Source organism: Abramis brama (assembly GCF_963993115.1).
Source record: "Abramis brama genome assembly, chromosome: 1".
NCBI lineage: Eukaryota > Metazoa > Chordata > Actinopteri > Cypriniformes > Leuciscidae > Abramis > Abramis brama.
Window position 1 is genome coordinate 57,005,962 of NC_139963.1, and position 122,300 is coordinate 57,128,261.

The 122,300-nt window shown below is 38.0% G+C and overlaps 3 protein-coding genes across 5 annotated transcripts; 1 reads left to right on the top strand and 2 right to left on the bottom strand.

Moving 5' to 3' along the window:
* Positions 1-46,409: 46,409 nt before the first annotated feature.
* Positions 46,410-51,066, top strand: LOC311075945 (uncharacterized protein). Its single transcript, XM_084103679.1, has 2 exons — positions 46,410-47,638; positions 50,794-51,066. The coding sequence occupies exon 1, from the start codon at positions 46,703-46,705 to the stop codon at positions 47,633-47,635; it is 933 nt and encodes a 310-aa protein (XP_083959805.1). The 5' UTR covers positions 46,410-46,702; the 3' UTR covers positions 47,636-47,638; positions 50,794-51,066.
* Positions 51,067-57,807: 6,741 nt separating this feature from the next.
* Positions 57,808-121,430, bottom strand: LOC311074856 (uncharacterized protein). Of its 3 annotated transcripts, none has more exons than XM_084101782.1 (4): positions 121,329-121,430; positions 66,958-67,212; positions 61,262-62,816; positions 57,808-59,162 (listed from the first exon to the last, which is right to left on the bottom strand). In XM_084101782.1, the coding sequence occupies exons 2-4, from the start codon at positions 67,013-67,015 to the stop codon at positions 59,096-59,098; spliced, it is 1,680 nt and encodes a 559-aa protein (XP_083957908.1). In that variant the 5' UTR covers positions 67,016-67,212; positions 121,329-121,430; the 3' UTR covers positions 57,808-59,095. The 3 variants fall into 3 exon arrangements, with proteins under 3 accessions (XP_083957908.1, XP_083957909.1, XP_083957907.1); XM_084101783.1 differs by lacking the exon at positions 121,329-121,430 and adding an exon at positions 71,957-72,245 and having other exon boundaries at positions 66,958-67,207; XM_084101781.1 differs by lacking the exon at positions 121,329-121,430 and adding an exon at positions 71,957-72,245.
* Positions 94,554-115,254, bottom strand: LOC311075604 (uncharacterized protein). The gene is made up of 4 exons (XM_084103131.1): positions 114,866-115,254; positions 103,911-104,193; positions 99,706-100,823; positions 94,554-96,542 (listed from the first exon to the last, which is right to left on the bottom strand). The coding sequence occupies exons 3-4, from the start codon at positions 100,734-100,736 to the stop codon at positions 96,476-96,478; spliced, it is 1,098 nt and encodes a 365-aa protein (XP_083959257.1). The 5' UTR covers positions 100,737-100,823; positions 103,911-104,193; positions 114,866-115,254; the 3' UTR covers positions 94,554-96,475.
* Positions 121,431-122,300: the final 870 nt, after the last annotated feature.

Sequence of the window (122,300 nt, forward strand, 5' to 3'; positions counted from 1 at the left end):
AAGAAAAAAATAGTTTTGTGACAAAGTGATGTGAGAGTTGGGCCGGGGCAGCAGGGGCCGGGGCAGCAGGGGGCCGGGGCAGCAGGGGGCCGGGGCAGCAGGGGGCAGCAGGGGGCGGGGCGCGTTCGGTTCAACATGAGAGTATCGCGGTTCGAACCGTGGCTGTTGTATCGCGGTTTTTCGGTTCGGTTCGAATATCGTTACACCCCTAGTGACTTTAAAATACAACTATTGATTTCATTAAAACGGAAATGAAATAAAGTCAGTCTGGTTAGTAATAAGTGAAGCTGGTAATGCTGTTTGTGGACTTGTTTAATCCTCCTCTGCTGAGATCTTCACAGATTTAATGTCTTCTTTTCTCTTCAGTTGATGTCAATCTAAGGCTGTGGCTGAAGTCAGTTGTAGTTCTTGTGTTTCTCTTTCCTTCAGTGATTCTGCTTGTTAACAGCAGGTGTTCATAATTAATGCTAAATCATCACTTAATTATCTCATTAACTTCAAGACCGCTTTACCTCTGTAGTGTGCACACATATGAACACTGAGCAGTGTTAATTTAACATGGGTGTTTTTCTGTGTACTGTTACATAAATCTTACCTGTTTCATTTACATACGACTGACAAATATAAATCACATTCAGTTTATTAATACAATTACATAAATCTTATCTGTTTCATTTATGTATGACTTAAACATATGAATCACATTCAGGAGTATTGATTGGTTTATGTTAAAACTATGTAAACCAAATGCATGGGAATTTGTTATGCAATTCAAATACATAAATCTTATGTTTAGACACAATTTTTTTTTTGAGTGTAGATATCAAAAATGAAAATTGTTACTAGTAGCAATTCAATTGTTGATATCAAGAATATACATTTCAACTAGTGACAATTTAATTATTGATATCAGTAATTGCCATTTTTACTAGTAACAATATTATATTATTTATTATAGTATTTCTATTATATTCATAAATTCATAAATTCACAAATTATATATCATTTTAAAGCTTAGGATCTCAGCTTTTTAATGCATCTAATTGCATGTATTAACTCCTAACGACTGCTGAGTAATCCCTCTAAAACCGAGTGTACCGCCAGCAGGCGCCAGCAGGCGCCACCTAGCTGCGAAAATATTCATTACCATATTTTTCAAAAATCTTGCCTTGATTAACACAAAGTTGATGTCATTTGAAAGCTTAGAGTCTGAACAGTGAATGTATCCACTTTGAAAAACTCTCCTTGCAACAGTTTTGGAGTTATGATTATATAGTTTTTATATAGTTTGGAGCATAATTTGTTGTGTGTTTGTGTGTAGTATCAAGTATCGAAAAATGACTTGTGTGTAGTATCAAGTATCGAAAAATGACTTGTTTTTCGGTACCAGATTTCGATACCTAAGGGGTTAACTCGTCAACGTCAGTGCTCAAACAAATACATATGAAATGCACAACGACACGCCTAAAGTCGCTCGCGCACATACACGTGAACTCTACACACGAGACGCGCGGAACTCTCCTCGCACATTCATATGAGACGCGCGCGCACAAACTGTCCATGCACATTCTCATATGAGACGCGAGCACACACACAAAAACTAGCGCACATACTCAATGAAACGCGAGCACACACACTCACAATACTCTAAAGATGTGGAAAAGTCGATCAAAAGTGTGGCTACATTTCTTCAGGCTCGATGCCAACAGCGCGCGATGCATTTGCGGTAAAATAATTGCTGCAAAGACGGTACCGCGACAGATATGATGAAGCCCTTGACAGTGCATGGAGTAAACATAAGAGCAGAAAGTTGCTCCGTCTTTGACTGGTAGGCCTAAATGAAGAGATACCTTGTTGATCACTCTGACAGTGTTTATATTGCAATAATGACCTACTGAATGTAGGCCTACACTGCCCTTCAAAAATGTGTTGGTTGGTCAGAATTTTTTTTTTCAGTAAGGATGCATTAAAGTGATCAAAAATGACCTTAAACATGTGTAATGTTACAAAAGATTTCTGTTTCAAATAAATGATGTTCTTTTGAAATTTCTATTCATCAAAGAATCATGAAAAAATGTATCATAGTTTCCAAAAACTGTTTTCATGTTTCTGAAGGATCCTGTGACACTGAAGTAATGATTTTGAAAATTCAGCTTTGACATCACAGGAATAAATTACTTTCTGAAATATATTCAAATAAGATTTTAAATTGTAATACTATTCCACAATATTACAAGTTTTACTGTATATTTGATCAAACAAATTCAGCTTTGGTGTGCATGAGCTCTTTATAAAAAAATATGTTGTTCCTTATGTATATGTATAAGGAATATTTTGTTCCTTTTGTGCACTGGCTAAGGAGCATGAGTCAAACTGAAAAAATAAAACCAAAGTTTTTCTGAGGTAATGTGTTATGTAATCTTGTTAAAATGGATTTCATAAAATTGGTATCGAAAAAAGTATCGTTCAGGAACCGGTATCGAAATCAAGGTATCGGTATCGGTATTGGTATCGAAATTTTTTGAACGATACCCAGCCCTATGTACCACCAAAAGTTTCTCTGAGTTTTCGTATTTTTTCGTATTTCCCATTCATTTCCTATGTCGGTCATTTTTGACCGGCAGGAAGCTAAGTGTGACTATTTTTTTTACGACCCTTTAACATATCCACATCATGTCCATGATTTTTGTGTGTGTTCACATAGCTAATACAACAAAAGTTACCAAGTGTCATCCCAGTCGCAAAAAAATTAAAAAATTCAAAATGTATACGTTTTCGTCCGTTTTTGACCGAAGAAGCACAGAGGGGTTATTAACTAGTGACAATGTAAATGCTGATATCAAGAATTAGCATTGTTACTAGTGGAAATGTAATTCCTGATATCAAAAATTGCCATTGTTACTAGTAGAAATCTAATTTCTGATATCAATAACTATCGTTTCAACTAGTGAAAATTGAATTGTTGATATCAAGAATTCATATCCTGGAAATGAATAAAAGTTAAAACGGCTTGCCATACTGAGAAGACATGGACCAATATTGAAAAGTCAGACAGTGACAGTGACAGTGAGAGTGATGAGGATAAATACTTGAGTGAAAATGACTGACTGTTTTGTTGAACTCTTCAATCATGAAACAAAATGCAGATTTTTGTTTTCTTCATTTTTTCATATTTTTTTTTTTTTTTCATTTTTTTTTTTTTTTTTTGCCCAATTTTTTGGCAAACAATCCAATAAATATTTTTAAAATTTTTAAAAGTCTGCCTTATTAGGAATACATTCATCAAAAAGTTTACCATTTTAAAGCCTTCATAGAAGTAAAAAGATTATATATTTTATTTTCTGTGATTTTTCTGCATATATTGTCTGCCATCTTGAATTTTGGCACTAAAAATGAAGAAAAAAAATTGGAAACAGGTTGTTTTGTATTCAGTGGGGTCCTAGCAAGTAAAAAAACACCAGTTGCAAAAATCTATATGAACCGTTCCTAAAATAACACAATTCCCCACACTAACAGTTATTTTTCCACAAATTGTACAAATTGTAAATTGGCCTATAATATCCAAGGAAAACATGTCTAGTAATTGTGCAGTTAATTCTCATACTGTATTTTCAGTTTTGGAATATTTATCCTCTCCCCAAATTTGTCACTAATAAAACACAATAAAAATTATTTAAAGAAAAGGCTTATATTTACCTTTTAATAGTTTGTTTACATCTACCTTGTAAATATATATATATATATTTTTTATTAAAAAGGTTACAATTACAACAACAATTCAAGTTTAATCTTTCTTTGTAAAAACTAAAGTATACATTTTATCATACATATTTCAAAGTTAAGGATTCATTACTTGAATATAGCCTAGACTACATTGGAATAAACACTATAACATATTATTTGATTATTTTTGACAAAACATACTATATTTAACATATGAGCAAAAATTGGCAAACAAAAGCTTATTTGAGGTGGCAGATATTTTACAGTAAAAATGTATAATCTATCCAAAACTAATCAACGAAATGTTGTCTTTCATATGTCTGTAACATAGGCCTTTCGTTTTTATTATAAGAAATATAAATGTTAATTTGCAGTTTAATACGTTGCTTATACAAATACATTTTATTTCAACATATTTCAGTCGATTTTTAATCAGTATAGCAATACAGTTTGCTAAAAGCGTATCATTCATTCACACACAGAAACGCAATTCAAATTTAAACCGTCTTTTGCAAGTTGTGGTAAACAGCGCATCTCTGCCGTTCATTCATTCACACACAGAAACGCCATTCACTTGAGAATGAAAAAAAAAAAACTTGCTACAGTATTCCATAGCTCCGTTGCTCCTCGAAATACCAGCACTTCTGAGGTACATTTTCCATTATAGTATTATACCTCACAGCGCTGCGAGACTGTGTAAACAAGTACAATGATCTGAATAAGCTTGATGTGTTTTCTCGAGCTGATATGGGGGCGTTCACAGTTTGCAGGATTGCCTCAGTCATTTGCGTTTGAATAGCGCGCGCTCTCCGTGGGCGGGGTCACATTAAAAATAATTAGCTGAGATGAGAACGACTGACATCTCGCTCTTTTCATACAGATTGCATAAACTGAGAATATTTGTTTTTTATAAAAAATACTTCATTTAAAAGAAGAGAATTCAAGCTTCATGCCTGTGTGTCTGTATGCCTGTTTGACTGAGTATTCACTGAGTTATGGTTCATTTTCGGACGCGTTTCAGAATGGACTTAACTGACAGAGAGAAGGCAGAACTCGCTTCGTGTTTATTTTTCTTTATTCGGCAAAAAGCACAACACTTTGTTTTTATTATGAGTATACACAAAAATAATACACACTTAACAGGATTGATTGATGTGTAACACAAGCATATAAGATAAAAATTAATATTAGTATTTTGATTATTTTTTGCACTGATAAGGAAAAAAACGAGCCTATCGCGCCGGCGCGATAGCCAACCTCAGGGGGTTAAACAATTATTTGAATATACTGTCTTTATGTTGTTTCTACATTAATTTGGAGATTAACTGTGAAATTACTACATAAAATATATTAAAAACAAGATATCTTGTGCAATTATAACAAAATTATCCCAATTTAAAAACACAAATACACTGAGTGAGCAAACATTTAGGTGAGATTTGCAATGGTAATTGAGCAATGTTTATATATTAATAAAAGCCTTAATTAAATATGTCATCTTGTAAAGTGATCTCTTCAGAAGAAATTAATGATTTCCTAGACTTTAAATGGATAAAAAAATAAATAAAAAAAAGATAATATTAAAAATATCTATATGACAGTAGGCCTATACGGCAGTTCTTGCCTGTATTGAAAATTGATACAAGGTATAGTATCAAAGTAGTATTGTGACAACACAGGGTGCCACACTTTTTTTTAATTTTCAAAGGGTGCCTTGGCTGAAAAAAGGTTGGGAAACACTGCTCTAGAAAGTAGTTTATATAGGGGTGCATGCGTTTCCTGAGTGTTTGTTTTTATGACCCCAATCTGTTGTGTGATAAGGAAAGAGAATGTTTTTTTTTTTTTTTTCAGGTTGTCTTTTTATTGTTGAGAAAAAAAGGTAACACTTTAGATTACAGCCCGGAAAGTACTGCATAATTAAAACGAAATTACAGTGTAACTTTCGGTAATTACAGTGTACCTATAAAGTACTTATGTGTAAGTATAGGGGAACAATATGTAAAGTCTTAGGAATAAAGGTGTAACAACCAGGAAAGTACTGCGTAATTAAAACAAAATTACAGTGTACCTATAAAGTGCGTACGTGTAAGTATAAGGGAATAATATGTAAAGTTTTGTGAATAAAGGGGTAACAACCAGGAAAATAACAAATTATTTAGGTAAATTATTTAGACTATGTATTTTAGAATCTTACTTTTGGGAGCAATTTAGCGAGTACATACACTACACCTTTCTGTAATAATAGTGTATAAAAATACATAAAGGCTTCTTTTAAATTACGGGGTACATATCAGTGCATTTATAAAGTAGGCTAATTTGTTATTATTGCAAAGGTGCACTGATTAAGTTTCAAGGCAAGTAAAACTATTGCAACTTTTTTTTTAAATGCTGGGAAAATATACTCTTGTTCCATGTAGTTACAGGGTAAGTATGACATTGCAGGCTGTAAATTAAAGTAGTGCTTCTTACCCTCTTGTTTCATGTAGTTACAGGGTAAGTTCAATAAAAACACATGTACACACACAATCTGATATCACTCGGAAAACTTTATGAAGTTCCTAAATGCAAGTTAGGGAGGAGTGAGCCCATCTAATCTTTCAATCAACAGCCTGAGTATATAAGCAGCCGCTTACCTCTCTCTAGCATCAGCTGTTCCAGTATCCCTCCACCTCCCCAAACTCCACCTTCATCTCAGGTACCTTGCCCTTCAATTATCATATCCTACTTTTAGCCACTGGGGGGGTATATCGGAGCTCGAGTTGGAGCTGCTTCATCGAGCCCCTCTTCAGTGGACAGCAAGCCAAATAAGTTTAACCTAATATCTTAAAGATTTTTTGGGCAAACAAACTCGTTAAATTTGAAAAATAATTTCTGATAATTTCTAATTAATGATTTACAGCACTTTGTTTCTCTTGCTTGGTTTCCTCCTCCTCTTGTTCCTCTTCTTTTTCTTTCTTTCCACTGATGAATCTTAAGAAGGAATCCCATGACATGGCTCTTGCTATTCTGTATTATGTGTTAAAAGAAAATACAGTACAGAAATGTCCTCACCATTTACTCATCTTTTACCCTCATGTCATCCAAGATGTATACGAATTTCCTTCTTCAGATTAACACAAACAAAAGTTTTTAGAAAAATAAATAATCTCCGTGAATGCATATAATGCAAGCTCATGTGTTCCTAAAAGTTGACAACAGCACATACAACAATGACTGCAGTAATCCATACGACACCAAGATGAATCAATGTCTTCTGAAGTGAAACGATAAGCGTTTGTAAGAAAAATAACAAATATTTAAAAATTTTAAACTGTAGACTATCGCTTCCGACCAACTGTCACCTGCGCGTTCATGAGAGGGTTGAGTAAGCGCACCGAAAAAACGAATGTCGAATTATTTTATTTTTTTAGTGTTTTTATTATTGCTCACAACAAAATACAAACAATAACAGATAATAATAATGAAAAACAAACCATGCAGAAGAACAGACACCAGTTCTCGCGCGAGTTTCACATCAAACTCCCGCGAGAATGCAATGAACGCTTAAAGCTTCACCAAACGCGAAGCCATTCAAGCCGACCCTATGACGCCGACTCTCATGCACTCGCTGGTGACAGTTGGTCGGTAGCGAAAAGATGAGTAAATTATGAGAACATTTCTGGGTGTACTGTATTTTCTTTTAATACATAATACAGAATAGAAAAAGACTCCTTCTTAAGATTAGGCTATTCAGTGGAACGATATAAAAAGAAGAGGAAGACCAAGAGGAGGAGGAAGCCATGCAAGAGAGACAAAAAAGGACAAAACATGCTACTTTCTGTGAGGACTTTAGTATTTGAAATGAAAAGTTGATTTTAAAAAAATAATAAAGAATAAGAAGTGTAATATGTTGTAAATCTGTTTTGAAATAAGTTGTTTTTCAAATAAAGGTTTTCCAAGTGATGTCAGATTGTGTGTGTACATGTGTTTTTATCATACTTACCCTGTAACTACATGGAACAAGAGGGTAAGAAGCACCACTTTAATTTACAGCCCGCAATGTCATACTTACCCTGTAACTACATGGAATACTTACAGTCTAAATAATTTGCCTAAATAATTTGTTATTTTCCTGGTTGTTACACCTTTTTTCCCAAAACTTTACATATTATTCCCCTATACTTACACGTAAGTACTTTATAGGTACACTGTAATTACCGAAAGTTACACTGTACTTTCATTTTAATTACGCAGTACTTTCCGGGCTGTAAGTCCAAGTCAAGTCACCTTATTATTGTGATTTTACCTGCAGAATCTGATCTTAAAGGGCATCTTGCAGGTTAGAGTACCCAGTAAGCCAATGTATAGAAAAATAACATAGGAACTAGATTTTAATATAAACATATATTTATAAAACGCTATTTAGGCTTCTGGAGTCGTTTTTGTGATAAAATTTTACTTCCGCATTTGAAAACCGCCGAACCGGAAGTGACGTAACACGAGGGAGAGCGGTCAAAGTAAACAATAGGAAAGCAAAGGATCGCAATGACAGCTCGGAAAGCTGGGGGAATTGTAGCCTAAATGTTTACTTGTATGATATATATAATTGATATATATATATTGATATCATATAATTATGAACCTGATATGAAGCCAAGTGAGCAGGACAGGCCAGGATTATAGACAGAACTGCGAGATGTGGTGTGAGGAGAACAGGGCGAGAGAACAGCGTTAGCTTATAGATGTATCCACGTTAGCCGGCGATATGTATAACACTATGCTCAGATCACAATACTGTACAGATTATTATCATCATGTATCAGGCAATAGCAAAGCTAGTATTTAGACCCTTACCTGCATGTGTTGTGTGTGTCAGCCATTAGGAGACAGTTTCCAGAGGAAGAGGGACTTTATAAAGGCTTTGAATTGACCCATTTGGTGACGATGAATAAAAAAAATGATCACAATCACAACTGTCTTACTGTATAAAAACTTTATATGTAGAAACAGCCAACACAAACATTAAAGTCGGTTTGTACAGATTAAAAATAAATTATAGAACATATTTATAATAATAATAAGTTTCGGCTGCAGACTAATAACAAACACATAAATGCATTACATTACAAGTTTATGTAGGATATGTTAATGAATTAAATTAAGACAAGGCACATTTTGTAAAACAGATGTACAGTGATCTCTGACGGATCCGTGAGCGTCATGTTTCCCGCCGGCGGCCGAACCACATGCTGACGGCGGACCGTCACCGGGCGACCCGATGAAGGAGCCGGGACACAGTGTGCACATATCGCCGGGATTATAATCATCCGGTCTAAAGTGAACGCTACACACTACCGCGTTTTTCAAAGCAGAAGCAGAAGTGAAGTCCCGTCTCTTACCCTGCACAAAACGCACACAGGCACGGAAGATCGCACCGTCCTTTTTCTTATTCGGAAACCTGTGGACTCGATGTCCTGACAGGCCATACTTCACATTCAATTACCACGACGATGATTAATTGAAATACAATAACCAGCGAAAACACACTGAATCATGACCGCTCCAACTGAATACCAACCTATCTCTGCATTGAGCGCGAACGCAGAGCCGGCAAACGACTCCCTCGTGTGACGTCATATGACGCGATAGTGAAAAAAAAGCGCTTCAAGGAAACTGTCACGTTTTCTACTAAATTTGTGCCCCTATGTCTTGCAAAACAATTTTTAATCCTGCATTTACTTTTCATATGGTATTTTCATACAAGGTTATATTCATTTTGAAAAAAGAAAAAAACCTGCAAGATGCCCTTTAATAAAATGAAAAGACAAGATATAAGTAACTGTCAGTAAATTACAATAATTTGGATTTGCATTTTAAATACTCATGTTCAGTAAAATACATCATGGAATCAAACAAAATTGTAACTTCATAAAAAAAAAAAAAAAAATTTCACTTCTGCCAACAGTGTTTGAAATGTTTTAAATGTTCAACATTGAGTCCATAAAACAAATAACAGCTTAACATCCAACAGACTCCTCTCTGAACACCTCCCTCTCTCTCTCTCTCAAACACAGTTTACATACAACATTAAACTTTGTTACATTTCTCCTCTCTCTCTCATACACTCTCTCTCTCTCTCTCTCTCTCTCACACACACACACTCTCTCTCTCTCTCTCTCTCTCTCTCTCTCTCTCTCTCACACACACACTCTTTCTCTCTCACACTCACTCTCTCTCACACACTCACTCACTCTCACACACACTCACTCACTCTCTCTCTCTCTCTCACACACAAACACACACAGACACAGTTTTTGTGTACAGATCTCGGAGCCCTGGCTGCCTACAGTGACGCGTTTTTTGACGACCTGCTTATGGGGCAGGCAGCTAACGGATCGAAAGATTAGATGAATGTGATCATTTATGTTTGGGCCTTTTTTGGGCCTGAAATCGCTGATACAACCTTTAATGGCTACTTTAGCTATTACAGTTTTTCTGAATTGCTAAAACACATTTCTTGAAACCATTACTCACTTTCTCAAAACCTTAAACACAAAACCAAATTTTCAAACCACATTCACAGAACCTCTGACTCTTCTGGCAAAATAAAACAATTGCCTCAAAACTATTTTATCTGTGCTCAAAATCAAACAATGCTCTCAGATCATACACACAACGGGTCAAAATTATAAACACTACAGATCATTCATTAGACACTACATCAGAAAATGGAGAACACAGAAACCAAAGCATGCCGTTACAGAAAAAAAGTATATTGTAACAAAGTAAACAAATTTTGCAATTACGTAAAAAAATATAGTAATGACAACTTACAGTAGTAAGGTGAATAAATTGTATACTGTATGCACTGCAAGTATAGTATTGTACTGAATATTGAATAGTAGGCCTTATCGCATGTTTGTATATTCACCACTTGCATACTGTGAAAATATAGTGACCCAGCTGCAAAAGCCAAAAAGGTTACAGTAAAAAACTCTAAATGAAAAGCATGTTACAGTAAAGTACACTCAGAAGAGTTGTGCAACTGCAAAATCAAGGTCAGTGAGAGAGATTTTATTCTGCTTCAGCATCATGTCTTCATGTTGGGTCCGGCCGGTGGAGTTTCTCCAAATCTCAGACAATGTCATCTCTGCAGGCAAAGGGAAAAACCCTAAAGCCAGATCCAGCCTTGACAACATTCTCCACACCTTGCTCTTCCTCATCCTCATCCTCTTCCTGCTTGTTCACCTCCTCTTACTCATCCTCTTCCTTCTCTCCCTCTTATATTGTTTCCATCCATTGTTGGTATCAACATTCAGTGCAACATTTTGAGTAAATGTTGGGACTCTGAACTGACTTGTATTATGCACAGTTGGTTTGGTCACATCATTAGAAATAAGTGTGAACAATTTTGAGTCGTTGTGTGTAAACGATGACCACCGTGTTGCAGTTGTGCTTAACTTTCGCCTACCTGTGTTTAGCATTTTGAAACATAAGTGCATCACAGTGCGAAATGTGTTTTAGTGAGTGAGAATGTGTTTAGAGTTTGGAAAAAAAAAGTGAATGAGATTTGCATACAGTGTTGTAACTACCTGAACTTGTTTAATGTTTTACAGAAAGAGTGATTTATTCGACAAATTGGTTTAGACTATTGAGAATTTGGTTCAGAGAATGGGGTTTAGTGTTTTAGCAATTCAGAAAAACTATTATATTAGCTAACTACCAACTAACCAGATAACATTAACAAATTGACAAGCACTTACTGGGCAGAATGGCTCTTCAAATGACGGACGAAATTGGAGGTTGTCGTCTGGCTGTCCGCGATGTTAATGTTGTCTATCTTGCAAAGCACTGTTAGTCTTTTGCCATCTTGTGAATAATTCTTGAAGCCGAAAGCGATGACCCTCGGTACCCCTCCGGCTGACATGTTGATGTGATATCTGATCTAAGTGGGCGTGGTGTGCGTAAGGTACAAGAGGGCATGACTGATGATAGTGTCGTGATCCAGTCATGACAACGCTATTCTCAGCCTGCGCTCCAGCTGGGTAATCAACTTTATTTTTTTAAATAATTTATATATGAAATATGCATGTTGTGACGAAGAAATAAAGGATAGTTTCATTTAGTGTTTGAGTCATACAATAGCAATATGTCAGACATTGCTCTGTTTAATGTTGATTTAGTGGGTATATTCTCACAGGATTTTCTTTGTAAAACAAGTAAATTAGTTAATATGCAGTTACAGTTTTTCTCATTTGCTAAGACACACTAAATAAAACTGGGATCTGCTTGATCTTCATCATCACATTAGCACAGCAGAAGTCTTCTTTTGCAAATGTTTTAACACTTTTTCATTTGTTTCACACTTTTTTCACACCCTTTGTCAAAACAGTTACCACAGATCTCATTGAAAGACCCCAAACTCTACTGGATTCACTGTGTTGAACAAAAGGAAAACATCTATTCACAGCTGATAGAAAGTACTTGCATAATTATAAAACTCTATCCACCTGTATGAAACTCATTTGCACAACTCTTCAATCAGCAATCAGTCCTCATCCATCTATAAAAGATGCCACCTCTGTGTTGCTATTTGCAAGCATGGATCAAAGAGGCCATAGGCATGAAAGGAGAGTAAGAGGCCATGGCAGAGGGGCCCGAGGAAGAGGAGTTTGTATGCGTGGTGGAGGACAAAATTGAGCTCAAGTTTCAAATGAAATTTGGGCAACAATTATTGACCATGTCATTAATCATGGCTTGTCCTTTAGAGAGGCTGGACAAAGGGTCCAGCCCATTCTGAGTTGGAGCACTGTGGCATCTATTGTCAGGCTTTTTCGGAATGAGAACAGGTAATTTACAGTGTTACTGTAATGTCTACCACTGTGTATTTCAGCTTTACTGTATTGCCCTGTTAGCAGAACAAACGGTGACTACAGTAATGCAGATGTTTTATCAATCCCATTTATGTGACTGCCATACAGTAATGTCAATTTTGACATGCTTTTTGCTTTTACTTTATAGAATCCACACATTACCACACACTGGTGGCAGAAGAAAGATAGATTTAGTATTGAACAGGAGTCTTTATTGTAGATATGGTAGTGGCAAACAATGTGATCAGACTGCATGAAATCCAGGCAGCAGTAATTGCAGATCAGGGAGCAGGGAGAAATATAAACAGTGTGAGTTTGGCAACTATAGATTGAGTCCTTTGAGGAGTTCTTCTCTGCTTGGAGGTGGAAGGTGTATGATCACCGGCCATATGAGCAGATGCCCCTCCTGGAGGCAATGAATGCTGGTTGCCTGGCAATAGGTGCAGAGGACTGCCAGGGATGGATGCGCCATGCAAGGAGGTATTTCCCTCGGTGCATTGCAAGGGAAAACATTCAATGCGATGTTGATGAGAACATGTGGCATCACCGTCAAGAACGAATGGACTAAATGTGAAAGATAAAAAAAAAAAATATATATATATATATATATATATATATGTATATATGTGTGTATATAAAAAATCTTTCCCATAAGTTTCCTTTGGTAGTGGTGTTTTTTTGTTTGTTTTTTTTTGTATCCATTTGAGTTTGTAAAGTATCATTTCATATTGATGGCTGTATTTTGTTGTCCATTGTGTAATGATTGATTGAAAGAATAAATTAATTTGACCACAAGTTGTGGTGTTTGATGGAAATATTTGCTTATGTTGCATGCTTTTAATGTTTTGTGTTAGAGCATTTTGCTAATAAAATTAAATTTGCAGAGGGCTGTGACGCTCACTTAATTCTTGCTGAGGTTTTTAAATAAACCATCTTAATCCTATATTTAAACCAATCAGAGTTGAATCCAATGTGATGTTAAAATCAACTGCGTCACATGCTAATTAATGTGCATTGGTTCGTGTATCCCAGGGTTCACCAATCTCGGTCCTGGAGAGCCGCTGTCCTGCACAGTTTAGCTCCAACCAGCTCCAACACACCTGTTTGAAAGTTTCTCGTACGCCTAATGAGACCTTGATTCGCTGGTTCAGGTGTGTTTAATTGGGGTTGGAGCTAAACTCTGCAGGACAGTGGCCCTCCAGGACCGAGATTGGTGAACCCTGGTGTAAACAGAGACATTTGATGACAGTTTGATATTTTTAATTAACTCTGGGGATATATTGTTGTATAAGAATCAGAGTATGTGATTTGATGAGTATGTATAACATTCAATAGTTTCATTTAGTGTTTGAGTCATACAATAACAATATGTCAGACATTGCTCTGTTTAATGTTGATTTAGTGGGTATATTCTCCCAGGATTTTCTTTGTAAAACAAGTAAATGAGTTAATATGCAGTTAAAGAAAGAAAAGTGAAAGATCTGAAATTTCATGTGATTTATATCTGTTGCCAATTCAGATGAAGTGAATGTGAATGAGTGACAAGTTTCTGCATTATGCAGTTTTTTTTCTTTTCTTCTTATTGTTTCCTGTTGATGTGTACTTCTTGAGTTGACCGTGGACGAGTGACCCGCGAGCTAACAGTGCCTAGTTGATGTCACAACGCGTCTTTCTCTGGAGCGAGCGAGTATCCTTAACCTTGAGTGAAACGTTATAGTATACCTTTTTAAAAAGGATACCTTTTTCTGTCACGTGACTACTTATGCTTCTGTTTTTTTCTACTTCAATACTTATTTCCTGAAAGGATAAGACTTTATGTAGAAACATCACAAGTGAAGCTAACACACTGGCAGAACGCGGTGTCCTGTTACAGGACACAATGAGACTGATAAGAGTTTTATGACCCCAAAAAGGAATTTGCAGAGGGCTGTGACGCTCACTTAATTCTTGCTGAGGATTTTAAATAAACCATGTTAATCCTATATATTCTATATAACCACTTGAGAAATATATATAAACATGTATCTAATTTTCTCATCTAATGATTTTCCTTTATATGTGGTTTGGCCTTTGTATTCTTGTAAACTTTTGGGATTAATGTTTCAGACTTTGTTGCATATACACTGAAAAAAAATTTTCATTGGATTTACTCAATTTAATTATGGACACTGGTTCCACATAATTTGTTTGGGTTCACAGTATCCTGCACATTCACATAGTTTCTGTACAATAGTTTTGTGTTAATCACATGTATTTTAATGAAGTAATGTGTACATGCTCCATTTAAGTTAACCTAACATAATTCAGTCATGTTAGCTGAATATTATTCTTTTATTTTTGATACATGCCTGGATCATGTTAATTCTACACATGTTAATTCTACACATTCTAATCAAGTTATCTTTACATATTTTTTTTGTTACATGTTTAATGGTTTATATTGTTACTTAAAAGTGTTTTTGTACTAAACCTTTGTACTGTCCCCTTTCAAATAAAGAAAAAATAAAATAAACAATAAAAAAGCATTCATTTAAACCATTTATTTCATTTATTGAACATTCATTCACTTAAAAATAATGCATGTAAAAATGCACAAAAAGTACTGAATCTGATGTATGCAGTCTCTATTTTCTAGGTAGACATATAATCTCATTTACGAAGACCATCAGATTCATATCATAGATAGATAAGATCATAAGCAATTAGGGATGGGCGATATATCGCACGATATTGTTATGCGCATCTCATCAGTAAAGCCGGTTCCTTGATTAGTAGTAAATCGCCTTCACCTGCTTTCAGATGGAGCGGCATTTACTACAAAGAGCCGTAGTTAACTGACAAGCTGAGCCAAATCACATCAATATCGCGGACGTATCGACAGCAATAATTAATGCAATATGGCTCAGCTTGTCAGTTAACTACGGCTCTTTGTACACAGCAAAAATTCCAGTGTTAAATTAACACTCCTGGGAGTGTATGAGTCCACACTCAAGAGTGTTTAAGTTAATGAGATAATTAAGTGATTAATTTAGTGATGATTGAACATTATTGAAGACACCTGATGTTAACAAGCAGAATCACTGAAGGAGAAAATCACAAATTGTAAGTTACCATTAAGGTGATGGGTGTTTGCTTTAGTTGGGCTCTTGACCATTATATGTTTACTTTAGATTTTGTTTGTCTGTTGTTTCTGAATTATAATCACCAGTTGAACAAAGAAAAAAGTGATCTGATGGTGTTGGTTATATTATAACATTCGTCATTTGAACTTGATCACTGAACTCATTAAGATCCTTCTTTCTGACTTCGATTTATGTTGTTGGTTACAGCATAACTGTGAATCTGCATAAATGCCCAGAATTTTTTATATAATATAAAGGATTTCTTAAAAGTTTTTTAAAAAAATCATTCTTTTAGGCACACACAGATGTCAAGATTCAGTCTATGCATCTCAACAATGGTGATGAGCAGAATATTCAATTAGGAAAAGTAAATTACATAGACAATTCAGATCATAATTTATTCATACCGCAATGCATGATGGGAGCCATTAATGAGCTGTGATTGGTGGCAGCCACTGCAACATGCTTTATTATTGTCACCATTGTTGAGATTCACAGGCTGATTATTGATGTCTGTGTTTTAAATGAAGCAATCTGAATCTATTGATCAGAACAATGTTTATTAAATATTTTGAATTATAAGTAAAGTACTGATAACCATAGAATCACAAAACTGCTGCTAACAAGTTAAACCAAACTATCTCAATAAGTTTCCTTTTTCAGATCACAGCATGATTATGTCAAAACATAACCAACACTATCAGATCACATTTTACTTTGTTCATTTAACTGTTAGAAATCAATAACAGCAGACAAACAACAGTAAAAATTAAAGTAAACATATAATGGTCAAGAGCCCAACTAAAGCAAACACACATCACCTTAATGGTAACTTACAATTTGTGATTTTCTCCTTCAGTGATTCTGCTTGTTAACATCAGGGGTCTTCAATAATGCTCAATAGTCACTTAATTAATCACTTAATTATCTCATTAACTTTAACACTCTTGAGTGTTAATTTAACACTCATATTTTAACACTTTACACTCTTGAGTGTGGACTCATATACACTCCCAGCCCCAGGAGTGTTAAATTGATGTAAAACAGGTTTTGCTTGGAAAGCCAATATGCGAGGGGGGCGTGAACGAGGAGTGGTTTACACCTGAATTACCACCCACTCTGCATAATGATGAGCCATTCACACAGGTGTGAAACTGGCTGAGCCTGCAAGGACAAAAGATATTTAGAAGATTTATATTGACCATTTAAGATTTTGCTTACATCTATCTTGTACATATGTTTTGCTATTTTATTAAAAAGGTTACAATTACAACAATAATTACAATTTCAACAATATTTCAAGTGTACTCTTTCTTTGTAAAAAAAAAAAAAAGATTATAGGCCTACATTTTATTTATGTATTCATTACTTTGAATATAGTCAACATTGGAACAGCTAACATCTTAGTTGATGACTTTTTTTTGACAAAAATAGTAGGCTATTTTATATATAGAAATTGCTAAACAAAAGCTTATTATTTATACTTATTATTACTTATTATTATAACTTATATACAAAAGCTTCATATTTGTTAATGAAAAAAATATTAAAATTAAGATACAATTGATACAAAACAAAATTCGTTTTAAAGAAAGGATTTGTACTTTTTTGTTTTGAGGTCTCTGTGAATGTTTGAAAGTCTTTTAGTGTTTTTTTTTTAGAGCGCTCGTGTCCATAATGGAGAACTGTCACGTAATATTGTTTTTTGCCAGCTGTGGTAAACAGCGTGCATCTATGCCTTTCATTTATTCATAAACAGAAACCCGAGAAGGAAAAACTTACTAGTATTCCTCAGCTCGTATTCCTCGTATTCCTCATTATTCCTCACAGCACTGCGAGACGCTGTTGTGATTGCTAGCCTATATTTACTTTAAATCCAGGAAATTTGTTAATGAAAAAATTATTAAAATTAAGATACAATTGATACAAAACGAAATTCGTTTTAAAGAAAGGATTTGTACTTTCTGTTTTGAGGTCTCTGTGAAAGTTTGAAAGTCTTTTAGTGGTTTTTTTTTTAGAGCGCTTGCATCCATAATGGAGAACTGTCACGTAATATTGTTTTTTGCCAGCTGTGGTAAACAGCGCGCATCTATGCCGTTCATTCATTTATAAACAGAAACCCGAGAAGGAAAAACTTACTAGTATTCCTCAGCTCGTATTCCTCATTATTCCTCACAGCGCTGCGAGACGGTGTAAGCAAGTAATGTTCTGAATAAACTTGTCTTTTGGTTTTCTCGATATGATATGAGGGCGTTCACAGGATTACCTCAGCCATTTGCGTTTGAATAGCATGCGCTCTCCGTGGGCGGAGTCACATTACATTTGAATTAGCTCTAATGAGGTTGACTGGAATCGCTCTCTTTTAATACAGATTTCACAAGATGAGAATATTTGTTTTTTATATAAATTACTTCATTAAAAAGAAGAGAATTCAATCATTCTTCATGCCTGTGTGTCTGAATGCCTGTTTGACTGAGTATTCGCTTTGTTATTGTTCATTTTCGGACGCGTTTCAGAATGGACTACATGGACAGAGAGAAGGCAGAACTCGCTTCGTGTTTATTTTTCTTTATTTGGCAAAAAGCACAACACTATGTTTTTATTGTGAGTATACACAAAAATAATACACATTTAACAGAATCGATTGATGTATGAAACTTGTTTTGTAAAACCAAAGTCAAAAGATTTAGGGTCTCAATTCAACTCATAAGGAAAAAAGCGACCAGATCACGCCGGCGTGATCTCCGACCTCTAACACCGCTCCATCTGAAAGCAGGTGATGGCGATTTACTACTAATCAAGGGAACCGGCTTTACTGACTAGATGCGCATAACAATATCGTGCGATATATCGCCCATCCCTATAAGCAATATAACATCTCATATTTCTGTGAAAACTGAATTTTGAATAATTCAAAGAGAACTTTGTTCTCTCCGACTCTCTTCAACACATTTAATGTGCAGACCTTGTGTAATATGTTCATTAAACGGTCAGTCCAGCACTGAACAACATTTTATGACATCTTGAAATGACTATGAAATTACATCTTTTTAGAATCTCTTTGGTGATTAAATATCAGCATTACTTAAACTAGTATGTAAAAAACCCGTACTGTTCTATGCAATATGCATACATGCCCATTTTAGATCGAAGACGTGAACTCTTCATAAGAAATGTTTTATCAAGATCATGAACATGAGTTATATCTCATACCTGCATTCATGATCTGAAAATATCTCCGTCTTGTTACGATCCCTGGTCTAGGTCAGGAATGCAACATAAACAACAAAACAATACTTTTTAGTTAGACTTGTTTATTGTCTTTTCTTGCTCTTTTGTTTGCCTTCAGAGCGGTGTACTTCAAATTTTTACAAAACAATCTCTTGAAAAGAGAGAATCAAACAAACCAAACAAACAAAGAAAAGATCAGAAGCAAAAATCTTCAGGGGTGAGCTAATGCCAAAACAATAAACAAACAGAAACTAACTCTCCCACAAAAAAAACTAACTTCCCTATGAATCATAAAATAAAAGAAACAAAGCATACAATAACATACCCTATCTCCTTAACCAACCAAAACAGGAGAAAAAGTAATGGCCTTTTGGCCTACGAAGAAAAACAAGGCACTCACCCCCTACTGCTTCTCACAACAAGTACACTTTTACAGGTGAAATCATTAAGGCCTTGATGTTTTTAGGAACAAATCACAAGTGGCTAACAGCACTCTGTTAACATACAAAGGAGCACAGCCAATGGCGCCACCTGGGGGTGGCCAGGGGTGGCCGTGGTCACCCTTGGCCGACTCCTGGCCACCCCACTGGGCTACTATAAATTTTAGTAGCATCAGTTATGCATTTCATCCCTAATGCATAGCCAGGCAGGCAGGCCGCTCTAGACCTTCGATCGCACACAGTAGCCAGTACTTCCCCGCCCATAGACTGTAAAAAAATAGCCTCTTCCGGCTGGATGCACGGTAAAACTCTCTCCAATATGATATATTCACATTATAATGCATTATCTGTAGATAAAAGGTTGTGGATTTGCATAAAATGACTTTATTTTGTTGGAGTTTGTTGCTGTTTTTAAACGACTCACTACCGTGTGCTTGTTAGATCACACACATCACAAGGACTATGAATCGGCATCAAACGCACAATAACTGGAATTTAAAACTGTGAAACAAATGATCAATAAACTGTTGGACAGATAGACACTAGGATTTGTGCGCTCGACATTTCTTTGCTTTGTGCCGTGAACTTTTAAATGCTCACTTGTTCAGCGCAGCGCTGCACACTGTGACTCCATGTTGCTTTGAGCACATCATTCTGCACCCGCGATGCGCATACGCGCTTTGTGCGCTCTGTTTTGAAGCATTTCATATTATCATGGTTTTGCGCACTGAAAGATTATTAAAAGCCTATGTTTTTTATACCTAGTCTGCTCAATACATTTAAAATAAGCATAATTTAATTGTATATTATTTCTTTGTAGTGTAGGCTATATAAATATACACTTCTGAATTCTTGACATTAATATATAAATATAATATATGTGTATCTGCCAGTATCTGCTTTTCCCCAGTAACTGTTTTGTTTGCAATAAATGTAGGCTACACCTTATGCCAATTATAATTGCAAAATAAAACAGAATTTTTGTGCAACTCAAAATGTTAACTGTACTGTTATTAGTCTATGCATATTATATCATTAGTAACATTAAATATAACACAATAAACCATCATATAGTATATCAGTAGGAGTTTCCTTAAGTCTTTCTGATAGTTTTCTACAGGCCGGTTTACTACAACAGTAGAAACAAATTCTGAAATTATGGTTTATAGTTTTGGTGTGCCACCCCAAGATTTTAAGTGGCCCCATCTGGCCACCCCCATGAAAAATTTCTGGAGGCGCCACTGAGCACAGCAATCACGATCTATTGTGCTACATGTTCAGCAGCTAACACACAGTACAACAACAAGTGTAGCCAAAGAGGCAGAGAGCTCCTTCCAGAGGAATTCCTGGGGATTTTATATTCCAAGACTCTTTCTCTGGTCCAACCACCAACGGCTTATCATTAAGTTAGGGCTGGGCGATTTAAATCGCGATATTCTTATGCGCATCTCATCAGTAAAGCCGGTTCCTTGATTAGTAGTAAATCACCATCACCTGCTTTCAGATGGAGCGGCATTTAGGGCTGATGACATGATTAAGTGATTAATTTAGTGATGATTGAGCATTATTGAAGACACCTGATGTTAACAAGCAGAATCACTGAAGGAGAAAATCACAAATTGTAAGTTACCATTAAGGTGATGGGTGTTTGCTTTAGTTGGGCTCTAGACCATTATATGTTTACTTTAATATTTACTGTTGTTTGTCTGCTGTTATTGATTTATAACGGTTAAATGAACAAAGTAAAATGTTATCTTATAGGGTTGGTTATGTTTTGACATAATCATGCTGTGATCTTGTGATCAGTACTTTACTTATAATTCAAAATATTTAATAAACATTGTTCTGATCAAAAGACATTCAGATAAATTCATTTAAAACACAGACATCAATAATCAGCCTGTGAATCTCAACAATGGTGACAATAATAAAGCATGTTGCAGTGGCTGCCACCAATCACAACTCATTAATGGCTCCCATCATGCATTGCGGTATGAATGAATTATGATCTGAATTGTCTATGTCATTTACTTTTCCTAATTGAATATTCTGCTCGTCACCATTGTTGAGATGCATAGACTGAATCTTGACATCTGTGTGTGCCTAAAAGAATGATTTTTTTTAAAAACAACTTTTAAGAAATCCTTTATATTATATCAAAAATTCTGGGCATTTATGCAGATTCACAATTATGCTGTAACCAACAACATATCATATCAACACCATCAGATCACTTTTTTCTTTGTTCAACTGGTGATTATAATTCAGATATAACAGCCAAACAAAATCTAAAGTTAATATTATAACGGTCAAGAGTCCAACTAAAGCAACCATTGATCGTCATAACGGTGGCTTAAAATTTGAGATTTTCTCCTTCAGTGATTCTGCTTGTTAACATCAGGTGTCTTCAATAATGTTCAATCATCACTAAATGAATCACTTAATTATCTAATTAACTTCTACACTCTTGAGTGTTGACTCATACACTCACAGGAGTGTTAATTTAACACTGGAGTTTTTGCTGTGTACAAAGAGCCGTAGTTAACTGACAAGCTGAGCCATATCGCATTAAATATCGCTGGCGATACGTCCGCGATATTGATGCAATATGGCTCAGCTTGTCAGTTAACTACGGCTCTGTTACGCCCCATGGCTCAAAAGGACGCAACAAAGATGGGGACACACGCAGAAGTGCCAAAAAAATATACGAAATTTATAAACAAAAGATAACTATACAGAAAAAGAATGAAGTAACATGAGACTGTCAGGAATCAGTGGTGTAAAGTCAAGTGAATGCATGAAGTGTAATGGGCTGTAGTAATGTTGGATGCAAAACATAAACAGAAAGCAAACAAAACAGAGTCCAAAATGCAGCCGCGCCCCTCCCGCAGTCATTTGTCAAAAGGCCCTTTTTAAAGGAAGAGACCGGAAAACATCAGCAGGTGTCCTCGATAAGAACGCCCACCAATAACTCCTTTGGAAGGTGGCACAATTCCATTTCAACAGGGATGACGCACATGAGTCGTCACATGCCGCTCCATCTGAAAGCAGGTGATGGCGATTTACTACTTATCAAGCAACCGGCTTTACTGACGAGATGCGCATAACAATATCGCAATTTAAATCGCCCAGCCCTAGTTCAAGTTTCAAGTTTCAAGTTTGCTTTATTTGTATAGCACATTTAAAACAGCCAAAGACTGACCAAAGTGCTTCACAACAGAGGAAAAGCATTAAAATACAATCAAAACAAACAGACAGATTAGACAACAGCGAGAGTTAAGAAAAAAAAAAAAACTAATATGCCAAAGAAAACAAATGGGTTTTTAAGAGAGACTTGAAAATGGTCAAACTCGGAGCCATTCGAATTTCCACAGGCAAGTCATTCCAGAGACGCGGGCCAAATACCGAAAAGGCACGATCACCTCTACGTTTAAGTCTAGATTGTGGAATTGAAATAAGATTCTGGTCTCCAGATCTTAGGCTTCTTGAGGGGGAATACTGATGCAGCAGATCAGATAGGTAGCCAGGTGCTTGATTGTGCAATGATTTAAAAACAAATAATAAAATTTTAAAATGTATTCTAGATTGCACTGGCAGCCATTGAAGTGCCTTTAACAGTGGAGTGGCGTGATCCCTTTTTTTCAAAGTCAGTAGTTCTTGTGTTTCTCTTTTTTTCTGTTCTTGTTTCTCTTTCCTTCAGTGAGTCTGCTTGTTATCATCAGGTGTCACCACTAATGGCCAATTATCACTTAATTAATCACTTAATTATCTCATTAACTTCAACACTGCTTCAGTGTTAATTTTTAACACTCTGTAGTGTGGACACATATGTACACTGAGGAGTGTTAATTTAACACTGGGGATTTTGCTGTGTAGCAACTTGTGTGCATATGATGCATGTTGGCTGACCAAGGAGGGGGAGAGTAAGATGCTTATTGCAACACTGAAACTTAGGAAATGCTAATACAGGTCTTGCCGCAGAACTCCTGGTAAAACCAGCTTTCCTGTATAGGGCTAGGCGATTTAAATTGCGATATTGTTATGCGCATCTCATCAGTAAAGCCGGTTCCTTGATTAGTAGTAAATCACCATCACCTGCTTTCAGATGGAGCGGCATTTAGGGCTGATGAGATAATTAAGTGATTAGTTTAGTGATGATTGAGCATTATTGAAGACACCTGATGTTAACAAGCAGAATCACTGAAGGAGAAAATCACAAATTGTAAGTTACCATTAAGGTGATGGGTGTTTGCTTTAGTTGGGCTCTAGACCATTATATGTTTACTTTAATATTTACTGTTGTTTGTCTGCTGTTATTGATTTATAACAGTTAAATGAACAAAGTAAAATGTTATCTTATAGTGTTGGTTATGTTTTGACATAATCATGCTGTGATCTGAAAAAGGAAACTTATTGAGATAGTTTGGTTTAACTTGTTAGCAGCAGTTTTGTGATTCTTCAGCCTATGATTATCAGTACTTTACTTATAATTCAAAATATTTAATAAACATTGTTCTGATCAAAAGACATTCAGATAAATTCGTTTAAAATACAGACATCAATAATCAGCCTGTGAATCTCAACAATGGTGACAATAATAAAGCATGTTGCAGTGGCTGCCACCAATCACAACTCCTTAATGGCTCCCATCATGCATTGCGGTATGAATAAATTATGATCTGAATTGTCTATGTAATTTACTTTTCCTAATTGAATATTCTGCTCCTCACCATTGCTGAGATGCATAGACTGAATCTTGACATCTGTGTGTGCCTAAAAGAATGATTTTTTTTAAACAACTTTTAAGAAATCCTTTATATTCTATAAAAAATTCTGGGCATTTATGCAGATTCACAGTTATGCTGTAACCAACAACATAAATCGAAATCAGAAAGAAGGATTTTAATGAGTTCAGTGTTCAAGTTCAAATGATGACTGTCATAATATAACCAACACCATCAGATCACTTTTTTCTTTGTTCAACTGGCGATTATAATTCAGAAACAACAGACAAACAAAATCTACAGTTAATAATATATGGGTCAAGAGTCCAACTAAAGCAACCATTGATCGTCATAACGGTGGCTTACAATTTGAGATTTTCTCCTTCAGTGATTCTGCTTGTTAACATCAGGTGTCTTCAATAATGTTCAATCATCACTAAATTAATCACTTAATTATCTCATTAACTTAAACACTCTTGAGTGTGGACTCATACACTCCCAGGAGTGTTAATTTAACACTGGAGTTTTTGCTGTGTACAAAGAGCTGTAGTTAACTGACAAGCTGAGCCATATCGCATTAATTATCGCTGGCGATACGTCCGCGATATTGATGTGATATGGCTCAGCTTGTCAGTGAACTACGGCTCTTTGTAGTAAATTCTGCTCGATCTGAAAGCAGGTGATGGCGATTTACTACTAATGAAGGAACCGGCTTTACTGACGAGATGCGCATAACAATATCGCGATTTAAATCGCCCAGCCCTATTCCCGTATAAACCAGGAATTGTCTAAGCTCTGTAGCCTTCCACTTTTCCAGGTCTCACAGACTTCGTGGTTTTCTAGCAAAACATGAAGGAATGCATCCCTGAAGATCAAGAAGCCTTGCACTCACTATGTCTACCTGACCAATGGACATCATGGTTTGTCTACTTCGTCCCTTTTCCCCTCTTGTCCAAATTGTCAACAATTTCTTCATAACACCAAGACATACCTGGTGCATATAGTCAATGGGAAATTGGCCAATCATATCAATTGGTAAATCGGTCAAAGGTGTACTTCCATTATGGTGTTCTGGTTGATTTTGAGCTCTAAATGAATTATCTGTTCTTAATTTAAACCCATCAACTTCTTGATATGTCATTCTGTTTTCCCAGCATCCTTTTTGTCCACACCTGTCACAACCATAATATGCAGAAAATTGCTTGGTTATTTTCACCATTGCTTTGGTTGGTGCATCACATACAATACACCTCATCTTGACTCGAATTATCCTTCCAACTGCTAACTGCTTCCTGCTCAGCTACTGTTCGGACGCTCTTGCTTACTGCTCCGCGCTTTGCTCTATCGCTTTTACATTTTATCTCCTATATTTTTATATTTTATTTCCTTTTATCACCTAATTTTAACTTCAGCAAACAGCACAGTGCTCAGACAACAAAGTTTGGATTACTACAAAAACGCAGAATTCTTTTACCCGACCAGCTTACATTCCAGGAAAGGAAAACACAACTGCCTACATTCATACGGATAAGAGAGAAAATGCCTCTTCAGGTTCAAGAATCTACTTGCTGCACTAACTGCCACAGACTTTTACAAAGGATTGCAGTTCTCGAAACAAAGTTACTTACGGGACCACCAAACCAGACGGAGCACACAACAGAGCTTCGTCATGGACACCCTCAGCATACAGCTGGTGAGTCCCATGAAACTAATGCTCCTCGACAGGTAGAGAAACAAGCCGATCGACTTACTAATCGATGGCACAAACAGGGAGCGAGACCCAAAGCCACTCGAGACATCAGATTGTCACGAGCATCACATATTGCCGCAGTAGCATCCTCTACCCCAGATACAGCTCTGACCAGGATTGCAAACACTGGTCTCCTACCACCGCCTATACATATTGAAAACAGATTTGAAGTACTAATGAATGTAAATGAGGAATCCCCAAATGTGATGAATGTGATCGAACACAGACTGAATGGGCCAGTAGCTAACACTGATGCTAACTGGCGCTCAAGGTCGAGCAGACAGCGGCACTCAGCTCAGAGCGCAGCCGAGCCCAGGACTCTGATAGTGGGGGACTCCATAATCAGAAACATTAGCAGCAGTGATACAACTACATGCTGCCTTCTACAAGCAACAACTTCTGATGTAAACAGGGAACTTCAGAACATTCTGATGAAACATAAGACTGCAAATCGACTCATCATACATGTGGGGAAGAATGATATTCATAAAGAGCAGTCAGAACTCCTTAAGAAGGATTTCAATGAACTTTTTGAAACACTTAAAAGACTGAAAGTTCAAACATTCATCAGTGGACCTCTCCCAGCAAGAGGAACAAACAGGTTTTCACGGTTGCTTGGGCTAAATACATGGCTGCAAAAAACCTGCAATATAAACGGAGTAAACTTCATTGACAATTTCAATATTTTCTGGAGTCAGAGACAACTTTTTCATCGGGATGGCCATCACCCAAACAAACTTGGTTCAAGAGTGTTAAAGGACAATTTCTACTTCTCCCTCATACATCCTTCTGCAGTTTGTGCCAATCCACTCAATCTGAACGGCACACACACACCTGGACACAGTATGAATGACCACGGGACTTCACTTCAGCAGCAAAATGGACATGCGGTTGACATATCACACAAGGACAATGATAACACCACTCCGCCACAACAGCCTCTGCTCACGGACACAATCTCAGCTGAGCCCTGCCCACAGAGAGACTTATCAGAACTGCTTGAAGATTCAGCACCCAAGGACAACTTCCTGGAAAACAGCCAGGGAAGCCAGGACAGCATATCACAACCTCCTATAACACCAGAGCAACAGCCCCTTTCACCAGACACGCTATCGCCCTCTCCAGCAACTCCACCTCTGTGCTTCTCACAGAAAATGGAAGAACTGGTACATGCTGGAACTAGACTATCCCTCTCTTTTGCTGCAAGCCCCCAGATACCAACCAAAAAACGACAGGCACCATTACCACCAAAGCCTGCGGGCCCAGCTCGCCCTCCCCCTCCTGTGAGAGCTCTTCGGCCTCTGCCACAACGCCAGGGCCCACACCCTCCTCCATCTACTCGAGGTGAGCCAAAAACAACTGATACCAGCTCTCAGTGATGTGTTTTGGGTCCCCGCTCTGATAACAGTAACTTTCTCAAATGTTTACAGAACAAGCGGGAACCCAGTGTGCCTGTATCTTTCTCTATTGCTGTTTTATTACAAGATAGAAAATCTAAGGCCTTCAATAGCCGTGCAGCAAACCTAACTAATCTGGTGCCTATTACACGTCAAAGTAAGATTGATGTGGGGACAAAAAGTAAGACTGTTAAGTTAGCACTTTGAAACATTCGTTCACTTAAAAATAAATCACTTCTAGTCAACGATTTAATAACCACAAACAACCTGGATTTTATGCTTCTAAATGAAACCTGGCTAGAAGCCAGCTGCAGTGCAACAATCCTCAATGAAGCAGCCCCTCCTAACTTTACTTTTATGAGTGTCTGCAGAGCTGTTAAGAGAGGTGGGGGTCTAGCTGCTCTTTTTAAAGATATCTATCAATGTAAGCAAATATCATTTGGGAATTACCCTTCTTTCAAATATCTGGGTATTGTGTTGAAAGGTGCTCCACGCATTTTACTTATCATTATTTACAGACCTCTAAAATACTCTCCAGCCTTCGCTGAGGACTTTACAGAACTGTTATCAACAATTACCTCAGAGTTTGACTGTTTTGCCATTGCAGGAGATTTTAACATTATCATAGATAGTGCAGAGAACAATATGGCAAAAGAAATCAAAACTGTTTTAAAAACTTTTGATCTGACTCAGCATATACATGGACCCACACACAATCGTGGACACACTCTAGATTTACTTATCAGTAAGGGTCTAAACATTTCATTAATTGTTATTAAGGATGTAGCACTGTCTGATCATTTCTGTATTTTCTTTGATATATTGATCTCTCCTGCCACTGAAGCTAGATCTGTCTCTGTCAAGAAGAGATGCTTAAATGAGAACACTAGTGTACTATTTATGAAGGCTATATCCTTAACACCAAGCATATCTGCAGACTCTGTTGATTTTCTCCTTGATTCTTTTAACTCAAAAGTTAAAGGTATAATTGATGATATTGCTCCTGTGAAAGTCAGGAAGAAGAGTGGCAGACAAAAAGCACCTTGGAGAAACTCAACAGCAGTGCAAACTATGAAAAGACAATGCAGAAAAGCAGAGCGCATGTGGCGGAAGACTAAACTTGTAGTCCATTATAACATCTACAAAGACAGCATCCATGCTTTTAATATGGAACTAGGCAAAGCTAGACAGACTTTCTTCTCAAATATGATAAACAGCAATTTAAACAACACACGCACTCTTTTTGCTACTGTAGAGAGACTGACAAACCCTCCAAGCCAGATTCCCAGTGAAATGCTCTCAGAGAACAAGTGCAGTGAGTTTGCTTCTTTCTTCTCTGAGAAAATCAGTAATATCAGAAAGGTGATCAGCACATCCTTGAGTTGCACTGAGGTCAGACAGATCAAACCACCTGAGAAATTAGTTACTATGTCTGATTTCAAAGAAATTGATGGCAAAATTTGGAAGAAACTGTACAGCACCTTAAAACATCAACATGCGCTCTTGACACACTTCCCACATCATTTTTCAAAAGTGTGTTAAACAGTTTAGATGATCTTCTAAAAATGGTAAATGTCTCACTTCGCTCTGGGAGTTTTCCAAACTCCCTGAAAACTGCAGTTGTCAAGCCCCTCCTGAAAAAGAGCAATCTGGATAAGACCATATTAAGCAACTATAGACCGATCTCAAATCTTCCTTTCATAGGCAAGATCATTGAAAATGTTGTCTTCAATCAGCTGAACAAATTCTTGAGCTTGAATGGATCCTTTGACAATTTTCAGTCTGGTTTCCGACCGCACCACAGCACAGAGACAGCGCTCATAAAGATAATAAACGATATTCGCTTAAATAATGATTCAGGCAAATTATCAGTGCTGGTACTACTCGACCTCAATGCTGCATTTGACACTGTCGATCATAACATACTTCTTGACAGGCTGGAAAACTGGGTGGGGCTTTCTGGGACAGTCCTAAAATGGTTCAGGTCATACTTAGATGGGAGAGGTTATTATATGAGTATAGGAGATCATAAGTCTGAGTGGACATCCATGACATGCGGAGTCCCTCAAGGCTCGATTCTTGCGCCACTCCTGTTCAACCTGTATATGCTCCCAATGAGCCAAATAATGAGAAAGAACCAAATTGCTTACCACAGCTATGCAGACGACACACAGATCTACTTAGCCCTATCGCCTAACGATTACAGCCCAATTGACTCCCTGTGCCAATGCATTGATGAAGTCAACAGTTGGATGTGTCAAAACTTTCTTCAGTTAAACAAAGACAAAACTGAATTCATTGCGTTCGGAAACAAAGATGAAGTTATCAAGGTGAACGCATACCTTCACTCTAGGGGTCAAACAACTAAAAATCAAGTCAGGAATCTCGGTGTGTCACTAGAGTCAGACCTTAGTTTCAGTAGTCATGTCAAAGCAATAACTAAATCAGCATACTATCATCTGAAAAATATTGCAAGAATTAGATGCTTTGTTTCCAGACAAGACTTAGAGAAACTTGTGCATGCTTTCATCACCAGCAGGGTGGATTATTGTAATGGACTCCTCACTGGCCTTCCCAAAAAGACCATAAGACAGTTGCAGCTCATACAGAACGCTGCTGCCAGGATTCTGAGCAGAACCAGAAAATATGAACACATCACACCAGTCCTCAGGTCTTTACACTGGCTCCCAGTTAAATTTATTTTTAGATTGATTTTAAAGTATTACTACTGGTATTTAAATCATTCAATGGCCTAGGACCTCAATACATTGCAGATATGCTCACTGAATATAAACCCAACAGATCACTCAGATCATATCAGCTAGAGATATCAAGGGTTCACTCTCAGCATGGCGAGTCTGCTTTTAGCTATTATGCCAGCCGCAGCTGGAACCAGCTTCCAGAGGAGATCAGATGTGCTCCTACTGTAGTCACTTTCAAATCCAGACTCAAAACACATCTGTTTAGCTATGCATTTACTGAATGAGCACTGTGCCACTGTTCGTCCGAATGTTTGTACTGTATTTTATTCTATTTTTCTAAACTGTTTTAATTATTCTTATTTCTTTTATTATTTTAATTTCTTCTATGTAAAGCACTTTGAATTGCCATTGTGTATGAAATGTGCTATATAAATAAACTTGCCTTGCCTTGCCTTCCATCAAATGTAAGACCACTTTCTAGTAATTGTTTAATTTCTGTAACAGCATCTTCAAGAAATGTAAGATCCAAGGGTCTTTGAGATCCCAATGTCAGTGTTACAGGAAATACAATCACTGGTTCAAGATGAATGGAACACAACACAGGCCACCTCAGAAGGATACCTTTTCAATGCTTTTTCAATTTCTTCAGGCAATGATAGATGAATGTACTGCATTCCAGATTTATTCTGAATATCAACTGCTCGTGCAGTATTTAAAAGTGTGCGTGCTGTAGCAGGCAATGTGTGATGTCCCTGTGAACGCAAGACTTTTAAAAGGTCATCTAAAGCGCAGTGTCGGATTTGGTTTTTGTTGGCCCATGCAATGAGGTCTTCTCTCAAAGAATTTGTTCCATCATCCTCTTCAGAGAGTGACAAATATGTGTCATGATCTGGAGTGCGTTCATCACTGCTGAGTGTTTCCTCTTGATTTAAGGATATATTTTCACTCTTTCTTAAAGAACAAGCTGCACAGCAAAAACTCCAGTGTTAAATTAACACTCCTGGGAGTGTATATGAGTCCACACTCAAGAGTGTAAAGTGTTAAAATATGAGTGTTAAATTAACAGTCAAGAGTGTTAAAGTTAATGAGATAATTAAGTGATTAATTGAGTGATGATTGATCTTTATTGAAGACACCTGATGTTAACAAGCAGAATCACTGAAGGAGAAAATCTCAAATTGTAAGTTACCATTATGGTGATGGGTGTTTGCTTTAGTTGGGCTCTTGACCCTTGTATATTTACTTTAGATTTTGTTTGGCTGTTGTATCTGAATTATACCTGCCAGATGAATAAAGAAAAAAAGTGATCTGATGGTGTTGGTTATATTATGACCATAATCACTTGAACTTTATCACTGAACTCATTAAGATCATTATTTCTGACTTAGATTTATGTTGTTGATTACAGCATAACTGTGATTCTGCATAAATATCCAGAATTTTAGATATAATACAAAGGATTTCTTAAAAGTTGTTTTGAAAAAAAAAAAATCTTTCTTTTAGGCACACACAAACCTCAAGATTTAGTCTATGCATCTCAACAATGGTGACGAGCAGAATATTCAATTAGGAAAAGTAAATGACATAGACAATTCAGATCATAATTTATTCATACTGCAATGCATGATGGGAGCCATTAATGAGTTGTGATTGGTGGCAGCCACTGCAACATGCTTTATTATTGTCACCATTGTTGAGATTCACAGGCTGATTATTGATGTCTATGTTTCTAAATAAAGTGTTTTGATCAGAACAATGTTTATTAAATATTTTGGATTATATGAACAATACTGAAAATCATATGCTGTAGAATCACAGAGCTGCTGTAATTGACAACTTAAACCAAACTATCTGAATAAGTTTCGTTTTTCGGATCTCAACATGATTATGTCAAAACATAACCAACACTGACATCAGATCACATTTTTTTCTTTGTTCATCTGACTGTTATAAATCAATAACAGCAGACAAGCAAAATTTAAAGTTAACAAATAATGGTCAAGAGCCCAACTAAAGCAAACACCCATCACCTTAATGGTAACTTACAATTTGTGATTTTCTCCTTCAGTGATTCTGCTTGTTAACATCAGGTGTCTTCAATAATGCTCAATCATCACTAAATTAATCACTTAATTATCTCATTAACTTTAACATTCTTGAGTGTTAATTTAACACTCATATTTTAACACTTTACACCAGGGATAGCCAACTCCGGTCCTGGAGGGCCACTGTCCTGCAGAGTTTAGCTCCAACCCTAATTAAACACACCTGAACAAGGCAATCAGTGTTTTCAGGATTACTAGATAGATACAGGCAGGTGAGTTTTTATCAGGGCTGAAGCTAAACTCTGCAGGACAGTGGCCCTCCAGGACCGGAGTTGGCTATCCCTGCTTTACACTCTTGAGTGTGGACTCATATACACTCCCAGGAGTGTTAATTTAACACTGGAGTTTTTGCTGTGTGTGCTACACTCTGAAATTGAACTTGCAGAGGATGAACACTGTTGTAAGGTATCTTGAAGTATATAATTAGTGCAAATATGGTTTTTGGCCAGATTTTGGTGACAATTAGAAAAAATATTTTTAGCTGCTCTCCAGCGTCTCATATATTCTCTCCTACAAAGTCCAACAGTTAATAACTGAGTCTTCTCTTCCCACAGGACAGCAATGGCAGATTGCAGCGGCGGATAACGGGATCTCTCTGTTCATAGAACAACAATGGTGAGTACAGAATCCAGTAGTTAATAACTGTCTTCTCTTACTGCAGGACAGCAGTGGCAGATTGGAAATAATAAAAAAAGATAAAAAAGCAGCATGTAAATAAAATAAGACATCAAAAATTTGGAAAAATGAGCAGTGGTCTCTGCTCTCAAACGCTGGGGACGTGTCCGCTGGCTGCGCTGAAACCACGCCCACTCACGGGAAAGTTGACCCGCGGGCACACACTGCAGATGATGGCACCAGTTGTCGGCGCAACGGGAGGATGAAGGCTGAGGCAGGAGATAGTCGGTTCTGCCCCATTCACGGTAACAGCATTAACAGATTACCAGTGAATCTCAGTTGTCTCCGACGAAAGTTTATAAAACTACCCTGTGTAAAATGATCACTACAGAGGCGGATGTTGGTGGTGATCTTCAGCTCTCCATCAAGGAGTGTTGTGTCAATTCATGGTTACAAGTTGTACTGAGCACTCCAGCCTAGATTCACCCAGCACACTCAGAGCACTCCTAACCTGCAGGGGGCAACCATGCAACCGGAGTTGGTGGAACCAACTTCTCAGGAAGTGCTCTTGGGACCATATTTACCTGCGCACCCACAGGGAGAGCATGGCATTGAAATGTTTGGTAAGAGCTCAGTTGGCCCTCTCACCCTTTCCTGAAAAAGATACTATGACCACAGCTCCTGATCATCCAAAAACACAACTGGTAGGACATACTGTGATTGAATGTGTTGAGTTCATGCTTCTATATGACTTTTGCTTGGTTGTAACTAGGGCTGGGCGATTTAAATCGCGATATTGTTATGCGCATCTCGTCAGTAAAGCCGGTTCCTTGATTAGTAGTAAATCACCATCACCTGCTTTCAGATGGAGCGGCATTTAGGGCTGAGGAGATAATTAAGTGATTAATTTAGTGATGATTGAGCATTATTGAAGACACCTGATGTTAACAAGCAGAATCACTGAAGGAGGAAATCACAAATTGTAAGTTACAATTAAGGTGATGGGTGTTTGCTTTAGTTGGGCTCTTGACCATTATATGTTTACTTTAATATTTACTGTTGTTTGTCTGCTGTTATTGATTTATAACAGTTAAATGAACAAAGTAAAATGTTATATTATAGTGTTGGTTATGTTTTGACATAATCATGCTGTGATCTGAAAAAGGAAACTTATTGAGATAGTTAGATTTAACTTGTTAGCAGCAGTTTTTCAGCCTATGATTATCAGTACTTATAATTCAATATATTTAATAAACATTGTTCTGATCAAAAGACATTCAGATAAATTCATTTAAAACACAGACATCAATAATCAGCCTGTGAATCTCAACAATGGTGACAATAATAAAGCATATGTTGCAGTGGCTGCCACCAATCACAACTCATTAATGGCTCCCATCATGCATTGCGGTATGAATAAATTATGATCTGAATTGTCTATGTAATTTACTTTTCCTAATTGAATATTCTGCTCGTCACCATTGTTGAGATGCATAGGCTGAATCTTGACATCTGTGTGTGCCTAAAAGAATGGGTTTTTTTTTAAACAACTTTTAAGAAATCCTTTATATTATATCAAAAATTCTGGGCATTTATGCAGATTCACAGTTATGCTGTAACCAACAACATAAATCGAAGTCAGAAAGAAGGATCTTAATGAGTTCAGGGATCAAGTTCAAATTGATGATTGTCATAATATAACCAACACCATCAGATCACTTTTTTTCTTTGTTCAACTGGCAATTATAAGCCAGATACAACAGCCAAACAAAATCTAAAGTTAATAATATATGGGTCAAGAGTCCAATTAAAGCAACCATTGATCGTCATAACGGTGGCTTTCAATTTGAGATTTTCTCCTTTAGTGATTCTGCTTGTTAACATCAGGTGTCTTCAATAATGTTCAATCATCACTAAATTAATCACTTAATTATCTCATTAACTTCAACACTCTTGAGTGGACTCATATACACTCCCAGGAGTGTTAATTTAACACTGGAGTTTTGCTGTGTACAAAGAGCCGTAGTTAACTGACAAGCTGAGCCATATCGCATTAATTATCGCTGGCGATACGTCCGCAATATTAATGCGATATGGCTCAGCTTGTCAGTTAACTACGGCTCTTTGTAGTAATTTCTGCTCCATCTGAAAGCAGGTGATGGTAATTTACTACTAATCAAGGAACCGGCTTTACTGACGAGATGCGCATAACAATATCGTGATTTAAATCGCCCAGCCCTAGTTGTAACATGCAATTTAAGTTAAGGCGAGACACTACAGGTGAATAGGGTAAAATTGTTAACTTACAGATATCACCATCAAACTTTACCAGTTGATTACTCACATGAATAGGAGAAAAAAATGTATTGCAAGTTTTTTGTAATTTTATTTTTAAATATGCTAATGAGGCTATATATAATTAAATATGCGCTAATTTGCATATATTTTGAAGTGATGAATCTGACCATTGAAAAAAACAAGGTTCAAAATTACTTTTGCATTTTGTTGATATATTCAATAAAAAGACATGTTCAGAGGGGATTATGAATATCCCCTTTTGTTACCCTGTAAATCAGAAAATACTGGCAATAGCCTTAAAAAATTGATTTCCGCCCTATTTTTAGGCATAAAATGTCATATAAATCAGGCCAAGAATGATATATCAACAAATCCCTCTGAACAAATCTTCAAAATATAGTTAGGAATACGTCTGTAAAGTTTGGTGTATGTAGGTGCTACAGAAGCGGAAAATCGTCACTAGGAGTGCAAGAAAAAACTCATTTTGAGAAAACGGCCTTTAAAGATTTTTATGGCAAAATTCCACTAATTTCTATTGAAAGCCATGAATTACAGACAAAATATGCTTTAGGTCCAAGTAAAATCCATGTATCACACTGTTTAACATCCAAAACTTATTATTGCTTCATCCATCACTGATCATAACATCCAAAACAACACATCAACAGTCCATCACACAGGTGGAATGGAAAAACTAAATACCGGTATCACGGTATCATTTAGTCAGGATCTGTCTCTTCTTCTCTGACAGTGTGCAGATACTCTGTCAAATAACAATTTAGTCTACTTTGTTTGCTTTCTCCAATGTTCTAAATATTGATATTTTGAATGATTCATAATTAGTTTTGTTCTGTTGAGTTGTTTTGAACCAGTGCTGAAGGGAGCCTGGTTGGTTAGTTTCACCATCAGCTGACTGAGGGGACTGTTTTCAGGATTTGGCTTGTGGGTTTTAAGTGCTTTGAAATGTAATGTGTCTTTTTGACTTACATTTAGATGTGTTCAAAATGTTAGAGCTTGTTCGTAACGCATCAACGCACTATGGTTACTCATTGCACGGCTCGCGAGCCTCGTGCGGCCGCCAAGCTTTAATTTGTGGCTCGCATGGCTGTAAAACATACGGCGATATCATGCAGCCACTCACTACAGATATTTCTTAAAAACATTAAAAATAAGTAGGACTATAACATAACCCATTACAAACTCAAAGTGTCAGCTATATTACAAATAATTTCGATCGGATTGAAAGATGTGGTTTATCGAGAGAACATGTAAACATTTGGTCGATTGAGAACCGAAACTGAAAGGACGACGTACGGCTCTCCTACTGACTTGTCCTATCAGTGCGGCTCTAATGAAAAAAAATGTGAAGACCCATATGGCATTTCATCATCTTTTGTCTTTGTTGGTAATCCCTTGTGTCTTCTAGCTAATGACAACTGCTTTCGACTTCTCTGAGATAATTTTACACGCATATCTTTCGACATTTTGAACTACCGCGGAAATGTCAAAGCGCGTCACGTGACGATTCTGGACGAATCACGTTGTCAGAAATTGGCATCAGCCAATGAGATTGCGCATTTCGAGTTAAATCACCTGTTTTACTTTCATGATTTGTTGCTGATAGACAGGAAATTACCATATTTGGATCCAACAGCATTGAAAAGAAGAGAGAGAGCTTTCCAACGGTATACGAGATGAAGGGGTACAGAGAGCGATCGCGGAGCAGTGGGATGATTTAGAACGCCAACTTTTGATGAATTTAGGCGAAATCTGCACACTCAAACAGACAAAGTGTAGTAAAATAAAGACCTAAATGTGTATTTTGGACTTTTTTTCAGCACAAGTCTGAAAGAATACATATTATTGAAGACAAATAACCCAAAATCTCAAAATTGACCAGTGAAAAAAAAAACGATGTTTTTGCCTGCCGTGTCTCGCCTTAAATAGTGAAGACTTTATAATGTGAACGTAGAACTTGACAGAAGTAATATTACTCTAAGCATGTGTATTGTTTAATTATTTTATAAGTTTAATTATGGGATTGGTAATTTAATTATTAACTATTAGAGATCCTAGGTTAATCTAAATGACTTTGTTTGGTTTGATTCAGTAACATTTTTTATTATTACTTTGAGAAAATGTTATTGAGACTTTTTCTAACTAATTCATGTCTTTTGTTAGTATATCTTAAAGGTTATCAACCTATTCTGTTCCATCCCAATCTGTCAAACCATCTTTAAGAAAATAAATCATAAAGTGAACAGATTTGAGTTGTCCTTTTGCGTCCATCAGAGATTAAGCAGTTTTCAAGTTTGGGCAGAGCTGTGGTCAGTCAGAAAACCGTAATTCGCGATTGAGCGGCAAACTGATAGGGGAGGGGGCAGCATCGGTGGCTCCAGTGCGTCATCGACAGTAGCTCAGCGGCTCCAGTGTGTCATCGACAGTAGGGGCGGGGTCAGGAGCTCAGCAGCTCCAGTGTGTCATCGACAGTAGGGGCGGGGTCAGGAGCTCAGCAGCTCCAGTGTGTCATCGACGGTAGGGGCGGGGTCAGGAGCTCAGCAGCTCTAGTGCGTAATCGACAGTAGGGGCGGGGTCAGGAGCTCAGCGGCTCCAGTGTGTCATCGACAGTAGGGGCGGGGTCAGGAGCTCAGCAGCTCCAGTGTGTCATCGACGGTAGGGGCGGGGTCAGGAGCTCAGCAGCTCTAGTGCGTAATCGACAGTAGGGGCGGGGTCAGGAGCTCAGCAGCTCTAGTGCGTAATCGACAGTAGGGGCGGGGTCAGGAGCTCAGCAGCTCCAGTGTGTCATCGACGGTAGGGGCGGGGTCAGGAGCTCAGCAGCTCTAGTGCGTAATCGACAGTAGGGGCGGGGTCAGGAACTCAGCGGCTCCAGTGCGTCATCGACAGTAGCGGCGGGGTCAGGAGCTCAGCGGCTCCAGTGCGTAATCGACAGTAGGGGCGGGGTCAGGAGCTCAGCGGCTCCAGTGCGTCATCGACAGTAGGGGCGGGGTCAGGAGCTCAGCGGCTCCAGTGCGTCATCGACAGTAGGGGCGGGGTCAGGAGCTCAGCGGCTCCAGTGCGTCATCGACAGTAGGGGCGGGGTCAGGAGCTCAGCGGCTCCAGTGCGTCATCGACAGTAGGGGCGGGGTCAGGAGCTCAGCGGCTCCAGTGCGTCATCGACAGTAGGGGCGGGGTCAGGAGTAGGGCTGTGCGATATATATCGTGAGATTGTTATGCGCATCTCGTCAGTAAAGCCGGTTCCTTGATTAGTAGTAAATCGCCTTCACCTGCTTTCAGATGGAGTGGCATTTACTACAAAGAGCCGTAGTTAACTGACAAGCTGAGCCATATCGCATTAATATCGCGGACGTATCGCCAGCGATAATTAATGCGATATGGCTCAGCTTGTCAGTTAACTACGGCTCTTTGTACACAGCAAAAACTCCAGTGTTAAATTAACACTCCTGGGAGTGTACGAGTCCACACTCAAGAGTGTTTAAGTTAATGATATAATTAAAGCTACACTGTGTGATTTTTACCCCCATCTAGCGGTGAAATTGTATATGACTACCCAGTGAATATTAGTTTCTGTTCCTCTCAATTCCGAGGGTGTTTTAACTCCTACGGTGGCCGTATTATTCCAAGATTAACATGGCTTCCAGTTATCGACTTCGTCCATGACAATAATAAACAATACGTCTAAAATGAATAAAACTACAGGACAGATGTCAGGAGGTAAACGTCACCCTTGGAATCGGCTATCCCAGCATAATCAGATTAGGCTAACGTTACAATATGTACAAAGTAAAAGCAATTAAAAATAACTAAAATTTACAGTGTCCTTTTTTTTATATAGCTTAAAAAATTGCGCCTTTAAAACTATGCATCAACTGTGATCCGTCGCAGCACAGATTATGTTACAAGGTAAACAATACTTTTTCACCATTTACGCGAGGATGAAGTTATACTAGAGGTCGTTCTGGCGTTATGCACAACCATGCTATGGTTAGACAAGCAACTATAAAACTTCGAATTTACACAAATGAATTACAACAGGCTGAATTACCTGTCGAGAAGAAAGCAGGCAACCTCGGCGTCCGTTTTAAAATCTTTTCTCCTCATGAGCTCTTTCCATCTGGGAAAAGTTACTCCAATATTGACGGCTTTTTGGAGGGGGGCCCCCTTTCCCCACCCCTCTAGGGGTCAGCCACCTGTTTGTTTCGTTGTTTTTTTTCTCCGTTGTTTTTTTTTATATATATAAACAGAATACTAATTAAAATGTGTTTGATTTAAGCCTACATTTCAAAATTTTGTGTCATAAAATTTCTTGTTTTTAATATGTTGTATGCGCAGCCACAGCGGAGACATAATTTAAGCATAACGCATAACACGTACAGACTCCGTGTAGGCCTATGATTCGCTCTTTCATTCTGTTTTTTTTCAGGATCAAAAATATAACAAATGAAAGCGTTTATCTGTATTTCCGACTGATGAGAACTATGCATATACATTCATAAATCAGTCAATTTTGTAGATATTTGTAGAATTTTTGAGATATATTATTTTAATGTGATCAGTGACTCAAGCACTCAAGCACCAAAGAGCGCGCATTTCGCCGTGTTGCACAGGGTGTTGGGCCGTTTTGGAAAACTCTAATCATTTGATCAAACTTGAAGAGTAACCAACGTAATGTGACCAGGGTGACGGCGTCTTTCCTTTTTGAGGGACAGAGTTTGCTGGAAGGTGTTACGGAATGCACATGACGCGCACGGCTGCCACTTCTCAGAACCAATGTTTTTACGCACGACCAGATGAACCAAGTTCAGCAAGGCCCTGAGCTCGCGCCCTGCTCCGGGGAAGTGAACAGCCTCTGTCCGACTTTAGAGCGCTCTGTGGTAGACTGAAGGAGCGCTCCGTGGATAGACTGAAGGAGCGCTCCGTGGATAGACTGAAGGAGCGCTCCGTGGATAGACTGAAGGAGCGCTCCGTGGATAGACTGAAGGAGCGCTCCGTGGATAGACTGAAGGAGCGATCCGTGGATAGACTGAAGGAGCGCTCCGTGGATAGACTGAAGGAGCGCTCCGTGGATAGACTGAAGGAAAACTCCGTGGATAGACTGAAGGAGCGCTCCGTGGAGCTCGCTGAACTCAGACCCCAGACACACGGCCACGTTTTCTGCGCGTTTATGACCCTGCTCTGCATAAACGCCTCTTTTGACGCGTCCCTGCTTTCAAGGAACTGTGATCAGTGAATTTTCCTGCAAAGGTATTCATAGACTTTCTTTTGTGCGCATACCTGAACTTTCTTGACTTGTGAACTCATAAATTGACAGAGTATAACCTTTTCCTTTCTTTTCCTGGATTTTTTTCCTGGATCTTGGTTTTTTGAGACGAACTGGAGTGAACTTCTGAGTTGAAGTGAACTTCCAAGTGAACTTTATTTGATAGGTTGAGTTAACAATGTAACTGAAAAGTTTCAGTATACTTAAAAAGTTTAAGATTGTTTTTGATTGTTATTGTGTAGAGATTGAACTTGAAACGGACACAAATTGATTGATTTTATCTCTTTATTGTTTTCTACATTTTTATTTCACTTTGATTTGACTGCACTTGAAATTGGTTTAACGCTTCCTGTGAAAACAAAGAAAACAGAATAATTACAAATAATGCAGTATGAATAAATATTTTTCTTTTTAGTTAAGCTAAAACTGGTATTTAAATCATTCAATGGCCTAGGACCTCAATACATTGCAGATATGCTCACTGAATATAAACCCAACAGATCACTCAGATAATTAGGATCATATCAGCTAGAAATACCAAGGGTTCACTCTCAGCATGGCGAGTCTGCTTTTAGCTATTATGCCAGCCGCAGCTGGAACCAGCTTCCAGAGGAGATCAGATGTGCTCCTACAGTAGTCACATTCAAATCCAGACTCAAAACACTTCTGTTTAGCTATGCATTTACTGAATGAGCACTGTGCCACTGTTCGTCCGAATGTTTGTACTGTATTTTATTCTATTTTTCTAAACTGTTTTAATTATTCTTATTTCTTTTATTATTTTAATTTCTTCTATGTAAAGCACTTTGAATTGCCATTGTGTATGAAATGTGCTATATAAATAAACTTGCCTTGCCTTGCCTTAAAACTGTTTATGCTAATTTTAAGTCACTTATATTAAGGAGTGGGGGAGTCTTAGCTATCATGTTAGATTGGGGGAGGGTGGGTTTTGCAGTCAACTAGGTTTAACTCCTGAGTTCTCTACACACACACACACACACACTTCAGGTGGCTGCCATGTATTGAGTCAATCCTGAAGCACACCTCGTCGCCTCATAAGCATCTACACGATGCAACACGATAGACACCACATACAACTAGCCTGACAGTTGTACAAAGACTAAAAGCTCTGGGTGGGGGGACTAGGATCCTCTAGCTCACTCAGCCTTAGTAAATTGCTGAACATTTCCCCCACAAGGCGGCAGCATATTTCCCTCCGCCACATTTGTCCCACTGACATAATGCGACTAAGTCACAATATGATAAATGTTCTCATAATTATGACTTAGTATATTATAATAATATAATAATTATGTGGTAAGAAAATAAATTAAGAAACGAGAAACTTTAACATTATAATGAGACACTTTCTTGTAATAAGATACTTTTTCATAATTAAAACATACAGCAAATCCCATAACAATCAGCTACATCATAATAATGACATGCGTCTCATAATAAAGATAATTTCTCCTAATAATCAAATACTTTCTCTTAAAATGATGTACATCTCATAATGAGATACTTTCTTGTAATGAGAAACTTTCTAGTAATGACTTAATATCTCATAATGAATTTTTGTAACAATAAGATTTGGGGACTTAACATCTCATAAAGAGAAATGTTCTAATAATAATGAGATACTTTCTTGTAATGAGAATTTTACAAAATTAGATATTTTCTCATAATTACAACTCAATATCTCATAATAATGTGAATCAGATAGCAAGCAACCACCAAGATGTCCTGTTGCTCATCATGGCTGTTAGGAAACTAACTTACACAGGAGAGACTTTAATGCTCAGCACATAAAGATGAACTACTTACTGTGATCTCAGACTGTGATTATTTTCCATTTGAGTGAGTAGCTGAAGATAACTGAGGGAACCTCTCTCCACATGGATCATGGTGATCCGGTTTCTCCACTGTATGGATCCTCATGTGTCGCTTCAGGTGACTTTTAAAAGAGAAACTCTCTTCACACTGATCACACGTGTGCGGCTTCTCTCTGCTGTGGATCCTCTCATGTCTTTTCAGATGTGATGATCGACTGAATCTCTTGTCACAGTGTGAACACTTGAAAGGTTTTTCTCCAGTGTGAATTCTCTGGTGCAGTTTTAAACAGTTTGCTGTAATAAAAGTCTTCTCACACTCAAAGCACATGTACTCTCTCACACCAGTGTGGATTTTCTGATGTCTATGTAAATGACCCCGCAGTGAAAAACTCTTTCCACACACAGAACATGAATGTGGCTTCTCCTTCGTATGAACACTCAGGTGTGTCTTCAGGTTTGATGCCCTAATAAATGTTTTGCCGCATTGATCACATGCGTATGGCTTCTCTCCAGTGTGGATCCTCATGTGAATCTCAAGACTTTTTTTGGTTGTAAAACTCTTTCCACACTGATTGCATGCATATGACTTTTCTCCAGTGTGGATCCTCATGTGAACATCAAGATGTTCTTTTTGTTTAAAGCTCTTTCCACACTGATCACACGTGTGCGGCCTCTCTCCGGTGTGAACTCTCATGTGAATCTGAAGATTTTGTTTGCTTGATAAACTCTTTCCACACTGATCACACTTAAATGGCTTTTCTCCAGTGTGGATCCTCACGTGGATCTCAAGACTTTTTTTGGTTGATAAACTCTTTCCACACTGAGTGCAGGTGAAAGATTTCTTGGCTCTTCTTTCCTTCAAAAATGTCTTTTTAGTCTTTGAGCGACTCAAAGGTTTTTCTCCAGGTTTGACATGATGTTCCTCCTTCACTTCACTCAGTTCTTCTCTCTCCTCCTTCACTTCACTCAGTTCTTCACTCTCCTCCTCCACTTCACTCAGTTCTTCACTCTCCTCCTTCACTTCACTCAGTTCTTCTCTCTCCTCCTTCACTTCTCTCAGTTCTTCACTCTCCTCCTTCACTTCACTCAGTTCTTCTCTCTCCTCCTCCACTTCACTCAGTTCTTCTCTCTCCTCCTTCACTTCACTCAGTTCTTCACTCTCCTCCTTCACTTCACTCAGTTCTTCACTCTCCTCCTCCACTTCACTCAGTTCTTCACTCTCCTCCTTCACTTCACTCAGTTCTTCACTCTCCTCCTCCACTTCACTCAGTTCTTCACTCTCCTCCTCCACTTCACTCAGTTCTTCTCTCTCCTCCTCCACTTCACTCAGTTCTTCTCTCTCCTCCTTCACTTCACTCAGTTCTTCTCTCTCCTCCTTCACTTCACTCAGTTCTTCACTCTCCTCCTTCACTTCACTCAGTTCTTCACTCTCCTCCTCCACTTCACTCAGTTCTTCACTCTCCTCCTCCACTTCACTCAGTTCTTCTCTCTCCTCCTCCACTTCACTCAGTTCTTCTCTCTCCTCCTTCACTTCACTCAGTTCTTCACTCTCCTCCTTCACTTCACTCAGTTCTTCACTCTCCTCCTCCACTTCACTCAGTTCTTCACTCTCCTCCTTCACTTCACTCAGTTCTTCACTCTCCTCCTTCACTTCACTCAGTTCTTCACTCTCCTCCTCCACTTCACTCAGGTCTGAGATGAAAGAGAAAGTTATTTCATTTTCAGTACAACAAAAATAATTAAAAGAGAGGAATATGAAGTGCAAGGACATAAAAGAGCTCTGATGTAATAACAAAAAGTACTTTCCATTAATGATGTATATTGATCTTCTAATAATTATTTTTAAAACATTATAGACACAAACCCCATGTTTCTGTAGCAAGAACTATTAAATATATTTGATCAATGACACAATTATCTAATGTAAAATGTAATTTATTTTACTTAAAACTTTTTAATTATTATAGTCCAGTCACACTAGACTTTTAATTCCTATGACTTCCAGTTGGAACGGCAATTCATTATTGGTCATTTACATCATAGTTACATAAACATTTGATCATTCTATTTAAATCTTTACATTATATTTTACTGGTTCATTTAAATTCCAGTGACACTTAGAGTTTCACCCCGGCCAATAATGCTGATCTCACGGTCACAAACTCATAAGTCTGATTATTAGTCATATTAGTCATTAGAGGTTATGACTAATACTGGGTGTTAAACCAGTTTCAATTTCGGGACGATATGTATTTTTCATAAACTCATACCGGTGCGTTGCTGAAACAGCGGCTGTCTCTATTCAATGGCCATGAAGAGCGCTATGTAGAGTGTGTAGAGAGCGGACTGCTATTAAATACATACCCTTTGTACACTAATATTAACAACTTTATAATGCAACAATAAATAACTCACAAAACTAACTCTCTTTAATACTGCAAAAACCATGTAGAGCATTTGATTCTCGAGACGCAGGATCGCAGAATCCAGTCACTAATGGAACTTCCTAGGGCTGTGCAATTAATTGAATTTCGATTTCAATTTTGGCTCCCAACGATCACTAAAATAGTACAATCGAGTAAAAGCGATTATTTTGCGATTATTTTGTCTTGTGTTCTGAATGATGCGCACATCCGCCCCTCCCGAAGCCGTAAACTCTCTCAGCTTTAACGTTTAAACTGGTAAGACTTAAAAAGAAGTGAAAATTATAACCTTTAGTTACGATGCAATGCTGGCCCGATTGTGTAAGTGACAATTCCGTCATGTCCCGACTCCTAAACGCGACAGCGTAGTTTCGACGCTTGCTTTGTCCAACCCATTTTGAGAGACAGTGAGAGAGAAGACACAGCGCCGCTAAAACTCACGCGGTTTGTGAAATTGCGTCTTGGAGAAAGTTTTAAAATTATTGATTTGATTTTATAATCATTTAGGCTACTCATACAATCTACACGCTAAAGTGAATCAATGTTTGTGGGGGAATTTCCCGCATAAGTAGTAGACCTGCGGGAATTATTAAAATACTCATTGAAGTATTATCTGTTATATTATTTATTTTAATAGTTCAAAAAGTACAATGTTCAAATTTCGATTTTTTTAAGAATTCTTGAAAGGTGTCTTTGGTAACACTTTACAATAAGGTTCATTAATTAGCATTAGTTAACTACCTAGTTAACATTAACTAATAATGAACAATACTTCTACAGCATTTATTAATCTTAGTTAATATTAATTTCACCATTTACTAATATGTTATTAAAATGAAAGGTGGTATTTTTTAACATTAGTTAATGCACTGTGAACTAACATGAACAATGAACAGCTGTATTTTTATTAACTAACATTAAAAAAAGATGAATAAATACTGTAACAAATGTATATTAGTTAATACATTAACTAATGTTAACTAATTAACCTTATTGTAAAGTGTTACCGTGTCTTTTTAATAAATGCAACACGTTCCCAAAGTCATGTGAAATAATCGTGTTACATAATCGTGATTTCAATACTGACCAAAATAATCGTGATTATGATTTTTTCCATAATCGAGCAGCCCTAGAACTTCCTGTATAAAACGGAACGTCACAGAATTGTGGGATGAATAAATCAAAAGTAGGACTGTACAAATAATCAGATATAGATACAGACTAGTGACTGTGAATATTAAAGCTCAAACAGACTTCTAATTAAATATGAAGTCTGTATGTTCTGCCGTGTGTGTGTGTGTGTAAGAGCGCTGCAGTTTCTTCTAAAGAAACTAAAAATCTAAATTATATTTACTCTCCCCAAATTGTGCAAGCCGTAAATACCTGACATCTGAAAGACACAATGCAGAGTATATGGAAGACATTCAGGATCACAGGCTGATCTGGATAGAGAATCACCTTTCACAGCCTTTCCTTAAAGTGCAAATTGCAGGTTAACCACCACAACCAATTAATGTGTAAATTAAAGTACTCTACTGTATGTGTACAGTATATTTAAACATTTCTGTCTTAAAATGCGTTAAAATATCGCATGGCGGCCTGCTGGCCCAAAGTTGCAAGGGTGATTTTGCGGCTCACAGGCACCAGGGGGGTGCGAGACGACCACCATTCAACCCGAAATCAGTAATATAAAGCTCCAAAGCTGTTCGGTTAAGGTAAAAAAGTTACTTACACTTTTTTACCCAGTGTAACAAAATCCTGTAACTTACACCCAGATAACAAAATCCCATCAATCATCCAACACCTTGGTTCTCTGAGCTCAACTGTCCAGTCGAGTCTCAGAAATCTTGGCGTTTGGTTTGACCAGTCAATGTCTTTGGACTACCATTCTAGACTTCTGGTCAGAAATTGGCGCATGCGTCGCGACTGAGTGCGTTGTTGTGTTTCGAGCTCCGTCGAATTAATTCATAAACCTTGATTTCCTTCTTTACACTCTTTTACAAACGAATATCTTTCATTTTTATAGCGTGTGAACATATCTGGAATACTATTCTCTTTAAAAAACAATCGGATCGCTTTGATATCACTACTTATATCCAATCTTCCGCTACTAGCCTTAGCCCGCTAGCATAGCACGCGTGGTCGCGCCTATCTACACACGTATCACTGAAAGCTATAATTCGCCATTGTAGCACATATCTGCTATAATGGCGAATATGACGGATGTGTGTCTAACGTTACCTTTGAGTGCAGGTGAGGAGACCCTCGAGCTACATGCTGTGCAGTTAGAGCTTGAGTCGGTGGAGAGACAGATCCGCGACCTACTAGAGAGGAAGGCCGAGCTGCGAGATCGGCAATCCGCGCTTGAAACATCACGCGCTGATGCTCACAAGTCAGTGGTTAGTAACCTTTTGACTCCGACCTCGTCTACTCCGTGTGTTTCTCTGCACAGGACCCGAGCACCCAGGACGCGATCATCCCTGGTTTCGTTCACTCCGGCACCGACACAACACGATGGACCCTGGGTGTTTCCACAGCGGAAGACGCGAGCCAGGACCAGAGCTAGGACCTCTCCGCCCCTCCCGGCCTTCGAGATCTCCACCCGGAACCGCTTCTCTCCTCTACGCGAGACGGAACGCGACGCTGTGATCATCGGCAGTTCCATCGTCCGGCATGTCCACGCTACCTCAGGTAGAGGTAAGGTGCGCACTCACTGCTTTCCTGGTGCTCGTGTTCTTGATGTCGCTGCGCAGGTTCCCGAGATTCTGAACAGTGACAAGCGCGTCGGAGCTGTCGTGTTGCACGCGGGAACGAACGACATCAGGTTGCGGCAGACGGAGGTTTTGAAGAAGGACTACAGGAGCCTGATCGAGACGGTACGCAGCACATCGCCTGAAACAACGATCATCGTGTCTGGACCGCTTCCCACGTACCGACTAGGACAAGAAAGGTTCAGTAGACTATTTGCTCTAAATGAATGGTTAATGTCATGGTGTAATGAACAGAGACTTCTCTTTGTAAATAATTGGAATTTGTTTTGGGAGCGACCTAGGCTCTTCCGTGCTGATGGCCTTCACCCCAGCAGAATCGGAGCGGCTCTTCTGTCGGACAACATCTCCAAGACGTTACACACCATATGACTAGTAAGTCAAAGTCCAAATCACACTCTTTGCTGTCCAAACTTAATTGATATAAGTACCAATGTAGAACATTATATTGAAACTGTGTCTATTCCTCGTTTAGTGAGGTCAAACTTTAAATCTACTGTAGGATCCAGGAAAAATCTAATTGTGATTAAACCAGAAAATCTCAATATTAGTGAACAAAAACAATTTATAAAGCTAGGTCTTCTTAACATTAGATCGCTCACACCTAAGGCGGTTATTGTAAATGAAATGGTCACAGATAATAGTTTCGATGTACTTTGCCTTACTGAAACCTGGCTTAAACCTAATGATTATTTCGGTCTTAATGAGTCTACTCCTCCAGGATACTGTTATAAGCACGAGCCCCGTCTGATTGGTTGTGGCGGCGGTGTTGCGACAATCTATAGAGATATTCTTAATGTTACTCAGAAAACAGGTCACAGGTTTAATTCGTTTGAAGTAATTGTGCTAAATGTTACTCTCTTAGATGTAAGAAAGAAATCCCTATTATCTCTAGCCTTGGCTACCGTATATAGACCTCCAGGGCCCTATGCTGATTTCCTAAAAGAGTTTGCAGATTTTCTCTCAGATCTATTGGTCAATGTTGATAAAGCATTAATTGTCGGAGATTTTAACATACACGTAGATAACACAAATGATGCGTTAGGGGCTGCGTTTACAGTTTTATTAAACTCATTTGGGGTCAAGCAAAACGTCACTGGTCCCACTCATCGTCTTAATCATACGCTGGATTTAATTATATCATATGGAACCAATCCAACCGATATAGATATTATACCACAAAGTGATGAAGTCACTGATCATTACATGGTCACTTGCATACTGCGTACTGCTGAAATTTGTCACGTTGCGCCGCGTTATCGACCAGGCAGAACAATCCTTCCAACTACTATAGATAGATTCTCAAATAGCTTACCTGATCTAACTCAGCTGCTCAGTGAACCCAAACAAACAGATGAACTAGAGGAAATGACTAGCACTATGAGCACCATTTTCTCTAGTACATTAAACATGGTTGCACCAATTAGATTAAGAAAGGTTAGAGAGAAAACTAAAGCACCATGGTATAACAATACTACGCATGTTATCAAGAGAGAAACTCGTAATTTAGAGCGTAAATGGAAACAAACTAATTTAGAGGTCTTTAGAATCGCGTGGAAAGGCAGTATGTCACGTTATAAAAAGGCACTAAAAGCAGCCAGGGCTGAGCATCTCCGCAAACTAATAGAAAATAACCAAAATAATCCAAGGTTTTTATTTAACTCCGTGGCTAGACTAACAAATAAACAGACGTCACCTGAACAAAATATTCCGTTACAGTTTAGTAGTAATGATTTCATGAATTTCTTCACTGAGAAAATAGAAAGCATCAGAACCACAATTGTAAATGTACAATCCTTAATGGTGTCTTATGATTCAGCCTCAATTATCGCTCCTCAAGAAAAACTACAGCACTTTACAACTATAGGACAGGAAGAGCTAAATAAACTTATCATTGCATCTAAACCAACAACATGTTTATTAGATCCTATACCAACTAAACTACTGAAGGAAGTGTTACCTGTAGTGGAAGAGCCTCTTCTCAATATTATTAACTCGTCTTTATCTTTAGGTCATGTTCCAAGAATATTCAAGCTGGCAGTTATAAAACCTCTTATTAAGAAACCACAATTAGATCATAATAATCTAGCAAATTACAGACCCATTTCAAATCTACCTTTTATGTCTAAAATACTAGAAAAAGTTGTGTCCACTCAATTGTGCTCTTTCTTGCAAGAAAATGACATCTATGAAAAGTTTCAGTCAGGATTCAGGCCGCATCATAGCACTGAAACTGCGCTCGTTAAAATTACAAATGATTTACTTCTAGCTTCTGACCAAGGCTGTATCTCAATACTAGTTTTACTTGATCTTAGTGCTGCGTTCGATACTATAGATCACACAATACTATTAGATCGACTACAAAACTACACTGGTGTTCATGGACAAGCATTAAGCTGGTTTAGATCGTACTTATCAGACCGTTACTATTTTGTCTGTTTAAATGGGGAAAAATCGAAGATAACTCCAGTAAACTATGGAGTGCCGCAAGGATCTGTGTTAGGCCCTCTGCTATTCTCAATATATATGTTGCCGCTTGGAAATATTATAAGAAAACATGGAATTAATTTCCACTGTTATGCTGATGACACTCAATTATATATTTCATCACGACCAGATGAAAACAATAAATTATCTAAATTGACAGAGTGTGTTAATGATATAAAATACTGGATGACGTGTAATTTTCTGCTATTAAATTCAGATAAAACGGAGGTATTACTTATTGGTCAAAAAAACTGCCCACAAAACCTCTTACAATACAACTTTACTTTAGAAGGATCTCCTGTTACTTTATCCACTACAGTAAAAGACCTGGGTGTTATATTAGACCGCAACTTGTCTTTCGAAAATCATATTTCATATGTTACAAGAACAGCCTTTTTCCACCTTAGAAACATTGCTAAGCTACGTAACATGCTATCTGTTTCTGATGCAGAAAAGTTAGTTCATGCATTCATGACCTCGAGACTAGATTACTGTAATGCTTTATTAGCTGGTTGTCCTGCATCCTCAATAAACAAGCTACAGTTAGTCCAAAATGCAGCTGCTAGAGTTCTTACTAGATCGAGGAAATATGATCATATAACACCTATTCTATCATCTCTACATTGGCTACCTATAAAGTTCCGTATCAATTACAAAGTATTACTAATGACCTATAAAGCCCTAAATGGCTTAGCTCCTGGGTATTTAACGGAACTTCTATCACCCTATAATCCATCGCGCTCTTTAAGATCACAAAATTCGAGGCAACTGGTCATTCCTAGGATATCTAAGTCCACTAAAGGAGGGAGAGCATTTTCACATTTAGCTCCTAAACTGTGGAATGGCCTTCCTGAAATTGTTCGAGGCTCAGACTCGCTGTCCCAGTTTAAAACTAGATTGAAGACGCATTTCTTTAACCAAGCATTCACATAATATTTACCTTTTATACTACAGGTGAATCAGAATGAATGCATTATTGTTATGAACAGCAGCTACGCTAATTATTTTCCTTCTGCTTTTCTTTTGTTATCTCGGGACGCTAGTCCCGAGGTAAATACAGATTGTCAGCTCCAGTTTGTATCCAGCCTCCCATGGAAACTACAGATGCCCCAACACCCGTGCAGAGACGACTCGAAGCCTGTGAAGAGACGACTCGACGCTGGCGATATGTTTATGCCCTAAATTATTGCATGTTTAACTAACTGTATTTTTCTATGTACATTTCTATGTCTTTTTCTATGTACAATTATGCCCTAAATTAATGCATGTTTAACTAACTATTTTTTTTATATGTACATTTCTGAAATGCACTTTCTGTAAAGCTGCTTTGAAACAATATGTATTGTGAAAAGCGCTATATAAATAAATTTGAATTGAAATTTTGAATTGAAAATTGTTTTTATCATCTAAGAAATATTGCTAAATTGAGGTCAATTTTATCGGACTCTGATCTTGAGATGGTTATCCATGCTTTTATTTCGTCACGTTTAGATTATTGTAACTCTCTTTTTACTTATTTCAACAAATCTGCTTTACACCATCTTCAAATGGTTCAAAATGCCGTGGCAAGGCTTTTAACAGGATCTAGCAGAAGGACACACATCACACCCATTTTATCCTCCCTACACTGGCTACCCATCAAATTTCGAATTGATTTTAAAATATTAGTCTTAACTTTTAGAGCTTTAAATGGTCAGTCCCCACAATACATTGCTGATTTGTTGCTCCCCTACTCCCCAGGCCGTGCCCTTCGATCCTCAGGCCAGAGTCTTTTATTGGTCCCAAAACTCGCTATAAAACCCAGGGTGACCGGTCCTTTCAGGTTGTAGCCCCCAGACTGTGGAATGCCCTGCCCCTGTCCCTCTGTGTGGCCGACTCTGTCGATTCTTTTAAAAAGCAACTAAAGACACTGTTATTTCAACAAGCTTTTAGTTGACTAGCCTTTATTGCCTTTTAATTTAAATTGTATAATCGTAAGTTTTATTTTGATTGATTGCACTTTGTAAAGCCCTTTGTGATTGTATCTGTGAAAAGCGCTCTATAAATAAACTTTACTTACTTACTTAGTTCACCTTTAATGTTACATATGGATTTTTATTGTAAGTGTTATTTCATATAAATCCAAACAGTCATGTTTAAAGATGGCCAACTTTAAATATCTACAACGCCAGAACATTGAAATGACATAAAAATTACATGTATAGTCTCACACTTTTGCATCTATTTTATAAACACTTGATGATAATCTAATCAAAATAACAAAATACTGTATGTATTAAAGTGATGAGGAAAAAATAACCGAAATCTAATGCTTTTCTGATTTGTTTATATGTTTCTGTCGGCTGTATGAACATATCAGTCTCTCTATCTTACGTCTCTAGCTTTAAATATGCAACGTATCTGCATATTTAATGCACAAAAGTGACCAACTGGATATAAACTAATGCAAATAGAGGTAACAATTGTGACATTAAACATTCGGGTCGGACTTACGTTTATTTTTGTCAGTGTTTTAACTGCTTGAGGTACTACTAATGTTAGCGTCCTCTCAGCCTTGAAGGCAAACAAACATACTGTTGTGCTGTTCTTTCTCTACTAATGCAGCATTTAGTCAACAAATTAATCACTTTTATAATGATATGACAACATGTACTGTATACCTTTAAGCTGTTGATGCTTTAAACGCGCATATGATGTCAGCGCTCTCCGTGCAGCGTGTGCTCTCAGTGCAGCACGCAGAATCACGCGTCGAAATAAACAACATGAGGCTTCAGTGATAGTTTTTATTACACCTCTAGAGACCGCTCTTGTACTGCATGATGCCAGCAGACCCTTCTCAGCTCTCTCTTACTGTGTAATGAATGACAGCGTGCGCTTCTCAGCCGCTCCAGCAACGGACGCAACCAGAAAAAACTATCAGTATTTATTTGTGCCGATAACGATAGTTCCACCAATCAACTATCGGTGCCGATTAATCGGCAAAACCGATGAATTGGTCGTCCTCTAACTAAAACTATCACACAACATCATACCTGCCAACCTTGAAATTATTTTTTGCGTACCGACGGGGGGGGGGGGGGGGGGGTGGACGACGACGGCGACGACGACACACATGCATTATATTGCATTGCATAAAATGTGTGCTGGTCAACTAGTCTAAAATTAAGAAACCACTATAAAACTGTAAAACAAAAAAAAGATAGGCTACTTAATTTATTATTCCAATATCCAAATATGATACTAAATAACACAGGGAAAAGGGCTTCTATTTGTGACGTGCTGTCTTTGCATTTGAACATTGCGCATTTTAAACAGGACACGCATTAGCTGAATAAATGTTAGCCAAAACATTATAGAAAACAGTTGACAATAAATAGACAGGAGTCCAATAATAGCATAACGAATCACTTATTCTAAAAAGAATATCAAGTATACCGGTAAGTTAGATACTTGAATACTTAAATCCGACATATAAGGGCTGTTAACAGTAAAACGTTCGTCATTTAACGAATTTTAAAAACAAGGATGGATAATACAAAATGCTTTCTGGCATTTTCACAGAAAAAAACAAAAAACAAAAACAAGCAAGAACAAAATTTAAACTTAGCCCGTCAAATTTAATTTTACAATTATCTTCTCTCTGTGCGCGCGTCCGTGTTTGTGAGAGAGCTCGCGCAGCACTGATACAACGGTACTTTTTAATCCATAACTAACACGCTAGTTTTCATACAAAATAAATATGCAACATAATTAGGTACTTTAGTTATTATTAACACAATAACGTAGCACATGAAGGCTACGTTTCTTAGCACTGAGAATTAATTAATAAACGCCTGTTTCTCCAGACTCGCGCTTATCCGTAATCCACAAATGATCACATCACTTTCATAATCACGAAGCCATAGCGATTTCAAGTTTATTAAGATTTATTGTTCAGTATTTCTTGAGCATTTTATTATTTGCGTGGCTGAATGATGTCTTCCTCTTTTTCTGAGTGACCATGAAGAACGGAGTATCTTAGTAAGATAATCCATGCGATCCGTGTGATCATCGAATCCATAGGATTAGGTTAACTCAGTACAATATTTCAACTTTCCATATCGAGCCCAGCCCAGCCCGTTTACCTTCAGGAGTCAGATGTACAGTGACTACTGTAACGTTACTGTCCTCGCTTATGAAATCAGTCAGACTGCGGGCCGCGGGAGTAGAAGAAGGCGGATCGAGCGGGATTCTTTATTGGTGTCGATTTTCAGTCTCTTTTTAATGATAGGCCTTACGCATCTGTCAATCATCCCCGCTTGCTATTTGGGGAATGAATCCAGCGCTATGATTGGTCGAACTCTTCTTCTTTTGCTGTTGCTTGATTTGAGGACTGCGCGTGCAGAGGCGTCACCAGGTTTTTGCGTAGTTTAGACTAACAAATCGTACCAGCGTACTTTGATGTCAAAATGCGTATCCGCTACGCAAAATGCGTACAGGTTGGCAGGTCTGCAACATACTCACAGTCGAGATAACTGAGTTGGTTGGCAATGCTACGCCACACATTGTCTTTCAAATCGTTGTCCTTGTAGTATGTGATTGGCTGAAGCCTTTTCTGTCGCCGCAAAAGTAAAAAAAATCGGCATTGAAGCGAAAAAAATAAAACTCGTTTTTTCGCCGCAGCACATTCACGTTCGGTGTGTAAGCACTCATTACACAAACAGCTGATCAAAAAAATAAAACCATTGCGCGAATTATTCATGCGTCAAAATTGCGTCCAGTGTGAAAGGGCCTTTAGTCACAGGCGCAGCAGTAAAATCTGCCCGCTTCGTAGCCACAAACCTCACCCAGGCACGAATCAGTCGTTTGTTCTTGGGGAACTTGTAGAGCCTCTTACATTTTTGATGTATTCGTACATCCCACACAAACACAATAGTAAACCATTTTTACAGGTCTCCAATATAACTGTACAGTCCTACTTGTCGTTAGACTAACAGTAACTCTCAAAAACATGGTTTGTGAAACCAAATATTAAACGGAGCTAAAATTATACTTGATTTGATGCTGACAATCAATATGAAAGTTTCTCAAACGTCCCTCTACTAAACATTTGTTGAAAATCTGTACAATTTCATAGTTTAACTGTTTACCTAAATATGATGAAGTGCTTGAATGTTTCTAACATGAATGTTCTTCAGCATCATGAATGAATGTAGAATAAACACAAACCTCTTTGTTCTTCAGGATCTTCAGTGTGTTTCATTCTGCAGATTTTAGCTCTTCCTGATGCTCTGATGCTCATCTTCACTTGTAGCTGATGGGAATGTACAGTATTTATTGGGGAATTACTGTGGGAGAAGCTTCATGTACTGTAGGAGGGGCTTCACTGATGATGTAATTGCTGTGGGAGGAGCTGATCTGCCAAAATAAATAAAAAATCAGACTCAGAGTTTGTTTCAATAGGGTCAAGGACCAGATGTTTCATTTTAGTGTCAGATTGATATTAAATTTACAAAAGTGATTTTATATACATAGAAAACAGATTAAATGCAAGTGTAATGTATACAATGTAATGTATATGTTCAAATTACTTTTGTGGAGACAAAATGTCAGAATTTAGTTGAAATAATGTTGAATCATCATTCAGTATAACATCTGTATGTAAAAATTAAACAACATATTTATTCAGACTTTTTCTGAAGAGACCATACTAAATTTCATTATTTTTAAATGATTAAAAGCTTCTTGCTGACAAATAAGTGGTTTGAAGAATATTGGGATAAGCTCGTGGGAGAAGGATAAGTATAAAGACTTAAAATGAAAATTAATGAGTATTTTGGGGCTGCACTATGATCCTAAAATAGTGTTTGAATATGTCATCAAGTGATTCTTGTTCTAAATATGACTGAAAAAAATAAAACATAAATAAATATATACAGTGCTCGCAAAATTTCAAAATCGCTGGTAGCCCTTCGGGCAGGCACTCTTCAGATTTTGCAAGCCCAAATAAAAAGAACATTTTTAATGTAGAAAATTGGTTAGGAGTCAAAACATGAATCAAAAACTTTTTCAAAACACAAATATCAACAATTGGATATAAAATAATCAAATACAATTATGCATCTGGTAATAATAACTGAACTGATATTTGTGTGACCAGTATGGAACATGAATCAGTCTGTGTCGGTGGCTCAGCCCCCAATGAGGGTAGGCTATGATTAAAAAAAAAGGTAACACTTTAGTTTAGGGTCTAATGCTCACTATTAATAGTTTCATTAACATGCAGATGGCAGGGTTTATCATCACTGAGGTCCCGAATGTGAGGTAGGCTAGTTAGGGGGGTTCGGAGGCTCCCCCGAGAAAAAATGTATTTCTCTGATCTACACGTGTGCATTTTAAGATGTTTTGGAGGCCAAAAAAACTGGATAACAATAGCTTTAAAACCATGTCATCCGACAGTAGATTATTTGTCAATACCTGCTCTCAATTCTTATCCATCACTCTTTCTTTTTCTCTCATCTTGCCCTGTCTCTTCCCCTCCTAAAGCTAAACTTTTTACATTTACTAAAGGCTACAAATTGTGTTATATTAATTCTCAACATGTACACATTCATTATTCATTTTATGCCTAACATGATGAAAACGGCTTTGTTAATGTTTCTTGTCCCCTCAGTGACAGTAAACTAATTAGCCTAAGTTACATTACATCGAGTCACGTTATAGGCCTATTTTCAGTTCAAAATGGCGAAATTCGACAAAAGTATATTTGTTTCAAACGAAATCGTTTGCCTGGTTATTTTTGTCATTCGTTTCACATTTATGACCTAAAAAACTGTCAAATGTGAAATGTTTAGTTTAGCTACTTACATGTTATCCGTTATCTCGCACTTGACTGCGTCAGTCGCTCTGCTCAAATTCGCGCTCAGCAACTTCTGTGAACATAAATCCCGCCTACTTTGTTTTGATTGGTCATCTCAAATATTCTGACATTGAAGCAGTGACGGTCATGAGCATAGATATCATATAAAGGCCTTTATATGATATCTATGGTCATGAGACTCGGATGAACACACACACACACACACACCTTGTGCTCTCTTTCTGACGTGCGCTCGACGCCGCTGCGGATTAAAGATGAAGAACGCGCTGAATCTGATTACAACACTGTTAGACCTTACCGGGTTTTTTTTACAGTAAAATACTGGCAACACTGTTGCCAGTAATTTACTGTTAATTGTGCAGTTCTTTACTGTAATCTACAGTATGTTACTGTAAAATGCACTAAAACTCGAGTTAACTAATTTCACTTGCAGAAACCTTAAATTGACCAACTGTCATTTAACTAGTTTCATTCATTCATCCAGTAACATGCATATGTCAGGGTTTTATAATCACTGAGGTCCCAAATGTGAGGTATTTAGGGGGGTTGGGGGGGCATGCTCCCCCGAGAATTGGCTACGTCAAACTTCAAGTTTTTAAAACCACTTCAAACTTTCAATTTAGGTTTTTTTTAGCTGCAAAAGGTCCCCCGCATAATCTACGCCCATGAGGTAAGCTAAAACATACCAAAATTGAATTTCAAAGTGAACTAACTTATCCCTTTAATTCTGTTCACAACGACAAAACATCAATAAGCATAATCACACAAAAATAACAATAAGGATTACACACCAATTCTCTTTATTCCAGCTCTTTCTGCTGGTTGTGTAAAGCTGTGGTGAGAGTGAGACAGTAATCATTTCCGTTTATTTACTAAAAACTGTGTGTTGTTTAAAGTTCATAGTAATTGTTCTGACTTCATGAAGCCTCATTGTTTAATGAAACATCAAACTGACTAGAACAAACACTTTGAAATGTATAAATGGTACTGGATATCAAGGGTGAAACTGTTAATAATATAGACAGACAGCAGTCTCACTCAATGTCAGTCATGTGTGGGTGAAATATAATTAGTTAGGTATTTAAAAGCTTTATTGAGAAAATTAAACATGGAGAGCTCAAAAGTAAATAACTAAAATAATGAACTGATTCAAGCAGAATCAGCAGAAAATAAAGGACAATAACAATGAGATGTTAATAAAATGCATGAAGACTTTAATCAATCATTTTATGAAGCAAATACAAACACAAAGTAAAAGTGAAGGAGAATGACACAGATCTCTCTCTTTACTGACTTATAAGAGCCAAAGCATCACAAGAGAAGAGGAGAAGAAAAAGAGTCCAGTTTCAAAGATACATGAAAGTATATCTTGCATTTCAAAGAGTAGAAGTGGAAGAGACACATTGGGCCCTATTTTAACGATCTGAAACGCAAGTGTCAAAGCGCAAAGCGCAAGTAACTTTGTGGGCGGGTCTTGGCGCTGTTGCTATTTTCCCGGCGGGATAAATGACTCTTGCGCCAGGCGCAAATCTAAAATGGGTTGGTCTGAAGAGCTTCATTATTCATAGGTGTGGTTTGGGCGTAACGTGAAATAAACCAATCGGAGCGTGATCTCACATTCCCTTTAAGAGCAGGCGCGCTTGTTCTAAAGCGGATTCCTATCATAACGGCGGATTTGCCAGGCGCGCGCCAGGAGATCTATCTATCGTAATAATGTATGATTTGCAAAAATGAAAACTGCTGCTTCTGTGTAGATGAGAGAATCAAAGTGCGCGTTTTGCACACGCTACATTGATTATGGCCAAGCATGCACCCTTAAAATAGCATATGAATAACATGCGCAACACGCCACTGACTTTAAACTATTTTTTCCTGGTTAGTGGCGCAAATGTTTTCTAAATCTGCAAAATAGCATGAAGGAACGTTTGCGCCGGAACACGCCTCCTTTTTTGCGCTGAACCGCCCAGGGAGCGCAAGTTCATTCCCTAGTTTAGCGACGTGCTTCTGTGGAGGGAAAAGCGCGCTTTGCGCGGGTGCAAAATAGGAATGATACATGCGTCGGTGTACAAAGTCAATTGCGCTGGGTGCAAGATAGGGCCCTAGATGTTCTGATGAAAAATGAAGAAGAAAAATTAATATCAGATTCATGTCTCTCTAAAAGTGTTATGGTCTCTTCTTCAGCTCCTGAACTTTGCCTTGAGATGTTTTTTTCCAGTGTGAATTTTCTGGCACTCTTTCAGTTCATCTTCTGTAGTAAAGGACTTCTGCACTGAAACACACACCGCCGTGTCTTTTCTGCTGTAATATTACTAATGAATATTTTCCTTTGTGTGAATCTTCAGGCGTTTCTTCAGGACTGAAGCTCAATGAAACTGTTTACCACACTGATCACAGTTAAATGGTCTTTCTTCAGAATGAGAAGCAGAAGTGATTTCAGAGAGAAAGCCTGAGTCACTTCTTCCTAGTGTGAACTCTCTTGTGAATCTTCAGACTTGATTTACAGACAGACTTTTTTGGCTTCTGTTTTTCCTTTCTTGTTCACGTCCATCAGATCTAAAAGAAACATTAAATCATGTGAGATTTCAAATGAGAGACAAATGTGAAATGAAAAGTGAAGCTCAAAGTCAAGATCACTGATGACTTCAATAGTCATTTTAATCTCATCAAATCTGGTCAACAACTGCTGTGAACGATTATGATCTATTTTAATGTCATGAAGATGATTTGTGTTATAAATCACTAGTTTGGTCATGAAACTTTAGATGACACAGGCATTACGTGATCTGTAAGAAATCACATAGTTTCCTACATGACACAAGCTGATTGGCCTCTAAGCTATGCAAAAATGTGCAACAACTTGTTGACAGATGGCCCTTTCACAATCAACGTAAAACAAATATTTGTTGGACTGAAGGAAAAGCAAATCAGTCGTCGTAAAAATATCTGCCAAAGCAATAAATGTAAATGTCTTGTAAATGTAAGAAAAAACTTTCAAGGGACTATTTTACACAATGGAATATTTTACACAATTGAATAATCATGGATTACTTGCGTAGTTCAAAGTGTTCATGAAATGCTAATATTTCATTTAAAGTAATTTTAATCTTTAATGTTGGTTTCACTAGTGCCACCAAATCTTCTTAAATGTGTATTTTGCAGCAGCTCAAAGTTTATATCTTATTAGTCAGCACTTTTCTTTAAAGACCAAAGAAAATAGAAGAAATTTTCTCTGAAGAAAAAAAGCATTGCTTCATTAGTGGGTGAATATTCAAAATGTGTTTAGTGTGAAAAGGCTTTCAGACTTCCCAGTTCACCTGCACTTTAGGCTTTTCCTCGGTCAAATGTCAAAATAATTAATCAAATATGTAATTAAAGGGGTCCCATTATGCCCTTTTATCAAGTCTTGATTTTGTTTTTGGGTATATTAGAATATGCTTTCATGCTTGATTGCTCAAAAAAACACATTATTTTTCACATATTTTACATTATTACAGCTCCTCTGTCCTTAGTCTGGTTGAATGCTTCAACCAGTATTTCCTTCCAAAATATGAAATGTGCTGTGATTGGTTAGCAGGCCCAGTGTGTTATGATTGGCAGCGCTTAGCACGTGTTCGTAAAATGTCCCACCCCTTACCATAACCGTTCTTAGTTCTAGTACTTAGATGTAAATATTATGGATGGCATCAATTTCAAACCAATTCCAGTCTGATTCAGACTTAAGAATGTTAACGAACAAGATGTTATGTGACCGTAATTTCTTATACATTTTAGATACAATGATTATACAAACGATTAAATGGTTTATAATCTAATATATGTCGGAAAACTATGGTAATACAAACAGTAATCGATCACAACTATTCCCTGAATAGAATGGAAGCTTATGTGAAAACGTGATTTTTTAACAAACCACTATACCTCTGGCAGAATGAGCTCTCAGCCCCTCCGGAAGAGTCCCATGCCATTATAACCTAATCTAATAGCTTCCACTACCCAGTGAAATAGGTTTACCCTTATGAGAATCAGAAACAACTAACTGATATATTTTTTCTTTGTATTTTAATTCTGTTTGCGTAGTGACATAGTGAAGCCGCTTGCAATTTTTTAAACATTTTTTTAATATATATATATATTATTATATTGTGGCCAGCATAAGGCACACCTGTGCAATAATTATGCCGTCTAATCAGCATCTTGAAATGCCACACCTGTGAGGTGGATGGATTATCTCTGCAAAGGAGAAGTGCTCACTAACACAGATTTAGACAGATTTGTTTACACTATTTGAGAGAAATAGGCCTTTAGTGTACATAGAAAAAGTCTTAGATCTTTGAGTTCAGCTCAAACAAAAGTGTTGCATTTATAATTTTGTTCAGTATATGTAAGTTTATGTTTTCCTCTAATGATGTAATGAGGTGATCTGAACCTATTATGTAAGTGTGTTTTAGTTAGACAGTAGTCAGGTGGCCAGTTGGGGAAAGGGACATAGTTTTGAAACCGTGGAGGCGATTAGATCGGTCTCTGATTTCCTTTACTTGTTTTCCGAATTTAAGATTGTTTTCAAAATAAATAAAGTTTATGGAACACACGTCAGCTGTATTTCATAAACGAAAAGAGGGTCACTACATAGCACATAAAGATAAACTAGTTACCGTGATTTCAGACCACTGTGATGTGGTTTCTCCACTGCATGGATCATCATGTGCAGCTTCAGGTGACTTTTAAAAGAGAAACTCTTTCCACACTGATCACACGTGTGCGGCTTCTCTCTGCTGTGGATCCTCGCAGGTTTTTCTCTAGTGTGAATTCTCTGGTGCCGTTTTAAAAAGCTCACTGAAATAAAAGACTCCCCACACTCAAAGCACACATGATCTCTTACACCAGTGTGAATTTTCTCATGTCTATGTAAATATGACAGCAGTGAAAAACTCTTTCCACACACAGAACATGAATGTGGCTTCTCCTTCGTATGAACCGTCAGGTGTGTCTTCAGGGCTAATGCCCACATAAACGTTTTCCCACACTGATCACATGTGAACAGCTTCTCTCCGGTGTGGATATTCCTGTGCCCTTTAAGATGTGCCAATTGTGTGAAACTCTTCCCGCACTGATCACAAGTGAACGGTCTTTCTCCAGTGTGGATCCTCATGTGAACTTTAAGATATTTTCTGTGTGAGAAACTCTTCCCACACTGAGTGCATGTAAACGGTTTCTCTCCAGTACGAACTCTCATGTGAACCTCTAGTTGTTGTTTGCTTAAGAATCTCTTTTCACAGCAATTACAAGTGAACGGCTTCTCTCCAGTGTGTCTCCTCATGTGAACATTAAGACATTCTCTGTTTTGAAACCTATTCCCACACTGATCACATGTGAACGGCTTCTCTCCAGTATGAACTCTCATGTGTTTCTTAAGTAGAGATGATCGCAAGAAACTCTTCTCGCATTGATGGCATGCATGTGGCTTCTCTCCAGTGTGATCACTCATGTGAAACTGAAGACTTTGTTTGTATGCAAAGCTCTTCCCGCATTGATCACATGAGAACGGCTTCTCTCCGGTGTGAACTCTCATGTGAATGTCAAGATTATTTTTGCGAGCGAAACTCTTTCCACATTGATCACATGAGAACGGCTTCTCTCCAGTGTGGATTCTCATGTGACATTCTAGACTATGCTTGGTTGTGTAAATCTTTCTACATTGACTGCAGGTGAAAGATTTCTTGGCACTTCTTTTCTTTAAAAATGTATTTTTAGTCTTTGAGCGACTCAAAGGTTTTTCTCCAGGTTTGACATGATGTTCCTCCTTCACTTCACTCAGTTCTTCTCTCTCCTCCTTCACTTCACTCAGTTCTTCTCTCTCCTCCTTCACTTCACTCAGTTCTTCACTCTCCTCCTTCACTTCACTCAGTTCTTCTCTCTCCTCCTTCACTTCACTCAGTTCTTCTCTCTCCTCCTCCACTTCACTCAGTTCTTCACTCTCCTCCTTCACTTCACTCAGTTCTTCTCTCTCCTCCTTCACTTCACTCAGTTCTTCACTCTCCTCCTTCACTTCACTCAGTTCTTCACTCTCCTCCTTCACTTCACTCAGTTCTTCTCTCTCCTCCTTCACTTCACTCAGTTCTTCTCTCTCCTCCTTCACTTCACTCAGTTCTTCACTCTTCTTCTTCACTTCAATCAGTTCTTCACTCTCCTCCTTCACTTCAATCAGGCCTGACATGAAAGGGGGAAAAAATCATCTTTGTTATAAAACATTATAGGCACATATCCCATGTTTCTGTAGTGAGAACTAAAATTTTATTTGAACAACGACACAATTACCTAATGTAATATTATCATTAAAGAATAGAGAATACTGCCATAAATATGGGACCAACTTATAGATTGCCATTTAATTTATTTGACTAAACTTCTTAATATATTAAAGGCTGGTCAAACTAGACTTTTTCTTCCACTGACTTCCATTTATACGCATGTGAATGTAGGACACCTGCATTTGTATCAGGTGAAGACTCGTGGCCAAGATTGATGCATCAGTTAAATTAAAAGAACACCAACTCATTGCAGTCAGGTGGAGTAGATTGGTATTTATACATTTAGATGTATTATTATTTGTATGTTGAATTTATCTAAAAAAAAAGTGTGACATTAAATCACGACCTTTGCAGAAATTCCACATGCTCACAGTCAAGCGTGAACACAGCTTTCGCAAGTTTAAAACTAGTTTATCTTTATTTGCATTATCTGTGTACTACATGTTATTGTGTACTACATGAGTTCTCCTTTAATTTTCAATGGTCATATATGCGGCTGAAACAAGTAGCCTAGTGCATCCCAAAATTTTCAACATTAACATTTTAATATAACATAGTCATTACGGCTTGTAGGAAAAAAATGTTTTTTTTTTTTTTTTTAGGTGAGGGTATAGTGCACTATAGGCCCCTGTGCCGCAGCCTAGGCTTTTGTCCTTCATTACATTACTTTTACTTTTATACTTTAATTAGGTTTGAAACCAGTACTTTTACTTGAGTAAAAAGCTTGAGTTGATACTTCAACTTCTACAGGGATAATAAACCCTATTATCTATACTTCACTTGAGTAATGGATGTGAAAACTTTTGACACCTCTGTTCATGGGACTCTTATGATACAATATCACATAAATTAAACATAAACTGTTATTTCCTGTAGCCAGGTCTATATGTGTCGCGTGCCAAGTTGATGCTTCATCTGCAATACAGACTTGTTTACTCTTGCGCGTCACGTGACCAGACTATAATCGCAGCTTTGCGGTTAAAAAAAAAATCGCATTTCATCATATCGTGATATTATCGCAAATGCAATTAATCGTTCAGCCCTAGTTGACAGTATAATGATTGACCGGCATTGCCTTCATAGTGTACAACAGACAAATTAAATTAAGTAGAACTTTTTATAAGTTCGGTTGACTGTATTTTATTTTGATAATGACCAGGCTGCGATGTCAAAATTAGCGGTGCTAGAACTGACATATTGTGTGCGCACGTGGGACGCCGACGCTGTGGAAACAAATTAATAATCTTATTTATGGCCATACAGATAAGAGTACATCTTAAAAAACGGTAAAGTGTCTATTTTTTATTTGTGTATACATTAAAAATAACTACAAAAAGTCATGCCTTTTAAAAATAAAGAAAACAACAGGATGCGAGTTCTGCCGTCTCTGTCTCCTTTCTGGCGCACGTGTCCCAAAATCAACCAGAACACAGCGAATAGACTACATGACGCACAGACTTAAGAACTATATATATATATATATATATACAGTACCAGTCAAAAGTGTGGAAACATTACTATTTTTAATGTTTTTGAAAAAAGTCTCTTATGCTCATCAAGCCTGCAGTTAAAAAAAAAAAAAAAAAAAAAAAGTAATATTATGAAATATTATTACAATTTAAAATAATGGGTTTCTTTTTTAATATACTTTAAAATGTAATTTATTTTTGTGATGCAAAGCTGAATTTTCATCAGCAAGTACTCCAGTCTATGGTGTCTTATGATCCTTCAGAAATCATTCTAATATGCTGATTTATGATCAATGTTGGAAACAGTTGTGCTGCTTAATATTTTTTTTATAACCTAATATATTTTTTTCAGGATTATTTGATGAATAAAAAGTTAAAAAGAACTGTACTTATTTAGAATAGAAATCTTTTGTAACAATATACACTACCGTTCAAAAGTTTGGGAACAATAACTTTTTTTTTAAAAGAAATTAGTACTTTAATTCAACAAGGATGCGTTAAATTGATAAAAGGTGATGGTAACGATTTATATTGTTAGAAATGTTTTTATTTTGAATAAATGCTGTTTTTATGAATAAATGCTGTTAACGTTTTACTCATCAAATAATCCTGAAAAAAGTATTGCAAAAAAATATAACAATATGCAGTAATATTTCATGAAAACAACGTTACAGTCAGGCGAAATATGAAAGACAACATTTTGTTTAGTAGATTTGGGTACAGTTTTTACTGTAGAATATACTGCCACATCAAATAAGCTTTTGTTTAGCAATTTCTATATATAAAATAGCCTACTATTTTTGTCAAAAATAAAGTCATCAACTAAGATGTTAGCTGTTCCAATGTTGGCTATATTCAAAGTAATGAATACATAGATAAAATGTAGGCCTATAATCTTTTTTTTTACAAAGAAAGAGTACACTTGAAATATTGTTGAAATTGTAATTATTGTTGTTGTAACCTTTTTAACTTTGAAATATGTATGATAAAATGTATACTTTAGTTTTTACAAAGAAAGATTACACTTGAATTGTTGTTGTAATTGTAACCTTTTTAATAAAAAAATATATTTACAAGGTAGATGTAAACAAACTATTAAAAGGTAAATATAAGCCTTTTCTTTAAATAATTTTTATTGTGTTTTATTAGTGACAAATTTGGGGAGAGGATAAATATTCCAAAACTGAAAATACAGTATGAGAATTAACTGCACAATTACTAGACATGTTTTCCTTGGATATTATAGGCCAAATTGCAAGCACAATATGTGGAAAAATAAAAAAGAATTGAGATGCTTCTAACTGTTGCTCTTGCATTCTTGTGGCTCAGTGACTCACCTGAATGAATGGCTAATTAAGTATGCAGGCCCCATTGTCTCCTAAGGTGTGAACCACTAAATATGCATGATCTGTGACGCCCACTCCGCATATTGCCTTTCCAAACAGAAAGTGCTTTGCAAAATTCAAATCAATGTATTGTGTTATGTGAATGATTAGGCAGGGTGATTTTCACATCATTTTGAAGAAAAAACACTAGGCAATGACATCTATTAGACAAAAGTCTTATTGGCACATATTTAGTATGTGTTTTATGGCCTTATTTCAGAAACTTTAGTTTTTAGTTTTTTCAATAACCACGCATAAACATTATTCTCTCAAAAATGCAGACATGTACATTCTTGTTGCTCACATATTATGGTAGTCCTGTTTGTGCTAAATAGTGTGTAATTTTTTTTTGCCATTAATATGTTTATACGCAACTGAAAAAAGCACAAATGTCAGGGCATGTCAGAACATCTCAAGGACCCCAAAAACACCTCAGACCCCAGAGGGTTAAGCAGCACAACTGTTTCCATCATTGATAATAACTGAGTATCAAATCATCATATTAGAATGATTTCTGAAGGATCATAAGACACCAAAGACTGGAGTACTTGCTGATGAAAATTCAGCTTTGCATCACACAAATAAATTACATTTTAAAATATATTAAAAAAGAGAACCATTATTTTAAATTGTAATATTACTGTTTTTGTTTTTTTGTTTTTTTAACTGCAGGCTTGATGAGCATAAGAGACTTCTTTCAAAAACATTAAAAATAGTAATGTTTCCAAACTTTTCACTGGTACTGTATATATATATATATATATATAATCTATCTATAGAAACCTTTAAGTGTCTACTTTTTTTATTATTTGGCGTTAAATGCACTATATAAGTCACTTTTGAATAAATAGCATTTTTTCAGATGATAAAGAAAACACGACTTACAGTCTGGAGAAAACGGTAGGCTGTTATAAATTATTTCGCTGACCCCACTTTGAGAACCACTGCACTAGAGGATGCGTTCCTTCAATTCGAATGGGAACTTCTGTTATTTATGACATACAATACAACGGTAATACAACGTTCCTTACAAATCTGGTTTTGCTCAAGTTTCTCAAACCTCCCTGTACTCACCATTTGTTCCCATTTCATAGTTTAACTGTTTATCTAAAAGTGATGAAGTGCTTGAATGTTTCTAACATGAATGTTTTTCAGCATCATGAATGAATGAAGAATAAACACCAACCTCTTTGTTCTTCAGGATCTTCAGTGTGTTTCATTCTACAGGGTTCTGGATCACTCATGTTCTCACTGTCCTCTTTAATAAACTCAGTCTTTGCAGATTTCAGCTCTTCCTGATGCTCTGATGCTCGTCTTCACTTGTAGCTGATGGGAATTTACAGCATTTATTGGAGAATTGCAGTGGGAGGAGCTTCACTGATGATGTAATTGCAGTGGGAGGGGCTTCACTGGTGATGTGATTGCAGTGGGAGGAGCTAATCTGACAAAATAAAAAATAATATCAGTTCCTGAATATGTTTTTATACTAAATATCACATCTAAGCCTTTGTGTCTGTCTGAAGTAAAGTAACTGATGAATTTATGCATTTATAACTTATGCTATGGCTAACCAGAACACTCTCCTGCTTTTTCCATTACAATATCTCTATAACTAAAAAAGTATATAAAACATCATAATGTCTTCCAAATATTGACAAAGGTCAGAAAAAAAACAGAAAAAAAAAACAGTTGAAAGCATGGACACAGAAATAAATGAAGAGTTCAGATGCAAGATCTAGAATGATCATCTTTATCAAGCTTGTATATTTAAATTCAGTAATTTCACTTAGGCTAAATGGCAATGGAAATTACCTATTAATTGTCATTTAAGTGAACTTAAATAACTTAAATATATATAAAATTTATATTAATATAAATATAAAAATGATCATTCTAGAAGAAAATTTCAGATGGCACTTACAGGCTTTTGCATCTGAATTCTTCAAATGTATCTGTGAGCAACAAATAGGCTACAGTCTGCTGACACCAATGAAATGAGCTTTAAGTGTCAATTCACAGGCAATCTGAAGACATCAGCATAATAAATGAGGTGAAAACAGGAACTATTGTCATGAAATAAAGAGTGTTTTCAGCAGATCTGTTAATATTGATGAGCCTCAGACTATCAACACTCATTCAACAAGCCATTCAGGGTCATCAGCAGATCATCTCACTTTATTCTGAGTGTTTGCTGTTAGAAACACATTATTTGAGTCAGGATACTTGATAAAAGCCTGTAAAACTGCTCTATTGAAAGACAATACTGTTGGTTCTCACAACATGATAACGATAAAACATTAAAAAAAAAAAAAACAAAAAAAAACACTAATGGCATTCATCTTTAACCACCTCATCTAAATAAGTACAGCAGCATCATGTCAATATCTAAATATATATTTTGATTTTGTAGTAACTACATTTATTGCACTAATGTTATTAGATCAAAACCGACAATGGTCCTAAAAATTATAATCCTCATTAAAGGGACACTAAGTGGGATTTTCTCCCATCTAGTGGTGAAATTGTATTTTGCAATCAAATGAATAGTGCTCTCTAGCGCCTCGCTTTTTCAAATGTGTGTTGCATCTACGGTAGCCATTATGTACCAAAAAGCTATGACAGGATGTCCTCTAATAGCACTTCATCGAGTTTTCCTTCGGGTGAACTGGTTTGTTATAGAGGGTTTTCACGACGCGTCATCAATCCGGAAGTCGGCCATTTTGGAGGTACTGAACGTAAACAGTGCCACTGAACTGAACGGACTCGCAAATTTGGCTGATTATTGCTTCTGAAAAATGTTCAAGTTTTGGTCTGTACTCATCGGTCGCACCGAGAAAAAACATTTCTAGTTCTATAGACTGCCGAAAGTTAAAGAGAAGAGTGCAAAAAACTGATGAAAGATGGCGTTTGTGGTTGAGAGAGGCACAGCATCAGCCACATGTGTAAATGAAGCGTTAACTATGGCTAAAATTTTGACGTATAATAGTTAACTATGGGTACATACACACTAACAATCCGATTATCTTTTGTATCCGATTGGAATATGATCTAATATGATGTCCACACTCCACACTGCACTGTAAAAAATAATCCAGTGGCTTAGTAAATTTCACAAAAATAAAGAGCTAAATTAACTTAATAAAATCTTTTGAAATCATTTAAGTGATTTTTTGAGTAGATCAGGTTAAAAAAAATAATTAAAAATCCAACAGGTAATTTCTCTAAAATTTACATATATTATTTAAGTTTATTTAATGAAAATAAATAAGTATTTAACCAACTAATTATATTTGTAATATACCCTTAATATTTCTGGTGAATTCTAATAGAAATATTTGATAATTATTTACTTGTACTGATCTGTTTTAGAAACTAAAATTATTAAGTATTTCCTACCAATTTTCCTAAATAAAGTTCCATCTTAATAAACGACAGTTTAAATAAATTGAGTAAATTTCGCGGCTTAAGTGATCACGTGTGCAACTCCGCAGAAAACAAATGCAATCTGCTTTCCTCAGCAACGACGACTGACTAGCCACACTCCTCGCAACTCTGCTCTGGTAGCGAACGTAAGTCAGCTTATCCTACTTACGTTTGTTAACACTTTATTAAAAAGTTAATAGTTATTAAGCATTTCCTAACAATTGTCTTTTACGTCATCTTGAAAAGTTTAACAAGTTTCGCGGCTTACTCGAAGCCACCTGAAGGACTTATTTTTTACAGTCTAGCAGCTATGTGAAGGACGGCTTTTCTCAGCAACGACAAGGCCCGCACTCCTCGCATATCCTGGTATGTAATTTAGCCAGCTCTGTTTGTAATAGTTAATTCAGAAGTTAATTATTTAGGATTTCCTAACAATTGTTTTTTTATTTTGCATCATCTTGAAAAGTTTAACCAGTTTCGCGGCTTACTCGAAGCCACCTGAAGGACGGCTTTTCTCAGCAACGACAAGGCCCGCACTCCTCGCATATCCTGGTATGTAATTTAGCCAGCTCTGTTTGTAATACTTAATTCAAAAGTTAATTATTTAGGATTTCCTAACAATTGTTTTTGTAATTTGCATCATCTTGAAAAGTTTAACCAGTTTCGCGGCTTACTCGAAGCCACCTGAAGGACGGCTTTTCTCAGCAACGACAAGGCCCGCACTCCTCGCATATCCTGGTATGTAATTTAGCCAGCTCTGTTTGTAATAGTTAATTCAGAAGTTAATTATTTAGGATTTCCTAACAATTGTTTTTGTATTTTGCATCATCTTAAAAAGTTGAACAAGTTTCGCCGCTTAAGCAAGAGGCACCTTTCACTGAAGGACGGCTTTTCTCAGCAACGACGTGAACAGCATTCCTCGAATATCCTGTAAGTAACGTTAGTCAGCTTATAACTATGTATATTTGCAATGCTTTATTCAAAAGTTGATTAAACGTTGACCGTGTGTACGTGTACACATCAGTGTAGTTTTCTAAGTACTTGCGCAGCCATATGTAACGTTATGTTAGCTAACGTTAGTAAGTTAACTTGCCAGTTGTTGTTTTTTTGGAGTGGGTTAACGTTAGTACTATTTGTATCACCGTTTATTTCAACCGCCATTTGAAAGTCTAACGATTAGTGTAACCATGGTCCAGCAACTATAACTATACATGCACTGCAAAAAAAATCTTTTCTTAGTATTTTTGTCTTGTTTCCAGTCCAAATATCTAAATTCTTAAATCAATAAGTATTTACTAGAGAAGTAAAATGACAAAAGAAATTCTGTTTTGTTTTAAGATAAAAAGAAAGTAATTTAAGTAATTTTTGCTTAAAACAAGCAAAATTATCTGCCAATGGGGTAAGAAAAAAAATCTGAATAAGAATGGAAAACAAGAAAATAAATCTTAATTCAAATGGAAAACAAGATTATTTTGCTGACCCCATTGGCAGATAATTTTGCACACAACCATGTGGGGAACGGTTTTGTACAAATCCCGCAAGCGCGCTATTGGTTTTTCCTCGAGAGACATCATGGCTTGCAAACGAGCGAATGAAGCATGGCAGTTGCTCTATGTTTGGACGTACAAATGAACACACAAGGTTTTTTTTAGTTCCTCCATCCGAGCCTCTGAAGAACTAGTGGGTTATGTGAATTTCTTATGTGTAATTGTTCAAGTTCAGACAGATAATCTTTCTCTCAAAGTCGTTCAATACTGTTTATGCATCAGTAAATCAAGCCAGTGACTAAAATATACACATCGTTTCTCTTAGTAAGATGAAAATAATCTTATTTAAACTGATTAAAATATATACAGAAAGCGATCAAAGAACAATCCCTTTTCTAATTACCCAAGCTGTCAATCACACTGCGCCAAACACTTGCCAAAACACACTGGACACTTGCCAAAACTCGTTATGAAATCAATGACGCTGTTATGCTGCACAATGAAGCTCTTACTGTATTTACATCATGTTTGAATTGGTAAAAGCATTAGTGAGAGTGCAGAAACTTTGTCATCTGCTCAATGCTAGGTGGGAATCTCTAGGCACCTTTCGATTACGATTCAGAGGGTAACAATTATCAATTATTAACGATTAAAAAATAAAAATAAAATTTATACTTGGTACTTTTAAAGCAAAGTATTTATGATGACCCATAACGAACTTACTTCCAATTAGGGGTGGGACGGTATGAAAATTTAATATCACAATTATAGTGACCAAAAATATCGCAATTATCAATATTATCACGGTTATGTTAAAATGAGATGAAAGTGTTTAAAAAGAGTTGATGCTCACACTTAAGACATTTTAACAAGTTTTATATTTGAAAATCAACAAATAAAACAAGTAGCTCTATTCACTTTTAGAGCATTTCCTTCCTTGTAATGACGGTTGTCAATAGCAACGCATTATAACACCGCGCACATGCATTGTAACGGCCACCTAGTGTTAAGTAGTGTTCATGACATGAATGTGGATGTGCCTTTGAAATAACTTCTATGGCGTACGTTATTGTATGCATGCTGTTTTTATGTGAGCGCGCACGTACAGTGAGAGTGAGATTGATCACGCAAAGAGGAAGATGACCGCTCTACTGCTGACCGTTGTTTTATTATAATGGGTTTACTTTCACTTTGATTTGTCGCGTGTTTTAGAGTTTTTTTTCCCTTTTAAAGGGATAGTTCACTTTGAAATTAATTTGAAATGTTTTAGCTTACCTCAAGAGCATCCAAGATGTAGGTGTCTTTGTTTCCGCAGTAGTTTCAATTTTGATATTTTTAGGTCAAACCGTTCTTGTCTGTCAGTCATATAATGCAGGTCTATGGTCACTGTCTCAAACCCCAAGCACAGAGTACAAATTAAAACAATTCCCCATCGTCCAAATGAAACAATTCCCCATCATAAGTACACATTGATGGCCTAAGACACGAAACGAGCGGTTTGTGTGAGAAAACGAACAGAATTTATATCGTTTTTAGCTCTTGAAAACAGCACACGTCCAAATGGTCTGACGGCGCGGGCGGGTATAGATGTATACTTAGATGTCGCCTTGGCTACGGATTCGTTCCAATGAACTGCACTAGCGAAGGCGACATCTAGTGTGTACATCTATACCCGCATAGATATATACACTAGATGTCGCTTTGCTACGGTTTCGTTCTAATGAACTGCAGTAGCCAAGGCGACATCTAAGTATACATCTATAGCCGCCCGCGCCGTCAGACCATTTGGACTCAGTTCAGTCATCATTTCCATGATCGATCGTCACCGTCAAGGCCGCTTACTCGAGTACTCTTGCCCATTCCCTAATGAATAATGCTTTGATGTTTTAAAAATAAAACATTGAATACTGATATTTGAAATTATTTTAAGAATGAAACGACACCATAAATGTGAAATTAAAACTACCAGTAGGTTGCAGCAATTAACTTAAGTTGATTCATTCAGGAATGAAACATCGTTGTGCGTTTCTCAAGCACTCAAAACAATGCTGTGGCTTTTTTTGGAGCAATTGTATTGATTCTCAAAAACAAAATAATTATATTCTCTTAGTTTGAAGATTCCTGTAAGAGGCTTTGTTTGATTTAAACCCAACCGCTTGATGGCAGTGTTATCTCAGAACACAAAGCGCTCGTCACTCATAAAATTGAGGTTAAAGCACTGGAGCCACATGAGCTCGATGTCTTTCCCAGCATTATGGACTTATCTTCTGAATAACCAACAGAATTTTCATTTTTGGGTGAACTAATCTTTTAAGCCAGTCAGTTAGCACTAGGGCTGGGTATCGATTCAGATTTTACAAATCGATTCGATTTCGATTCTCAAGCTCTCGATTCGATTTTGATTCTAAATTCGATTTCGATTCCACTCAATGAATAGCCTATATATTTAATACAAATCCTATATTTATAAAAAAGAAAGTAAAGTGAACATAAGTTTGGAAGTGGTTAATTAATAAAAAGAAATTAAGAGCTACCAACCTGTATATTAAACTATTTATTTTAGGTACACTTGGATACATTAAAACAGAACCCAACTCTATATTTCAAATGCATACAATGAATATACAGGATTCTGATGCAAGATGAAAAATTGATGCTGAAAATTGGACAAGTCAGAACAGTCGCATGCCTTGATCAAACAGGTTAACAATCCTCACATAAACCCATTAAAAAAACTTGCATATATTTATCTGTCTAGGTAGGACATACAGAAATTGAATAAAGTTATCAAACAGTCTGCGATGCATTAATTATAAAGTGTATATATAGACTAATCCTTATTAAAGTTACAAAAGGTTTTAGTCAAGAGCAGTGAGTGTTTTTCTCTGTTTCCTTTGTTCTTTGATTAACTTTAACGACAGAGATAATTAGTGGCTACTGTGTACTGTCCCTTTAAGAGACCAACCGCTGCTAACAGAGACGCAGATCTCACACGCGCCTCATTCACGTTCATCATAAGACTGCTCTTATGTTATGAAGATACTCGACAAAAAGACATTTTGGCATAATTTTGTGTGTTATTGTTCGTTCAAGCACGAAAGAGAACTGTATACTAGGCTGTCTTGTGCACACGCACGATGTCATCGCAAGTCTTTCTGTGTGTCACAGGACATTCACGTCATTGCGTAGGTAGGCTTACATCGCGATTGCGATATGATTAATTGTGCAGCACTAGTTGAGGTTATTTTATGATTAAGATAAAACAAACATAAAATCTCACAGCATTAGTTATAAAATGGAGTTTGCAAGCCTATGAACAGTGGAGGAAAACTAATACTGGCTTTTGGGTAATAAATAAATAAATATGGAAAAAAATCGATTCGTGGAGTTTGAGAATCGATTTTGAATCGACCACATTTTAAAAAACGATTAATCGAAAAATCGATTTTTTTGCCCAGCTCTAGTTAGCACTCTGTGGTAACACTGTTTTTCATCCCTTTTCTAGTTGGCGACTTATGGGATGGCAATGTAAGCTCTGCACTTTTGTTGCTCCATCTAAAGGTGCTATTCTCAAGCATTACCGGCTGAATCATGGTACCTTTGGTCGTGGATATTCAGTACCCTGTCTTCATTTAAACTGTCCATGCTCTTTTAAGACCTGGGGTGGCCTGCGTACACACTTGTATCGATATCACAATTCACAAGAAACTGAAGAGTGTGAAGTTGTGCAATCTTTCAAATGTAAAACTTGTGACTCGTTTTATTTCGACACAAAAGACTACTTTAAACACATCAATTCCCATTTGAAAAGTCACGAAACCATACAATGTGTTTTTAAAGGATGTGATTTTAAGACCAACATATATGGAACTTATGCAACGCACAGAAGTAGAAATCACAAATCCTATTCATGGAAAGATTTTAAGATCGATGTGATTGCACAACAGCCAGCTTTTACTGAGAGTGAAATTCACTCTCCAGTGTCACATGGTCATTTGGACATAGATAACACAGAAGAGTTGGATTGTGAAAGGGATGCTTCAACCAATTCAGTGAAAAATATTGGTTCTCTCTTGTTAAAACTGGAAAGCATCTATAACGTCTCTGGAAAATGCATTGATGACCTGGTGGAACAGCTTCAGTTCATTTGCACGTCATCTACTCAGTATATTCCGAAGTTAGTTGATGATTTCTTTACACAAAATGACTGTGCTGTTGATCAAGGTATTGTCAGTGAATTAGTAGACAAACTGTGTCACTCTAATCCTTTGAATGAAGCCTTTTGTCCAAATGGTCCCTTTTGTTCAAAATTTAAGAGAGAAAAGTATTTTAAAGAGAACTTTAATGTGATTGAGCCAGTAGAGTATATTTTGGATCGAGAGGAGAATTGCAGCTTTCAGTATGTGCCTGTTCTTCAAACATTACAGCACTTGTTGAATAATCCAGAGATTCTTAATTGGATACTAACTAAACATTCAAACACTTCTTATTTGGCATCCTTCCATGATGGTAAATATTTTAAGCTAAATGAATTTCATACTAAAGAAGATTTTAGCATTTCACTTTTACTTTACATTGACGATTTTGAAATCTGCAATCCTCTTGGATCTTCGCGAAAAAAACACAAAGTCACAGCAGTTTACTGGGTTCTTGCTGATGTACCATCTGAACTGAGATCACAGCTAACATCAATTTATTTGGCTCTTCTTTGTAAAGCCAATGATGTGAAAACATTTGGCTATGCTTGTGTTCTGGAGCCTTTATTGAAAGATCTCACAACATTGGAGAAGGAAGGTATTTTTTTGCCTCAAGTTGGTCGGAATATCAGAGGTACTGTTGTTTGTGTTGCAGCAGACAATCTTGGTGCTCATTCTTTAAGTGGACTTGTAGAAAGCTTTTCTGGACATTATATCTGTAGGTTTTGTATTGGGGACCATTCTGATTATCAGCAGAAGGAAGTGCGTTCAGGAGCTTTTCCACCAAGAACAAAAGAGAACTATGATTTACATGTTCAGACTGTTAAAAGAGATCCTGCACTCGTGCACTGTTGTGGCGTGAAGAAATGTTGTCCCATAACTGAGAATTTAAGTTACTTCCATTTTATTACTGGGTACCCACCGGATGTTCTTCACGACCTTTTTGAAGGCATAATTCCATTGGAACTGGCATTATGTCTGAATCTGTTCATCCATAAGCAGTATTTCACCTTGACAGAACTTAACAAGGCCATAGTTAATTTTCCATACAAATGGACTGATAAAACTGATCAGCCCCAACCTATCCCAACAAACTTTGTCTCTCACAAAAGGATTGGTGGGAACGCACATGAAAACTGGACATTATTACGACTATTGTCATTCATTATTGGTCCAAAGATTCCACCGAATGATCCAGCCTGGCAAGTCCTCATGAACTTAAAAGACATTACTGAACTTGTAGTATCTCCTCTTCATACAGAGGAAACAATTTGCTACCTGGATACACTGATATCAGAGCATCGTCACAGACTGTTAGAGGTTTTTCCAGAGCAAAAACTGACTCCAAAGCACCATTTTCTGGAGCATTATCCAGACTTGATAAGAGGGTTTGGACCTCTGGTTAGCCTCTGGACTATGCGCTTTGAGGCTAAACACAGCTTTTTTAAGCGAGTTATCAGATACACAAACAGCTTCAAAAATGTGTTGCTGTCACTTGCCTCTAAGCACCAAATGATGATGGCGTACCATTCACAGGCGAATGCTTTAAAACCTGCAACATGTGTTACTAAAGTAACTCCACTTCCATTAGAACTGCTTGATTCGGAAATACAGCAGTCTTTCAAGGAAGTTTATCCAACACAAACCACTGTGAAAATGACCAGTGCAGTAATACACCATGGAACTAAATATGCTGCTGGGATGGTATTGCCCTATGGGTCAACTGGTGGACTGCCAGATTTTGTTGAGATTTCACAGATCGTTATTGTTGACAGCAGTCTCAGTTTCATTGTGAAGTTACTCAATAGCTGGTATGATGAACATTTTAGGGCATTTATGTTGGAGAACTCTGGGAAATTAACCCTGATACAACATTGTGAACTTGCTGACTCCTATCCCTTGACAGGATATTTTGTGGGAGGTAAACGCATGGTGTCATTGAAACGTCACATTGTTTACAGGTGTTAGGTGAAAAGACTATGAAAAGAGACTATAAGAAAAGACTATGAAAAGAGACTATAAGAAAAGACTTTTTAAAGACTCTTTAAGTCCAACACCTACCTTCATTCAGGTTATTTATGTTTCTGTTTTTGTCCAGATGGATTTGGTAGCCTTGAAAGTTGTTTTAGAACATCGGAGTGAGAAGCTTACACTGTCCTCAGGAATACCCAGCACTGTAGAGCAGTTAAATGAAACCATGAAGGAGACATTTGGACTAGTTGAGGATTTTACTCTGCATTACTTGGATGAGGACTTTGGTGATTACTTCACACTCCATTCTACCGACCAGATTAAACACAAGGGGACAATCAAAGTTGTGATCATTCCGTCAATAGTCCTTGCATTTACTGCTCAAACTGAAAATGAGACCGGTGCAAGCTCTGCTACTGACACAAGGCCAGATATCCAGACAGATGGCATATCAGTGTCTCCACAAGACAGTGTTATACCATCCCCTTTTGGAAGCGCTAATAGGACATCATGGCCAGATGAAATAATCATTCCATGTTTCTCTGCGGCAGCAGAGGGAGTACTGAAGAATGCCAATGAAAAATTTGTCAAAGATGGTACTTTGCTAACTACTATTCAGGTCAGGTCTGAGATTTTGGAAAAATTGGCAGACTACATGTACAGCTTCACAGCCTACCCCACAGGACGTCAGATCAGTGCGGTGGCAGAGGCTTTAGTCAAAACCCACCCGTGTCTGGCAGAACCAGGCAGTCATACTGGTTGGACTGGATGGATGTATAGTCTTAAGTACAAGATGGGAAATTACAGAACAAAGCTCAGAAATCTTGGATTTCCTGACGTTACCTGCAATTCTTTAAAGAGCAAGCGCCCTGATGACAGGACACCTGCAAGGAATATAAAGAAAGCTCGGAAAGGAGAAGTGGTGTTTCTTCCATGCTATCCTGCAGGAGAGCCTAAGGAGCAGCAAGAGGTGGACAGAAACCAACTAATTGAAGAATCAAAGAAGAGAGACAGTACAGCTATCAAGGACTTGATGTGCAGAACTTTTGCACATAGAAGACATGATGTCATCAGCCTCCAGATGAGCATCAAAGACATAAAGGACAGATGGCCTGCCTTGTTTGACGTCTCGCAAGTAAGTAAATGGAATGATTTCAGCAATTAAAACCCTCAGTTTTTGTCAGTATTACATCTAATTCAAAGTTTATGCTACAGTCTTCAATCCTTTTCATTTCAATATGGACTTCAGTTTTTGCTGGAATTGAATTACCATAGCTCTTACAGGGTTATTGTTTATCTTGTCATTTTACTTTAAGATCAGTGCAGAGTTTCAGAGGATCACTACAATGAATCTTGAGCCAAAGTTCATGTCGATGTTGGACCTCCATTCTCCCAAACTGCTGTCATTGTTCCAAGTGAAAAAGGGTGCTTTGGGAGAGCGACTCCGGGCACAACTGAGTATTCTACATCAGGTATTTTTATTTAAAAAATCTCCATGCATCTACTATGCATCTACTTTAAATTGCTCTACAATTGCCGTATTTTATACACTGAAAAAAATGCCTTTCTTACTGAGTTTTTTTTTTTGTCTTCAAGTACAAATATCTAAATTATTTGAAAAAATGCTAAATGACATAAGATATTTAGTCCTGTTTCTTGTAAATGAAGTGAATTTTGCTTAAAACAAGTAGAATTATCTGGCAGTGGGGTAAGAAATTATCTTAACTGAAACAGAAAACAAGATAATAATAATTTAGCTTGTTTTAAGTAAAAAGATTTACAGACTCAAAATATGTTCCGACCTTTATTTTGAAATGGTGATGAACATGAAAAATCATGAAATATTGGTAAAAACCAATTTGTTTTCATGTCAAGATTTCAATAATAACAATATATTTTTGGAGAGAAATAAAGGTATGAAAGTGTTAAGCATAAAGAAAAAACATTAGATTCTCTTCTTGTTATGTGGTGGCGAGATATAATGCCCTCCCATGTTATTTCTGCATGTATTAAAGGACAAATCCAGTGAAAAATTAACCTAGGGGTAATTAACACATGGTTACCGAGTCGATCGTTTCCTGAGATGCGTTTTCATGAAAATCGAATGTATAGAGTTTATCTTTAAAAATAGATTAGCTCATAGCAGTAGTATATGGGGCACAGAATAAGTAAAAATAAATCGCTAGTTAATACCACTAACAAGGTTTAAAATAGCCTCACACTAACACAGTAGCATAATAAAGGTCCTTACATATAAACCGAAGCATTGAGAACTGTGTAAGTGTACAGACAGTTTAATAAGAAGATACTTTATAAAGACAGTATATTACGCGTTTACATGCAGGATCCATCTTGGAAAACAGTCTCGACTAATCGAGCCACGAACGCCCTGCTAAGTGAGCTGGTCGATAGGAATTACGTTTGTGAAATCTAACGTAGCACGGCGTTCGTGGCTCGATTAGTCGAGACTGTTTTCCAAGATGGATCCTGCATGTCAACGCGTAATGTACTGTCTTTATAAAGTATCTTCTTATTAAACTGTCTGTACACTTACAAAGTTCTCAATGCTTCGGTTTGTATGTAAGGACCCTCATTATGTTACCGTGTTAGTGTGAGGCTATTTTGAGCCTTGTTAGTGGTATTAACTAGTGATTTATTTTTACTTACTCTGTGCCCCATATACTACTGCTATGAGCTAATCTGTTTTTAGATAAAACTCTATACATTCGATTTTCATGAAAACGCATCGCAGGGAACGATCGACTCGGTAACCATGTGTTAATTACCCCTAGGTTAATTTTTCACTGGATTTGTCCTTTAACTAGGGATGTGACTGTGGAAATTTTCCTAGCGGTTAATTGATGTGACAACACTGATATCACGAGGGTGGCTGCGGTACGTTAGAGTTTTTCCCTTTTCAACCTCACTTTTAAATCGCTTATTAATGCCCGTGTGGCCGTGCACACTTTACATTCACTTTTGAAATGGTGGCAATTCGAGGGTGGCTTGAAATGGTGGGTTCAGTGTTCCGTTTTGTTTTTCATTAAGAATAGTCTTGGATGATTCTTTCGGATTAATCCAGGGATTCTGGTTATTTCGGCAACACTAATAAAACAAAAAGTACAAAGAGAAAATACACTCGTTCTTGAAGGAATAACAGCTACCTTTTTCAGACAATGTTTAAAGGTTACGTTATTAATGTTTGCAGGTTCCCTATTTGCATTAGGTATAATCCAAAATATTGCCCAAATGGGTGACTTTTTTTAAAATGTCACTTTTCATAATTGATCACCTCCACAATAATCTGCCAAGTGTTCCCTTTAAAAAGAGACCAAATTTTATATGCTCCAGTATTTAAGATTTATTACAGATTGGAAATGTCATTTTGGGGTCTATGTCCAATGGGACTGACAGTTAAGGGGTACAGTATTTTGAAACAGTATTTATTAAAATTGATACAATTAAAGCAAATCTCTGCCTAAATGTGCAAAGTAATGTTTTATTTGGAATACCTTCTGTTTTACAGAGTGGAATCTCCATTCAGCAAAGACGGGAAGTTGTCATTCGATGTCTCATTGACTATCTGGGGGAAGATGCATGTGACTTGATCAAGGAATTTGAGGTTAGTTCATCAGTTTTCAGTAATTTTCAGTGTTAGTTTTAAAGTTTAAATTATGTAATTGCTGCGAGACAAAATTCATTTTGTTTTGCATTAAATAAAATGGTTTAAAGCACAGTAATGATTTTATAGATAAAATAAAACGTACAAAAACCTGAATTTCAGAGGAAATGCATCAAATCTGCGGCGCTGAGAAGAGAACTGTTGTTCTGGAGACTGAAGAGAGTTCAAGGAGCCCGTGCTCACTCATTTTAAGTTAATAAAGTTAAATATTACTGTAATATTTACTACACCACATAATTATTTAGAGGGTTGAGTGTGAGGGTCAATGCGTATTTTTTCAAGTAGTGAAATTAAACAAGCTTTTTTGTTTCAAAACCATTAGTCATTTTACTTCCATATTAAACATGTTTTTTAAAAAAGAAATTGGTTGAAATAATTCAAACCTCAATAAAAGCATATAGCATTGATTTACAGCATTGAAGCTTGCAGTTGGTCTCTTTTCATTTTTCTTTTAGGTTTCTCGTTAATAATAATTTTCCCTATGTAGAAAATTAACCTGTCCTCTTAAGAAGAATGCTGTTAATTTTTGCAACTCCTCCTTTTTACCTGTCATATGGTCCGACAGGATGTTTGCTTCTTCAGGTGCTATTTGTTTTGTGTATTGTCACTTTCTTGTAACATTCAGGTTTGAATGTTGGCTCTAACCAGTTATCTTTACAATTTGCCTGCAGGATTCAGCTGATCTACCCGTCTTTGTACAAGCAGAGTTGGCAGAGGAAGTCATAAAAATCTACATCCTTCGGGACAATGGGGCAGTCAGCGATGTAGGAGTTGTGATTGAGGGCATCACTGTCCTCAGCAATCTTGGGAATCTCAGCAGAGCCTGCTGCTATCTTTTGGGACTCACGTACGCATTGGATTTGAGATATCCCAAGACCCACAAATACTCACTTGAGGTGTTCCAAAAACTGTTTCTTGAGCTGGATCCTTCAAGACTCTCTGTTAAGGTTCAGAGGTTAAAAAATTATCTTCTTGCATAGTTGCTGTTCAAGATCATCCCACAGAATGGGCATTCCTGATGGAAGTGTTTCTGTTATCTGATTAATTCTGTTGAAGGGATAGTTCACCCAAAAATGAAGATGTTGTCATAATGTACTCGCCCTCAAGTTGTCTCAAACCTGTATGAGTTTCTTTCTTCTGTTGAACACAAAAGATATTTTAAAGAATGTTGGTTAACAGACAGTTAACAGACGGTTGCCATTGACTTTTCATAGTATATATTTTTTTCCTACCATGGAAGTCAATGGCAACCGTCTGTTAACTGTCTGTTAACCAACATTCTTTAAAATATCTTTTGTGTTCAACAGAAGAAAGAAACTCATACAGGTTTGAGACAACTTGAGGGCGAGTACATTATGACAACATCTTCATTTTTGGGTGAACTATCCCTTTAATATTGATGTAAGTGTTGCTTCTTTTTTTATGGTTTAATGTTGAGTGTGACTGCAAATGGCTGGTATGCACCAGGAACAAAGTAAGATGTAGTCATTTTTCTTATAGCTACTTTACATTTTCAAATTTTACATGCAATCTAATTGAATATTAAATTGGATGAAATGTTTCATAAGGTTCAGTCATTTCTCTTATGGCTACTTTACATTTTTGAATTTTGCAATCTAATTGAATATTAAATTGGATGAAATGTTTCATAAGGTTTAGTCATTTCTCTTGTGGCTACTTTACATTTTCAAATTTTACATGCAATCTAATTGAATATTACATTGGATGAAATGTTTCATAAGGTTCAGTCATTTATCTTATACTTTACATTTTCAAATTTTACAGGCAATCTAATTGAATATTAAATTGGATGAAATGTTTCATAAGGTTCAGTCATTTCTCTTGTGGCTACTTTACATTTTTGAATTTTGCAATCTATTGAATATTAAGATGGATGAAATGTTTCATAGGTTGATTTTAGACTGTCTAATGTTTAATTGACAAATAAATGTTCAATTAAAAATGTCTTGCTTTATTTGGTTTTATTATACTCATTGTAAAGTACTGTCTAATGTTTAATTGACAATAAATGTTCAATTAAAATGTCTTGCTTGCTTTATTTGGTTTTATTATACTCATTGTAAAGTACTAAGTAAAGGGTAAATAGTGTAAAAAAGTGAATGCAACATTTTGATAATTTATAGTCCAATATTAAGTTAAATTCACTTTTACATTTAGTAAATATAGCACATTTGTTTGGTTAAATTTCATGTAATATTTCTATTAGATCTACTCAATTTTTTTAGTTTATTTGACATAGAATTACAGTTGTGGTGTTTTATAATTTTGATTATATCTAATTAATTTTATTTCTCATATAAAGTAATTCAGTTATTCAGATTTACTCAATTTTTTAACTGACATTTACTCAATTTATACAGTATATTTCATTGATTTCACAGCTTTAAAATTTACTCAATTTTTTTGAGTGTAAAAATGTTTCACCAATAAAATTGAGTAAATAATAGTTAAACTTTTTACAGTGTGTATTGCAACTGTTCAGAACCGATTTGTGTGTCCACGCAGCTCTTTGACAATACGGCAATGATGTTGCGTTGATGGAGAGGTTTGCATTTGCAATATAAATGTTTTCTTATTTAAATTTTACAATATGGAAATGTATAGCCGCCGCGCTGGACTACTGCGTCTCGAGCTGCAGAACTGTAGGAGGCTGGTAGGTTACTGTATGCACAACTCTTGTTCATCCGCGCCGGTTTCAAAATACTTTTCAAAAATAATAATTTTCTGCTCGTCCGGCACTTTGCATCAACACAACCTTGTTTCGGCAGCGACTTTCAGCATGTTCCCTATAACAACGTCTGATGTTTATATTTTACGTGGCGTGAGAAAGTCACATAAACCACGAGAAAGAGCGTTCAGACTGGTGGATTTCCTGATATGTGATTTGAATAGGATATTAAACCACATATGGATGTAGCTTGAAACTGATTTCATGTGCTTTTTTTTGGACTGACAATCTGAACGTAGCCAATGTCGGGATACGAAAAAGAAGTAAGGACTAGAGAAGCTAGCTCGTTCAGATCTTTACCACAAATTACCTTAAGTTTGTCAAAATTTTGAGCTCTTTCCTGCTTACCAAGTCCTTCTCTATATGATTTCGCAGCTTCCATGTGTTTTTCCCGTGGTTTAGACATCAGAAATTAGTGTAACAATGTGTTCAAAAGTACATAAACAGTGCAATCCATGCCGTTGTTTACATCCGAGTACCTCCAATATGGCCGCGCATCCGGGTAACTGACCAAATCGTGACGTAGGTGAAAACCCTCTATTTCAAACAAACTACAACTTGACACAACGAACAAACGAATGTTACAGTTTTGAACAAACAAAACTTACAACCTTGTTTATAGGGCCTTCTCTACTTTACTCAATAGCTGCTATTCATCAAAGAGCCTGTTTAACTTTTAACTATGTTCTACTGTCTATATCAGTGTTTCCCAACCTTTTTTCAGTCAAGGCACCCTTTGAAATTTAAAAAAAATGTCTGGCACCCTACACTAGTGTTGTCACGATACTACTTTGATACTATACCTTGAAATGTGCTGGGGTTGTTTTTTTTTTGTTTTGTTTTTTTATGTGCACAAATAAATGACAGGTACCATAAGATTTTCTTCTTCCTGTTCCTTTTTTTTTTCTTCGTTCATGCATGTTACAAATGAATGAAACATTTATGTATGACTTGAGCAATAAATAAATAAATAAATAAATGTATCAATTTTCAATACCACAGGGAAGAACTTATAGGCCTACTGTCATATAGATATTTTTATCTATTTTTTTGTTGTTGTTTGTCCATCCATTTAAAATCTAGGAAATCATTACTTTCTTCTGAAGAGATCACTTTACATAATGACATATTCAATTAAGGCTTTTTATTCATATATAAACATTGCTCAATTACCATTGCAAATCTCACCTAAATGTTTGCTCACTCAGTGTATGGGATAATTATTGGGATAATAATTGGGATAATGTGATAATTATTGGGATAATTTTGTTATAATTGCACAAGATAGCTTGTTTTTACTATATTTTATCTAGCCTAATAATTTCACAGTAAATCTTCAAATTAATGTAGAAACATCATAAAGACAGTATATTTCAAATAATTGTTTAATGGCATCTTTTTATGAATGAAGTGTTATTTGATTCTGATGTCACTGCTGCACTGTCACATGTGGATCCCACACGCATCCCATTTTCTCACAACTCTTAACGTTCATTTAAGACTTTATTTAACTAATTTAAGACTGCTCTGATGAGGATACTCAAAGCGAAAGCGCGAAAGAGAAGTCGAGTATGGCGCGCGTCGTGTCAGCATCACAGACAGCGCATTCTCTTTTGTATTTTCTCGCTCGCATGGTTAGAAGCATTTACATGAAGAAGAACGTGATTATATAATGTAACGCTAGCCAAAGAATGACAGAAAAAAAATGCTGTTTTAATTGCGTTAAATATTTTTAACGTGTTAAACTGAAAAACATTAATTACACGCGTTGCGTTGACAGCAGCACGGACATAACCGATGTGTTTATGTGAATACGCGGCAAGACGGACGTTGTGACAATGTTTTCGTGTGTATTTGACTGTAAGCGCATCAATGAAAAATAGGCAGCTTTATGTGGACACACTGGGAATAAGGCACGGGAATAAAATCACACTCAAGTGCAACCTCCGCAATTCAACGCCGAAAACTTATGATTTGCATTTTTATTATAAATTTGTGCGCATTATTTGTTGTTATTAGAGACTTCCGACGATCCGAGATTGATGGTAAAAAAAATGTTTTTTTTTTACACAGCACCCCTGCTCTCGCCAGAAGCACCCCAGGGTGCCGCGTCACCCCGCTGGGAAACGCTGGTCTATATAGGCTAATAAAAAAATAAAAATAAAAAGCCTGTAATTAAGACCGTAACATTGACTTACCTGTCGAGAAGAAAGCAGGCAACTTCAGCGTCTTTTGAAAGCTTTCCCCATTAGCTATCCCGACATTAACCCTTGTTTTTGTAATCTCCGGTCACGTTTCCTTTTACGGTCTTATTTTGGACTTTTTCGACGAAGATGACTCGTTATCCTGTGACTTAACCGTGCAGTGCAGTCTTTTAAACTTGCCGCGGCAGTGACAAGCGCTCTGCTCTGCTCCTCCGCTTCTGCTGGCTTCAGTAACGTTGGCTACTTGGCTCTGAACGAAAACAAGTTGTCCTAGTACTTTTTGTCCCTCTCTGCTATTATAGTTTTTCAAGATGGCGGAACTACATGGAAACCTCCGTGGACCTACCCGTCCCATGTATAGGCTATAAAGATAATAAATTCTTCGTTTACGAGGACAAGTCAGATCATTGGCAGAGGTATTTTGACACCCATGTTCCTTCTTATTTTGGAAATACTTCCTGGAGGTCGTAAATGTAATTCTGAAGTACAGTGAAAAAAATCGATAATTTTGACCCATACAATGTATTGTTGACTATTGCCAGTGCCACACACCCGTGCTACTTGTGACTGGTTTTGTGATCCAGGGTCACATGTATCCTGACTCAAATAATGTGTTTCTAACAGCAAACACTCAGAATAAAGTGAGACAATCTGCTGATGATTCTGAATGGCTTGTTGAATGAGTGTTGATAGTCTGAGGCTCATCAATATTAACAGATCTGCTGAAAACACTCTTTATTTCATGACAATAGTTCCTGTTTTCACCTCATTTATTATGCTGATGTCTTCAGATCTCCTATTCACACTCTTAAGTTCATTTCATTGGTGTCAGCAGACTGAGGGTATTTTTTGACTACAAATTGACTACTGTTTCATGGCCATTATTTATATTTGGAAGTTAAAATAAATTTTATATATATATATATATATATATATATATATATATACATATATATTTTTTTTTTTGACTAGAAATGGGTCATTGACGAATAAGGTTTTTAAAAGTGTAAAAAAAATAGAATGGAGATATAACCATATTTTATTTTTAGTTTACCTAGATGTTAACAATAATATTTTGTGGTTTGTACAATCAATCAACACTGTTTTTGTCATTTATTACAAGATGGACAGAATTTGTCACCAAAAAAGTAATTTGGTTTAACCATGAATATATCTAAAATTATTAATTTGCAGATCCCTGGACATGGAAACTAGCCCTAGGGACGTGGAATGTCACCTCGCTGGCGGGGAAGGAGCCTGAGATTGTGTGTGGGGTTGAGAGGTACTGGCTAGAGATAGTCGGGATCACCTCTACGCATGGCTTGGGCTCTGGAATCACGCTCCTGGAGAGAGGATGGACTCTCTACCCCTCTGGAGTTGCCCATGGTGAGAGGCGGCGGGCTGGTGTGGGTTTGCTTATAGCCCCCCAGCTCAGCCGTCATGTGTTGGAGTTCACCCCGGTGAACGAGAGGGTCGCTTCCCTGTGCCTTCGGGGCGGGGATCGGTCTCTCATTGTTGTGTGCGCCTACGGGCCAACCGGCAGTGTAAAGTACCCGGCCTTCTTGGGGTCCCTGGGAGTGGTGCTGGAAAGTGCTCCGGCTGGTGACTCTCTTGTTCTACTGGGGGACTTCAACACCCACGTGGGCAGCGACAGTGACACCTGGAGGGGCGTGATTGGGAGGAACGGCCCCCCTGATCTGAACCCGAGCGGTGTTCTGTTATTGGACTTCTGTGCTAGTTACAGCTTGTCCATAACGAACACCATGTTCAAGCATAAGGGTGTCCATCAGTGCACATACTGCGTTTCCGTGTGGACGAACAGCTGAACCGCGTAAAAAAAGTCACGGTAATAAGAATACCCGTGTCCGTGTGGACAAGGCCATGTTCTCCACCTACATTGTCGACGTGGCCCTTCGGAGCTGTGGCCGTAATCCTATCGAGCCTGGCTGGCTTGTGGGACTCCTGAGGCAGCTGACGGGTACCGACAGGCCAAGCGGACTGCAGCCCGGGTGGTTGTGGAGGCAAAAAAAAAATCGGGCTTGGAAGAGTTCGGTGAGGCCATGAACTATCAAATTCTGCCAAAGCGTCCGGCGCCTCAGGAGGGTAAAGCAGTGTCCTACCAACACCAGGGGTGATAGTAGAAAAAAATCCTGAGCCTATACTTTTTTCCCTGGGAGGTAAGCCAAGATATATGCCCTGATCAACATAATTGTCAAGCGGGATCCAGGGGTGTGCTCCCCTAGGAGAACATTTTGATAAATAGTCCCTTAAATGATAGATTCTGGTGACTTTTGTGGATATAAATGGACATCATTCAGACATGAGATGAACAAACCCAATACAAGCCTATATATTACAGTAGCAGGTTTCAGTAAGTCAAATTTAAGACCTTTTTAAGACATTTTAAGACCATAAAGATTGAAATTTAAGACCATAAAGATTGAAATTTGACATATTGCCAAAAAATATTCAAATCAAAGAATTCATTTTATTTCAATGAATTCAGTAATTGAAAAAGCATTAATTTAATTTACAGATTAAGCAATCACATTAGTAACCTTCCACACCCAACAACGCGTGTCAGAGAAAAGAACAGAATCAGATATAATTTTTTTATAGAACATTGTACTTTGCATATTATACTGTAAAAAACACATAATTAGTTGATCATAACTAGAGATGAAATGGCATGAACATTTCATTTCATGATTATAGTGACAAAAATTATCAAGGTTATCACAGAATCCTGTTCAAAAAGTACTAGGCCTAATACTATACAATGAAATCAATTCACCAAGTTTTATGTCAAAAACCAGCAAATAACAAATAAAATAAGCATCAATATGCACTTTTTGTTTACATAAACATTAAAATAATAGCCTACCATTAATGATAGCCGGATTTTAAGTGTCTTGCAACATGTTATATACTAACATGTACAAGTTCAAATAAGGTTTTGACAAAAAAGTTTATAAAAAGATAAACCTCACATATTTCAGACTTTAAATTATTTTTATAAAAAGAATGAGTCAAAAAAAGATAAATTACTGACATTTACAATGCACTTTAGCTTATCTTTTATTATTAATAGTAAAATTAGGTCAGATTTACCCTGCTATGCAACCATGCACTGCGCTCTCCACAATGACAAAAAAGTTTCAGTGGTTAATGGATTTCCACCACCGAAAAACGCCTGGAAAAAAACGAGCGCGTCGCTTCAATTATGAGCGCGCTTACCGCGCGCCTACATTTGAATGAACTTGAGCGCGCAAAAGACGCGATATGTGAACGGCCTGTTGGCGAGCGGCCTTAAATCAGGCTACGAGCTACAGCTGCTTGATGACTAGGGTCTAACTCGCGCCGTGGCAGCACTTTTTTCCCGCTAGTTCCATAATATTTTCCTTGCGCACAAAGTGCAGAAACTTCGTCTCTACCCACCACCTCTATCCAAGACCATTTATTCTTTATGCCTTTATCGACAAGTTTGGCATCTTCCCCTGGCTTCATAAAGTTGCACTCCATGACTTTGGCTACGTTACGCGATGCCAGTGAGGGAAACACAATCGTAGTGTATGGGAAAAACAAACAAATTCGCACGTGGAGTGACTGCTGTATCAATCTGATTGGCCAAAACCCAAGACCCTATTTCCAATTGGCTGAAGTAGGCTTACTGGTGTGGTTTAGTGAAAGCGCCTCTCAGATCTTGGGATAATTGTCAGATCACGCGAATGCTAAACTGATTTTTTTTTTTTTTTGCAGACACGTCTGTACGCCGGAAATCCGGCGTGGTGCCGGAGCGCTATCAGGCCTGCAACACTGTTTACAGTGGAGATGGGAAACTGTTAACCTCAACTGGGGATGTCATCGGATGGTGGAAGGAATACTTTGGGGATCTCCTCAATCCCACCGACACGTCTTCCATTGAAGAAGCAGAGGCTGGAGGCTCGGAGGTGGACTTATCCATCACCCAAGCTGAAGTCTCCGAGGTAGCTTAGAAGCTCCTCATGACAAGGCACCGGGGGTGGATGAGATCAGCCCTGAGTACTTTAAGTCTCTGGATGTTGTGGGGCTGTCTTGGCTGACACGTCTCTACAACATCGCATGGCGGTCGGGGACAGTACCTTTGGGCTGGCAGTCCGGGGTGGTGGTCCCTCATTTAACCCTCTGGGGTCTAAGGTGTTTTTGGGGTCCTTGAGATGTTCTGACATGCCCTGACATTTGTGCTTTTTTCAGTTGCTTATAAACATATTAATGGCAAAAAAAAAATTACACACTATTTAGCACAAACAGGACTACCATAATATGTGAGCAACAAGAATGTACATGTCTGCATTTTTGAGAGAATAATGTTTATGCGTGGTTATTGAAAAAACTAAAAACTAAAGTTTCTGAAATAAGACCACAAAACACATACTAAATATGTGCCAATAAGACTTTTGACTAATGGATTTCATCGCCTAGTGTTTTTTCTTCAAAATGATGTGAAAATCACCCTGCCTAATCATTCACATAACACAATACATTGATTTGAATTTTGCAAAGCAAAATTGCCTTTCTGTTTGGAAAGGCAATATGCGGAATGGGCGTCAACGATCATGCATATTTAGTGGTTCACACCTGATGAGACAATGGGGCCTGCATACTTAATTAGCCATTCATTCAGGTGAGTCACTGAGCCACAAGAATGCAAGAGCAACAGTTAGAAGCATCTCAATTCTTTTTTATTTTTCCACATATTGTGCTTGCAATTTGGCCTATAATATCCAAGGAAAACATGTCTAGTAATTGTGCAGTTATTTCTCATACTGTATTTTCAGTTTTGGAATATTTATCCTCTCCCCAAATTTGTCACTAATAAAACACAATAAAAATTATTTAAAGAAAAGGCTTATATTTACCTTTTAATAGTTTGTTTACATCTAACTTATATATTTTTTTATTAAAAAGGTTACAATTACAACAACAATTCAAGTGTAATCTTTCTTTGTAAAAACTAAAGTATACATTTTATCATACATATTTCAAAGTTAAGGATTTGATTGATTATTTGATTACTTTATTTTTGACAAAACATACTATATTTAACATGAGCAAATATTGGCAAACAAAAGCTTATTTGAGGTGGCAGATATTTTACAGTAAAAATGTATAATCTATCCAAAACTAATCAACGAAATGTTGTCTTTCATGTCTGTAACATAGGTCTTTCATTTTTATTCTAAGAAATATAAATATTAATTTGCAGTTTAATACGTTGCTTATACAAATACATTTTATTTCAACATATTTCAGTCGATTTTTACTCAGTATAGCAATACAGTTTGCTAAAACAGAAACATTCATTCACAAACAGAAACGCCTGACTGTAACGTTGTTTTTATGAAATATTAGGGCATATAAATGTTAATTTTCAGTTTAATACGTTGCTTATACAAATAGCCTACATTTTATTTTAACATATTTCTGTCGATTTTTACTCAACTCAGTATAGCAATACAGTTTGCTAAAACATCATCATTCATTCACACAGAGACGCAATTTAAATTTAAACTGTCTTTTTGCGAGCTGTGATTAACAGCGCGCATCTCTGCGGCTGCCGTTCATTCATTCACAGAAACGCGATTAACTTGAGAAGGAAAAAAAACTTACTAACTACAGTATTCGGATCCTCTCTCCTGCAATACCCGCACTCTGAGGTAGATTTTCCATTATTATTATTCCTCACAGCGCTGCCACATGGTGTAAACACGTAGGCTACAATGATATGATTAAACTTGTGTTTTCTCGAGCTGATATGGGGGCGTTCACAGGTTTGCTTGGATTGCCTCAGTAATTTGCGTTTGAATAGCACGCGCTCTCTAGCCTGGTTCTACCAGACTCTCGTACATTTCATTTGTACAGAGAGTCTGGCCTCGCTCCATTGAGAAACGTTTACTTCCTTGAGGGCGGGTTCTCTGTTAACCCTCTGATTGTTTATGGGGTCTTTTGGGACCCCAAATGACTTTTACTCAAATTAAAAAAAATGTTCCCTTTGTCCAAATGGTATGAAACCTTCTACGGCTCTTAACACTTTCTAGATCTACAAAAAAAAAATTAAATTGGAATGATATCTGTTTTTATGTTGGTGTGACAAAAATTGTGACACTCGTGGTCTTCGGGGTCTCTGGAGACCCCGCAATCAAAATAGACACAATTCATCATCAAAATCAGAAACAACGCAGAACACATCGACAGAAATGGCACAAATTAAGTGGCACACTTCCACCAATGCAAAAAACATCCACAATGCTAAATTATATTGCTCACAACACGCGTGTACACACACACACACATATAGAGGAATACATTTTTGAGACTATAAAAACTGTTCTCTTATCATTTGTAAAATAAAATCATCCAAAATGCAGTACCACCACAAAAATAAATTGGTGACACTGACACATTGAAAATGTGCGCACACACACACACACACACACACACACACACACACACACACACACACACATTTGTAAGGCTATAATTTGTCAAATAAAATCATCCAAAATGCAGAACCAACACAAATATAAAGTGGTGACACTGACACCGACAATGTGTACTCACACACTCTCTCTCTCTCTCTCTCTCTCTCTCTCTCTCACACACACACACACACACACACACACACACACACACACACACAGGAACATTTGTAAGGCTATAATTTGTCAAATAAAATTATCCAAAATGCAGTACCACCACAAAAATAAATTGGTGACACTGACACATTGAAAATGTAAACACACACACACATACACGCATACACACACACAGGAACATTTGTAAGGCTATAATTTGTCAAATAAAATCATCCAAAATGCAGAACCACTACAAATATAAAGTGGTGTGGTGACACTGGCACATCGACAATGTGTACTCACACACTCTCTCTCTCTTTATCTCTCAGACACACACACACACACACACACACACACACACAATTGTGTGTGTGTCTAGAATCTAGAATTAGATTCAAAATAAATGATTGAAATAAATGATAAAATCTTAAGACTCCAACATTTCTCTTTGTAACATTTTGTTCAGGTTTGGTTCTAATCATAATGTAACATTATTGAAAAACTGGGTTTTTTTGGTACAAAAAAATGCTAAACTTTGACAAAAATATTTTATTTTTGTTATAATTGTGATTTTATCATATTTAGATATGAATCCAACTGAATCCAACTTGTGAAAAGATATATTTCAGGTAGTCTAATAGCAAATAGCATATACTGGAGCTCTATAGCCATATAGTGGTTAAAATTATTATTTTTTATTTTAAAACTGCATTTTCCAAAAAATGGGCAAAAATTTTACATTAAACCATTTAAAATTATCCATGTTATCACCATGAATGAAAGTTAGAAATCTGGGTCTTTTATAAAGTGAATTTTACATCAAATGCTGTTTTTTTGTAAAAAGGCTATTTAAATATTTATTTATTTATTTATTTATAGAAATTTAAAAAATATCATAAATTCTCCAAAAACTGCACAAATGTTGAGTAAAAACATTAACAAACAGAATAAAATTACATTTGTAAAAAAAAAAAACTATTATCTTGTTACAAAATTAAATGTTATTGTCTGGGGTCTCTAGAGACCCCAAAAACCTCAAGTGTAGACATAAATAAAGACCATCAGAGGGTTCAAAACTATTGGATCTGCCCAGTCACTCAGGATCTGCCATAACCAATCGCTAACGTGTGGTCGTCCGAATGATCAGAGGATTATGTTTAGAATAAGATGTCTGTCTTTTATAAAGTTTATAAAGCGACGAGAATACTTTTTGTGCGGAAAAAAAAAGAAAAAAAAAAGACTTTATTCCACTATTCATTTCCTTCTCTCTGTTCCTCGAGTCTTGATAAAGCAGCGCGTCTGTGTGTTGTACGTCACACGTAGGCTCACTATTGGCCGACGCTAGTCATGTGTGTGATCACATCAACGTCATCGTTCTCAGCCACTCCCTCTATTCGCTGATTGGTCCTACAAACAATTTGTTACTGGAAACCTAAGAATATACAGCAGTCCCAGACGTAGTACTGAAGGAAAATGAAATTGAGCGGAAGTACGTAGGAGGGCGGAGCCAGGCTACGCGCTCTCCGTGGGCGGGTTCACATTACCTTTGAATGTGCTCTAATTAGCTCGACTGGAATCGCTCTCTTTTAATACAGATTTCACAAGATGAGAATATTTGTTTTTTATATAGATTACCTCATTTAAAGGAGAGAATTCAAGCTTCATGCCTGTGTGTCTGTATGCCTGTTTGACTGAGTATTCGCTGAGTTACAGTTCATTTTTGGACGCGTTTCAGAATGGTCTTCACTGACAGAGAGAAGGCAGAACTCGCATCACGTTTATTTTTCTTTATTTGGCAAAAAGCACAACACTTTGTTTTTATTGTGAGTATACACAAAAATAATACACATTTAACAGAATCGATTGATGTATGAAACTTGCTTGTAATATCAAAGTTAGCAGAGCAAAATTAATTTCTTTTGAACTGAACTGAAAAAAAGCGAGCCTATCACGCTGGCGCGATTGTCGACCTCAGGGGGTTAAGGGGACCGGAAGGTGTGTTCCAACTACAGGGGGATTCAACCTCAGATTCAGGAAGAACAGTGCAGTTTTCAGAAGGCATTCGATCGTGTCCCTCGCGGCGTCCTATGGAAGGTGCTCTGGGAGTATGGGGTCAGGGGCCCTTTGCTAAGGGCTGTCTGGTCCCTGTACGACCAGAGCAGGAGCTTGGTTCGCATTGCCGGCAATAAGTCAGACTGTTTCCCGGTGCATGTTGGATTCCAGCAGGGCTGTCCTTTGTCACCGGTTCTGTTCATAATTTTTATGGACAGAATTTCTAGGCGCAGCCAGGGGCCGGAGGGTGTCAGGTTTGGGGACCACACGATTTTGTCTCTGCTTTTTGCGGATGATGTTGTCGTGCTGGCCCTATCAGACAAGGACGTTTAGCGTTCACTGGGGCGGTGTCTGTATGCCTGTTTGACTGAGTATTCGCTGAGTTACAGTTCATTTTTGGACGCGTTTCAGAATGGTCTTCACTGACAGAGAGAAGGCAGAACTCGCATCACGTTTATTTTTCTTTATTTGGCAAAAAGCACAACACTTTGTTTTTATTGTGAGTATACACAAAAATAATACACATTTAACAGAATCGATTGATGTATGAAACTTGCTTGTAATATCAAAGTTAGCAGAGCAAAATTAATTTCTTTTGAACTGAACTGAAAAAAAGCGAGCCTATCACGCTGGCGCGATTGTCGACCTCAGGGGGTTAAGGGGACCGGAAGGTGTGTTCCAACTACAGGGGGATTCAACCTCAGATTCAGGAAGAACAGTGCAGTTTTCAGAAGGCATTCGATCGTGTCCCTCGCGGCGTCCTATGGAAGGTGCTCTGGGAGTATGGGGTCAGGGGCCCTTTGCTAAGGGCTGTCTGGTCCCTGTACGACCAGAGCAGGAGCTTGGTTCGCATTGCCGGCAATAAGTCAGACTGTTTCCCGGTGCATGTTGGATTCCAGCAGGGCTGTCCTTTGTCACCGGTTCTGTTCATAATTTTTATGGACAGAATTTCTAGGCGCAGCCAGGGGCCGGAGGGTGTCAGGTTTGGGGACCACACGATTTTGTCTCTGCTTTTTGCGGATGATGTTGTCGTGCTGGCCCTATCAGACAAGGACGTTTAGCGTTCACTGGGGCGGTTTGCAGCAGAGTGTGAAGTGACTGGGATGAGGATCAGCACCCCCAAATTCGAGGCCATGGTTCTCAGACGGAAAAGGGTGGCTTGCCCACTTCAGGTTGGTGGAGAGTTCCTGCCTCAATTGGAGGAGTTCAAGTTTCTTGGGGTCTTGTTCACAAGTGAGGGAAGGATGGAACGGGAGATTGACAGATGGATTCAGCTTCTGCAGTAATACGTTCAATGTACCAGTCTATCGTGTGATTTACCGGTCAATCTACGTTCCTACTCTCACCTATGGTCATGAGCTGTGGGTCATGACCGAAAGGACAAGATCCCGGATACAGGCGGCCGAAATGAGCTTTCTCCGCAGGGTGGCTGGGCGATCCCTTAGAGATAGGGTGAGAAGCTTGGTCACTTGGGAGGAGCTCAGAGTAAAGCCGCTGCTCCTCCACATCGAGAGGAGCCAGCTGAGGTTGCTCGGGCATCTGTTCCGGATACCTCCTGGACGCCTTCCCGGGAGGGTGGAGGGACTATGTCTCCCAGCTGGCCTGGGACAGCCTCGGTGTCCCCCCCCCGAAAGAGCTGGAGGAAGTGTCTAGAGAGAGGGAAGGCTGGGCATCTCTGCTTAGACTGTTGCCCTCACAACCCGGCCCTGGATAAGCGGAAGAAGATGGTATGGTAGGCATTTGAAAGCTCTAGTGAGAAATTTAAAACATGAAAAGCTTAAAAAGCAATCATATATCAAGATACTTCATTACTTTCAGAACTACAATTATTCCTGATTCAAGTAGAATCAGCAGAAAATAAGTAAATGGACATTAACAATGAGATGTTGATAAATTGAGTAAAGAGTTTAATCAATCATTATATGAAGAAAATACAAACATTAAGTAAAACTGAAAGAGAATGACACAGATCTCTCTCTTCACTGACTTATAAGAGCCAAAGCATTTTAAGAGAAGAAGAGAAGATAGTCCAGTTTCAAAGATACATGAAAGTATATATTGCATTTCCAAGAGTAGAAGTGGAAGAGACACTAGATGTTCTAATGAAAAACAATGAAGAACAAGTAAAAAAATAACATCAGATTCATGTCTCTCTTAAAAGTGTTATGTCTCTTCTTCAGCTCCTGAACTTTGCCTGCAAAAGGTTTTTCCAGTGTGAATTTTCTGGTGCTCTTTCAGTTCATCGTCTGTAGTGAAGGACTTTTCGTTTCTTCCCAGTGTGAACTCTCATGTGAATCTTCAGACTTGATTTTCATGTTTCATTTTCTTACACTGAGGGCAGGAGACAGAATTTTTGGCTTCTGGTTTTCTTTTCTTGTTCAAGTTCATCAGGTCTAAAAGAAACATTAAAGGGCACCTATTATGCAAAAATCACTTTTACATGGAGTTTGAACATAAATGTGTGTTGGCAGTGTGTGAGCAAAACCACCCTAGAATGATAAAAATCCACCCAGTGTTTTTTTTACAATCTCAATAAATCATAAGCACTGTCTCAGAACGAGCTGTTCTAAGACTCTATGCAGTGTGACGTAGAATTGCACAGGCCCCTCCCACGACTGTTGATTGACACTGCAGTTTGAGCATAGCCCCGCCCTGAGTGAGCTGGAGACAGAGTCCTCCATTGTTTCTACGCTGGCTTGAGCCGCTGTAGACAAGAATGTCTCCTAAGCGATTGAGGTGTGTTGTTGTTGGATGTAAGAATGAACATAGCAGTCTTCATTTACTCTCGTTGTTACTCGAGGATGGATCTGTAAGTTACTGTTTGTGATCCAGCTTACGGTCTCCGGAGCGACAGGCCTAACGTTACTGACCACGGCAGAAATGAAAGTCAGAGCGCGCACTTTATGACAGCTCAGAGTCATTTTACGGATATACGGTTTACCAGTTTATTAAGCACCGACTGAAAAGGTGTGTATATATTTGTTTACTGTTAGTTGTAACAAGTGTTTTGTGTACTTCGCTGTGTATGTTGATGATAATGAAAGGGAGAGAGAGAGAGTTTATGGATAAGACTTTAATGCGCACTTCTTATACTGTGTTGATTCAGCTCTTACAGTGATTCTCTGGTGTAAAACTAAGGCTTCATCTTTTGTGTGATGTACAATAAACTTCACTGAACTCATCAGTATATTTTGGTCATCATTCGGACAGGGGTTTGCCACAGCAGGCTTGTATTAATAGTGGATAAAAGCAGATGACAAATAAGTTATAACCATAATTAAACTAAACTATACCTGTTCTATCTCCATACAGCATATATTCTCTGGCTCTGTGGGCATTATTGTCCGACTCCGAGTCGAAATTAACACTGCAACTGAAAGTTTCTGTTCTGATATTATCAGATAAGATTGTACTAGCTCTTAACGCGAGCTTGTGAGGCTCCGCCCCCTGTGCGGACAGCAGCAGTTAATTTGCATTTAAAGGGCACACACTAAAACAGTGCGTTTTTCTGAGCCCCCAAAAATGACAATTTAAACATGCTGTAAAAAATGATCTGTTGGGTATTTTGAGCTAAAACTTCACATACACACTCTGGGGACATCAGAGACTTATTTTAAATCTTGTGAAAAGAGTCATAATAGGTGCCTTTTAAATCAAGTGAGTTTCAATGGACTATTTTATGCAAACAACTTGCTAATCATGTTTTACTCATGTAGTTAAAGTAGTGATGGGCGCTTTCGAAACACTGCTTCACGAAGCTCAGACACCTTTATGAATCTTTGTTTCAAATCATGTTCAGATTTGTGGTGGTTCAGAGAGTGTATCAAACTGCGAAAGTCATGTGATTTCAGTAAACGAGGCTTCGTTGCCTCATAACCGTTTCGAAATGTCAATAACCTCTGTGAACCCATCATGCGGCGAACCATTGAACAAGTGTCTATGGGTTTTGCCTGATCTCTGATCAGTTTTAAACATTTGTAAACGTTTTAATGAGACTTTTGTATAGTAATAATGATTAGAAGCAGATAGTCTCTTATTCGCCTGTTTAGCTGAGCAATCCATGCAAAAAACACAAAGAGCCCTGGAAATATATTAAAACCCACATATTATACAGATACTTAATATTTATGATATTAAATGATTTGTTGATTGCATTTGATTGATTACCCTCAATAACACATTTGCAATAGTTTGTAAAAGGTGTTTTTAAGCATATTTGGCCTGAGTTGTTGTTGCATTACACTGTAATAAGAAAGTTCTATGTTAAAATAATTAAATATTTAATTAGTCTTTTTTTTATTCTTGACCTGAAACAATGTAAATCTGGTGAGCGACGAATGAATAAAGAATCAAGAACAAACGGCAATCTCTTTGTTCTTCAGTATCATGATGTTTCATTTTCTGAAATTGTTTCTGATGATCAAAACAAACTTAAATTAACTAGGGCTGCAAGAACCAATTGCTGAAGACGATCATGAAAATAAACAATTAGTGAAGTTCACAAGGTAATTTCGGGAGGAGTGAACCCATCTAATATTCACCTCGCTCTGGCATCAGCTGTTCTGGTGTCCCTCCACCTCCCCAACTCCACCTGCATAATTTAGGCATCTTGCTACTATACTCATCATCCAAGCATTATTAGTCCCACTGGGGGGTGTTATCTAAGCTCCAGTTGAAGCTGCTTCCATAGAAAAACATTTCTATGGACAAAACGCATCTGAAAATGAATGGTGCATGCGAACATGTTATTGGAAATTATCTGATATTTCTTTTAAATGTATTATTAATTTGTGTTTAAGTTGCTCAAATTGCTTTAACGTCGCTTAGCCAGGCAACAGACAAGTGACCAATCCTGAGTGGCGATGTCACTACACACTAGTGATGTTACATTTGAGAATGAATCGTTCTTTTTGAAAGAATCTTTTAGGTGAACGAATCGTTCTTGTTCACATAATCCATTGACTCATATTCCTTATTCACTGAAATCCCTCCCTCCACTATTAGCAGCGCATGTGCAGCTCAGTGAACCGAGTAGCTCTGTGGACGAGTAGCTAAATTATAGAAGAAAACCTTGTGCTTTGGTCATCTGAACCACTTATTTCATTTTATTTTATTATTTTAATGAGTAAATTAGGCACACATTTTAATAAAGCCAAATTTTTTATAAAATTATATTTTATAAATTTAAAAAAATTATATAAAACAATATTTTTGTTGACTTAAGACACATAACACATAAGACACTATTTTTCTCCCCCTTCTGGCGTATTTATGTAATATGAAGAAATTGTCGCTGAACGAATCAATGAACGAATCATTTTTGGGTGAACGAACTGAAAATGAACGATTCTCTGGAAAGAATTACAATTTCCACCACAAGTACACACACTACCATCACGGTTCAGCACGGTTAGCCAAGTGTGCTGAGAGTTCAGGGCCGAGAACAGTTTGTAATTGTGCCGTGTCGTACCAGCTCACGTGGAAACACAACTGGAACCTTTTCTGAAGGTGGAAAAGCAGCTTTTGTTTCTCAGCACATAAAGATGAACTACTTACTGTGATCTCAGACTGCGGTGATGTGGTTTCTCCACTGCATGGATCTTCATGTGTCGCTTCAGTTGAGTTTTAAAAGAGAAACTCTTTCCACACTGATCACACGTGTGTGGCTTCTCTCTGATGTGGATCCTCTCATGTGCTTTCAGAGATGATGAGTGACTGAATCTCTTCTCACAGTGTGAACACTTGTAAGGTTTTTCTCCAGTGTGGATCCTCTCATGTGATTTCAGAGATGATGAGTGCCTGAATCTCTCGTCACAGTGTGAACACTTGTAAGGTTTTTCTCCAGTGTGAATTCTCTGGTGCTGTTTTAAACTGTCCGCTGTAGTAAAAGTCTTCTCACACTCAAAGCACATGTACTCTCTCACACCAGTGTGAATTTTCTGATGTTTATGTAAACTATTCAGCTGTGAAAAACTCTTTCCACACACAGAACATGAATGCGGCTTCTCCTTCGTATGAACTCTCAGGTGTGTCTTCAGGTATGATGTCCTAAGAAATGTTTTCCCACACTGATCACATGTGAACGGCTTCTCTCCAGTGTGGATCCTCATGTGTTCTTTAAGGTTTGCAGATTGACTGAACCTATTCCCACATTGATTGCATGTGAACGGCTTCTCTCCAGTGTGGATCATCATGTGACGATCAAGGTGTTTTGATTGACTGAACATATTCCCACACTGATCACATGTGAACGGCTTCTCTCCGGTGTGGATCATCATGTGACGATTAAGGTGTGTTGATCGGCTGAAACTATTCCCACACTGATCACATGTGAACGGCTTCTCTCCAGTGTGGATCATCATGTGACGATTAAGGTGTGTTGATCGGCTGAAACTATTCCCACATTGATTGCATGTGAACCGCTTTTCTTCAGTGTGAACTCTCATGTGACACCCAAGACTTTGTTTGCGTGTGAAACTCTTTCCATACTGAGTGCAGGTTGTAGATTTCTTGGCTCTTCTTTTCTTTAAAAATGTTTTTTTAGTCTTTGATCGACTCATATCGATATTTTTCTCCAGGTTTGACATGATGTTCCTCCTCCACTTCACTCAGTTCTTCACTCTCCTCCTTCACTTCACTCAGTTCTTCACTCTCCTCGCTCTCTTCCAACGGGTCTGAAATCAAAGAAAAACTCATTTTCAAATTTACTAAATAATCAAAATAATTAAAAGAGAGAAATATGGAGTGAATGGAGATATTAAAGAAAATTATTTCAGATGTAACAGACAACTGCTTTAAAATTTTTACAATAATCTGTCTTTTTATAAATTAATTAAACGTCCCTGAAACTTTCCACTGATCTTCCAGTTATTATTTTGTAAACATTATAGGCACAAATCCCATGTTTCTGTCGTGAGAACTATTAAATATAGGGCTGTAGTCAAGACCACCTTTGTCGAGTCCAAGACAAGTCCAAGACCAGGACTAGTCGAGTCCAAGTCAAGACCGAGTCCAAAGAGGTTCGAGTCCGAGTCAAGACCGAGTCCAAAAAGGTTCGAGTCCGAGTCAAGACCGAGTCCAGGACAGGAAAAAAAAAGTCTGCTAAAAAATATAGGCTAGCCTATAGAAATTAAATCATTATGTAATAATGAAATAATGAATAATTTTAATTTTATTTAAAATAATTGACTAATTCAAAGAACAACAAAAAAATAATAATTATATAGCCTAGGTCTAACACATTCATTTCGACTGTCTGATCAGCCTTACATTCTGTTCCTGTCAATCATACACGCGATGTCAACCAATTAAACTGCATGAGGGAAGACCGAGACAACTCACAGACACACACACACACACACACACACACAAGAGATGCGGATAAACCGCGGATTGGGCGGATGACGTGACGAAAAATAATATTTTAATTAAATTCGGGCGGGTGGCGGCTGAAGCAATCAAATGAAAAAAGTTAGCCACTAAGCAAACCTGCAGGTTATGAGCTGGGTTATTTTGTTTCGATATTAGCTACATTTTAAAACAGCCAGTCATTGCGCCTACCACTCGTGGAATAGGCAAAGAAAGAAAGGTAAGGAAAAAAGTCGGAAAACTTTGCCCATTAATTAGATGTGCAAGGCAAGCAAGCTAGTTTTCGGGGTGTTATGGACAATTAAAAATGTGAATATTCACGTTGCACTAGCGGTGGACTTTCAGCGAGTTTATTTAAACATTTATTTTTTAAAGAGCCGTTTGTGAGTCAAAAGAGCCGGCTCTTTCAGTGAGCTGAGTGAAACGAGCCGGCTCACGAAAAAGAGCCGAAATGCCCATAGTTATTAGGTGGCCAGTGTTTCACTTTCCCTCCAATAATATATTGTTTTAATATCGCGGCGACGTATGTGTGATTACTGGGAACATAATAAAGAAACCTGGACTCGGTCGAGACCAAAAGCCATATTTGGCAAGACCAGTGGCCGAGACCGAGTCAAGTCCGAGTCCGAATACCAGCGAGTCCGAGACCATAGAAAAACGTTCTCGAGTCCGGACTCGAGTCCAAGACCGGACTCGAGTACTACAGCCCTAATTAAATATATTTGATCAATGACAATTATCTAACATGAAATGAACATTAAAATACACAATACTGCCATATTTTGACAGCAACTTTTAGATTGATATATACCGTAAATCCTCTAATATAGGCAGGGGCCTTTATTTTACTCAAGCGCATCGCGGCCCAGGCATTTATTGGAAGGAGGCCAGAATTAGAGACAGGCCTTTATTTCTATTTGAGCAAAACGGACTACCAGTAGAAAGAATAAAAACAAGATTTTGTGTCTATTTGAACCTATACAATACTAGGTTAATTTATTGAAAACGTACAGTTACCATATAACATTATGGTATGCATACAGACCATTAACAACAAATACCGGTAATTCAGGCTAAATTATATTTTTTTGTGCTACTTTATTAAAAAGGTTATACAATTACAACAACAATTAAAATTGTAACATTTTTCCAGTGTAATCTTTCTTTGTAAAAACTAAAGTGTACTATTGCGACTAGAACAAAGCAAGTAAGTTAGAACTGACCTATTCCTCAGCTAGATCCGTTGATCCTCGAAATGAAACTTCCAGCACTTCTGACGTAAATTTTCCAGGATTATTATTAAGATAGTATTATTCCTCATAGCGTTGTAAAGTACATGAGTCTGAAAGTGAACTCGCGATGTGTGTTATCCAGCTGATTGTGGGCGTTCACAGGTTTGCGGATCACCTCAGATTATTTGTGTTTGAATAGCGCACGCTCTCCGTGATTAAGATCAAAGTCAACAGAGTATTTTGAATCTTTTTGAAAAAAGCAAGCCTATTGCGCTGGCGCGATTGTCGACCCCAGGGGGTTAAAAAATAGATTTTCGCCAAAAATCCTCTTTGGCTCCTCAGCTGCCATGGTAAACAAGGTTAGCCTACCGGTGACTGAAGTCTCACATGTGAGTCAAGAGCGAAGTGATTGACATGACCAGGCTACCGTAGCCATGGCTTGGATTCGTTAGCAAACATTGCCCCCTGTGGTATTTGCATGTTACATGACATTATCACAAGCATAATGTTGTGGCCTGCCCAGAAAAACGTTGGTTCTAATAATAGCCCCGGCCACTATTAAAGACAGGCCTTTATTTACCTCCGCCGACAGCGAGCCCGGCCAATGTTAGAGACCCGGCCGCTAATGGAATACAGGCCAATATTAGAGGATTTACGGTAGTTATGTTAAAAACTACTAAAATTATTAAGGGCCGTTCACACTGAACTTCTCCTTCCATTGACTTCACACACATGTGAAATTGTGACACGAAACACAAGATCAAGTGAATTTCACTGCGAGAAAGAACACAAATGTTTGCAGTAAAGCGGAGTAGATTGTAAATTTGTACATTTTGGAATGATTATTATTATTTGTAATACATGTTTGTAAAAAATACGCACAAAATTCAGGTCAAATTCTGGTAAAATTGTTACAAATTGTAAACCATATATAAAATAAATATTTAAAATATTTAAAATTATTATTAAAATATTTAAATGGAGTTTCACCTGATGTTAACAATCAATATGAAACCTTTTACTGACCATTTGAATAAAAAAAACAGAAACCTTTGCAGCCATTTCATAGTTTAACTGTGTATCTAAATGTGATGAAGTGCTTGAATGTTTCTAACATGAATGTTCTTCAGCATCATGAATGAATGAAGAATAAACACCAACCTCTTTGTTCTTCAGGATCTTCAGTGTGTTTCATTCTGCAGGGTTCTAGATCACTCATCTTCTCACTGTCCTCTTTATTAAACTCAGTCTGATGCTCGTCTTCACTTGTAGCTGATGGGAATTTACAGCATTTAATGGAGAATTGCAGTGGGAGGAGCTTCACTGATGATGAATTGCAGTGGGAGGAGCTTCACTGATGATGAATTACAGTGGGAGGAGCTTCACTGATGATGTGACTGCTGTGGGAGGAGCTTCACTGATGATGGCGCTGATCTGCCAAAATCTAAAAATATATAAGTTACTGAGTGATTTTGTTGTTTTGTTTTGTTTTTTGCTTATGGACAACAGAATATAATAATGTACATTCTCCCAAATATAAATAATGATAAGAAAGAGTTATAAGCATAAACAGAAGTAAATCTACAGATCTTCATCAGAGCAAAGAATGCAAAAGAAGTGCTGCTTCAGGGTGTCAAATCTTGGTGCTCTTTGGTTGGGATACATAAAATCTGAGAACTAAAGAACTCCAAGGCACTCGAAGTAAGTAGAAAAGAGTTAAAAAGCCTTTATTTCATTCATGGCTTAAGCATTAAAATTGGTGACAGATCCACCTACGCTTTACGGCTTTACATGCCTTCGTCAGGGTGTGTGTAACCTAGTGCTGGGCGGTATACCGGTTCATAGGTGCTGGAGCAAACTGCTCGTGTTGCCGCCTTTGGTGACAATTTTAGCCCGACAGCAATTGCATAAAATGGTTAAAGGTGAGGTCATCCATCTTCCCCGTAACGTAACACCAGAGCACTGCTGTTTACCCTCACCACGCCTCGCAGTTGCTGCTTAGAAGTGCAACATTGTAAAGGGTCCGTCTGAAACAGTGTCGCGCAGCATAACGTTCATTCCGTAATTAAATACATCGGTATGGCGGTCTTAGCACGTCTTGGAATATCCGGCAGAGCTACCAACTCTCACGCATTCACCGTGAGTAGGGCTGCAACTAACGATTATTTAGATAATCGATTAATCGGACGATTATTTTTTCGATTAATCGATTAATCAGATCAAAAGGTTTTTTTTAACAATTCAATTTGATTTTTTGCTTATTATAACTAAATAAAACCCTAAATCAGGATATTTATGTGTAAAAGTGTACTTTAAAAAGTGCAAAAGCCACACATTGAGTTTTACTAATATAATCTTCAATTTTTACATTTTAAACCTTAAAACACAAAAGTTTGTCCAGTTTTTAAACAGTAAAACTTATTTAAATATCCAAAATATAAATAAACTAAACAAAATATTGAGTTGTGCTGCTCATATAAACTTCACATTTTGAAATTAGGACACAAACATGTTTGTAATAAGATATTAAGCAGCAGATTTTGAATTCCAATGTAGAATGCGGTCTGTTATTTCTTCAACAGACCGCTGCGACATAACGTTATAACACACCGTTGCCATGAAAAACAGAGCGTTGCTGTGGACGAAGGATTCTAACCGTAGAGACGGAACGGACCATTTTCTTTAGCGGAAGCAATACAATAATTTTTAAATCAATAAACTCCTTTTTAAATCAATATTTTGTGTCAAATTATTGATTTATTTGGTGGGTAGCCATGTAATAAGCGGAATGTAGAGCGAGGCGGTTGAAATAGGGAATACAACCCCGACAGGCTGATCGGGACCCCGACGCGAAGCTCTACATTATCCCTTATTTACATAGTAACGTTAGATAAATGCTATAAAAACAGAGAGCGGAATGGCAGTAACGTTAACTTACGCAGCAAGCTAACAGGCTTGATTAAAAGGAAAAGAAAAATGATGCATTAGTGCACAAGTATTCGCTGAAAACCACTGACTACAGTGACTAAAAAATTGATCTGTCATTTCTCCGATTACTCTGCCATTTCACGTGTGACTGTGTTGTCATGAAAGTGATGTCATCAGTAACGCTCCCCGTGACGTGAGCAGACCAACTAATCGACAATGACATTCGTTGACAACGATTTTCATAATCGATTATCAATTTTATCGATTAGTTGTTGCAGCCCTAACCGTGAGACACACGCAATTGACACTTTTCACACGCTCTCAAGCCACACATCCATTTTCTCACGCACAAAAATCGGGAAGACTAGACAGAGCAGGTTACTTATGATATAAAAAAATCTCAGCTCTCAGATTCTGACACTTTTATTACCTGTCTTTAGCACCCCGTACATTCACGAAGTGCATGGACACGGCTCTCGCTCCCCTGAGAGGGCAGGGAGTGCGAATTTTAAACTATCTGGACGATTGGCTGATTTTAGCACAGTCAGAGGCCGAACTCATCCGCCACAGAACAGTGCTTCTCAGCCACCTAGAAGGCCTGGGGCTTACGGTCAACTGGACCAAGAGCTCGCTAGTGCCCAGTCAATCAACCTCTTTTCTGGGTTTGGATCTGGACACTGTAGCGATGACGGCCCGCCTGTCGACACAGCGCGCGCGTTGCATCCGACACCTGGCCGCATCCTTCCGGCCGGGCAGCACCGCACCTCTCAAAACATTTCAGAGGTTGCTGGGTTGTATGGCCTCAGCTGCAGCAGTGCTTCAGCTGGGTCTCTTACGAATGCGCCCGCTACAACGCTGGCTAAATGCCCGAGTGCCTCACAGAGCATGGGCTTCCGGCGGCATCCGAATCAGAGTGACTCAGAGCTGCGTTTCAGCACTGAAGCCCTGGTTAGCGGCCGACTTGTACTAGCGGGGAGTGACAATGGGAGCTATCTCACACCGCAAGCTATCTCGACGGACGCTTCCACCTCAGGTTGGGGCGCTCTTTTCGAGGGCAAACCGGTTTTTGGCCTGTGGTCAGACCAGGAAAAATGCCTCCACATAAACTGTTTGGAGATGATAGTGGCCGAGAACGCGCTCAAGCGCTTCCTCCCATTCATACAGGATCACCATGTGCTAGTCCACTCGGACAACATGTCCGTGGTATCCTATGTGAACCGACAGGGCGGTGTCAGATCCAGGAATCTGTGCAAGCTGACAGAACGCCTTTTCGTGTGGGCTTACCGCTCGCTGCGCTCGCTGAGAGCCGCGCACGTGCCGGGCCACCTGAATGTCGGTCCAGACAGACTGTCCAGGGACAACATTCCCCCGGGAGAATGGTCCCTGCACTCCCAGACAGTCCAGTTTCTCTGGCGCCTATTCGGCAGAGCGGAGATCGACCTCTTTGCGTCGAAAGACAACGCTCACTGCCCGAAATATTACTCGAAAAGCGAGGACGCGCTGTCCCAGACATGGCCCAGCCTCCCGCTGTATGCTTTTCCTCCGATCTCCCTGTTGCCACAGGTCATTTCGAGGATCAGAGAAACGCACCACTCAGTGCTTCCGATAGCCCCGTGCTGGGAGAACCAAACTTGGTACCCAGAGCTAGTGAGGCTGTCGCACTCATCCCCATGGCCGATCCCGGTGAGAAAGGATCTCCTCTCCCAAGCCGGTGGATCGATCTGGCATCCCCATCCAGAGCGTTGGTCTCTGCATGCATGGGTGATCAACGGATACCCGTTGACCTGTCAGAAGGGGTCGTGAACACGATCACACAGTCTAGAGCCCCCTCTACGAGACGGCTCTACGCGTCTAAATGGTCAGTGTTTTCCAAATGGTGTGCTACTAAAAGCTTGGATCCACGAGCATGCGGGGTCCCGCGGGTGCTCTCCTTCCTACAAGAGCTGTTGGAAAAGGGCAGGTCCCCTTCCACGCTCAAAGTATATGTGGCGGCTATTGCAGCGTTCGTGGAGACGACGCGCGGCCGGGCAATAGGAAGGAATGAGCTCATTATCTGCTTCCTCAGAGGAGCTAGACGGATGAACCCCCCGCGGCCCCCCTCGGTTCCTTTTTTGGGATCTGTCCTTGGTCCTGGGGGCCCTGAAGGCTTTTCCCTTTGAACCGTTCGAATCCGTGGATTTAAAGTACCTGTCGCTTAAAACCGTTTTTCTGATAGCTCTGTCTTCAGTTAAACGTGTGGGGGATTTGCACGCGCTATCTGTTAGCCCTGCATGTCTTGAGTTCGGACCGAACGACTCTAAAGTCATTCTCAGACCGAGACACGGTTACATCCCCAAAGCGATTGGAACCCCTTTTAGGGCACAAGTCATTTCCCTTTCGGCTCTGCCAGCATCCGACAATGGGGACAGTGATAACCTCCTATGCCGTTAGGGCGCTGAGAGTTTACATCACGCGCTCCGCCGCTTTCAGGCGTTCAGAGCAGCTCTTTGTTTCCTTCGGCAGACGCACCAAGGGTCTCGCTGCCTCGAAACAGAGCCTGTCCAGGTGGATAGTGGACGCGATTGCAGCAGCTTATGCCTCCAAACACCTGCAGTGCCCTCTGGGTATCAGAGCCCACTCTACTAGAGGCATGGCCTCGTCGTGGGCCTGGTCCAGTGGAATTTCTATCCACGATATTTGTATGGCAGCGGGCTGGGCCTCCCCATCAACATTCGTGAGGTTTTATAACCTGGAAGTTCCCGCCTTACAGGCAAAATTATTGTCAGTATAAGTGACATGTATGCTCTGCCCAGTCTCTCATGTGCAGACTATGTTCACATGCTAACGATACTTCTGGTATATACTTAGGGTGAAGTGTTTTTATACTCAGACCGGCTGGGCCGCTCTGTTTCTCATTCCCCTCTACGCGCTGTTTTACCGGTGCTGGCCCGCGCTGCTGGCTGCCCGTATTCCACTATGTAGCGCGGGGGTTTATTCTCTTCATGAAAGACCGACTATGACGCTCTTTTCTTACCCTAATGAGTGCTTATGTACTGTGTGGCCTCGCTCTGCCGGCCCTACTGTTTTGCACTACTATATGCTTATAGACCGGCCGTGCCGCTCTATCTTATAGACTGAGTGAAGTGCTTTGTGCTGTGCTGGCCCGTTTCTCCGACCGGCCACATATTCCAGCAGTATGTTTTCCCCGGTCTCCCTGGGATTCATGGGCTGGATGCTCGGCGCACACGGCGTTGACAAAGGGTTCCCGATGCGTAAGCAACTTACGCAATACGAGAGAACCTCTCGTAAGAGAACGTACTCGGTTACCAATGTAACCTCGGTTCTCTCTAGAAGAGGGAACGAGTATTGCGTAACCTGCCGTGTCGCGCCACGAGCTTTTGCGCTTCAGACTGCGAAAACCAGATATTTAGCCTGTGAGCGCTGGTTATATAAACGCTGGCCACACCCATTCTCACGGTTAGAAGGGTGTGGAGGGCGCGAAGCGCCCTCATTGGAGGCCGCGTATCAGAGCACTCACTGATAGGCTTAAGCAGTTGCCGCCGAGCAGCCAATGAGCACGCTTATACAGCCTGCCTAGGTCTGCCGGCTGCCGCACTGCGTTGACAATGAATACAAAATTAAGGATAATTTTTGGCTTCAGATCTCGAAGAAAGAAGACTTTCCCGATGCGTAAGCAACTTACGCAATACTCGTTCCCTCTTCTAGAGAGAACCGAGGTTACATTGGTAACCGAGTACGTTTTACAATACAGATTTAATATGAACTTTGCTATTTTTAATAAACTTGTAGCCTAAATAAATATCATTATTAATTTTGGCAAATACATTTTAAAAATGCCATATATCCCCCCCAAAACTGCACAACTGTAGAGTAAAACATTAATTTAAAAAAGTGATAAAAAATGCGTCTTAAAACTAACATGACTGTTACAAAATGTAACAGTCTGGGGCCTCTGGAGAACTCAGAACAACTGCTAACATTAAGTTTAAGGTAAAAATAACCGCCATCTTACTCCTATGCAATTAGATAAACTGTTCATTCACTACATCACTTTACCTCTGTCTTTATCCCCTTTTATCCTCTTCTCTTCTTTTTGGCACGGTATCTATCACAGACTATAATGCTAATTTATAACGTGTCATGTAAATTCGGCCATGCGTCACAATCAGGAAACTTTCACCGTGTCTAGACCGACCTGGCGCGAGCTGCCAGGCTCGTTTCTACAGGAGAACCTGAGTGTGTTAAGTGCCCTCAAACAAAAGCAGTGTCTACATTGGATGCAGCGTCGCGCACGCTACACAACAAATTACCAACAACTGATCGCGCGCGCGCTCTGTTTCTGACGCACTTCAAGCACTTGCCACTTGCTGGGCGGGGGAAGATTGATGTGCCGGACTTTTTTTGCTTTATTTGGTAGTATTTCGAACTAATAGTTTTAAAATAGTATTACTAAAAAGTAACTTAAAAAAAAAATGTAAAAAAAAAAATAAAAAATAAAAAATAAAAATTCACTCGTTCACTCCTTTTGGCGCCCCTATGGATGAGTGGCGCCCCTAGCATTTGCCTTTTCCGCCTATGCTGCGGGCCGACCCTGCCTATATTAAAATATTAAACATCAATATTTCAATATATTATTCTTTTTCAATAATCAATCAACATAATCAATTTAACAGATTATTATTATTATTTTACTAATTATCAAAACAAAATATAGTCCTACAAAGCTATTATTACCAGAGCATGTGATCACAGCAGGTCATTTTACCATTGTTGCGAAGCATGACTATACCAGCTCAGCAAACAGAAGTTACGTTAATTTCACGTTACTTGAGTGGACTTTACTTTTCCAGTGTTTGGTACATGATTGAAGCCTTTGGGCCGTTAAAGACAGAGCCGCCGACACACACACACACACACACACACGGAACGGAGAGCGCGCCGCTGCTGGGCCGTTAACGACACAAACACACACACAAACGCACGCGGAGCACAGAGCGCGACGCACATACCGAGCGGAAAAGACCCGCTCATGAAAGCTGCGCGAGAATGAAACCTGATCGCCAAACACGGAGGGGCGGGACGGCATATTTCGGCCTTTTTAATAGCAGACGCAACAGGAAATCATTAAAATGAGGCAAAAAAAAGGTGCTGCGTTAATTGCGTCATTTTCTTTTAATGCCTTCAAATTAATCGCAAAGATTAACGCGTTAATTCCCCCAGCCCTAATATAAATAAATAAATAAATAAATAAATAAATATATATATATATATATAAATATATATATATATATATATATATATATATATATACCTAAAGGATTATTAGGAACACCTGTTCAATTTCTTATTAATGAAATTATCTAATCAACCAATCACATGGCAGTTGCTTCAATGCATTTAGGGGTGTGGTCCTGGTCAATACAATCTCCTGAACTCCAAACTGAATGTCAGAATGGGAAAGAAAGGTGATTTAAGCAATTTTGAGCGTGGCATGGTTGTTGGTGCCAGACGGGCCGGTCTGAGTATTTCACAATCTGCTCAGTTACTGGGATTTTCACGCACAACCATTTCTAGGGTTTACAAAGAATGGTGTGAAAAGGGAAAATCATCCAGTATGCGGCAGTCCTGTGGGCGAAAATGCCTTGTTGATTCTAGAGGTCAGAGGAGAATGGGCCGACTGATTCAAGCTGATAGAAGAGCAACTTTGACTCAAATAACCACTTGATACAACCGAGGTATGCAGCAAAGCATTTGTGAAGCCACAACACGCACAACCTTGAGGCAGATGGGCTACAACAGCAGAAGACCCCACCGGGTACCACTCATCTCCACTACAAATAGGAAAAAGAGGCTACAATTTGCACGAGCTCACCAAAATTGGACAGTTGAAGACTGGAAAAATGTTGCCTGGTCTGATGAGTCTCGATTTCTGTTGAGACATTCAGATGGTAGAGTCAGAATTTGGCGTAAACAGAATGAGAACATGGATCCATCATGCCTTGTTACTAGGGCTGAACGATATTCTGTTTTAACATCGCCGCGATGTGAAGGGTAGTAGCACCCATAGTGTATTAAGAGAACGGTAGCACCAGGGTAGCACACAGTAAACAAGTTTGTTGTATGGCTTTTTGCTGGGGTGACATACATGTTCCGCGTGACTGCATAGTGATTGGTTCGCTGTGCCGCAGCTCACCGCGCTCATCACTCACAGCCAACATTCACTGGCAATCCTATAGCTAAAAATGGGCGACGAAGAGGATCCGCCGAAAAAAAACAAACAGTCAAAATCAGCTATTTGGGACTATTTTGTCTACAAAAAGGAGAATGTTGACCAAAAAGAGGTACTTTGATGGAGTGTTATAAAGTTGTGGATGGTTGTCTTTTTAAAAAAAGTATTTTATTTTTCGTGTTAGCATTTAAGAGGAATAAACAATTTTACGTGACAGTTCTCAATTACGGATGCGATCGTTATGAAAGCGGCACTAAAAGACTGCTTTAAAAGTTTCACAGAGACCTCAAACAGAAAGCACAAAGCCTTTCTTTAAAGCGAATTTCGTTTTGTGTAAATTGTATCTTAAAGGTATAGTGGAGGATCTTTCCGAATTTTAGATAAGACCCGCCCTCTCCACTTTTTGAATAAGTTTGATTGATTCACCAGAATGATTGACAATTAGGAGGACCAATAGTATAGGTGATCCACCCGGAAGTAAAAAATCCTCCGCTATACCTTTCATTCTAATCAGTGTTTCATTATCCAATTTCCTGGATTTAATAAACAAGAATTAAATATAGCAGACATAATCATGACACAGAGGCGCCAGCGCCTGTACTGGAGCTTAACCTATCGTCCATGAACCGAAACTCAGCGTATAAGGTAGTCTACTTGCCTCACACACCTAAAAAAAAAAAAAGAAAAAAAAAAGAAGAAATATATCAATTATCTACAGAAATCTTTACTTTTAAACAGAACCATTCAAAAAAAAAAAAAAACTATGTAATCCGTATGAAAAGTGCATTTCTCTCCTGCGCGATCACTACTGCGAAGATCACGAGTCAGTATTGTCAACTTCATCTTTACAGAAAACACTTGTTTATTAATAAACAATTAAAATGTCTCATTGTAATATTTTACATATTCATAATCATTACTTTTGCTGGTTCTTTGTGACAGCTTTTAGGTGCCATTTACATGAACGCGTCACTGCATCAGCACAGAGAGAGAGAGAGAGAGAGAGAGAGAGAGAGAGAGAGAGAGAGAGAGAGAGAGAGAGAGAGAGAGAAGAATATATATTTTTTACTTATTTTGAGGAATTATAGCCTAATAAACAACAAACATCCGTTAAGAGCACCGCCACGTTGGATTGCGTAGAACGTTCACCGAATTCTGACAGAAATATGTTCTAATATTGGAATAAAATATTAAGTGGCATTTTTGTCACTAGTAATGAAGCTTGCTTATTAGTGAAATTATTAATATCATGGAATGGTAATTATTGACTTTAGCCTGGATTGATGGCTCGCAATATCGCAATATATATCATTGGGAATTTTTTTTTTTTTTTTTCAGTATCGTGCAGCCGTACTTGTTACCACTGTGCAGGCTGGTGGTGGTGGTGTAATGGTGTCGGGGATGTTTTCTTGGCACACTTTAGGCCCCTTAGTGCAATTGGGCATCGTTTAAATGCCACGGCCTACCTGAGCATTGTTTCTGACCATGTCCATCCCTTTATGACCACCATGTACCCATCCTCCGATGGCTACTTCCAGCAGGATAATGCACCATGTCACAAAACTCGAATCATTTCAAATTGGTTTCTTGAACATGACAATGAGTTCACTGTACTAAAATGGCCCCCACAGTCACCAGATCTCAACCCAATAGAGCATCTTTGGGATGTGGTGGAATAGGAGCTTCGTGCCCTGGATGTGCATCCCACAAATCTCCATCAACTGCAAGATGCTATCCTATCAATATGGGCCAACATTTCTAAAGAATGCTTTCAGCACCTTGTTGAATCAATGCCACGTAGAATTAAGGCAGTTCTGAAGGCGAAAGGGGGTCAAACACAGTATTAGTATGGTGTTCCTAATAATCCTTTAGGTGAGTGTATATAATATATTCCATTCTCTTTACTCTTCAGTATAACACATAAATATTTTTAAACTGTAGTCTTAAATCTTCGGTCTACTCTTATAGTGCTAATTTAAAAATGTTAAATTAATACGTTGGTTTGCCAAGTATAAGTTTTCCTACACTTTGAAGCATTTAGTTTTACAAATGGGGACAATCTTTGAAAGATGAACAAATCATGGTTTTGGTCATCACATTGAAAAATAACATTAAAACTGGATAATATTTAAAAAATTTAAAAAAAAAAAGTGTGGATGACTTTAAAGTCCTTGATAAGTGCTTAAATTTTACTCTCAAAAGGATGTACAAACCCTGAAAAGAATAATGTAAAAACATTTGTCTATTTCTGCCACAATACCATGGTTACAGTTAGAATTACTTCATTAAATCCCTTAAAACGGGATACTATTTTAAAAAATTGAAGAGCAGAAAAAAGTGTGAAGGAATAGAAAGTTCTTGATAAGTGCTTGAATTTTACTCTCAAAATGATGTACAAACCTTGAAATGAATAATGTATATATATATTTGTCTAATGTTTGTCTATTTCTGCCACAATACCATGGTTACAGTTAGCATTACAACAGTGAATATTGGTGATTTGTAGACTTAAAAGCCTTATAACTTAAAACTTCATGAACTTGTTCATTCAAGGCACAATGTTTCTCCTGGCTTCCAAGTCAGTGCCCATGATTTACTCACCCACAAGTCATCCTAGGTGTGTATGAGATTCTTCTTTTATACAAATACTATCGGAGTTATATTAAAAATGTGTCCTGGCTCTTCAAAGCTTTATAATGGATTATAATGAATTTCCATTTACTTGCAGACTAGAGCCCTGTATAGTGCTTTATTTCTGCTTTACATGAGCGCCACCTACTGTCAGAGAGCGCACTGATCTGAACTGACAAATTACAGATTCCTGTTGATTGAACACGAGTTAATAGATACCAATTAATCAACAAAATGTCCTGTGCTCACCAGACACCGGCTATAGGTGGAGAGGAGAGATTTGGCAGAAGAGACTTTGTTGCTCAGCACATGAAAATAAACTACTTACTGTGATTTCTTGATTGTGTCGCTTCAGGTGACTTTTAAAAGAGAAACTCTTTCCACACTTATCACACGTGTGCGGCTTCTCTCCAGTGTGGATCCTCTCATGTGTTTTCAAATGTGTTGATCGACTGAATCTCTTGTCATAGTGTGAACACTTGTAAGGTTTTTCTCCAGTGTGAATTCTCTGGTGCTGTTTTAAACAGTTTGTTGTAGTAAAAGTCTTCCCACACTCAAAGCACATGTACTGTCTCACACCAGTATGAATTTTCTCATGTCTATGTAAATTACTCAGCTGTGAAAAACTCTTTCCACACACAGAACATGAATGCGGCTTCTCCTTCGTATGAACTCTCAGGTGTGACTTCAGGTGTGATGCACAGATAAATGTTTTGCCGCATTGATCACATGAGAACGGCTTCTCTCCAGTGTGGATCCTCATGTGTCGCTTCAGTTGACTTAAAAAAAGCAAAACTCTGTCCACACTGATCACACGCATGCGGCATCTCTCCAGTGTGGATCATCTCATGTGATTTCAGATATGATGAGTGATTGAATCTCTTGTCACAGTGTGAACACTTGTAAGGTTTTTCTCCAGTGTGAATTCTCTGGTGCAGTTTTAAACGTTCAGATGTAGTAAAAGTCTTCTCACACTCAAAGCACATGTACTCTCTCACACCAGTGTGAATTTTCTCATGTGCATGTAAAGTATACAGCCGTGAAAAACTCTTTCCACACACAGAACATGAATGCGGCTTCTCCTTCGTATGAACTGTCAGGTGTCTCTTCAGGTCTGATGCCCCATTAAATGTTTTGCCACACTGATCACATGTGAACGGCTTCTCTCCGGTGTGGGTCCTCATGTGACTTTCAAGGTTTGTTGATTGTGTGAAACTCTTTCCACAATGATCACATGAGAACAGCTTCTCTCCGGTGTGGATCCTCATGTGAACATCAAGACTTTGTTTGCATGTGTAACTCTTTCCACACTGAATGCAGGTGAAAGATTTCTTGTCTCTTCTTTTCTTTAAAAATGTCTTTTTAGTCTTTGAGCGACTCAAAGGTTTTCCTCCAGGTTTGACATGATGTTCCTCCTCCACTTCTCTCAGTTCTTCACTCTCCTCCATCACTTCACTCAGTTCTTCACTCTCCTCCTTCACTTCACTCAGTTCTTCACTCTCCTCCTTCACTTCACTCAGTTCTTCTTTCTCCTTCTTCACTTCACTCAGTTCTTCTCTCTCCTCCTTCACTTCCATCAGGTCTGACATGAAAGAAAAATGTATTAAATTCAATTTTCAGTACATCAAAATAATTCCATGAGAGAAATATAAAGTGAAAGGAAATGAAAGTGAGCCCTAAAGTAATAGTAGAAAGTAGACAACTGTTATAAAACTGTTATGCCTTTTTATAAATTGATTATTTGTACTTGAAACTTTCCATGAATGAGGTAAATATATCTGACACACTCAGTGCTGAATCATCAACGCTGTTATCAACGTTACTGTAAGAAAAATGTTCCAAATTCCTGGTAATGTTCTTGCAAAATTGGGAACCAGATATAAAATAAATGTAAAACAAAACTGTTAAAAAAGTATTTAGCTTGATCTGATGTTGAAAATCAATATAAAAAATGTCTCTAACCTCCCTTTACTGACCATTTGTTGAAGAAAAACCCAGAACATTTTTGACTGTTTATCTAAAAGTGATGAAGTGCTTGAATGTTTCTAACATGAACGTTCTTCAGCATCATGAATGAATGAAGAATAAACACCAACCTCTTTGTTCTTCAGGATCTTCAGTGTGTTTCATTCTGCAGGGTTCTGGATCACTCATGTTCTCACTGTCCTCTTTAATAAACTCTGTCTTTGCAGATTTCAGCTCTTCCTGATGCTCTGATGCTCGTCTGCACTTGTAACTGATGGAAATTTACAGCATTTATTGGAGAATTGCAGTGGGAGGAGCTTCACTGATGATGTGACTGATGTGGGAGGAGCTTCACTGATGATGCAATTGGTGTGGGAGGAGCTGATCTGCCCAAAATCTAAAATATATCAGTTACTGAGTTTGTTTTTATACTAAATGACACTTCTATGCAGCAAATAAATGGCACTTCTAAAATATTATGATCCTTTGCAGAATGCATTTTTATAAATTGATTATATGTCCTTGAAACTTTCCATGAATGAGGTAAATTTATCTTCCAATTATTATTTTTAAAACATTATCGAATCTGAATCCAGGCACGAATCCCATTGTTGCCATATTTTGACTCAAGCTTTGAGATCGATATTTAGCCTATTTTACTAAAAACATTTTGAATTATTAATGGCCGTTCACACTAGACTTTTCCTTGCACTGACTTCCATTCATATGCATGTGAAAGTGGGACACCAGAAACACAAGCTCAAGTGAATAACCCTGTGAGAAATAACAATCCATTCATTATTTGTATTGCTAATCCTAACATTATTCTGTTTCTGCATTAACATACAGCTATATAGAAATAAAGAAAAGAATATAAATAATTATTCTGTTCTTCTGTATATTCTGTCGGGCTGTAAAACAGCACTGACACGGTCGGCTCAGATGGCGGCACGACCAAGTGCTCAGGAAGCTGGCAGAGGTGCTGGAGAAAAGTCAACAGGAGGCAAACAACCAGAGTCCATCAGAGAGCCGATGCAGGATCCACTTCATTAGGCAGGGGGAACACGCAATGCATACCAGCAAGAGACAACCCGTCAAGTTATTAACATCAGGGGCGGTGTGGACGATGGAAGTAGACTTGGGAAGGCAGCTCCAGGTCCCACAGGAGATATGCAGCACCACCCTAAGACCAGATGTGGTGCTGTGGTCTGCAGCTGTGAAGTCAGTAAAACTGATCGAGCTGACAGTGCCATGGGAGGAGGGACTGGAAGCTGCCTATGAGAGAAAGAAGGCAAAGTATGCAGATCTGGTTGCAGAGTGCAGGGAAAGTGGATGGAGTGTGAGGCTGTACCCGGTGGAGGTGGGAGCCAGAGGCTTTGTGGGCAGATCAACATCACGTCTGCTCAAGGACCTGGGACTACGGGGAGCCACACTGAGCAGATGCACCAAAGAGCACTCTGAGGAAGCTGAGAAAGCAAGCCACTGCCTCTGGCTGAAACGACGAGACAAGGCTTGGGGTAGTGTTGTCACGGTACCAATACCAGTGAAAATCCACGGTTCTCGGTACCAATTTCGGTACCAAAGCTTAATTTAGATTAAATTTACATATATTTAAGTGTATATCACAGTTACAAAGATGGAAACTGTAGTATTAAAAACACTTTACAATAAGATTCCATTTGTTAGAGAACATTAGATGAAATGACCTAACAATAAACAATAGTTATATACTGTCACCATTATTCTCCTTTAGGGGTTAATTTAAAAATACATTTTTAAAATCAAAAGTTAACATTATTTCTGTTAACATTATTTAATGCACAATGAATGAAGTGAACAAAGATGACCAATCAAGTGTTTGTATTAAATAATATTCACAAACATTAATTCATGTTGTAAAAATATATTGTTCACTCTGTGTTATGTTAGATAACGCATTAAATGATGTTAATGAATGGTATCTTATTGTAGCATTACCAAACTATACAGGAGATAAAATGTGTTTTATTTGACTTGACTGTACTTTTATTTAATCCAAAACTGCATTCATATTTAATTTTAAAAGGGCTTTTTAAACCTGCTAAGAGTTATCCAGCCAAGAATAAGACTAGAACTGCTTTTCTGACGGACTGATATTAAAGGATCATTGCGTAAGTTCTGAAATTTCTAACCGTTACTGACACCAGTGGCCGTTAGAGAAACTGCAGACAGTCTCATGCTCGTTCTCAGTGCGCACGCTCGTTTTTTTTTTAACTTAAGTTACGAGGAGTTTCCGTGGGTGTCTGGATTGTGCTGGAGGCTGGTCGCTTCTTTCCATCCGCAGAGTCCATTTGAAAACACTACCGATTGCCGCTGCTTACTAATAATGGCTGCCGTGCCGTACGGATGTAAGCCCAAGTAGACGAGAACGCGCATGACGTCACATTTTGTGAATTTTCGCGCCGAATCGGGCCTGAGTCCTCCACACACAATTGAGCCTACAGGCTGATAGAGGCAACCGTGGTGGACAGTCAAGGTGTCATTCTTTTTATTAGATCATGGTTGGCTCATACATGTACAAATGAAAACTCTATCTTAAAGATTTTTTTAAGTAAAGACCTACACATAGCCCCTTTAATGACGGCTTTTTATTTCTCATCTCCATAAACATATCTAGTAGTAAAGCTAATGAAAGGGCTAGAAATCAATTAATTCTTTGCTAATAGCCTACTTCCTCGTCATCATGGAGAGCGCAGTTCGCTCCACTTTCTCCTTTACACAAGCGCTTGTTCTCCCGTGGCGACTGTCGTTGCTATGCATCCATGAACATAGGTGCGCCACTTCTATTATGAGCACGCTTGCCGCGCGCCATTTGAAATAACGTATCTGCACGCGCAAAAACATCAGCACCACATCAGCAGCAGCACCGATCGCCATCAGCGCTTTTATGAAGAGGACGCAACTGCACGCGCTTCGGGCATGCACCCGCATTAAGTACCGGGTTTGAGAAAATGTTTAAAAAATGTTTAAATTTTTTTTTAAAAACGTTTAAAAACAATTTAGTACCGACTTGGTACCGAAGTACCGGGCCTTTTGACAACACTAGCTTGGGGTGTAACATCTAATTAGGTTTTGCTGCAGGGGGTGTCAGGGAGACGTCCCTGTTCACTGCCCTGCCACCATGAGACATTCTGGGTTAAGGGGCGAAACGTCAATGAGCGGTGGTCCCTAGCTGAAGACCCTGCAGCAAAACCGTGCGGTATGCGGACAGGTTTAGGCCTGCCTCAGAGAAGAGGACGCCTCTGCCATGCATAGTCCACCAAAGGCACCGTTGGAGGTGCGACAGGCCTATGGCCCAGCTAAAAGACCATCTCGCTGTAATGAATAAAGGATAGGCCCTACATGATAAAAGCCTGTAAAACTGCCCTACTGAAAGACAATACTGTTATTTCTCACACTATGACATGGATAAAACATCAATAACACAAAAAATGACACTCATCTTCCTCAACCACTACAGATTACAGCAGCATAATGTCCAGATCAATCTAAATATATAGTTTGATCTTATAATAACTACATTAATCACTACACAGTAAATTTGAAATCCGGAAATCAACACCAATATACTTAATTTCAACACTTTAAAAGTGTAAATATGGGAACAACCCTCAAAATGTTAGTTTGACACTTTCAAGAGTGTTGCCTCTCGCAACACCGACACAAGAGTTACAACATGAACACTAAGACGAGAGTAAAATATGAAGACCAATTCTGCATTACCTACTTTAAAGAACTGTAAAATACACTGACAAATCATGTAATTTGAAAAAAAAAAAAAATCACTTTGAAATAAACACTTCACTTTATATTACTCTTTCAAACCAATCCAGAAATTTTAATTGTAATGGTTTTTCTCAAAGCAGTCATTAAAATAATAACATTTTATATGTGCAGAAACTGAAAATGATCAGATAAAGATCACCACAAAGCACTATTGTTCCAAGAGTAAAACGCTATTCATATTTATTAGTATTGATTTAATGTCTCACGTGGCTCATTATAGGCTCAATGTAAAGCATTTAGCAGTATCTTTTCCTTTAATAAAAGCATTGCTATGTTTTTAAAATTAGTTTAATATTATAAAAATATTAAAATTGCAGCTTAATAACATTTAGATTTTTAAATCATTTTAATCAAACACTGGTGAAACAACCCCAATGTCTGTAATGGTGACTTGATAGCTAGGACTGTAACTGTAGCTAGTTGAGAATAGGTGACCACTGGTGCATCGGTAAGAATGCAATCGAATGCTCTAATGCTCTTCAATGGATTTATTGACAGCCAGCAGATGATTATCTGTCTTCGTGAGTGTACAGTATGTGTGGTTCTACAATAAACAATACAAAGAAAAATATCAGCATTAAACGACAGTGCTGACATGATGCAATAAAGCTAATAAATGGTAATTAGTACAACTTTCCCTTCAAGTAACTTTAACTGCTTATATCAAATAACCAAATAATACCAGATAACACACATTAGCTCCTTATTAAATTAAACAACAGCCTTTTACTGCAGGGTCTCAGTAACAGCAACTCAAAAAACATAGTTCTCTATTACACAACCATTGTAAACACTCCGATAATAACAATAAATCTCAGGTGAGTACACACATAAACACAATAGTAGTGTGTAACACTAGTAATACTATGCATTAGCATAATGCTAGCGAACTTTATGCTAACATACTGCATTGCAACTGAGTATCCCAGAATAGACAACACTCATAAAAATACTAAGGCACCAAAACACACATATGTAAACATTTACACCAGGGTACTCACATGTCTCTGAACGCACACATGCACAGATAACGACACAGACGACAACTATGCACTTCAGAAATATCTACGATGTGCTGCACGTGGTCACTCTCACTACTAACTCAAAACGAGACCTCAGTCAGCGCAAACAGATGTCCTTTCGGTGACCGCGAAACGAAAGCGCTGATTGGCTAATCCCCGTTACCCCGAACATAAATAGCAAGTCCTTCTTTACAATCCCTAGTGAAAAAAAGTATACTTTATTGTATTTGTAATATATTCCCTGTTTTAATAGTACATTGCAAATATACTAATAAAAAATTTACTATTTTTAAATATACAAAAAGTATATTAGCAGCATACTTTTGACTATTTTCACAATACAATTTTTAACACACTTAATTTAAAAATAATTGTAATTTAGTATATTTTCTAAAAAATATATTTTACAAAAATATACTTGAAGTGAAAGTTCTGTTTATTTTTTATAAGTATATTTTCTTAAATATATTTTATGAATATTTTTTAACTATGTGCTGAAAATGATCATTGTAACAATGCATTGAAAGTATACACTGTAAAAACTAAAGGAGCCTCAAATATCCTGTCGGATACTCAAGGAACTTCAAAATGTAATTTAGGTGCCTCTAAGATCTTTCTCCTATAGTAGGGTTACTGGAGGAGCATTGACAATCTTTGAGGTTCTTGCTGGAACTTATGGGATCCTTTAAGCACTTTGTATTTAGTTCAGAGGTTCTGGATTCACCATTTCATTACCACGAGACCTCAAAGTGCTTTGGGGGAAAATAGAGGAACTTGAATGCGATAAAAGGGTTATTGGAAGATCTTTTAACATTTAAGTGGTTCCTGGAAGATCTCTTATGTTAAAGCCAGCATCTGGAGGAACCCAATGGTTCAGTGAGGCCAGAATAAGATTATTATTATCCTATTATTATTATTATTATAGGCTACTTGTTTGATTCAGTATACATA

What these genes read in the sequence shown, in the direction of transcription:
- LOC311075604 (XM_084103131.1), bottom strand. Translation starts at nt 100,736, where the DNA reads ATGTCAAACCTGGAGAAAAATATCGATATGAGTCGATCAAAGACTAAA. An exon ending in CACCGCAGTCTGAGATCACA is followed by an intron (nt 96,543 to 99,705) that starts GTAAGTAGTTCA and finishes TGTTTCTTTTAG; the next exon opens with ACCTGATGAACTTGAACAAG.
- LOC311074856 (XM_084101782.1), bottom strand. Translation starts at nt 67,015, where the DNA reads ATGAGTGATCCAGAACCCTGTAGAATGAAACACACTGAAGATCCTGAA. An exon ending in AGATCCTGAAGAACAAAGAG is followed by an intron (nt 62,817 to 66,957) that starts GTTGGTGTTTAT and finishes CTTTCATGTCAG; the next exon opens with GCCTGATTGAAGTGAAGGAG. An exon ending in CACAGTGGTCTGAAATCACG is followed by an intron (nt 59,163 to 61,261) that starts GTAACTAGTTTA and finishes TGTTTCTTTTAG; the next exon opens with ATCTGATGGACGTGAACAAG.
- LOC311075945 (XM_084103679.1), top strand. Translation starts at nt 46,703, where the DNA reads ATGGCGAATATGACGGATGTGTGTCTAACGTTACCTTTGAGTGCAGGT.